This window comes from Bombina bombina, chromosome 1 (assembly GCF_027579735.1).
Source record: "Bombina bombina isolate aBomBom1 chromosome 1, aBomBom1.pri, whole genome shotgun sequence".
Lineage (NCBI taxonomy): Eukaryota > Metazoa > Chordata > Amphibia > Anura > Bombinatoridae > Bombina > Bombina bombina.
In genome coordinates, this window is record NC_069499.1 from 503,092,042 (window position 1) to 503,236,220 (window position 144,179).

Here is a 144,179-nt window from a genome sequence, read left to right on the forward strand (position 1 = left end):
GGCCTTACCCATTGTGATAAATGTCTAAGGGAATTTGGCCTATGTGTTACCTCATATTTATACCCCATGTGAAACAGGAAGTCATGGTTGAACACCCAGGTGTACTAAAAAATGTAAAATATCAATGGGGATATACTTCAAATATATTTTTCCCATGTTAATTTATAGGGCTGCCAATAATTGTGGCACACATATATTTAACAAAGATTTTTTGGGGGTAAACCTGTATTGTGTTTGCAATTGTTTAAAATCCAAGTGATGGTCTGATGAAGAGGTGATTGATCCCTGATACGTTACTTGATTTTTGATGTGCCAATAAAAGCACATTTTTTCACAAATCCAGTGAGTGCAGGCTTTTTTCTACCTTTATTCCTATTTTTTTGCCTGCACCCTACATATACATATATATATATATACAGATCCCTGAAACATCACATCTATTATTTAGTGTTGTGCATATTAAAGCACATTTTAAAAGTTCCATTGAGTGCGTGCTTGTTTTTGTATTTTATACTACTTTTGCAAGCACCCTGGGGAACCCGCACCGCCCGTAGTTTCAACTCGCACATCGGGGTATTACATATACCCCACCGGCAGTTGCTAAAGTGTCGTAAGTTGGACAAACTAGCAATGTCAAGAAATAAGCGTAAGTACAAATTTCTGGAGTTGCCAGTGACTTACGGCACTATAGAAACTACCTGCTCCTACAAAAACTTACTAAAATATAAAATCTCCCATAACTGTCTAACACGCCTCCCAAACATCATCCCAACATGTATACCCCTATATCCGCAATCCCCCCTCTCTCTCCTAATAATAAATGTATTAACCCCTAAACCGCTGCTCCCGGACCCCGCCGCCGCCTACATTTAATATATTACCCCCTAATCTGACCCCCCTACGCCACCTACATTAAATGTATCAACCCCTAATCTGACCCCCCTACACCACCGCCACCTACATTCTATGTATTAACCCCTAAACCGCCACTCCCGGACCCTGCCGCACCTAAATAAAGTGTTTAACCCCTAAACCGCCACTCCTGTACCCCGCCACCACCTACATTAAATATATTACCCCCTAATTTGACCGCAATACACCGCCGCCACCTACATCAAATGTATTAACCCCTAATCTGACCCCCCTACACCGCAGCCACCTACATTAAATATATTACCCCCTAAACCTAAGTCTAACCCTAACACCCCCCTAACTTAATTATTATTTAAATAAATCTAAATAATATTAATATTATTAACTAAATTATTCCTATTTAAAACTAAATACTTACCTATAAAATAAACCCTAAGATAGCTACAATATAATTAATAATTACATTGTATCTATTTTAGGATTTATTTTTATTTTACAGGTAACTTTGTATTTATTTTAACTAGGTACAATAGCTATTAAACAGTTAATGACTATTAAATTGCTACCTAGTTAAAATAATTACAAAATTACCTGTAAAATAAAACCTAACCTAAGTTACAAATACACCTAACACTACATTATCAATAAATTAATTAAATAAATTAACTACAATTATCTATAATAAAATACAATTAAATAAAGTAAACTATATTACAAAAAAAACACTAAATTACAAAAAATAAAAAAATATTACAAGAAGTTTAATCTAATTAAACCTAATCTAAGCCCCCTAATAAAATAAAAAAGCCCACCAAAATAATAACATTTCCCTACCCTAAACTAAATTACAAAGTAATCAGCTCTTTTACCAGCCCTTAAAAGGGCTTTTTGTGGGGCATTGACCCAAAGTAATCAGCTCTTTTACCTGTAAATAAAAGGAAATACAATACCCCCCCAACATTACAACCCACCACCCACACACCCCTACTCTAAAACTCCCCTGATCCCCCCTTAAATAAACCTAACAGTACCCCATTGAAGATCACCCTACCTTGAGCCGTCTTCACCCAGCCGGGCACCACTGGTCATTTGATGCGGCAGAAGAGGACATCCGGACCAGCAGAAGTCTTCATCCGATCGGTGCAGAAGAGGTCCTCCATCCGGCAGAAGTCTTCATCCAAGCGGCATCTTCTATCTTCATCCTTCCGCCGATGAGCGGCTCCATCTTGAAGACCTCCGGCGCGGAACATCCTTCTTGACCGATGACTACCCAACGAATGACTGGTCCTTTAAATTATGTCATCCAAGATGGCGTCCCTCGAATTCCGATTGGCTGATAGGATTCTATCAGCCAATCGGAATTAAGGTAGGAAAAATCCGATTGGCTGATTAAATCAACCAATCTGATTTTTCCTACCTTAATTCCGATTGGCTGATAGAATCCTATCAGCCATTCGTCGGGTAGTCGTCGGCCAAGAAGGATGTTCCGCGCCGGAGGTCTTCAAGATGGAGCCGCTCATTGCCGGAAGGATGAAGATAGAAGATGCCGCTTGGATGAAGACTTCTGCCGGATGGAGGACCTCTTCCACCCCAATCAGATGAAGACTTCTGCCGGTCCGGATGTCCTCTTCTGCCGCATCGGATGACCAGTGGTGCCCGGTTGGGTGAAGACGGCTCAAGGTAGGGTGATCTTCAATGGGGTAGTGTTAGGTTTATTTAAGGGGGATCGGGTGGGTTTTAGAGTAGGGGTGTGTGGGTGGTGGGTTGTAATGTTGGGGGTGGGGTATTGTATTTCTTTTTTTTTACAGGTAAAAGAGCTGATTACTTTGGGGCAATACCCAGCAAAAAGCCATTTTAAGGGCTGGTAAAAGAGCTGATTACTTAATTTAGTGTTTGTTTGTTTTTTTAATATAGTTTACTTTATTTAATTGTATTTTATTATAGATAATTGTAGTTCATTTATTTAATTAATTTATTGATAGTGTAGTGTTTGGTGTATTTGTAACTTAGGTTAGGTTTTATTTTACAGGTAATTTTGTAATTATTTTAACTAGGTAGCTATTGTACCTAGTTAAAATAAATACAAAGTTACCTGTAAAATAAAAATAAATCCTAAAATAGCTCCAATGTAATTATTAATTATATTGTAGCTATCTTAGGGTTTATTTTATAGGTAAATATTTAGCTTTAAATAGGAATAATTTAGTTAATAATATTAATATTATTTAGATTTATTTAAATAATAATTAAGTTAGGGGGGTGTTAGACTTAGGTTTAGGGGGTAATATATTTAATGTAGGTGGCTGCGGTGTAGGGGGGTCAGATTAGGGGTTAATACATTTAATGTAGCTGGCAGCGGTGTAGGGGGGTCAGATTAGGGGTTGATATATTTAATGTTGGTGGCGGCGGGGTCCAGGGGCGGCGGTTTAGGGGTTAAACACTTTATTTAGGTGCGGCGGGGTCCAGGAGCAGTGGTTTAGGGGTCAATATATATAATGTAGGTGGTGGTGGGCTCCGGGAGCGGCGGTTTAGGGATTAATACACTTTATTAGGGAATGCGGTTGACAGGTAGATAGAGGTTTTTTTTTTGGAAGGCATTTTAGGGAGTTACAGTGCTCCAATACTCAGTGCAAGGCCTGCTACGGGTGCATTTTATGGCGAGGTGAAAATGGAGTAAGTTTTCTCCATTTTCGCCACGTAAGGCCTTGCGCTGGATATTGGATACCGACTTATGACGCGGTCCCATGTTAGCCTATGGGAGTAAAATATGCGGGCGACGGGTGAAATATACGGGCGTAAGTTGTATGCTACGCCGTATATGTGATACCAAACCAGCGCAAATCTTTCAATGCATGCCAGTCACAGTGGAGTATCTGTTATCTCCAAATAATGCAGTCCATAGAATAGATGTGACAGCACGACAGCAGTTTCTAGTGAAAATTTCTTTTATTAGAGTATATTAGACTTCAAGTTAGTGCAACGTTTCAAACCTACATGATTAAGAACTTGAGGTCTCATATCCTCTAATAAAATAAATTTTCACCAGAAAAAATATTAGCACCCCTTCATTTCTGTCAGATAACGCACCACTTCGCCCAGAAGATTGTTGCAATTACAAATGTATAGGCATTCTCATGTTTTTTTTTTTTTGTATTAGTATGACACACAAAAAACAGAGAAAAAAAGCAAAATCTGACACTTTCCACGCAAAACTCCAAAAATGGACTGGACAAAATGATTACTCTTCTTTCACTTTCTCCCCCTCTCACAATAATATTAGTATTAAATAAAAATGTAAAAGCAATAAAAACAAATGTGTGGTATGTAGTATATATATATAGTATGAAATATTTGAAATAAACACACTTTTTTCCTTGCCTCTAATCTAACATGCATTAGTGGATGGAAAAAAAAACACCAGAATTTTTGTTGTTTAAAAAGGTAGTTAATCCCTTTATTACCCATGCCCCAGTATTGCATAACCAACACGGTTATATTAATACACATTTTACCTCTGTAATTACCTTGTATCTATGCCTCTGCAAACTGCCCCCTTATTTCAGTTTTTCAGACTTGCATTTTAGCCAATCAGTGCTGACTCCTAGGAGCTTCATGTGCATCCCAGTATATTCTGTTTTGTTATGGAACAAATGACGAAGATGGTGACGGCCAGCAGCATTCGGCTATGTTCCGAGCCACATCTGGATTTACACAGATCTTAGTGTGTTGCACTTTCACAAGAAAAAATCTGGCTCAGAAAATAGCTGAATGTCGCTGGCAGCTGGCATCTTCTGCATTTGTTTCATAATAAAACATCCAAATGCACATGCCTAGTATAAAATATGTAGCCAAAAGTTAATAATTTAATACACAGCACTAAAAATTTCAACTCTGAAGTGATGGATACAGAAAAAGTTATGTAAACAGGAGACATTAGAAGAAGTCAACCACCCAGGAAGCCAGTCGTAGTAATAAAATGTCAAAAATGTTTCTTAATAAGTGCAAAAATACCTCTAGATTAATGCCCAGGGGTTTCTACAAATATATACTTTTGCTAAGTTGTTTTGGATTGGGTGACCACTATAAAGCTTACACTCCAAGGGGCCAAATTATCAAGCTCTGAATGGAGCTTAATGCCCCTGTTTCCACGCAAGCCTTCAGGCTCACCGCTGCTTTATAACTGGTCCGCCTGTTCTGAGGCTGCTGACATCAATCCGCCTGATCCTATATGATTGGGCTGATTGACACCCCCTGCTAGCGGCATTGCACAAGCAGTTCACCAGAACTGCTTGTGCAATGATAAATGCCAACAACGTATGCTGTCGGCATTCATCAATGTCTGTCTGACATGATCCGCTAAGCAGATCATGTTGGACAGACCCATGATAAATCAGCCCCCAAGTATATCAAATTTTAGCATTAAACGGATAATTCCATATTTAGTATTTGGACTATATTTGCTATAGATTACTTGGAAACTTAGACATATGGGAAATTCCTAAAATCAGGAAAACATAATGGGACCTATTTATCAAGCCCCCTGTGTTTCTGGCGAGCCTTCACAAGTTATGGAGCAGCGGTCTAAAGTAAATTTAATAACAGCAGTAAATTGAAGAGTTGCATAAATTTGCATGATCTATCTGAAAAATAAAATATTAATTTTGACTTTATTGTTCCTTTAAATATAGGACTAACTTTCACTGAAACTACAATGAAAAAAGTGCTGCCAGTAATTGATTTTGATTGAACTGACTTTCGGAAACAGCTTATTGGCAGTTGCTAATATAGCTATACTTCAAAAGACACCATGTGAGAAACCCCTGTGTATGATTCATGTACATAAAATATCATATATCATATATATACAGGTAGCCCTTGTTTTGTGCTGGTTACATTTGTGATGTTTTACAATAACGCATGTTCCAAGTAGTGATGTAGCGAATAGTTGGCCGGCGAATAGTTCCCGGCGAACATAGCTTGTTCGCGATCGCCGCAGCGGGCGAACATATGCGATGTTCGGTTCGCCCCCTATTCATCATCATTGAGTAAACTTTGACCCTGTACCTCACAGTCAGCAGAGACATTCCAGCCAATCAGCGGCAGACCCTCCCTCCCAGAACCTCCAACCTCCTGGAACAGCATCCATTTTAGATTCATTCGGAAGCTGTATTCTTAGTGAGAGGAGGGACAGTGTAGCTGCTGCTGATTTAGTAGGGAAATCGATAGCTAGGCTAGTGTATTCAGTGTCCAATACAGTCCTGAAGGACTCATCTGATCTCTGCTGTAAGGACAGCACCCCAAATTAGGGCTAGAACATCAGTCTGCTTTTTTTTTTTTTTTTTTCCTGTGTAATCTAATTGCAGTTGCCTGCCTGCCAGCGTGTGTGTCAGTTCACAGCGTATACTGTGCCCACTTGCCCAGTGCCACCACTCATATCTGGTGTAACAGTAGTGTACATTTAAAAAAAACAACACTTTTTTGACTGTGAAATAATAGCAGACAGCTGCCAGTACCCAAGATGGCCACCAATAAGGCAGATGGGGAGGGTTAGAGAGCTGTTTTGGGGGGGATCAGGGAGGTTGGGGGCTAAGGGGGGATGCTACACCACAGCATATGTAAATATGCTCAAAAAAATTAAAAACCTTTTATTTTAGTACTGGCAGACTTTCTGCCAGTACTTAAGATGGCAGGGACAATTGTGGGGTGGGAGAGGGAAGGGAGCTGTTTGGGAGGGATCAGGGGGTCTGATGTGTCAGGTGGGAGGCTGATCTCTACACTAAAGCTAAAATTATCCCTGCAAGCTCCCTACAAACTACCTAATTAACCCCTTCACTGCTAGCCATAATACACGTGTGATGCGCAGCAGTATTTAGCGGCCTTCTAATTACCAGAAAGCAACGCCAAAGTCATATACGTCTGCTATTTCTGAACAAAGGGGATCCCAGAGAAGCATTTACAACCATTTGTGCCATAATTGCACAAGCTGTTTGTAAATAATTTCAGTGAGAAACCTAAAATTGTGAAAAAATTAGTTTTTTTAAATTTGATCGCATTTGTCGGTGAAATGTTGGCATTAAATATACCAAAATGGGCCTAGATCAATAGTTTGGGTTGTCTACACTTAAGCTACAATTAACTCTACAAGCTCCCTACATGCTCCCTAATTAACCCCTTCACTGCTGGGCATAAAACACGTGTGGTGCGCAGTGGCATTTAGCAGCCTTCTAATTACCAAAAAGCAACACCAAAGCCATATAAGTCTGCTATTTCTGAACAAAGGGGATCCCAGAGAAGCATTTACAACCATTTATGCCATAATTGCATAAGTTTGTAAATGGAATCAGCCAATCAGAATCAAGTTCAATCCGATTGGCTGATTCAATCAGCCAATCAGATTGAGCTCGCATTCTATTGGCTGTTCCGATCAGCCAATAGAATGCGAGCTCAATCTGATTGGCTGATCGGATCAGCCAATCGGATTGAACTTGATTCTGATTGGCTGATTCCATCAGCCAATCAGAATTTTCCTACCTTAATTCCGATTGGCTGATAGAATCCTATCAGCCAATCGGAATTCGAGGGACGCCATCTTGGATGACGTCCCTTAAAGGAACCGTCGGGAAGTCGTCGGAAGAAGAAGATGGGTCCGCGGTGGAGGTCTTCAAGATGGAGCCGGTCGTCATTGGATGAAGATAGAAGATGCCGCTTGGAAGAAGATGGTTGCCGGTCCGGATCTACTCTTCTTCCCGGATAGGATGAAGACTTTGGAGCCTCTTCTGGACTTCTTTAGCCATCGCTTGATAGAAGACTTCAGCCGGATGATGGATGTCTAGCCCCCGTGATGTCTAGCCCCCGCTTGGGCTTGGATGAAGATTTCGGAGCCTGGAACGATCGGTGATACCTGGCATGGTGAAGACAAGGTAGAAAAATCTTCAGGGGCTTAGTGTTAGGTTTATTTAAGGGGGTTTGGGTTAGATTAGGGGTATGTGGGTGGTGGGTTGTAATGTTGGGGGGGGTATTGTATGGTTTTTTTACAGGCAAAAGAGCTGAATTCTTTGGGGCATGCCCCGCAAAGGGCCCTTTTAAGGGCTGGTAAGGTAAAAGAGCTTTGAACTTTTGTAATTTAGAATAGGGTAGGGCATTTTTTTATTTTGGGGGTCTTTGTTATTTTATTAGGGGGCTTAGAGTAGGTGTAATTGGTTTAAAATTGTTGTAATTTTTTTCTAATGTTTGTAAATATTTTTTTATTTTTTGTAACTTAGTTCTTTTTTATTTTTTGTACTTTAGTTAGTTTATTTAATTGTATTTATTTGTAGGAATTGTATTTAATTTATTTATTGATAGTGTAGTGTTAGGTTTAATTGTAGATAATTGTAGGTAGTTTATTTAATTAATTTATTGATAGTGTAGTGTTAGGTTTAATTGTAACTTAGGTTAGGATTTATTTTACAGGTAATTTTGTAATTATTTTAACTAGGTAGCTATTAAATAGTTATTAACTATTTAATAGCTATTGTACCTGGTTAAAATAAATACAAAGTTGCCTGTAAAATAAATATTAATCCTAAAATAGCTACAATATAATTATAATTTATATTGTAGCTATATTAGGGTTTATTTTACAGGTAAGTATTTAGATTTAAATTGGAATAATTTATTTAATAAGAGTTAATTTATTTCGTTAGATAAAAATTATATTTAACTTAGGGGGGTGTTAGTGTTAGGGTTAGACTTAGCTTTAGGGTTTAATACATTTATTATAGTAGCGGTGAGCTCCGATCGGCAGATTAGGGGTTAATTATTGTAGGTAGCTGGCGGCGACGTTGTGGGGGGCAGATTAGGGGTTAATAAATATAATATATTGGTCGGCGATGTTAGGGGCAGCAGATTAGGGGTACATAACTATAATGTATGTTGCGGCGGTGTAGGGAGTGGCAGACTAGGGGTTAATAATAATATGCAGGGGTCAGCGATAGCGGGGGCAGCAGATTAATGGTTAATAAGTGTAAGGTTAGAGGTGTTTAGACTCGGGGTACATGTTAGAGTGTTAGGTGCAGACGTAGGAAGTGTTTCCCCATAGAAAACAATGGGGCTGCATTAAGAGCTGAACGCTGCTTTTTTGCAGGTGTTAGGTTTTTTTTTCAGCTCAAACAGCCCCATTGTTTTTTATGGGGATATCGTGCACGAGCACGTTTTTGAAGCTGGCCGCGTCCATAAGCACCGCTGGTATCTAGATTTGCAGTGGCGTTAAATTATGCTCTACGCTCTCTTTTTGGAGCCTAACGCACTGAAAACCCAGCCATTCTGTGAACTCTAAATACCAGCGGTATCTAAAAGGTGCGGGAGAAAAAAAGCACGTGTAGCTAACGCACCCCTTTGGCCGCCAAACTCTAAATCTAGCCGCTAAAGTTTGTGAAAAAGTGAACAATTTTTTTTTATTTGATTGCATTTGGCAGTGAAATGGTGGCATGAAATATACCAAAATGGGCCTAGATCAATACTTTGGGATGTCTTCTAAAAAAAAAATATATACATGTCAAGGGATATTCAGGTATTCCTGACAGATATCAGGGTTCCAATGTAACTAGCGCTCATTTTGAAAAAAAGTGATTTTAAAATAGCAAAGTGCTTCTTGTATTTATTTCCCTATAACTTGCAAAAAAGCAAAGAACATGTTAACATTGGGTATTTCTAAACTCAGGACAAAATTTAGAAACTATTTAGCATGGTTGTTTTTTGGTGGTTGTAGATGTAGATGTAGATAAACAGATTTTGGGGGTCAAAGTTAGAAAAAGTGTGTTTTTATCCATTTTTTCCTCATATTTTATAATATTTTTAATAATAAATTATAAGATATGATGAAAATAATGGTATCTTTAGAAAGTCCATTTAGTGGCGAGAAAAACGGTATATAATATGTGTGGGTACAGTAAATGAGTAAGAGGAAAATTACAGCTAAACACAAACACCGCAGAAATGTAAAAATAGCCCTGGTCCTTAAGGGAAAGAAATTGAAAAATGGCCTTGTCCTTAAGGGGTTAAAAAAAAACTAGAAATTTGACTGTGAAATAATAGCAGTCAGTTTCCTTCACGCGTGTGCGTTTCAGGGCCTGCCAGGGCACAGTGTCACACCAGTGCAACTCATATCTGGTGTAACAGTAGTGTACATTAAAAAAAATACTGTAATAGATTGAATAGCAGTTAGTTGTCTGCAAGCGTGTGTGTCAGGCCTACAGCGTCTACTCTGCCAACTTCTGCCAGTGCACAGTGCAACTCATATCTGTTGTCACAGTAGCTTGCACGCATAGTACCACTAATCGGAAAAAAAATGACAGGCAGAGGCAGGCCACCCCGCAGGGGCCGTCGTGGTCGTGGTGCTGTGATTCCCTTTGGCCCTAGAATAATGCCCAGTGTTCAGAGGCCACGTACCCTGAACTCGAAAAGTTCTGAGGACATAGTTGACTGACTAACACAGGACACCAAATCTTCTACAGCTTCCGCTCGGAACCTTGACGCACCATCCTCCTCCAGCTTAGCTTCGGGCACCTCTCAAGTTACCACTCGCCCGCCTGCCGCCACCACCAACACTAGCACCACAGCCACTTCACTTGATCTGTCAGAGGAGTTATTTACACATCAGTTGGAAGAAATGAGTAATGCGCAACCATTATTGCCAGAGGATGTAGATAACAGGGATATGTTTCAGTCAGGCAGCATTACACACATGGATGTACCATGTGATGATGATGATGTTGTACCCGCTGCGGGAGTTTGGTCTGTCACTGTGAAGCAGGCGTAACCCTTACACTACCTGATCAATACAACATCATACCTGATGTTTTAAAGCACGTTATTCCAAACAATTTAGGAATGTTAGGTGATTTATGCCCTTTATGGATTAAAACCAGACTCTGCATCAACTATGTAATTTTCCATGGGAGTTTTGCCATGGATCCCCCTCCGGCATGCCACAGTCCAGGTGTTAGTCCCCTTGAAACAACTTTTCCATCACTATTGTGGCCAGAAAGAGTCCCTGTGGGTTTTAAAATTCGTCTGCCTATTGAAGTCTATGGCGGTTCGCCCGGTTCGCCCGTTCGCGAACATTCGTGGAAGTTCGCGTTCGCAAACCCAAATTTTTATGTTTGCGACATCACTAGTTCCAAGTGATCATGTGACTACTATTGATGAAGTTGTTCTATGGTCTTCTTAGCTGGAAAAAGCTAATAGTTTTTGCCAACTGCATTTATCAGACATTCTTTTTTCCGAAATCAGATTGCTTTCAATTAAATAGAACGGAGACTGCAGTTACAAGCTTTTTATTGTGTTTTACAATTTTGCAGAGTTGAATTAATCATAATGAAATGTTTCTGATAAAAAATGCAATGAACTTCTACAAATAATAGGAGTGGTATAATACTGATCATCACTTGGGTTTGGAGGCCAGCACACAAACATTATGCAGCCATAACTCAACGCTGGTGTCCAAGGAAGTCACTCCCATGATTTCTAGAAACCTAAAAGGAAATGAAAGATTATAATTACTAATGTAACAATTTTGTTTCTTAAAATATTTATTAAAAAAAGTACAAATTAAAAGAACAATGAAAAACAATTAAAAGTGCCAGGGACCAAAAATAGGCACGGGCATTTTAAGGCAAAGCAGCCCACTCCCCCCCCCCCCATTGTTTCTTTATACACCCACTCATATCCCACACGCCATACATAGACCCACCTTCATGCATGCACACAACACACATACACACACTCATATGCACGCACACACCACACATACACACGTTCACATGCATGCACACACCACACATACACACGCTCATGTGCACGCACACAACACATACACACACTCATATGCACGCACACACCACACATACACACGCTCACATGCGCGCACACACCACACATACACACGCTCATGTGCACGCACACAACACATACACACACTCATATGCACGCACACACCACACATACACACGCTCACATGCGCGCACACACCACACATACACACGCTCATGTGCACGCACACAACACATACACACACTCATATGCACGCACACACCACACATACACACGCTCACATGCGCGCACACACCACACATACACACGCTCATGTGCACGCACACAACACATACACACACTCATATGCACGCACACACCACACATACACACGCTCACATGCGCGCACACACCACACATACACACGCTCATGTGCACGCACACAACACATACACACACTAATTTAGATTTTAAAATAATAATAATATATACTGTATATATATTTATATTGTTTAAAAATGTTTGAGGACAGTACAAGACTTGTGATTGCTCAACTATAAAAAGTAATTAAACCCTTGCAGGCTAACCCTGCCTGTCTCTCCCTACAGTGCATAAGCACAGTACAATGCATATATAAGAAACAATTCATATAGACCATATCAGTTTTTTCTCTCACACTGAGCTTAGCGATTAAAGTGTAGCATGTTGCAGGATCACATCAGCAAAGTATTCAATGTACTTTCAAGTTTTTCAAGGGACAGTAAAGAAAATTGTTTTTTGAGGTAAACTGCAAGAAAATCTAGCAAAATAATGAAAGTCTGGTAAATTTATATTTTTATGTTTAATTTAATATGGGAAAGACATGGGCACTTAAATGTTAAATAAAGTACAAATATTGCCCACATTTATCAATAAAAATTGTTGTAGGGTGTACAATATGACCTATACTATTATAGTTAATTACTATATGCTGGCTTGCAGTTTTTTTACCAGCAATTTACAGCTGTGCTCATTCCAGCTGGCTGTATGACCAAGTGGCATGCTAACTCATATACACATATATATATATATATATATATATATATACACACACACACACTATATATATATAAATATATATATTTTCCACAGGGCAGTAATTTATTTAAACTCAAAAGGTTTAATTCATTTTTACTTCAGGTAATCAAGGCATGAAAAGACTACATTGCCATTAACTGTTACTTTGGCAATAATGGGGTTAAATCACGCTTGCATAACAAACTTACAGATAGATTACGAGTTTTGCGTTATGAGGGGTGCGGTGCTAACTTGCACGTTATTGTCACCACTCACTTCCCTACAGCGCTGGTATTACAGGTTTTTATAAACCCGGCGTTAACAGGCAAAAAGTGAGCGCAGAGCAAAAATGTGCTCCATACCGCACTCCAATACCAGCGCTGCTCTTACACGATTTTCCCATAGACATCAATGGGGAGAGCCGGCTGAGAAAAAGCCTAACACCTGCAATAAAGCAGCGTAAAGCTCAGTAACGCAGCCCATTGATTCCTATGGGGAAACTAAATTTATGTTTACACCTAACACCCTAACATGAACCCCAAGTCTAAACACCCTTAATCTTACAATTATTAACCCCTAATCTGCCGCTCCGGACATCGCCGCCACTATAATAAACATATTAACCTCTAAACCGCTGCACTCCCGCATCGCAAACACTAGTTAAATATGATTAACCCCTAATCTGCCACCCCTAACATCGCCGCCACCTACACAAATTTAAAATCTGCCGCCCCCAACGTCGCCGCCACTATACTAAAGTTATTAACCCCTAAACTTAAGTCTAACCCTAACACTAACACCCCCTAACTTAAATATAATTAAAATAAATCTAAAGAAAACCTACAATTAATAACTAAATAATTCCTATTTAAAACTTTTCTATAAAATAAACCCTAAGCTAGCTACAATATAACTAATAGTTACATTGTATCTAGCTTAGGTTTTATTTTTATTTTACAGGCAAGTTTGTATTTATTTTAACTAGGTAGAATAGTTACTAAATAGTTATTAACTATTTACTAACTACCTAGCTAAAATAAATACAAATTTGCCTGTAAAATAAAACCTAACCTGCCTTACAATAAAACCTAACCTTAAACTACAATTAAATAAATTACCTAAATTAAATACAATTAACTAAATTACACAAAATAAAAAAACATATTACAAGATATTTAAACTAATTACACCTAATCTAATAGCCCTATAAAAATATAAAAGCCCCCCAAAATAAAATAAAACCCTATCCTAAACTAAACTACCAATAGCCCTTAAAAGGGCCTTTTGCAGGGCATTGCCCCAAAGAAATCAGCTCTTTTACCTTTAAAATAAAAAATACAAACAACCCCCCAACATTAAAACCCACCACCCACACAACCAACCCCCCAAATAAAACCCTACCAAAAAAAAATAAGCTCCCCATTGCCCTGAAAAAGGCATTTGGATGGGCATTGCCCTTAAAAGCACATTTAGCTCTTTTGCAGCCCAAACCCTAACCTAAAAATAAAACCCACCCAATAAACCCTTTAAAAAACCTAACACTAACCTCCAAAGATCCACTTACTGTTTTGAAGACCGGACATCCATCGCCAACGAAGCCGGGAGAAGTCCTCAACGAAGCAGCAAGAACTCCTCGACAAAGCCAGGAGAAGTCTTCATCTAAGCTAGCAGAAGTAGTCCTCCAGACGGGCAGAAGTCTTCATCCAGACGGCATCTTCTATCTTCATCCATCCGGCGCGGAGCAGCTCCATCTTGAAGACATCCTGCGCGGAGCATCCTCTTCATACGACGAATGAAGGTTCCTTTAAGTGACGTCATCCAAGATGGCGTCCCCTAGATTCCGATTGGCTGATAGAATTCTATCAGCCAAATTGGAATTAAGGTTGAAAAAAATCCTATTGGCTTTTTTAATCAGCCAATAGGATTGAGCTTCAATCCTATTGGCTGATCCAATCAGCCAATAGGATTGAGCTCACATTCTATTGGCTGATTGGAACAGCCAATAGAATGCAAGCTCAATCCTATTGGGGCAATAATATTTAACTAGTGTTTGCAATGCGGGAGTACAGCGGTTTAGGGGATAATATGTTTATTCTAGTGGCGGCGATGTTGGGAGCAGCAGATTAGGGGTTAATAATTTTATTTTAGTGTTTGCGATGTGGGAGGGCCTCGGTTTAGGGGTTAATAGGTAAGTTATGGGTGTTAGTGTACTTTTTAACACTTTAGTTATGAATTTTATGTTACAGCTTTGTAGCATAAAACTGATAACTACAGACTTTAGAATGCCTTACGAATCTTGGCGGTAAAGGGTGTACCGCTCACTTTTTGGCCTCCCAGGAAAAGCTTGTAATATCGGCGCTATGGAACTCCCATTGAAAAAAGACTTTACGCAATTTGCGTAAGTCGATTTGCGTTATGGCCAAAAAAGTGTGTGGTGCCCCTAAACCTGCAAGACTCGTAATAGCAGCGGTAGTGAAAAAACAGCGTTATAACCTGATAACGCTGCTTTTTCACCATAACGCAAAACTTGTGATCTAGCCGTTACTTTGTGCAAGACTTTCAGGAGGTGGGGATAAGGGCTGAGGTGGAAAAAAGGCTAATTATTTTAACATTAACAGCGATTAAGAGTAATAAATTATATAAAAATAAATTGTATGTGTGTATATATATATATATATATATATATACACAGACACATACATATATACTGTGCACATACACACACAAGAAGCAGTCTATGAAAAATATATTGTACATCATTTTAACTGCAAATTGTAGATATTATGAACATTACTGCCAATCGCCAACAAATGTACACAAGCCTGAACAGGCTATTTAAGATTTTATTTGCAGAGAATTAAGGTTTTAACAGTAAAAAAAAATATATATTTATTAAACAAACAGCTTAAAGGGACACTGAACCCATTTTTTTTTTTTCGGGATTCAGATGGAGCATGAAATTTTAAGCAACTTTCTAATTTACTCCTATTATCAACTTTTCTTAATTCTCTTGGTGTCTTTATTTGAAATGCAAGAATGTAAGTTTAGATGCCGGCCCAGTTTTGGTGAGCAACCTGGGTAGTTCTTGCTGATTGGTGGATAAATTCATCCACCAATGATTGCTTAGATGCCTTCTTTTTCAAATAAAGAGCAAAAGTACGAAGAAAAATTGATAATAGGAGTAAATTAGAAAGTTGCTTAAAATTGCATGCTCTATCTGATTCATGAAATAAAAAACTTGGGTTCAGTATCCCTTTAAGCCCCTAGACTGTCAGAGAGGGCTGCATATCTGTTAGACAGTGCACTGCAGCCCTCTTTGACAGTGAATGTGCTTAAACAACTTGAAACAAGAAACTTATGGCTCACTCACAGCCTAGATTTGATGACATTCCACAGGGCTGAACTTCCCTTCTTTCGTCTTCTTACTTGGACGCCCCTCTACCACAGCACCACACGCAACGGACAGAGAGAGCTCTGACAGCTCATAAATAACAGGCACAGAAATGACTTTTAAAATGTAACACTGCGCACTGGGAGGGAAGGAAGCACTGACTGCAGGAAACTGAACTCAGACGGACCTCAGCACAGTGTTACTGCCTCTGCCCTCTGTGCTTCATTTCCTCCTCTGTTCTGCAATGCTGGCTGCTCACAAATCCAACAACCAGGCAGGCTGACAATTTAAAATAAATGCGCTCTATTTAGTAGTTCCACCCCTGCTGGCTGCCGCTATATGAATAATGAAACTTAACTCAACACTTACTAACTTGCTGGCTGCAGGCTGCCTCCCTTGCCCTCTCTTCCCTCCTGCATGCGTGGGCACGGCTATACTGGGAGTAAGTGATGGGGGGAGTGGGAAGTCACATGACACTACACATGTTACTTTTCAGTTCCCCCTAACCAGGCCATTACAGATCTTATGGGTCGCTGCTGCTCCTCCCACCCTCGGCCATATCAGTAGCAGCATGTCCTCAAGTGCATACAGTGATCGTGAGACAAGCTTGCAAGTAAATAGATGCTCAGTCTCACGGCCACTATATGCAAGTAGACTGTGTCCCCTGCCTGCTCACTCATGGCCGTGCTGTCCTTATAAGGTGGTGCGGCAGTTTTACAGTGCAGATTATTCAGAGCAGCCCGGGGCAGCCACACCAGCACATTAACATTATAGTATATAAGTATAATACTATAATAAACATTTTTGGGCACACTCGGTATGCACAGAAAATAGTGGGTCGGGGCTTTTGCCTGGTATGCCCTATGGCCAGTCCGGGCCTAAAAAGTGCAAAAGAAAGTGCTGCAATGTGTTAGAGCATTTAACCCCTGTACGTCACTGTTTTTTTTATTGGGGTGACTTTTTCAATAGCGTTATTTTAGCAAGCCTGCAGAAAGGAGGGAGAGTCTAATTTGCGCTGTTATACCAATGGCAATCCCTTCATGACCAGCGCTGTACAGGGTACGTTGTGGTTGGTAAGGGTTAATTATAGCACTATCATACCCAGACAATCCCTCAATAACTAGCGACATACAGGGTATGTCATGGTCCTTAAGGGGTTAATTATTGCACTATTTTTTGTATATAACTCTTGGTCCAATTATCTGAAATTTGATACATGAGACATGAAACACCTCACCTTCCCTCAGAGAATTGTATAAGAGACCATCCCTAGAAAGTAATAGATGTTACTGGAGAGGGAAACATTACTGGGGAGAGTGAGGTTAGAGGGGGGCACACTGAAGAAATTAAGTAATGCAGCCAATGCAAATCAGAAACCCGGTTTTCTGTGTACAGGATATTACAATCAACCCTGTTTTCCTATGTGTGTTTTCTGACAAAGTTTATTAGTGTTTTACATGTTTTGCGTATTTGAAACAAACAATCTCCCTACTTTTCAGTATGCAACATAAAACAGGAAGATACACAGGGTAAAATGTTAAGAGAATACAACAATAGCAGGAGACACTCCCATGAAACGCCCCTGTTCAGCCATGTTGAACATTGAAGAAAGCGTTATGAATTTCACAGTATTATATGCTACTGTAGTATAGTTTTATAATGATTTCTGCAGAGTGCAAGTTTAATTCCCTGTCCAATTCTAAAAAAATAATTGTTCATAAAATATGATGTTTGCAGAAAAGTGAGTTAACTATACACATTTTGACAGTCCTTTTATTTCCATATTTATTTGTTCTATTGTATTTTTAAATTATGATTTTGTTTTCAGCCCTATTGTAATGTATGCATCTCATTCATATACATACATGTTGGGAACACCCCATTGTGAGACACACTGTTCTCTAGGTAAAAACTGCCCTTAGAAAGTTCCACCAGTGAGCTTGTGGTTTCACTTTGCGCTAAGCACAATTAAAAAGAGATCAGACCTCTGGTTAAAAATAAAAAGTTGCCCCAATTGCCCCTAAAATAAATAAAGAGGACACAACATTAACATGTACAATTAATGTGACAATTTGTAAAACAAACTGCACAAAGCAGTTAAGTGGTAAAGTGAGGGGAAGTGCCTTTACATGGAGGTTAATAGGGGACTGTGCTTTCTCTATAAATATATATGTAAATGCTTATATATGTGCACTGTGTTCGATAGTTTGTTGTGGCTGCCGGCATGAAAATGAGGCTCCCATTAGCTTTCAGCTATGCAAAGAGGATTAAGCCTGGTCAAAATAAGTGGTTTGAAGAAGGGCTTATCAACAGGGATAGGCACGGACCAAGGCTGTGGCGGACATTTTCCAAAGTACAGATGTTAGTAATGGACATAAAGGTACATTTCAAATCAAAAACATCAAAAAACACTCTTTACAGAGAGGGTAGTGGATACATAGTGGAATAGCCATCCAGCAGAAGTGGTAGAGACAGTGAAGTAGTTTAAACATGCATGTTATGGGCATAAGGTTATGCTAGATATAGGGCCAGGAACTAATGAAAGTATTCAGAAAATTGGGCAGACTAGATAGGCCAAATGGTTCCTATCTGCAGAAAAATATTCTGTTTCTATAAGTCAGGAGAGCGACACTTTGCTGTCAAATGGGCTGCACGTTGGACGCCCCTGGTCTAGTTCCACAAGTACAAATTAGTCATCTAATCAAACAAGTTTAAAATAACATTTATATAAAGACTGCTTGAGGAATTACCTTTTATTTTTTTGTGGTTATATTGAGTCTGCAACTCCTGACCAAACCCACCCACCTTGATGTTAATTGCATGATCATCATGGTTGGTTACTTACTTAAGTAAGGTTGGTCAGAATAGGCAGCGGTCTTCTACACACTGACAGCAGCACCACGCTGCCGCACAGATCAAGGAATTGGAATGGGTCACGACTCATGGTTAGTTGACTGCAGGCAGCTTGCTTCTTCCCTCACTTTCCCGCTACTTAGCATGGTGCCGCTTGGGTCAAGGAGGAGTGAGGACCAGCATTCATCTGTCCTACTGCTCCCTCCCCAAAATGGGTGGCGGACACTGCAAGGGCCAGTCACGGACACCAGTCCATGTACGGACACCCTGCTTATCAACCTGCTCATTAAAGGGTTAAACTTCTGCATGCTGTTCAATTGTAAAATTGCCAAAATCCAATACCTTTTTTTGAGCCAGAGATTTTAATTAGATGGTTGCTTCCAAATGCTGAGGCCTGTGGACAAGTGTGTGCATCTTCCCTTTTTCACATGCCCACGTCAGGGATGGCACTCTAAAATTTTTCCAGAATGCAGTGGCCCCAGCTACTTGCTGCATCTAATGGAGATATTTGGCTGAGTGGCAGATTAAGTGTTTGTAGAAATGGTTAGTGTATTGTAGATACATAATAATTTATACTTGAATGGCTTGTATATCTAAAGTTAAGACATCATTGAGTGATTTGAGTCACATGCAGGTGCACCCATCAGAAATAAGGCAGCGAGATACATTGCAGAGGCTCCAAATCACCATGGAGAAACTCCAGATTCCTAGGAAATCAAAAAAGATTTCCAACGTAAAATACTAGTTGCACACAAAACCAGATAAGTCTTACAGACCTTAGGCTAACTGAATCTGGTTACAGGCTTTCTCTCTTGAATTAAGGTCTCAATAACCTTGTCAGAAAACTGTCTATTGGACAAATCATAAGTTCAACAATCAAGCTATTAAAGCTAATGTCCAAAGATCTTGATGGACAAATCACCCTGAGAAAGAAGATCTCTTCTCATAGGCAGACACAACTAGGTACAAAATTCTGCAAAGCCAAGCTGAAGCCATCAGAATTATTGATGTCAATTCATGTATGATTCTGAATCTGGAGAATAGCACAAAAAGAGTAAAGAACTCTCTGAGTATTTCAGGATCTGGCACAATAACAACAAGGTAGTATAAAAAATTCTGGTAAATAAATCTATGATGAAGAGACCAATCCCCCCAGATAAAGGTGCGAACAACTTAGAAAGTACACCTGCAGGTTGTTGACTCCAATAACTTGAATGGCTGAGATCATACATGTCTGCCTATCTGATGGTGCAAGTTACCACCCTCATCACCATGGAACTGTGTGTCACTTCTTGATGAATGACATAAGCCACAGCTGGAACCAAATGCAAGGTTCCTACCTGAAACTAGGCCATACCTGAAGAGCATTTTTAGGGTGATAACCTCTATGTGCTGGTATTGATCTCTACAGCACATTACAATGAACATTTACATATATAAACATTTTTCACATTCTTGTTCCTAAGACTTATAAATTAAGTCCTAATGTAATGACACAGATCATTGAAAGTTCCACTTTTAGGGTCAATTTATAATAGGAAAGGTGCTTTAAGAGCTAAAGAAAGAAGGATACTGAGTAAGAAAATCTCACTGATCCTATTTAAACACATAAGGGCCGATTTATCAAGTTCCTTATGGAGCTTGATGCCCCTGTTTCCATGCAAGCCTTCAGGCTCACCGGAAACAGAAGTTATGAAGCAGCGATCTGAGGCCATAACTTGTCCGCCTGCTCTGAGGCCGCAGACAGAAATCAACCCGATCAAATACGATTGGGTTGATTGACAACCCCCTGCTAGCGGCGAATCTGCAGGGGCGGCATTGCACCAGCTGTCGGCATTTATCAATGTGCAGCGAACATGATACGCTACATTGTATCATGTCCGCTCACACTATGATAAATCTACCCCATAGGTTTAAATTGTGGTGTGTTAATCATAACAAAATTACCATCAAATACTGTTAATATATTATTTGCTATGCTTATATTACATCTGTTTAAAACTTTCAGCAATCTTCATCATTATGTTAGGACTTACACTCATCGGCCACTTTATTAGGTACACCTTGCTAGTACCAGGTTGGACCCTCTTTTGCCTTCAGAACTGCTTTAATTCTTTGTTGCATATATTCAACAAGGTGTTGGAAACATTCCTCAAACATTTTGGTCAATATTGACATAATAGGATCACGCAGTTGCTGCAGATTTGTCGGCTGCACATCCATGATGCAAATCTCCTGTTCCACCACATCCAAAGCTGCTCTATTGGATTGAGATTTGATAACCTTGGAGGCCATTGGAGTACAGTGAACTCATTGTCATGTTCAAGAAACCAGTTTGAGAAGATTTGAGCTTTGTGACATAGTGCATTATCCTGCCGGAAGTAGCCAACAGAAGATGGGTACACTGTTGTCATAAAGGGATGGACATGGTCAGCATCAATACTCAGGTAGGATGTGATGTTTAAATGATGCTCAATTGGTACTAAGGGGCCCAAAGTGTGCCAAGAAAATATCCCCCACACCATTACACCACCAGCATGAACTGTTGATACAAGGCAGGATGGATCCATGTGTTAAGATTACTGCAGCTTTTACTGTATCTTTGCACTAACCTTGTCTCATAATTATATGTTAGAAGTGCTGCAGCTTTAAGCTCAGCTCACCACACCCTCTGGGTGTGTCTGGGTCTCTGTGACATCATCAGAAGCCATGTTAGTTTTACTGATGGAACCTGCTAGTGAATAATAAGCCATGTGGTTGTAGCTGAATAAAAGTTATGTAAAGTTCCTGCTGCAGAGTCTTCATGATATGTGCAAAAGACATCAGACACAAGGTAACAGCACACAACTGAATGTTCTAATCCTGACTACACAGAGAACATAACAGCTGGCGACGAGGATCTGTGGTCTGACCCTATAATGGCAGTTACTGGCACCTTACCTGTGTTTGCAGCAGACACAGACAGATGGGACACATGGGTTGAACAGTATGAGCTATATTGTACAGCAAATAACATAGGAGCTGATAAGCAAGTGGCTTTGTTTCTGACAACTATAGGCTCAGCAGCTTACACTACATTAAGGGATATTCTCTCACCAGATAAACCTAATGCTAAACCTCTGTCTGACCTGATCTGCCTGTTATCTGACCACTACCTACCTAAGCCTCTGGAGATATCAGAACGCTTTAAGTTTTACACACGCAAGCAATTGCAGCATGAGGACATTAAAACTTATGTGATGTGTTTAAAGAAACTAGCAAGTAGCTGCAGATTTGGTGATTATTTAAACACTGCTTTAGGTGATATGTTTGTTATTGGACTTATGGACTGTACAGTACAAAAGAGACTATTAGCAGAGGATGATTTAACACTAAAGCGTGCTATAGAGATAGCTACAGTCATGGAACTTGCTGCTAAAGATACACAAATGCTCCAGGCCCCAGCACAGGCAGTTTGTGATAAGGAAAAAGATGTTTTTCATACAAGTATGCACCTTAATAAACAGTATCCAGCTAGACAAGGGTCACAGACAGCCTGTTACAGATGTGGTGACACAAATCACACAGCAAATGCCTGCAGGTTTAGGAACAGCACCTGCTATGGGTGTGGGAAGATTGGTCATACAAAGAGAGTGTGCAGAAGTTCCTTAGACAGAGATAAAAGTATGAAAGGCAGCAAGTCACGTGTAGCTTTTCATGTGCAAGTAGATACACCACACACTGATTCAGAGGAAGACAAACATTATACACATTACAGATCTACAGCCTTGAAAATAAAATTCCAGAACTGCAAACAAAGGTGAATATAGATGGTAAACCTCTCATTATGGAAGTTGATACAGGAGCAGCAGTCTCTGTTATCACAGTTGCTGATTGTAACCGACTGGGACTAAGGCAACCAATTGTTCCAACAGCTGTCACCATGCAAACATATTCAAATGAAATAATAAAGCCTATTGGTTGTGTATCACCTACAGTGACATTTAATGGGATAACTAAAAAGTTACGCCTCTACATTTTACCTAAAGGAGGACCACCTTTGTTTGGTAGATCCTGGATCCAAGCATTGGGCATGCCAAAGTTACCACAACAGTTACCGCTTAACAAACTGCTGGACCAAAGTGGCAATTCAAATTCTTCTTGGATTAATTCACTAAAGCACAAATATAAAACTGTATTTGATGGGAACCTAGGTTTAGTGAAAGACAAGCAGATTCAGCTTCAGCTAAAAGAAAATGCTATTCCAAAATTTTGTAAACCAAGAGTTGTACCATTTGCACTTAAACCTAAAATTGAAGCAGAGCTAGAAAGACTACGAAATCAGGGGATTATTGTTCCAGTGTCTAGCAGTAAATGGGCTTCCCCAATAGTTCCTGTCAGAAAAAAGAATGGGGACATTCGCATCTGTGGAGATTTCAGAGTGGGCCTTAACCCTCAATTACTTGTGGATCAGTATCCTTTACCACGGATTGAAGAATTGTTTAGTTCTCTGGCAGGGGGTGAAAAATTTACAAAAATTGACTTGCATCAAGCATACTTACAATTAGAGGTGCATCCAGACTCCAGACACCTGTTAACTATCAACACTCACAAAGGACTTTTTCAGTATACGCGGATGGTGTTTGGCATTGTCCCAACACCTGCAGTGTGGCAACGGATAATGGATGAGATCTTGACAGGTATTCCACATACCCACTGTATGTTAGATGACATGCTTATCACTGGTGAAAATGATGCTGCTCATAAAGCCAATGTTGAAGCTGTTTTGCAATGCCTACAGGAATTCGGACTGAAAGTTAACATAGAAAAGTGTGAGTTCTTCATGCTTTTATGTTTTTTACAAAACAAAGTCTGAACCTACCACCTGAATGTCGCAACTAAAATCGAGACTCATTAGACCAGGCAACATTTTTCCAATCTTCTATTATCCAATTTTGGTGAGTCTGTGCGAATTGTAGCCTGTTTCCTGTTCTTAGCTGATAGGAGTGGTACCTGTTGTGGTTTTCTGCTGCTGTAACCCATCTGCTTCAATGTTTGATGTGTTGTGCATAAAGAGATGCATTCTGTATAACTTATAACGTTATATAGGTTATAACGAGTGGTCATTTGAGCTACTGTTGCCTTTCTATTATCTCAAACCAGTGAGCCCATTCTCCTCTGACATCTGACATTAACAAGGCATTTTCGTCCACACAACCTCTGCTCACTGTATATTTTCTCTTTTTTGGACCATTCTCTGTAAACCCTAGAGATGGTTGTGCGTGAAAATCCCAGTAGTGGTCAGCAGTTTTTGAAATACTCAGACCAGCCCGTCTGGCACCAACAACTATGTCATGTTCAAAGTCACTTAAATCCCCTTTCTTCCCCATTCTGATGTTCGGTGTGAACTTCAGCAAGTCGTCTTCACCACTTCTAGATGCCTAAATGCATTGAGCTGCTGCCATGTGATTGGATGATTAGCAATTTGTGTTACCAAATAATTGAAAAGGTGTACCTAATAAAGTAGCCGGTGAGTGTAAGTTCTAAGTCTAAGGAACAAGAATGTGAAAAATATTTATATATGTACATGTACCTTGTAGTGTACTCTAGAGATCAGTTTTATTCCAAGGAGCTGAGATATTGAGGTTTCCTTTTACATTTGTATAACCAAAATTTGTTATTCGCCATGATACAAAGATTTCCCCTGAAGTCAAACGAAGTAAAATAAAACTAAAACTGGTGGATTTGCAACATCAATACATAGACAATAACAAAAAAAATGTTGGACCAATTTAGATGGATTAAACCAGAAAGTTGATTGGTAAAATTGCCTTCTGAGAAGACCAAGCTCTTTGTGCCCTCAGAGACGGTCAGACTAGAATGTAATGTATGTGTTAGGATTAGTGATATGCTCAGCACATAAATCGCACAGCTGAGATGAGGCATATACAAGAACAGCCCTGCATAGTTAGCATAGATAAACAGGGCTTACATGATCAGCAGATCTGCCCTCATCCCCAATAGATGGTCCAGATACTTGAATTGCAATAGATCACTCCATAGTAAAACAAATATAAGGGGAGATTCTAAGTATGGCAAAATATGCTCAATTGACCGCGATCAGACCACAGAGAAATAATAATAAAGAAAAATAATAATGTTTCTACCACTAATCCTAACACATACATTACATACTGCCCAAAACAGATCAGAAACTAAAAGATTCCAGGTTACCGTGCCAGGAGAAAGGGGAGTGACTACCCATAATCCTGCAAAAATGACATGTCTTCCTTATTATACACTGAACAAGCAAATGCCTATGCAGACCATTGCTTGCTGTCTTGCAGTCAGTTGCAGAAGAGCAGAGCTTGTTAATTATCTCTAATAAGTCAGTCCAGGGTGAAAAAACTCCATTACCTGCACTATAATGGCTTCAAAGCTGCAGCCAAAGCTTCTCAGCTACTGACAAAACACATTATTATAACATACAGTTTATATTACATACAACAGCAGCTTTAATAATAAGAATATGCTTAAATGTTTAGTGATTCTAGGAACATTTTTCACAAAAGAGTATTAGAAATTCTAATTTACATTATTGACATATGATTAAAAACACTGGACAAATTTGTTTAATTACCTTTGCTCTGTAGTTTCCAGCAATTCCTTTGCTTTCTCAGGTTCCACTTTAAGATAAGACTGGTACATAGAGAAAGTCTGAATAAGACCCAAAATCTCTCCTATTGACATTGGGGACTTGGTAATTATATTTTCTATCCTGTAAAAAATAAATTATACTCTTTAAAGCTACTGCAGAGAAATATTACTGAGTTATCTACTATATTTTTGTGAAATTGCTGCAGATTAAGTTGCCTTCTTTTAAATAAATAATAATAAAAATATTGTCTTTTCTTACCTCTTTTTATCCATATAGGGTATAGCCTCAAATATTTCTCTGTAACCAGTTTTGATATGCTCAACTTTCTCATTTTGATATTGAGCTAATATATCTTGCACCTAAAAAGAAAAACAGACTTCTATTATAAAATCACTAACTACAAAATCATTCCATGCCAATGTTCATTTCATGATCACATCTCATTCCTATCTGATGCATTAACACAAATTTGTTAGAAATGATTGACACACACACTAAATGATCTGAAAGACAGAAATTATTTGAGTCAGCTAAGTATTTACCATTCGGTCCACAAAATTCCTTTAGAATAATTCGGTCCTATTTAGCTATATTTTTTTATTTAACTATTATTATTTTCTAGTAGTTCACTCCGGTGCTAATCTCTAGCGCGTTATTTACCCCATTTAGAATTTTCATACGTATCCCATCGTGTCATTAGTCTATTCATTTCTCACGCCACACTTGCTACATTTGCATATTCCATTTATATTTATACTCCTCTCTATTTATCTTTTTATTCATCCATACACCACTCGCACATTATGTAGCTTTCTTAATTGACTTCCTATTTATTACTTCCTATTTATAGTACCACGTCTTAGAGATGTCTCCTCTTACTAATAGTCAATGATCCAGATTTAATGACGAACATCCAACACATATATCGGATGTTGGATGTCACCCTATATTTATGTGACCTCCCTCATTATAGGCACATGTCTTATAACTCATTAAGGATAAGGATACAGTGGCCTAGATTTAGAGTTGAGCGGTAGCCATCAAAACCAGCGTTAGAGGCTCCTAACGCTGGTTTTTACCGCTCTCTGGTATTTGGAGTCAGTCATTAAAGGGTCTAACGCTCACTTTTCAGCCGTGACTTTTCCATACCGCAGATCCCCTTACGTCAATTGCGTATCCTATCTTTTCAATGGGATCTTTCTAACGCCGGTATTTAGAGTCGTGGCTGAAGTGAGCTTTAGAAATCTAATGACAAAACTGCAGCCGCAGAAAAAAGTCAGTAGTTAAGAGCTTTCTGGGCTAACGCCGGTTTATAAATCTCTTAACTACTGTGCTCTAAATTACACTAACACCCATAAACTACCTATGTACCCCTAAATCGAGGCCCCCCAGATCGCCGCCACTCTATTAAATTTTTTTAACCCCTAATCTGCCGACCGCCACCTACGTTATACTTATGTACCCCTAATCTGCTGCCCCTAACACCGCCGACCCCTATATTATATTTATTAACCCCTAACCTGCCCCCCACAACATCGCCGCCAGCTACCTACAATAATTAACCCATAATCTGCTGACCGCAAAGCGCCGCTACCTACGTTATCCTTATGTACCCCTAATCTGCTGCCCCTAACACCGCCAACACCTATATTATATTTATTAACCCCTAATCTGCCCCCCTCAACGTCGCCTCCACCTGCCTACACTTATTAACCCCTAATCTGCTGAGCGGACCGCACCGCTACTATAATAAAGTTATTAACCCCTAATCCGCCTCACTCCCGCCTCAATAACCCTATAATAAATAGTATTAACCCCTAATCTGCCCTCCCTAACATCGCCGACACCTAACTTCAATTATTAACCCCTAATCTGCCGACCGAATCTCGCCGCTACTGTAATAAATGGATTAACCCCTAAAGCTAAGTCTAACCCTAACCCTAACACCCCCCTAAATTAAATATAATTTAAATCTAACGAAATAAATTAACTCTTATTAAATAAATTATTCCTATTTAAAGCTAAATACTTACCTGTAAAATAAACCCTAATATAGCTACAATATAAATTATAATTATATTCTAGCTATTTTAGGATTTATATTTATTTTACAGGTAACTTTGTATTTATTTTAACCAGGTACAATAGCTATTAAATAGTTAAGAACTATTTAATAGCTAAAATAGTTAAAATAATTACAAAATTACCTGTAAAATAAATCCTAACCTAAGTTACAATTAAATCTAACACTACACTATCAATAAATAAATTAAATTAAATACCTACAATTACCTACAATTAAACCTAACACTACACTATCAATACATTAATGAAATACAATACCTACAAATAACTACAATTAAATAAACTAACTAAAGTACAAAAAATAAAAAAGAACTAAGTTACAAAAAATAAAAAAATATTTACAAACATTAGAAAAATATTACAATTTTAAACTAATTACACCTACTCTAAGCCCCCTAATGAAATTACAAAGCCCCCCAAAAAATAAAAAAATGCCCTACCCTATTCTAAATTACAAAAGTTCAAAGCTCTTTTACCTTACCAGCCCTGAACAGGGCCCTTTGCGGGGCATGCCCCAAGAAATTCAGCTCTTTTGCCTGTAAAAAAACACATACAATACCCCCCCAACATTACAACCCACCACCCACATACCCCTAATCTAACCCAAACCCCCTTAAATAAACCTAACACTAAGCCCCTGAAGATCTTCCTACCTTATCTTCACCTCACCGGGTATCACCGATCGGTCCTGGCTCCAAAATCTTCATCCAACCCAAGCGGGGGCTGGCGATCCATAATCCTGTGGCTGAAGAGGTCCAGAAGAGGCTCCAAAGTCTTCATCCTATCGGGAAGAAGAGGCGATCCAGACCGGCAACCATCTTGATCCAAGCGGCATCTTCTATCTTCAACCGATGAGGAACGGCTCCATCGTGAAGACCTCCAGCGCGGATCAATCTTCTTCCGACGACGTCCAACTGAAGAATGACGGTTGCTTTAATGAACGTCATCCAAGATGGCGTCCCTTGAATTCCGATTGGCTGATAGGATTCTATCAGCCAATCGGAAATAAGGTAGGAAGATTCTGATTGGCTGATGGAATCAGCCAATCAGAATCAAGTTCAATCCGATTGGCTGATCTGATCAGCCAATCAGATTGAGCTCGCATTCTATTGGCTGTTCCGATCAGCCAATAGAATGCGAGCTCCATCTGATTGGCTGATCGGATCAGCCAATCGGATTGAACTTGATTCTGATTGGCTGATTCCATGAGCCAATCAGAATTTTCCTACCTTAATTCGAGGGACGCCATCTTGGATGACGTCCCTTAAAGGAACCGTCATTCTTCAGTTGGACGTCGTCGGAAGAAGATTGATCCACGCTGGAGGTCTGGATCGCCTCTTCTTCCCGGATAGGATGAAGACTTTGGAGCCTGTTCTGGACCTCTTCAGCCACAGGATCATGGATCGCCAGCCCCCGCTTGGGTTGGATGAAGATTTTGGAGCCAGGACCGGTCGGTGATACCCGGTGAGGGGAAGATAAGGTAGGAAGATCTTCAGGGGCTTAGTGTTAGGTTTATTTAAGGGGGTTTTGGGTTAGATTAGGGATATGTGGGTGGTGGGTTGTAATGTGGGGGGGGTATTGTATGTGTTTTTTTACAGGCAAAAGAGCTGATTTTCTTGGGGCATGCCCCGCAAAGGGCCGTGTTCAGGGCTGGTAAGGTAAAAGAGCTTTGACCTTTTGTAATTTAGAATAGGGTAAGGCATTTTGTTATTTTGGGGGGCTTTGTAATTTCATTAGGGGGCTTAGAGTAGGTGTAATTAGTTTAAAATTGTTGTAATATTTTTCTAATGTTTGTAAATATTTTTTTATTTTTTGTAACTTAGTTCTTTTTTATTTTTTGTACTTTAGTTAGTTTATTTAATTGTAGTTATTTGTAGGTATTGTATTTAATTAATGTATTGATAGTGTAGTGTTAGGTTTAATTGTAGGTAATTGTAGGTATTTAATTTAATTTATTTATTGATAGTGTAGTGTTAGGTTTAATTGTAACTTAGGTTAGGATTTATTTTACAGGTAATTTTGCAATTATTTTAACTATTTTAGCTATTAAATAGTTCTTAACTATTTAATAGCTATTGTACCTGGCTAAAATAAATACAAAGTTACCTGTAAAATAAATATAAATTCTAAAATAGCTAGAATATAATTATAATTTATATTGTAGCTATATTAGGGTTTATTTTACAGGTAAGTATTTAGCTTTAAATAGGAATAATTTATTTAATAATAGTTAATTTATTTCATTAGATTTAAATTATATTTAATTTAGGGGGGTGTTAGGGTTAAAGTTAGACTTAGCTTTAGGGGTTAATAAATTTATTAGAGTAGCGGTGAGCTCCTGTCGGCAGATTAGGGGTTAATACTTGAAGTTAGGTGTCAGCAATGTTAGGGATGGCAGATTAGGGGTTAATACTATTTATTATAGGGTTATTGAGGCGGGAGTGAGGCGGATTAGGGGTTAATACATTTATTATAGTAGCGCTCAGGTCCGGTCGGCAGATTAGGGGTTAATAAGTGTAGTTAGATGGAGGCGACTTTGGGGCCGGCAGATTGGGGGTTAATAAATATAATATAGGGGTCCGCGATGTAAGGGCAGCAGATTAGGGGTACATAGGGATAATGTAGGTGGCGGGGGTGTGCGGAGCGGCAGATTAGGGGTTACAAATAATATGCAGGGGTCAGCGATAGCGGGGGCGGCAGATTAGGGGTTAATAAGTGTAAGGTTAGGGGTGTTTAGACTCGGGGTACATGTTAGAGTGTTAGGTGCAGACGTAGGAAGTTAGGAGCTGAACGCGGCTTTTTTGCAGGTGTTAGGTTTTTTTTCAGCTGAAACAGCCCCATTGTTTTCTATGGGGGAATCGTGCACGAGCACGTTTTTGAAGCTGGCCGCGTCCGTAAGCACCGCTGGTATCGAGAGTTGAAGTTGCGGTAAATATGCTATACGCTCCTTTTTTGGAGCCTAACGCAGCCATTCTGTGAACTCTAAATACCAGCGGTATTTAAAAGGTGCGGCCAGAAAAAAGCCAGCGTAGCTAACGCACCCCTTTGGCCGCAGAACTCTAAATCTAGGCGAGTGTGTTTTGACATCATGTTTTAACATCATGATGCATTAGTATGCAGGGATATCTTGAATTGACACTTTATATTGATCTTTGGTTTTATGTTTCTAATTTTGTGTATAAAATGTTTTGTATCCAATCATCACTAGATGTCAAATCCCCTTTTGTAACAATGATGATTGGATGTGTTTTTTTGTTTTTTTTTTAAATAGAGCAAGGCACTTTGCAAACTTTACAGTCTGAATCACAAAAGAAAAAAATTGGGTTCAGTGGGAACTTTGGCCTAGATTTGGAGTTCGGCGGTAGCCGTCAAAACCAGCGTTAGAGGCTCCTAACGCTGGTTTTGGCCGCCCGCTGGTATTTGGAGTCAGTGATTAAAGGGTCTAACGCTCACTTTTCAGCCGCGACTTTTCCATACCGCAGATCCCCCTACGCCATTTGCGTATCCTATCTTTTCAATGGGATCTTTCTAACGCCGGTATTTAGAGTCGTTTCTGAAGTGAGCGTTAGAGCTCTAACGACAAAACTCCAGCCGCCTGAAAATAGCAGGAGTCAAGAGCTTTCTGGCTAACGCCGGTTCATAAAGCTCTTAACTACTGTACCCTAAAGTACACTAACACCCATAAACTACCTATGTACCCCTAAACCGAGCTCCCCCCACATCGCCGCCACTCGATTAAAATTTTTAACCCCTAATCTGCCGACCGCCACCTACGTTATACTTATGTACCCCTAATCTGCTGCCCCTAACCCCGCCGACCCCTGTATTACATTTATTAACCCCTAACCTGCCCCCCACAACGTCGCCGCCAGCTACTTAAAATAATTAACCCCTAATCTTCCGACCGCAAAGCACCGCCACCTACGTTATCCCTATGTACCCCTAATCTGCTGCCCCTAACACCGCCGACCCCTATATTATATTTATTAACCCCTAATCTGCCCCCCTCAACGTCGCCGACACCTGCCTACACTTATTAACCCTAATCTGCCGAGCGGACCTGAGCGCTACTATAATAAAGTTATTAACCCCTAACCCGCCTCACTAACCCTATCATAAATAGTATTAACCCCTAATCTGCCCTCCCTAACATCGCCGACACCTAACTTCAATTATTAACCCCTAATCTGACGACCGGAGCTCACCGCTATTCTAATAAATGTATTAACCCCTAAAGCTAAGTCTAACCCTAACACTAACACCCCCCTAACTTAAATATAATTTACATCTAACGAAATAAATTAACTCTTATTAAATAAATTTTCCTATTTAAAGCTAAATACTTACCTGTAAAATAAATCCTAATATAGCTACAATATAAATTATAATTATATTATAGCTATTTTAGGATTAATATTTATTTTACAGGCAACTTTGTAATTATTTTAACCAGGTACAATAGCTATTAAATAGTTAAGAACTATTTAATAGTTACCTAGTTAAAATAATAACAAATTTACCTGTAAAATAAATCCTAACCTAAGATATAATTAAACCTAACACTACCCTATCAATAAAATAATTAAATAAACTACCTACAATTACCTACAATTAACCTAACACTACACTATCAATAAATTAATTAAACACAATTCCTACAAATAAATACAATTAAATAAACTAGCTAAAGTACAAAAAATAAAAAAGAACTAAGTTACAAAAAATAAAAAAATATTTACAAACATAAGAAAAATATTACAACAATTTTAAACTAATTACACCTGAGCTTGCATTCTATTGGCTGTTCCGATCAGCCAATAGAATGCGAGCTCAATCTGATTGGCTGATTGGATCAGCCAATCGGATTGAACTAGATTCTGATTGGCTGATTCCATCAGCCAATCAGAAAATTCCTACCTTAATTCCGATTGGCTGATAGAATCCTATCAGCCAATCGGAATTCGAGGGACGCCATCTTGGATGACGTCCCTTAAAGGAACAGTCATTCGTCGTTCAGTCGTCGGTCCGGATGGATGTTCCGCGCTGGAGGTCTTCAGGATCCTGCCGCTTCGCTCCGGATGGAAGACCATAGAAGATGCCGCCTGGATGATGACTTCAATCGGATGGAAGATCCTCTTCTGCCCCGCTTGGATGAAGACTTTGACCGGATCATGGACCTCTTCAGCCCCCCGCTTGGGCTTGGATCAGGACATCGGAGGAGCTCTTCAGGACGGATCGGTGATACCTGGTGAGGTGAAGACAAGGTAGGAAGATCTTCAGGGGCTTAGTGTTAGGTTTAATTAAGGGGGGTTTGGGTTAGATTAGGGGTATGTGGGTGGTGGGTTGTAATGTTGGGGGGGGTATTGTATTTATTCTTTTACAGGCAAAAGAGCTGAAATTCTTGGGGCATGCCCCGCAAAGGGCCCTGTTCAGGGCTGGTAAGGTAAAAGAGCTTGTAACTTTTTTAATTTAGAATAGGGTAGGGAATTTTTTATTTTCGGGGTCTTTGTTATTTTATTAGGGGGCTTAGAGTAGGTGTAATTAGTTTAAAATTGTTGTAATATTTTTCTTATGTTTGTAAATATTTTTTTATTTTTTGTAACTTAGTTCTTTTTTATTTTTTGTACTTTAGCTAGTTTATTTAATTGTATTTATTTGTAGGAATTGTGTTTAATTAATTTATTGATAGTGTAGTGTTAGGTTAATTGTAGGTAATTGTAGGTAGTTTATTTAATTATTTTATTGATAGGGTAGTGTTAGGTTTAATTATATCTTAGGTTAGGATTTATTTTACAGGTAAATTTGTTATTATTTTAACTAGGTAACTATTAAATAGTTCTTAACTATTTAATAGCTATTGTACCTGGTTAAAATAATTACAAAGTTGCCTGTAAAATAAATATTAATCCTAAAATAGCTATAATATAATTATAATTTATATTGTAGCTATATTAGGATTTATTTTACAGGTAAGTATTTAGCTTTAAATAGGAATAATTTATTTAATAAGAGTTAATTTATTTCGTTAGATGTAAATTATATTTAAGTTAGGGGGGTGTTAGTGTTAGGGTTAGACTTAGCTTTAGGGGTTAATACATTTATTAGAATAGCGGTGAGCTCCGGTCGTCAGATTAGGGGTTAATAATTGAAGTTAGGTGTCGGCGATGTTAGGGAGGGCAGATTAGGGGTTAATACTATTTATGATAGGGTTAGTGAGGCGGATTAGGGGGTTAATAACTTTATTATAGTAGCGCTCAGGTCCGCTCGGCAGATTAGGGGTTAATAAGTGTAGGCAGGTGTCGGCGACGTTGTGGGGGGCAGATTAGGGGTTAATAAATATAATATAGGGGTCAGCGGTGTTAGGGGCAGCAGATTAGGGGTACATAGGGATAACATAGGTTGCGGCGGTTTACGGAGCGGCAGATTAGGGGTTAAAAAAAAATGCAGGGGTCAGCGATAGCGGGGGAGGCAGATTAGGGGTTAATAAGTGTAAGGTTAGGGGTGTTTAGACTCGGGGTACATGTTAGAGTGTTAGGTGCAGACGTAGGAAGTGTTTCCCCATAGGAAACAATGGGGCTGCGTTAGGAGCTGAACGCTGCTTTTTTGCAGGTGTTAGGTTTTTTTTCAGCTCAAACAGTCCCATTGTTTCCTATGGGAGAATCGTGCACGAGCACGTTTTTGAGGCTGGCCGCGTCCGTAAGCAACTCTGGTATCGAGAGTTGCATTTGCGGTAAAAATGCTCTACGCTCCTTTTTTGGAGCCTAACGCAGCCTTTGTTTGAACTCTCGATACCAGAGTTAAATTTATGGTGCGGCCAGAAAAAAGCCCGCGGAGCGTTAACAGCCCTTTTACCGCCAAACTCCAAATCTAGGCCTTTGTGTTTAGACCATTGAGTGGCTTTAGGAGGACTTTTACCGTGCACAAATATTGACAGTCCAGCGCAAAGACTGTAACGGGATTTTAAATTCTATACTCTTTTGTGAGCAACAGACTTTTTACAAAGGACTTTTAAAAATAATTTTAAAATACCACCAGTGTTTTCTTGAATATTTGTCAAATGTATTGCTTTTAAACATTGATTCATATCATTTTGAATTTACATTTATATTTTTAGACTCTCTTAGCTAGTTTTTTATTGTACTTATATAGGGGATATTTTGTGAGAGTTAATCCCATTAAGAGAGCAAGAGGGGGAGTGTTACATATTATATCAGAGGAATGGAGTGTAAGATATTGTTCCATTTTGTCTGATATACTTTTTAATTCGTGATTAGATACTGAGAGATGATAGACTAATACTTTATGCAGACTAGGAACTTAATGCACCAATTTGAAGTGTGCCCCTACCTCATTAAATACTTTTATCATCTGCTCTGACCGATCCTTGTAATGAACTTCCATACCGAGAGAGTAGGTAAAGAATGCAAGGCAGCCACCAGGTTTCAGGATCCGATCAACCTATAGTTATTCAAGTGAACATTTAATATGTTAAGTTACGCATTTTACAATACTGTAACATAATGTGGAGTTTAACATACAATAAAAGCAAAAAAGAACGAAATCTAATAAAATGTACATACGTATACAAAGTGTAGGTGATCTTTTATATATATCTATTTAATATACACACATTCTAAAGCAACATTTCTGGCAAATTAAAGGGACATAAAACCCAATTTTTTTCTTTTATGATTCAGGTAGAACATTCAGTTTTAAACAACTTTCCAATGTATTTCTATTATCTCTGTTTTCTTGTTATCCTTTGAATAGCAGGAAGTTAAGAAGTTCAGGAGTGTGAATGTGTCTGCAGGACTATATAGCACGTTTTTCAACAGTTATTCATTAGCAAGAGCACTAGATGGCAGCACCATTTCCTGTTATATAGTGCTCCTAAAATGTGCATGCCACCGATCTAGATATCTCTTCCACAAAGAATAACACGAGAACTAAGCAAATTTGATAATAGTAGTAAAATGGAAACTTTTTTTAAATTGCATTCTCTATCTGAGCCCTAAAAGAAAAAAATTGGGTTTCAAATCCCTTTAAAACAAAACAATACTAAGGACTCCATTTATCATTGTTTTGTGAAATACGACTTTCAGTTCTCCTATCAGTCCTCCGCAGCTCCCCCTCGGCGAGGTGCACCTGTGCGCCAATATTTATCATAAAATTGGTCGTATTATCACACTAATTTCCAAAGTCGAGATGCGGCGGATTAATGATAAATTTTGCCGTTATTATTAGATATTCGCCTAATTTATCATTTCATCATCTCAAAAATGCGCCTATTTTTGGTCTGACCTAATTTTTATAATTTTTTTTTTTTGTAATTTCTTTTTATTTACCATTATTATAATCCATGTTATCTAATACATGGTAATGAAATCACAAAAAAAACATTTTTATATTTAAAGTTAAATAAATTAAAATATTATTTTACCAATGCTACACAATACAAAGTCCACTTTAGTTTATCTCCTTTACACACCCCCTGCAGACCATAGTCCTATTATAAAACTGGAACTGGTGACACGTCTTACATTGAGCTCTAATATTGTTAGCTTTTGACTGATAAGATAGTATAACTTTATTAAAGATAGTAATGAATAGGACGACAAATTGGTATATTCAAATCATATATACATTTTTTATTAATTACAAAAATAAAAAATATGTTATTGTCACATTCAGTTTTTCAGGTTTTAATAATATACTAAAATAATTTTAATTTTTTCCGTATCTCATTCGCATTTTCCGCACTGTGGAGTAGTTACTTATAAGTCCAATTTCTGCTTTAAGCAGGACTTCTAAAAGATCTTTTTTGTTCACCCAAATTTTATCATCCTCAGGAACTATAAGAAAGAAAAATAAAAAAATAAAAATTACTTCATGTAATGATACATGTAAATGTTTTTTTTTGCAGTTATAAAAGGAAACACTAACATTGGTCTTTCAAGAATCAGCGAGAGCATTACAAAAGTTTCAAAAATGCAATCAATATAAATATCGATTCAAATTTTTACAGTTGAGATCACTTACTCCAGTCATAATATTGTGGTGAAGCAGAGTCCTCATCCTGCATCTCATCTGTGCTTCTTTTTTCTTGGATAGCTGTAAATGAAAACATTATTTTAGAACCTTATATTGATTATGTAACTCTTGAATGTCTCTCTCTCTCTCTCTCTCTCTCTCTCTCTCTCTCTATATATATATATATATATATATATATATATATATACACATATATAGATATTTGAATCTGGTGTGTGATAAAATCACAGTGGAGGGGGCGCAAAATGGTATACAATTAGATGGTGATCTTTCAGGTATTAGTGCAATGAGAACAAAGGCAGATTTAATGCTTCTCAGTAGCTGTGCATAAAGGGCGTGATATCCCTTTGCAGGGATTGTAGGCAGAAGGTAGGAAATGAGTTCCACTCCAAAAATAAAAGTTGCAAATATTTATTAAAAACAAAAAGTTAAAAAACAACACCAAGGTTGTTATAAAAAGTGGATTACAGGGTCACCCAGTTGGCCCCAATAATTGCAACGCGTTTCTCGGTTAGCAAACCGTTTCATCAGGCATATCAAACATTTTCCTACCTCTGCCTTTTAAACCCTACTAACAAACAATTGCATCCATTGTAAGGGGTGTGTTCCTAATTAATTCTCACCTGTGTGGACTGTCAGATGTCTCTGGGGCTAATTTGTTGTTAGCAGAGAAAAAGTGCTTTGTAAATTAGAATTTTCAAGTGTTAACCCTTTGTGTATACAAGATTGTGCATTTTTGTGTAACATGTAGAAAAGAAAAAAACGGTGTGATAGATAATTGATATAATCCTATGTTGTTTATGGTAATTCCTTCTTTACTGATATACACAGAGATATCTGCAATGAACAGCTGTATGAAAAGCCGTTGTCTATGTGTGCCTTTGTCATTGCCCATATTTTGCTCAATAACACGCAGGATGAAAACTTCCCAATTTGTCTAAGTCATATAGTGTTTTTGATGAGTTGAGCTGCAAATGAAAGATCTGTCATATTGTAAGGTGTGGATCATAGGGGAATTAGTTGAAAGTCTCCATATGTCAATGATCACATATAAACAATGTAAAAAAAGTGAGCATTCATCTAGTGTGCTCATCTGTTTCTATTTTTCCTATAAGTTTGCATTTTGGTAATCGAAAGCTTATGTGTTTGGTAACGGCAAAATGCCGACAAGTGAAGCATATGATTGGACAAGGGGTGTGTAATAGTCGACCAATGGCAAACTGTCTATGAAAGTTTGTTTGGTAGGCTAATTGAAAGCCCGTTTTTCTTAGGTTCATTGGAATATTTTCTGTAGCAACTAATGTTAATACCCTATACTGAATCGGATGTCTATGTAGTTGCGCCCCAATGCAAAGGGCACAGATATGAATTATCATAAACGTGTAGGGATTGAAAATTTATAAAAAATACCCATTTGTAATATAGCTATGAATGAGAAGGAATAAGCTTGAAACTAAGCAAAGTAAAATGATCCTGATGGATATCTAATATGGAAATTTATGTCTTTGTGGCCGCTGAGCAGCATTAGGTATGAAAAATCTGTCGTATTATAAGATGTGGATCGTGAAAAAATAATAATAATAATGATAAAGGTAATAGAAGAAACTTATGTGTTCCATAACGGCAAAATGCCGACTAGTAAGACATATGACAGGACAGGGGGTGTGTACTAGTCGACCAATGACAAGCTGTCTATGAAAATTTATGTGTCAAGCTGACTAAAAGCCCGTTCCTCATAGGTTCAATAGGATGTGTTGTGTAGAATGTAAACATCCTATATCAAATCGAATAGTTGCACCTCGATTCAAAGGGTAAAAATGTGAATTATCATGAACGTGTGGAGAGTGAAAATATGCGAAAACACCCACTTGCAATATAACTACAAATGAGAAAAAATAATATAGATCGCTAAGCAGCGTCCAATGATTAAACATATATAGCTTGATAATAACAATTAAGATACGCTGCAAATGAGAAATATAAATGTGAATAGTGTATATTATTAAAGTGTGGTGTAAATAAATAATTATTGACATGATAGCGTGCAAAGATAGATAGTAGTCTTATATGAACAAACTGACAACGTGGTAGAAACCTAGCAAAAAGAAATGGAGATTAATTCCTATATAAAGCAAAGAACCTGAAGTTGGGGTGTGTTGGATCTAGTGCTGACCTACAGTGAAAACTAATGTAATACTGACTACAATGGGGAATTAGGATAATAACCTAAAATGATAACTATCCTATTACATAGCTATATAGAATTACATATTAATATATATGTATATATATATATATATATATATATGTATATATATATATATATATATATGTATATATATATATATATATAATATTTAAAAAAAAATGTAATATATATTTCTAAAAAGATATATATAGCGAGAGTTAAATATAGAATCATAGAGAAAATGATCGATTATTATTTTGGTCATTTTCTATTCCCTCTTAGTTATTTTACTTAAAGGGACACTAAACCCCCAAAAAATCTTACATGATTCATGTAGAGAATACAATTTTAAACAACATTCCAATTTACTTGTATTATCTAATTTGCTTTATTCCTTAGATATCCTTTGTTGAAGAAATAGCAATGCACATGTGTGAGCCAATCACATGAGGCATCTATATGCAGCAACCAATCAGCAGCTACTGAGCCTATCTAGATATGCTTTTCTGCAAAGTATATCAAGACAATTTAGCAAATTAGATAATAGAAGTAAATTAGAAAGATGTTTAAAATTGTATGCTCTTTCTAAATCATGAAATAATTTTTTTTTCCCTTTAAGTTTAACACATTAAAACCATGAATTTTGTGTTGGAATTTTGTCTGGAATGATAATAGGTAGTATTTTCAACTGTGTTTCACCTGCTGTTCCTGAATGCACCTGCTCTTCCTCTTGCTCCACCTCTTCATTTTGCTCCACCCCTTCCTCTTGCTCCAAATCTTCATCCTCTTGAATCTGTTGTTCAATCTCAATATTAATATTCTGCTCTTCCGCCTCATTGGACTCATCATGCTGAATTTGTTCATTGTTTATATTTTCTTCATCTACTTAGATGAATTGTTATATAATTTTCAATTCATTATAAATATTATCAATATTTCACCCATATTAAAAATATACCAAATATTAACAAATACCTGGAATTGATGGAATTTCAAGTTCTTCCGCATCATTAGAGTCCATATTGTTTAATGGCCTTGTTTAATGGCCTTGTCCGACGATTTGTCCGACGATTTGTCCTCCTATGTCTTCCTTTAATAACAATCAATATACAATAATAATAATAAATTGAATTTATTAGATTTAGGATTGCTATTTTGATTTATTTATTTCATACCTGTTCTATCAGTCCCATCATTGTCCATGAATACCATATGGAGTGGGTCTAATTCCCCCCCAGAACTGGAAGAAGTCATCTCAATGGGGCAAAGGTACCTGGGCCCTATTCTTGTTTTGACTTTAAATAAAACATAATAGAAACACAATTAACAGTATAAATTTTAAGATTTGTACTATTAAAAACTATTTTCAAAATTAAAAATGTAAATTTAAATGCATTAACTAAATGACTTGACTTCAAATTGAGCAAATACTTTATTGATTCAATCAACAATTCTATTTTTGCAAGACTAATCTGTTAATCCTATTACTGTCTAAGTTTTTGGACACATTTAGCCAATTGCACAATAGATTGCTTAATATGTATACATAGTTCAATGGAGACATGTTGAAGAGTGAACATAAAAATTAAAAGACACAGACAGACTTCATTTTGTTATATAGTGACGTAATAAATTAAATTATTAATAAAGACATTCTCTAATTTGAATTTAGAAAAAGCATCAATCAAATTGATATCAATAAAAAATTGTTTTTTTATAGAAATCTAAACTTCTTATAAGAAACAATATTAATTTTGTATAATGCTTACATTTTTTCAGGTAACTCCTGATCAGAGTCTGGAGTTTATATTGCCTCCTGTACAAATCGTTGTACCTTTTCAGGCATTGTTTTCTTGTACGATTTTGCCCAAAGACTCTCCTCACTCAACGCACCATCTCACAAAGTATACTATTTCTTCTATCCTGCTCCAGAGTGAAAATACCCTTCCTTTTTTTAGGGAAATATTTCTCCATTGTATATGAGACTATCAATATTTCTCCAATTGAGAATTTTTTGGAACGTGTCATTTTCAATGGATATATCTATACTTCTAAACAGTACTAACGGAACTAATTTTGTTTAAAAACTGTGCAATATTGAGAATTAACGCATATATTTTTATTGGTTTTCACATTGACTTTAAAATAAATATATATTGTATTGTACTGCTTCCTTTTCCTAAAGTGCAATGTATCTTTATTTAGACACAATTTTAATAAAAAGATACATTTTAAAGAAATGTGCAACATTAAGGACTTTTTTTCTAAACAATATCAAATGTAATATTTTTAACTGTTACTAATGTCAAATAAATCTTCATTTATTTATCACACATTTGATAAACTTTTAGATGCACAATTATTAAATAGAATTAAGATTTGGTTTCTTTACAGTTAGAAATGTATTTCAAATGTAATGATTTAAAAAAAGGTAAAATTAAATTACATGACCAAAATAAAATGGAAAACACTATATTCAATGTTATAGAAAATGCGACATAGGGATCTTTCTAGAAAAAAATCAATCTGTATACGCCACTTTTCAACAACTAAATAGATAACCCATCGCACTATACCTTTACTAATGACCACCAGTTCTGGTCATAAGGAATACGTGTCATTTGATGTTATAGCCTCTCCCTTGTTTTCATTAGTTATTGGGTTACATTGGTTGCAAACACATGGACCGCATATAGTCTGGAAGTCTTCACAAATAAATTTTGTTTCTGACCACTGTCTAAAGACATGTAACCATTCCACACATATTCTCCAAACCACTGTTGCAGAACACCCAGTACCTGACTGTTATTCTGAGTTTTCAGATGTTTTTAACAAAGTTGAGGCAGAAAAATTACCACCTCACAGATCATACGACTGCCCGATTGAGTTACTCCCAGGGGTTGACATACCTTATGGGCATATCTATCCTCTCTCTGAACCAGAGTTGGTACATTTAAAACAGTATTTAGATGACAACCTACGGAAAAGGTTTATAAGACCTTCAACCTCTCCTGCTGGAGCAGGTATGTTTTTTGTACGAAACAAAGACGACACATTAAGACCTATAATCGACTATAGGGAATTAAATCGCCGTACAAAGAAAAACAGGTATCCATTACCTCTTATACCTGAGATAATAGAATGACTTCAGGGGGCTGTAATCTTTACCAAACTTGACCTTAGAGGCGCATATAATCTAATCAGAATAAAGTCTGGGCACGAATGGCTGACCGCTTTCCGTACTAGGTATGGGTTGTACGAGTATACGGATATGCCGTTTGGGTTATGCAACGCCCCAGCGACATTTCAATGTTTATTAATGACCTTTTCAGAGACATCCTGGATGTGTGTTTAATAGTATATTTAGATGATATACTCATTTATTCAAAGACTACAGAACAACACATAGAACATGTCAAAATTGTTCTGCAAAGACTCAGGGAAAATTCTCTATACGCCAAATCTGAGAAGTGTATTTTTAATACTGATACTATATCCTTTTTAGGTTATATCATATCCCCTAAAGGTATACAGATGGAAAACAAAAAGATTGAGGCTATAACATCATGGCCTATTCCTCAGAACATCAAAAATGTACAATGTTTTATTGGATTTTCTAACTTCTATAGAAAAGTTATAAAAGATTTTTCTCGTTTGGCTAAACCACTAACCTCATTGACAAGCAAACAGACTCCCTTTGTATGGAGTATTGAAGCCGACCTAGCTTTTAAAAACCTAAAGAAGCCTTTCACATCAGCTCCCATACTTAAATTCCCAGATCCCTCTTTACAATACATCTTAGAGGTGGATGCCTCCGACTACGCTTTGGGATCCATTCTATCACAGCGTAAGTCACCTAAGTCCCCTCTTCATCCAGTAGGGTTTTTCTCCAGAATCATGACCTCATCTGAATTAAACTATCCCATAGGAGAGAAAGAACTTTTATCTATTAAAAGTTCTTTTGAGTTCTGGAGACATCTCCTAGAGGGTACATCTTTACCTATACTGATCTACACGGATCATAAAAACCTAGAATATTTGAAAACAAATAAGACTCTATCAGCCCGACAGATCAAATGGAGTTTGTTCTTCTCCAGATTTGACTATATCATCACATAATGCCCTGGAAGTAAAAATGGAAAGGTGGATTCTTTGTCCAGGAAGGATCTAAAACCTATCTCATCTCCATCAGTGTCATCTATAATTCCTCAAGATAGATTTATTGGTCTATCACTTGATTCTACCTCTCAAATGAGACTTTCACAAGAACAAGATCTCTCCATGCCTAACCTGTCCTTAGTTAAGGCTAGTAACGGAGTATACTACCATAAGGGAAAAACTTATGTACCCCCAGGGTTACGTAAGGAGCTGCTCTATTCTACTCATGATTCTATGATCTCAGGACATCCTGGCATACATAAAACTACAGAACTTCTAAAAAGGATTTCTGGTGGCCTAATATGAACACTGATATCATGCAATATGTAAAGGAATGTCCTATCTGCGCTATTACCAAGAATTCCAGATCACATCCATATGGGTTATTAATGTCTTTACCCATACCAGGCAGACCGTGGAAGGACATTGCAATGGATTTTATCGTAGACCTTCCTCCTTCGAACAACAACAACTGCATCCTGGTGGTAGTAGATTTATTTACAAAGATGGCACATTTCCTTCCCTGTCATTCACTACCAACATCATCTGAAACAGCACAACTTTTCTTAACTCACATCGTTAGGTACCATGGCTTTCCTGACACCATCACATCGGATAGGGGTTCTCAATTCACCTCTAAATTTTGGACACATTTATGTCAAATTCTAAAGATACAACCTAGGCTCAGCACCGCATACCGTCCACAAACAAACGGTCAAACAGAGAGAACAAATCAAACTCTTGAACAGTATTTAAGATGCTATTGTTCACAACTCCAAGATAATTGGACATCTCTCTTGCCCACAGCCGAATTTGCTTTCAACAACACCATCAATTCATCTCTGAAAATGTCACCTTTTTATGCTAACTATGGCTTTCATCCTAGATTCCATCTTCACCCCAGAGACGAAACACCTTCACCATTGGTAAATGATATGATGAATGAACTTGCTAAACATTTCAACATTATCCAAGAGAACCTCAAAGATGCACAATCTCATCACAAGACTTATTACGATTTAAGACGGTGGAATCCACCCCTCTATAAAATTGGGGATTACGTCTAGCTCTCCACCAGAAACTTACATCTTAAAGTTCCAACCAGAAAACTTGGTTCTCTTTTCATTGGACCATTTCCTATTTCAAGAATTGTCAATCCCAACGCTGTCACTCTGGACCTGCCGAAGGATCTCTCCATACATCCAACTTTCCATGTTTCTCTGTTGAAACCTTGTCTCTCCGATGTCACTTCCATTACTCCTGTGCTTCCTTCTACTTCTCCTTCACTTGAGCCGGAATATGAGATTCAACCCATATTGGATTCCAGGTATTTCCGCAACACCCTTCAGTACCTCATTCATTGGAAGGGATTCTCTCATGACGAAGATTCTTGGGAGCCATCTTCCAATCTTTCGGCTCTCAGACTGGTGTCTTTGTTTCAAAGGCAACACCCTGACCGCCCTAAGCCTTGAGCCTCGGAGTGGCTCTTTTGGGGGGGCTCCTGTCATGGTTATGGCCTGTACCTTTAAGTTACCTGCCTATATAAGGCTCCTCCTTCCTACCATACCTTGCTTAGGATTGTTTGTAGGTAGGATTTCTGGATCTTCCCTACTCTCCACTTAAGCCTGGATTACAATAAGTATTAAGGATTACTTTTTGCTGTTTTGTGCTTTTATTGGTACTACGTTACTAACCTGTGTTTGGCATCTTTACTCCTATCTGCTGCTTATTTACATTTTGCCTTGTTTGTAAAGTATTACTGTTTCACCTTCAGAACTAAAAGAGCCAATTTAGCTCACCTCTAACTCCGCATCCACTTCCGGTGCAAACCTCCAGCGGCCTCTACTGAAGCTACCACAGTCCTGCTGTGTCACCATCTCACAAGCGTCCTTCGCGCCTCCTGCGCTGCAGCCTGTCAGCTGCGCTCTCACAAGCTTCCCTGCAGAGGTACACCTCTCCCTCTTCACAGCGGTGATTAGGAAAATCAGACTGCGCTATTCATCTGCAGGTACCAAGCATAAAGACCAAGGTAAAACTTGTCATATCTCCTACCTGAACTGTTGTAATGTTATTCAAGCTACTTACCTGTGTTTACCGTAATCTCTCAAATAGAAGGTAATTGTTTTTACACCTGCTATATGTTTGTGCACAACTTACCAACTGTATCATATCTGCATACTAACTTCTGTGAATCAACTATTTCATTCTAAGAAGGTGACTAATTCTGCTCTCATAACTATATTATACAGTGAATATTCCCTAATTCCCTACATACTGCTCCTGCATTACAGTTCTAAAATTAAAATAAGCCATTTATCAAAAAAAGCTCGAACCTGACTATCAAGCAATGCATTCGTATTTACTAGTTTGAAATATGCGAAAATATGTCTTGTGGAACATAAAGATCCTCTATAGGATCCTCTGGACACACATCATCTAGGTTTCCTTGTGAAATGGCAATATTATGCAACATGCAGGAGACAAGAATAATATCATTGCATTTCTCAGGTGAGTATTGCAGGTCTCCTCCTAAAGGTCCAACACCCTAAATCGCATCTTTAACACACCAAAAGTTCTCTCTATAGCAGTTCTTGTGGTACGATGTGACTCTTTAAATTTTAATTCTGCACGTGTATGAGGTGATTGGACTGGGGTCAAAAGCCATGGCCTACATGGATAACCATTGTCACCTAAAAAAAAATAAAAACATTACATGTAAAACAAGTTAAAAAAAGGAATTCATAAATATCTATGGACTTTAAAAAAAGAAAATGGGGGGAGTGGCTAAGAAGCGGCCATGATCAGTTGCATTTTATGAAGCTCCTGGGAATATTCTTAAGATTGATAAATTTACTCGGGATATAATTTGCATTTTTCTCAAGTATCTATCAGATCTCTTCACTGCTTATTCTGCAGTAATGAAAGTCTCCATGATTCCCGCATCAGTCTAAACAGGAGCTGATTTAGCCTTTTTTGACCTCAGGCCGTCACCGCTAACTGGAGCCTACAAAAGCCTGCAACGACTACTCAAGCTAGACGACTTTTTCTCTGGGCTCCAAGACTGCCTTATACTAATATCTGTGTCTGGAGACTATAGCCTTATTGGGATTATAACATCCGGAATCCTCTGCGGCAGAACTGTGAATTATAGGTGACGGTCTACACATACATACTTTTACACCTAATCAAACCCCCCGGTAACCCGGGTTCTATTGGGCTAGTGGGCTGCTGGCCACTCATAACAGGATGGAGGGCTTTAGTCTCATAGCACTAACCTTATTCCAAGATCTCTCCCTAAAGATGGATGCACAGTTTGAGAACCTCAAAGCTGAAGTCAGAGAGGCCTTCATGAAAGATGGCGACCAGCCGTCACTCTCGTCTACGCACGCTTCCAGTCTGGCACCGGAGTTACACTCTACAACAGAATTGCCTCTTATTGTTTGCTCCGGAGAGCCTAAGGAGACCCCAGGATTCGAGAATGTGGTCAGTTTAGGAAGAAGCCTAAAAACATCTGGCTCACCCATCTCACACGCTTCGAAGGTGACTCTGCAGCAAGTCCTGACACTGATCAGTACTTCACTATGCCATTTTGAGCAACCTACCATAGAGGAGCCTGCATCGAGGTACCAGATTTCTTCAGCTACAGATAGCAGCCTAAAAACTGCCCTTTGGCTCCCGGTGGCCTGTTCGGGAGATGCGGCCGGCTCCGGGGTGGGCCACTGGGGACTGCACCATACTCGTGGCATAAGAGACTGCCGTGATCCCCCACTGACCTTAGACAAGGACTTCTATATAGAACGGGACTTCTCATATAGCAGCTCAGACCCGAGCAGAGTGGGAATAGGCTAGATATAAATTAATCTCTTGTTGTTCATTTTTTCTTTTTTTCCTTCTAGGGGACCTGAGCCTGTAATTGTATGCGTGCTGAATGTAGCCTATGCCTCTTCTCTGTTTGTTTATACCGGGGTTTTTTTATTTCAGCATCCAGTCAATAGTGCATTCTTTTTTTTTGGGGAGGTTTTTTATATATATATTTTTTTCTTCTTTATATATATATATATATATATATATATACATACATGTTTAAGATGTAACATTCATATTACACTGTTGAGCCCCTTTACATTGTGTTATGTGGCCTATAGTACCCTGATTCAGTTTTATTGAGCCATAAAATATATAGCAGATATATCCATAGCCTCCTGATACATAATTCAGATTTAACTTTCCATGCTAATAGCCCTCTAGTGAGCACTACATTCCCCATATGCCTAGAGATGAGAGGGCTGAGAGAGCCCCTGTTTTAGCAGACTAAATCACATGAACTATGTCAAAACGGGGGAAAAAGGAAAAACATATGTAACCTGCTTCAGATCTTGTATATGCTCCTACTTTATACCTGGAGGCATGTATTGGCTGAGTGTCTTTAGAATTAAATCTCGCTTACCCCACCTAAGGTCTAAAGGTGACATATGCTTAGGTGTTCCACTAGCGTCTAACATACTTCATTTTGACCTTTTATCCTCTAATCCTGTTCAACACCCTTAATATGCCCTTGCAACTATTGAATCCATTACACCCCTTAGCTTAAAGACTGCCCCCCCCCCCTATGAAATGGGATTCTTCCCTTCACTATCTAACCTACTAATCATCCCATTTCAGCCACCCATTACTTTTGTGAATTGGCATCTTCTTTATCTATTCATAACACAGGTTCTTATTATATTTAATGTACTCATACAAACTACCAATAGATGGCTAATCCATCCTGCTTATATTATAATATGTCTTAAAACAATACTTTGCTAGCACCCATGAGCCCAGCCACCCTCCCTACCTTCTTATACGAGCAGCTCTTGCCTGCTGAACTCCCTCCCCCCACCATATCTGAACAGCTAGGCCCAAAAGTGGCCCTTTTGTAAGCTAATTTCCTCCTCTAGATGGTTTTTCTTCTCAATGGGTCCAAAAGTGGCCTCTCATATTAAAAGAGGAAACAAATACAGGAAACTCATAATAAAACTGAGGTTCAAGATATTTCTCCACAACACCCGAATATGCTCCAATATCCTAACATGACTTGTAAGTTTTATTAATTTGTGGTTATTTCTGTTTCTAGTAAGTACGCTTTCCACATTGTTATTTGGGTGATGTGATGTTTCATCTCTGTTGTTTAACATGCACAACCTCAATAAAAAAATATTTAATAAAAAAAAAAAAAAGAAAATGGAAAAAGGTATATAAAAAAAATAACATAAAAAAAATTGACATTTCACAATGAAAATTATTTTTATTAATGAATATTTATCTTGTGGATATTCATTGATGTAAGGTATACATTGAACAAAAGTTATTCTACATAAAAAATTATAATTAAAATAAATGGATATTATAATATCCATTTTGAGTTCATACATATATTCATTTAAACAGAACATTCATTTAACAGTTACAATAACACAAAAGAAAAATAATGTTATATTCACCCAATAGCCAACCATGTGGCATGTCGCCATGTTCAAATGATGTAAATAATGCTGATTGTTTGAGAATGTGGAAATCATGGCATGAACCTGGAAATCCTGACCGCACAGCCCAAAGGTTAAGGTTGGCATCATACACGGCCTGAACAAACAGTGAATGGAAGTTTTTTCAATTCCTGTATTGCTCCCCCCTACAGATGGTGATTTTAGAGCTATATAGGTGCAAACGATTGCACCAAGACAGTAGGGATACCAGTTACTTGATAAAATGGGGAATTTACTGTGTACCATTCATGCACATTCCTGGGCACAAAAATAAATGTATTAAGATGTTTCAAAATAGATTTTAAAACAATCCTTAGATGTCTGCAAAATGAAGGCTGGTTCATGCCCACCACAGCACTAGAGACTGCCTGAAATGACCCGGTTGCCAGGAAATGCAAAACAGCCAATAATTTCAACAATTCAGGGATTGCCCTTGTTCTTCTTGTTCTAGGATCAATGTCATTTTGTATCAGGGCATAAAGATTGATTATACTCTCCCTATTAATCCTAAATCTTTGCTTAATCTCCTTATCTGACAATGCTTGTAGTCCACACCGGGGTAGAAAAACTCTTGGCACTCATTGGCATCTCCGTAAAGGGCATATTACCATCAGCAAGACGATTTTCATGGCCCCTTGCCAAAGAAATAGCAGCCAACAATAAAAAATATTCCATCTTAAATGGAGTAAATGCAATGTCCTCCACAGTGGATATGGAGAACTTTTGAGGTCATAATAGTAGGAGAATATTAGGTTCTCCTATGGCGCAAAATAATGATAAATATTAAATTTGTCGATCATTCAGTCGATTTGCTTAAAATATGACCTAAAAAGCGCTTTTAAAAGCTTCATTTGGCGCACACGTGCGCCTTGTCGAAATATAATAGAGTGGGAGAGTTGTTCGTCGTATTTGCTTTTTTGGGGGGGTTTAATAAATAGGAGAAAATTTACAACGGCGTATTTATAGGCTCAAATGTAGGAGAATTGATAAATGATAAATGGAGCCCTTAATGTGTGCTGATCCTTAACACTTACCTCCTTTAAAAATGTCTCAATATTGAACCAATGCACAGCTACACAAGCAGTTAAAAGATCGACAGATACATCATCCACTGGACAAATCTCAGCTGGGGAAACACTAAAGAAAATTTATAGTAGTGTACACAGTAACTTGTACACATTAAGTGTCCACAGTACAGATAAGGAATATTAAGAAAAGTAGTAAGTGAAAAATGTATCTAAAAAAAGTAAATAAATATATAAAAAGTTGTTTTTGTCTTAGCAGGTTAGGAGGAGACTTTGAAGAAGAAGAAATATGTGTGTGTGTATATATATATATATATATATATATATATATATATATATATATATATATAAATATACACACACATATGTACATATACACACAAACACACCTATACAGCTCTGGAAAAAAAGAGTCCACTGAAAAATGATAAGTCTCTCTGGTTTTACAATTTATAGGTATGTGTTTGAGTAAAATGAACATCTTTGTTTGATTCTATAAGCAACTGAGATTTCTCCCAAACAAAAATGTTGTCATTTAGAGCATTTATTTGCAGAAAATTACAACAAAGATGCAGGGTTTTCAGACCTTGAATAATGCAAAGAAAACAAGCTCATGTTCATTTTTAAACAAAACATTACTAATGTTTTAACTTAGCAAGAGTTCAGATATCAAAATTAAAAAAGAATGGCAAATGGCCGCTAGGTTAAAGTGCATGGTGAAGAGTCCTTTTCATCCTCTGATGGTCTGTCGCTTTGTTGTCCCCAATGTCTGCTGCTTGACGTTGTTCTTATGAACTGAAAAAACTGAAATTTTAAGGATGGAATCAAACTGATGTACTCTGTATCCCTCTGACAGTAAAGCCAGAATTTATCCCTTCTTTTCCTCACTAAAAACTTTTCTTTTCAACTATTTTGGCATGGTGAATAGTTATTTTTTTATTCCAATTACTTTTGAGGTACTACTACCACTGTTTTTGCCATCCAGGATGTCCTGTCCTATTGCGAGAGGATAGTGATGATCACAGTAGCGGTTTTTATATGTTTCCTCATTGAATAAAATTTGGTTCAGGTGATCACCTAATCAGTACCTCATTAGTTAGGATGAGGTGTGCCTGTTTTGGAATTTAACAGACACAGACACTGGAATGGCTGCACAAATATAGAGATGCTGATTTCTGAAAAAAATAGAGTGGTTTCTTAATTTTTTTTCAGAGCAGTATGTGTGTGTATAAAATATATATAGATAGAGAGAGAGATACACGCACACACATATATATATATATACATATGTACATACTTACATTTAAGCACTTTTTTACTAGTGCTTGCAACTTAAGACTGCATCAAATTATTTCTTTGAAACTTCACAGTTTTTGGTAGCAAGCACACTGACCGAAAAGTGGAAATTAGTCTACAAACACACACAGTCTGCACACATGAGAGAGAGAGAGAGAGAGAGAAAAAGAGAGAGAAAGAAAAAGAGAAGAAAAAAAAGAGAGAGATAGAAGAAAAAGAGGGAGAGAAAATGAGAGAAAGAAAAAAAAGATAGGGAGAAAGAGAGAGAGAGAATTAGAAAGAGACAAAGAGAGAGAGAATGAGAATGAGAAAGAGAGAGACAAAGAGAGTGAGAAAGAGAGAGAAAAGAAGTGAAAAAGGAGAGAGAGAAAAGGAGAGAGAAAAATAGAGAGAAAGGAAAAAAGAAAGAGAGAAAAAGAGAATAAGAGAGAAAAGGAGATAGAGAGAGAAAAAAGAGAAAGAGAGAAAGAGAGAGAGAGAGAAAGAGAAAGAGAGAGAAAATTGTGTGCTCCCCTCTAGGTGGCAAGCATACAGGAGCGGGCACACATCCCAAAATTGTGTGCAAACATGTCAGCATGGGTAGTCTTGATACATCTGCTTAACAACTACATACAATATTTATTTTAATATTTCTATGTCTTAATATTATATCCCTATATATTTATATTTCTTGTTTGAGTAAAGAAAATAAATAAAATAAGTTTACTTATTTTTATCAAATTGCATATTTCATATTAATAATAATAATTAAATTTAACTCACATATAGTTGAGGTTAGGAATGCCTTTATCTGATGTTTTTGCCTCTTCTATTTGAGCCTCACTGATGTCTATCCCAATAACGTTTTTAAAATAAGGAACCAATATCCTGGAGTTTTGTCCTGTCCCACAACCAACATCCACTGCTAATTCATAAGGTTTTGTTAGCTATTAAAGAGATAGAGAGATCCATATGTGACAAAATAGAACATTCACTTTTAATGTATTACTATTGTGGAATGTATTTTGCTCACTTGGTATTATTTGCTAAAAAGCATTCAGGGTCAGCAATGCACTACTGGGAGCTAGCTGGTGATTGGTGGTTACACAAATATAAGTTTTGTCATTAGCTCACCAAATGCATTCAGCTAGGTCCCAGTAGTGCATTGTTTTTTAGCTGACTAAATTAACTGATGGAAAGTATATAATAAATACTCATTAAGTAAAAGCTAAATTAATATGGAAAAGCAACCCCCTAAACTGGAGAGGTAGGCCAATATCTGTAGGTGCCCCCGGAATTCCTGGATGGATAACTCGGCATAAGTTAGGGGCAACCCTTATTGACAGAGTCTACAAGTACAAAAAAAAATCCAAAGAATGAAGTAACAAAACAAAACAAAACGCAATGTGTTTTGACCTGAAAACAGGCCTTTTCACACTTATGCTTTAAAAAAACAGACTGCGCACATTTTAAATTCTCGAGCAACCAATCAGAATCAAGATGTGAACGTCACTCACATTCCTACTGGATAACGCTACTACAGCTCTAAAAAAGACCTGATTGGGGACTACTTGGCTTTACCCATTCCCGAGTTCCATGGATTTAGCTAACCAATCAGTAATAGAGCTATAATTGTAAAGAAAATCAAGTGTTTCTTGAGCCTTTAAAGGGACATAAAAGAGCCACATTTTCTTTCATGATTCAGATAGAGCATGCGATTTTAACCCCTTAATGACCAGACCATTTTTCAATTTTCTTACCCTTAATGACAATGGTTACTTTTACATTTCTGCAGTGTTTGGGTTTAGCTGTAATTTTCCTCTTACTCATTTACTGTAACCACACATATTATATACAGTTTTTCTCGCCATTAAATGAACTTTCTAAAGATACCATTGTTTTCATCATATCTTATAATTTACTATAATTGTTTTTTTATAAAATATGATGAAAAAATGGAAAAAAACACACAAAAATCTATTATACATCTACAACCACCAAAAACACCCATGCTAAATAGTTTCAGATTTTTGTCCCGAGTTTATAAATACCCAATGTTTATATGCCCCTTCCTTTTTTTGCAAGTTATAGGGCAATACTTACAGTAGCACGTTGCTATTTCCAAACAATTTTTTTTTTCAAAACTAGCAATAGTTACATTGGAACAGTAATATCTGTCAGGAATCACTGAAAAACCCTTCACATGTATATATTTTTAAAAAGAAGACAACCTAAGGTATTAAACTTGGGGTATTTTGACTCTTATCATGCAACCATTTTACCACCAATCAATGCCAAAGTTTTAAAAGAAAAAAAATAAGTGGTGAATTTTTGACAAAATAGCAATTTAAGAATACATGTACTGAGAATGTTAAGGGTTACTGCCAAATAACACCCCAATATGTGTTTAGCAACATCTCCTGAGTACAGTGATACCACCCATGTATAGGTGTGTCGGGTTCTCTGGGGGCTAAAAGGCCTTATTTTTAGGGTGCGTATTCCAGTTTTCCAACTTGAAATTTTCACATCTGTCATCATGCACCCATGTCCTATTTGGAACATTTCTGAAGCCGGCCAATGCAATTTACCCCTAACAAACCATATATGTTTGAAAAGTAGACACCCTAGGGTATTTCAAATGGTGGTATTTTAACACTTTCCATGCACTAATTCAACCACCAGTCTTTGTCAAACTTTTGAGTAGTCATTTTTTTGTGTTATTTTTCATACGCATTGTACTTTAGGCATGGATTCTCAATTCCTGTTATGTGTTACTGTCAAAAAACCCTCAATATGTGTTCAACAACATCTCCTGAGTACAGTGATAGCACGCATGTATAGGTGTGTCGGGTTCTCTGGGGGCTAAAAGGCCTTATTTTAAGAATGCACATTCCAGTTTTCCAACTTGAAATTTTCACATCTGTCATCATGCACCCATGACCTATTTGGAAAATTTCTGAAGCCGGCCAATGCAATTTACCCCCAACAAACCTTATTTTTGAAAAGTAGACACCATAGGATATTTCAAATTGTGGTATTTTTTTTTTTTTTTAATGAAAAAAAGTTTTTTATTGATTTTTCAACATTTTACAAATATAAAATCAGACCAACCGTGTTACAATTTCAATTGATTTACAATTCTTTGTGTTACTAAATAATATGATTAAAGGTATATAACAAAAAGACCACCACATAGCAGACAATAAGTAATAAGTAGATGTGCTTAACGCGACCGTTAGTTGACAGTCCTGTCCCCAGAGGACTCTTTAATGCTCCATTTAGACCCTCTCAGGAGGAGGACCCGGCTCAGCATTCATGACCTTAAGTTCTAGCCCCTTACCCCAGGAAAATTGGATTCAACTCTTAAAGAGGGGAGAGGGGGATGTGTTGTGACCCACCCAGACTAGCTGGGCAGGAGCGGAAGTGGCAGGGGCCAGACTCATATCTCCTTTCCTAGCCTCACTTAGCTCTTCTATCTATTTCTAGCCTCGGTATACATTATCCAGGGCTCCCACATTAGTAGAAACTGTTCTTTTCTATCTAGAATATCTGCGGAGGCGCTGCTCATTTGGTAATAATAGTCAACTTTATTCTTGATTATCAAAAAAGAGGGTACTGTGGTCTTCCAATATCTTGCTATAGTTAGCCTGGTTACAGTGCAAATCAGCGCTACTAATTTGTTTGCATTTCTGGATAGATTTGATATAGGCTCGTGTAACAGTGCCTGGGAAGGAGTTAAGTTAATTTGCCTATCTAGGATTTCACTTAGGAGCTCTGATGTTAGGGACCATATGCGTGATACATGACAGCAGTTCCACCACATATGTGCATATGTGCCGCTTTCATTACAGCCACGTAAACAACTTGTGTTCGCGTGCGCTGCGTGGATTCTCGATGGGTGGAAGTACTATCTGTAAGCTACCTTGAGAAAGTTTTCCTTCAAATGCGCACAAATAGAGAAGGAAGTACCAGATTTCAAAATATCGCACCACTTTTCAGCGGTCCATATAATATTGAACTCTCCCATTTTATCATAAATGGTAGTTTATTAAGTTTGGATGGGGTATTAAATAGGATATATAAGTTAGAGATCGCCCCTCTCATTCGTTCAGTGGCCAAACAGAGTCTCTCTAAATAAGAACTAACAGTTAGCTGATTTTGTCCTATAACTTCATCTACTCTCGCTCTTAGTTGCAGGTAATGAAACCAACTCTCTCTTCCTTGTTTATTTAAATCGGCATATTGTTGGAATGTGAATAGCTTGGTGCCTTCCAGGGCATCTGCAATGCGGTACAGGCCCTTGTTAGCCCACTTTTCCTGTGTAGTTAGGTCATAATGGGTAGATAATGTCACTAGGGGGGTCGCCTTCGACCCTTTGGGTATCAAAGTGTATTTGGTTGTTAGTGTTTCCCACAGTGCCAGTGTGTGTGTTATAGTAATAAAGCTTCTCCATTTAGGGGGCCTATCTTTTTTAGCAGTCCACAACAATTTATAAATGGGGTGTATCTTCATCATATCTGATTCTATTTGAACCCATTGAATTCTATCTAGGTGGTTATGCCACAGAGAGGACTGTGCCAACCTGGCCGCGTAATAGTACGCCGTCAGGTCTGGCATTCCCATCCCCCCTCCTGTTTTATGTCTGAGAAGTGTTTGTTTATTAACTCTGGATCTTCGGTATTTCCAAATGAACGCTACCATGTCTTTTTGTGTTTTCCGTAACACAGTGGTGGAAACGTTTATAGGTAGTGAACGAAAGAGATACAAAATTTTGGGTAGAACCGTCATCTTAATTGATGTCAACCTGCCATATAAAGAGATGTTTAGTTTGTTCCACCTTGATAGTAAAGTTTTAATATGAGTGAACATAGGTGTGTAGTTCAGTTTGTAAAGATGGTCCAGGTTGTTCGGGATTATGATACCCAAATACTTTATGCCCTTGTCAGCCCAATTAAAATCAAAATTCAGGATCAATAATTTTTTGGTATGTTCTGGGAGATGTGTACTGATTGCCTCGTACTTATCATTGTTAATCTTGTATCCCGAGATGTTAGCGAATCTATTAATCGTGGAGTATACTAGAGGGAGGGAGATCATGGGCTTAGTAATTGACAAAATTACGTCATCTGCGAATAGACTGATCTTATGTTCCCTGTCGCCTATCTTAATGCCATTAATATCTACATTTTGCCTGATGCTTGTTGCCAGCGGTTCAATGCATAGGGCGAACAGCAATGGTGATAATGGGCACCCCTGTCTGGTTCCATTAAGAATTTTTATAGGTGAGGATTTATAGCCCGCTATTCTGATGAAGGCGGAAGGGTGGGAGTATATTGCCGAAATTGCTGTACAAAAATTTCCCCTAAAGCCCATATTTTTTAGCACTGCGGCGAGGTAATCCCAATTTACACGATCAAATGCCTTCTCTGCGTCCAATGAAAGAAACAGAGAAGGCACATTTTGTTTGGAAGCATAGTCCACAAGATCGATAATTTTCCGAATGTTATCTGGGGCCTCTCTATTACGGATAAAGCCCACCTGATCTTGATGGATGAGCTTTGGAAGAATGTCATTTAGTCTAGTTGCTAAGATTTTTGTAAATAACTTAATATCTAGATTAATCAGGGAGATAGGCCTATAATTTTTACAGTGTTGTTTACATTTCCCAGGTTTAGGGATTACCGATATACGAGCCTCAAGAAGTTCCTTGGGTATAGTCCCCCCCTCTAGTATATGGTTGAAACTCTCAACTAATATGGGGCCAAGATCCTGTGCAAACGTTTTATAGAAAATACCTGAGTACCCATCGGGGCCTGGCGCCTTACCCATCTTTAAATTTCGTATCGCTAAATTCACTTCATGGATAGTTATTGGCGAATTTAGCTTATCTAGGTCTTCTGTTGCTATTTTGGGTAAGTTACAATCCTGTAGGAATGCATTTGTATCCCTATCTATTGTGATAGGATTTTTGGATGGGGGCAGGGCATAAAGTTTCTGGTAATACTGGGCAAAAGTGTCAGCAATGATCTGTGGATGGTTTGAGATCTGCCCATTTGTCATTTGAATTTGTGGTACTGTGGATGTCCTAGTCATTTCTTTTAATTTAAATGCTAACAGTTTATCAGGTTTGTTGGCTTGTATGAAGTATTGAGTATCAATCAGTTTTAGGGACCTGGTAGCCTCCTTTAGGGACCTGGTAGCTTTAATGTTTTGTCATCTAGTGATAGCTGGTGCTGTGATTGCAGGTGTTTAATCTCGCTTCTAGTACTTTCTAGCTGAGTCAAATACGCTTTATTCTGTTTGTTAGATTCTTTTATTAGAATTCCCCTGGCAAAGGCTTTTAAAGCTCCCCAAATATACAAGGGGTTAGATACTGAGTTTTGATTAAGTGTTAAAAAGTGAGAAATTTCTGTCTGCAAATTTTGCGTAAATAATTTATCTCTGAGCAAAGTTGGGTTTATAGTCCAGCTTCTGCCCCTATAAGGGTCAAGTAAGCCACTTAATTTTGTTAGTACTACGTTGTGATCCGACCATGTGGTTGGTATAATATCTGAGGCTAATATCAAAGGGGACATAGTCTGGCTAACCAGAATATAGTCTATTCTTGAGTAAACATTGTGTGAGGTGGAGTAGAATGAATAATCTCTTGTTTTTGGGTTTATATATCTCCAGCTATCTACAAGATTATGGTCAAGAATAAAATCAAACAGAAGCTTCTTGGAACTTTGAGATGGAGATGTGCGTGGGATCGCTGACTTGTCTAGTTCAATATTGGCTACTAAATTGAAGTCTCCCCCTATGATTAAGCGAGATTTTTTCCATGTGGTTAGCATCATTCCTAACTTAGACAAAAATGGGGCCTGAGATTCATTAGGGGCATATATATTTCCCAATATAACATGTGTGTCGTGTATCCTGCCCTTAACTATAATGTATCTCCCAGCCTTGTCAATAATTACCTCGTCCTCCTTAAAATTTAGCTCTGAATGGACCAGAATGGAAACACCGCATTTCTTGGATTGGCAGGTGGCATGAAATTGTGTGGGGTAATTTCTATCCCAATTTTTAGGGGTTTTTATTTTTGTAAAATGGGTTTCCTGCAATAGAATGATGTGGGCTTTCATAGATTTATATGTGTCTAAGGCTTTACGTCTCTTGATGTGGGAGTGTAACCCTCGAACATTATGTGTGACTATATTTAAAGACATTTCCTACCTACGTGTACAGTGAGAGAGTGAGTAAAGAAAAATAAAGAAGACTCCTGAAACACAGGTAAAGAAGCTTACCACTCGTTGGCTGGCCGGGACCCCCTCCCTGTATGAAAGTAGAGCTGTCAAGTCTGTCTCGTGGAACACATAGCTGCTGTAACATACCTCTATGTAATATATGACATGCTAAGATGAGAAAATATGTAACGGTTAGTCTGAACAATAACAAATCAATGAACAACTGACCTTGTTCGGTCCGAACTTGGATCTTTGATCCAGGAATGCAATATGACATAGCAATAACAAATAAAATAAAGAAACTAGCAAACATAAATAACTAATACAACAAAAGAAACTTCGGGCATACATTATTGGCATATTGAATGCCTATTACCTCGGTGATATAACCAAAACAACTTTGACTCTGGATAAGGGTGAGCCCTATGATTCTGGACTTATAACAATAATCTAACTATTTAGAAACATTAAGTCCAGGTCAAGAGTCATTTCATTTCTTTCGGGCTTGTTCTCAGAATTTAAGCCCCCCTTAGTGGTGATATTTCCCTTTAGGGAACGTGCAGAATTATAGTCATAGCTTGGGAATTATTTCTGCATGTCAGGTTGGGCTCTCCGGTTCTTGATTTCTCTTCTTAGCCTTCCCATTTTTAAGCACCGGTGTCCAGGTGCGGCTCAAAGCTTTCCTTTGCGGCTTGGGAGACTGTGATGGTGACTGTGATGATTTCTCAATATGGAGCTTGTTTAAAATTGATTGTCCCTCATCAATTGTGGCACAAGAGTATGTTGTTTTGTCCACTGTAAAGGACAACTTGAAGGGGAATCCCCATCTGTATTTAATTTGGGCGTTAGCCAGGGCTGCTACTATCGGCTTGAATTCTCTTCTCTTCTTCAGAGTGATAGGGGAGAGATCCGCAAATATTTGAATTTTATGGTCCTCATAAGTGATCTCTGGAACTCCCCGCACTGCTTGCATAATTCTATCTTTAATATGGTAATAGTGAAGTTTTGTTATCACATCTCTGTGGGCCCCTGGTGTTGGAGGCTTAACTAAGGCTCGGTGAACTCTGTCCATAAGAAGGAAAGATGCATCTTCCTCTGATAATATTTGTTGGAAGATTTGTGTAATAACGTCTTGAAGGTTATTATATTTTTCAGGTAAGTTGCGTATGCGAATGTTCGATCTCCGAGATCGGTTTTCCAGATCTTCCAGGTGGTCCTCCAGTTTTTGTATTTGCGCTTGTTGTGCGCTCACTGTTGCTTGTAACTCTGGGATCTCCTCTATTAAGTCATCGACTTTATCCTCAATTGCTGAAGTTCTCTCACCAATGTCAGCAATCTCTTGTGTTAATTCTGAAAGGGCCGCTCTCATTTCTTCATGAAACATTTGTTTTATCTGCTTTAAGAGGGCCTCATTGGAGGAGGTTGATTTCTGGGATACAATGGGGGGGTCCTCCGTGTCTTCTTCTTGTTCCATTCGTTGAGATAGGTCTAGCATAGCCTGTTTCTTTTTCTGTTGTGACTTGGAAAGGCACTCTTTAACCGATTGCGTGCGGCTTTTCATCTTCTAGATGTATCTTCCCAAAGCAGGGAGTGTTGGTTGGTGCTGAGGTTTCCGTGCTTTTGAGAACCTATCGCTCTGATAGCTACGTAGCAGCCCTGGGAGCCTTAATCTTTCAGAGAGCCACTCTGCCCCTTGACTTTACACAGACATGCCCGAAGTAATTTCATCTAGATCATTTAAGCATTTATTATATCCATTAGTGCTTGAGAGTAGGGGGAGTTTGGCATATAAAAAACAATCTTTCCTGATAGGGTGAGATGAGTTTGGGCCTGCAGTAATCACCTCTCTTGTTTTCCCTGTCGCCTCAGTTGCTGTGGGCTAAAGGATGAGAGAGCAGCGGGTGGAATCAGCCCTTATAAGTAATAAATCACCCTATCCAGAGTCCATTTATGTGATGTAGATCATCCAGGAAAGAGTATAGAAAGTCTCTATTTTCTGGGTTCAGTTAATTTTCAGTTAGCACTCACCTCCCCTGGGGAGTCTGTCCTCACAGGACCATCACGGGCAGGGGATTTTGGATATGACCCACCAGCAGGCTAACTGGCAGGAAAGGGGTGAGGAGGGAGTGCTATTTTTTCACAAGTAATTAACAGTGTAATGTAGCTGGTGAAGGCAGGCAAAATGTATGTGGTATGCTGCAGACTTGTGAGGCATTTTCAGGTCTCTCTCTTTGCTTAATTGCAGCTGAATGTAATGTCTTACATACCCCCAACAAGTCTCTTATAATGTCCCAGATGTCCAGAAAGTATTTGTGTGTTAAGATGTCAGAGAGTGCTTAGATGCGTACCTTGAAAATGGCGGTTCGCGCCAAATTCCGTTTTTTCCCTGCTTTCCTTTTACATTGATTGCAGCAGTTCCTGTTGATTAATTGGGGGTAATTGTTCACTGTGTATCTTAGTCGTGGCCGGTATTATGGCCTCAGTCATGTTTGAAGGCCTCCGGTGCAACTTTCCGGTCCGGAGTAGGCCGCAGCCCCGGACTCTCCTAGTTTTCTTCTGGAGCTCAGGTCCGGATCGGATTCCGACTTCCAAAATTTTGCGGTTTGCAAGCTGAGTTCGAGTGTCCAGGCTGAGGGTACTACTCTGTGCTTAGTAATAGCCTTTCAGGTCTATATAGATCACTTTTTGCCAGTTTAAAAAACTTTTTCTCTCAGGAGCTCTTCAAAAGCACTGCTGCATCGATGGCTGGCTAGCTCCGCTCAAATTGTGGTATTTTAACACTTTCCATGGACTAATTCAACCACCAGTCTTTGAAAAAACTTTTGGGTAGTTATTTTTTTGTGTTATTTTGTATACACATTGTACTTTAGGCATGGATTTTCCATTCCTGTTATGTGTTACTGCCAAAAATCACCTCAATATGTGTTCAACAATATCCTCTGAGCACAGTGATACCCATGAATAGGTTTGTTTGGTTCTCAGGGCGCTAAATGGCCTTATTTTTAGGGGGCACATTCCAGTTCTTAAACTTGAAATTTTCACATCTGTCCTCATGCACCCATGTCCTATTTGGAACATTTCTGAAGCCGGCCAATGTAATTTACCCCCCAACAAACCATATATTTTTTAAAAGTAGACACCCTAGGGTATTTCAAATGCTGGTATTTTAACACTTTCCATGCACTAATTCAACCACCAGTCTTTGTCAAACTTTTGGGTAGTCATTTTTTTGTGTTATTTTTCATACACATTGTATTTTAGGCATGGATTCTCAATTCCTGTTATGTGTTACTGCCAAAAAAACCTCAATATGTGTTCAACAACATCTCCTGAGTACAGTGATACTACCCATGTATAGGTGTGTCAGGATCTCTGGGGGCTAAAAGGCCTTATTTTTTGAATGCGCATTCCAGTTTTTCAACTTGAAATTTTCACATCTGTCATCATGCACCCATGTCCTATTTGGAACATTTCTGAAGCCGGCCAACGCAATTTACCCCCAACAAACCTTATTTTTGAAAAGTAGACACCATAGGATATCTCAAATGGTGGTATTATAACACTTTCCATGCACTATTTCAACCACCAGTCTTTGAAAAACTTTTGGGTAGTCATTTGTTGTGTTATTTTTCATACACATTGTATTTTAGGCATGGATTCTCAATTCCTGTTATGTGTTACTGCCAAAAAACACCTCAATAATATGTGTTCAACTACATCTCCTGAGTACAGTGATACCACCCACGTATAGGTGTGTTGGGTTCTCTGTGGGTTAAAAGGCCTTATTTTTAGAGGGCGCATTCCAGTTTTCCAACTTGAAATTTTCACATCTGTCATCATGCACCCATGTCCTATTTGGAACATTTTTGAAGCCAGGTATTGTAATTTACCCCCAACAAACCATATTTTTTTTTAAAGTAGACACCCTAGGGTATTTCAAATGCTGGTATTTTTACACTTTGCATGCACTAATTCAACCACCAGTCTTTGTCAGACTTTTGGGTACTCATTTTTTTTGTGTTATTTGTCATACTCATTGTACTTTAGGCATGGATTCTCAATTCCTGTTATGTGTTACTGCCAAAAAACACCTCAATAAAGTGTTCATGGGTTTGTTTGTTTGGTTCTCAGGGGGCTAAAAGGCCTTATTTTTAGGGGCGCATTCCAGTTTTCCAACTTGAAATTTTCACATCTGTCATCATGCACCCATATCCTATTTTGAACATTTCTGAATCCGGCCAATGTAAGTACACATTGTACTTTAGGCATGGATTCTCAATTCCTGTTATGTGTTACTGCCAAAAAACACCTCAACCGCCAGTCTTTGGAGGAAGTGTGTGGTGGTATTTTTTATTTTTACACACAGATTGCTTTTTGGCTGTGATTTTGGAGAACTTGGTAAAAGTTATTGCAAGAAAACAGTCCAGGTTGTTTTCTGTAAGACCTCCTGAGTACACCTATGCCCCCAATGCATAGGTTTGCCAGTAATTTGGGAAGGTTCTGTTACAATTTTATGACTTGCCATTTTAGTTAAAAGTAAGAGTATTTCTTCTGATAGGCCTATCTTTAGTTTGGGGCCAAGCGCATACCTCAGGTCTATTTATTGGCATGAAAGCGTATATATTTGAAATGTAGACACCACAAGGTATTGTATATGGAGAGCTTTGATGCATTTGATGGAATCGTTTTAGCCAAAAAAAATGGAGACAGTGTATGGTGGTAATTTTTGAATTTTCGGTTTTACACACATACTGCTTTATGACTATACTTTAGGAGAGCCTGTTGTAAGTTATTGCAAAAAAACACTCCAGGTTGTTTTCTGTAAGACCTCCTGAGTACACCTATGAACCCCATGCATAGGTTTACCAGGATTTTGGGAAGGTTCTGTTAGAATTTTATGACTTTTAGTTAAAAGTGAGAGTATTTCTTCTGATAGGCCTATATTTAGTTTGACACCAATCGCATACCCCAGGTCTATTTATTGGCATGAAAGTGTATATATTTGAAATGTTGACACCCCAAGGTATTGTATATGGAGTGCTTTGATGCCTTTGATGGAACCGTTTTAGCCAAAAAAATTGGAGACATTGTATGGTGGTAATTTTTCAATTTTCAGTTTTACACACACACTTCTTTATGACTATGATTTAGGAGAGCCTGTTGTAAGAGTTATTGCAAAGAAAAACACTTCAGATTGTTTTATGCAAGCCCCCCTGAGTACACCCATAACCCCCATGCATAGGTTTATTAAAAAAAAAAAAATTTAGAACTTGCCCATAAAAATAGAACAGTAAGGGGGCGGAGCCAGCACTCACAGGAGATGGCTGCACGTTTGTGAGCTCTAGTCTCCCTTAAGGGCTAAATCAATTTAAATGTGAGTGTGCCTGGCTAAACTGAACTGCTAAGAAGTCTTAATAAGCCTATTTATCAACCCGGATTGACACCTGCCCGGTCATACAACACAACAGTAAGGAGACAGCATTTTATTACACCGCGGCCTGCGGCCTGTATCGCATCCAAACGTCACATGAAGGAGACGCTGCTTACCGCTGATCGCGGACAGAGGAGAAAGCTGCTAGACAGACTGCGAAAAAAAAAAAACTTGGGAAAGTGATCGCAGTGGTAAGCGGGTGTCTGTCGTCTGTGGTGGGTGCCTTTCTGTGGGCATGCTGTACTCGTGTGAGGCCCCGGGACGGGAAGCACTAAATTTAATAGATGGCCGCCATTAGCCACAGTGAACAGGAGCATATGGCCACATACAATAATGAACATTGAGCCTGCTATAAGGGGACAGCAGTAAATATAACAACAAAGCAAGAGATATGCTTGGCATTGGTTAATGTGAATTATGCCGACCATTTAATAAAAAATATATCCCACTGACGCATGGTGCGCATTCCTGGACACATACGTTTAGCCTAAGAAGGAAGGAAGGGTAACAAACAATACACCCTGGCCCCAGACTCACAGCTGGTGATAAATGCATGTTTTGCAGAGGACAAGAGACATTGACATTAGCGACAAGAGTGGCAGATCTAGCTTAATCAATCTGCCAGCAGTTAATTGATACTGTATTTTATCCTTTCTATCAAGATATCAAGTACCGATCTCTTTTACACAGGAGTTAAAATGTCTCCCAAAAAGGGAGGCAAGCCGGACAAAGGCGCTAAAAAACAGACAACAACAAATCCTTCAGTAAATAATTTTTTCAAGCACATAGATACACCTGGGAAAGTGCTAACAGCTACAAGCGATGCCAGAGGGGATGCTTCCTCTGCCTCATCTGAATCTGAGGGAGAGAGTTCAGAACATGCCATTTCAGTTCCTAGAGCCCTGTTGAATTCCTTACCCTCAAAAAAGGACTTTTCCAACCTAATTGGCCAAGTTAAACAATGCATCAGGGAGGAAATCTCTGAGAATAAAAAGGAGCTTTCAGATATGGGCCAGAGAGTAGAAAAATTAGAAGACAACAATGTCCTCACCGATTCCAACATACTCTTTCTCAGGTCTAAGGTGGCCTCTCAAGATGAGCAACTTTTACAAATGGAGAACAAGCTAGATGACTTGGAAAACCGCAGTCGTCGCAGTAACATTCGAATCAGAGGAATCCCAGAGACTATCCTATCAAGAGATCTGGAAGACTACCTACAAGGTTTGTTCACTCTTGTCTTGGGAGTAGACCCAGAAGCCACTATAGCACTGGATAGGTTCCACCGGGCCTTGCGAGAGAAACCTCTGGGCGACCAGCCCCCAAGAGATGTTATTGTCAAGATCACTAGTTATCAAATCAGAAAATAAGATTGAAATCCAGCACTCAGACCCAAGGTGTGTGCAAGCTAGCACAGGATCACTGCAAGGATCCAAACAGTATCCAAAATCTTCAAAGAATGCAGCAGCACCACTTCTCATATAAAAAGTTCCTTTATTAAACACATAGTAGGAGCAGGTAAAATAGAACGACGTTTCGGGTGGTTATCCCTTAGTCATGTTCACATGTGAACATGACTAAGGGATAACCACCCGAAACGTCGTTCTATTTTACCTGCTCCTACTATGTGTTTAATAAAGGAACTTTTTATATGAGAAGTGGTGCTGCTGCATTCTTTGAAGATTTTAGTTATCAAATCAAAGAGGAGATAATGAAAAAAGCTCGACAGAAATTTCCTCTTAAGTTCAGGGCTGACTCCATTCAATTATTTGAAGATTTAACTCCAAGAACATTGCAGAAGAGACGTGAATTTAGATTCTTTACCACCACACTGAGACAACGTAATATCCCATACAGATGGGGCCACCCTTTTAATCTGCAAATCCCATGGAAGGGAAGAAGATTAATATGCAATACAACAGAGGATATACAGAAGGTCTGTAAGGACCTGGAAATCACCACCATGCCTCAGCAAGATGAGATTCGTGAAGGAAGAGGGGAGAGACTCTATACTGCCCCACCTCTACCACAGAGAACGGAGTGGAAGAGAGTCCCAGCAAAGTTGGTCAATAAAGACATTCAAAAAGTGGACTCTGCTGCAACTTCAGGAAAGTGAACTTTCTCTCTTTCTTTCTGTTGTGGGACTGAATTTAATTAAGTCCATGGGGTGAGGGTTGCAGCTGATGCAGCAATATTTGTGATCTGGGGGTCGTCTGCACTGGCCCACTCTGTGAATTAAAGGAGGGGTGGGCCGGGGCAAGATGATCTCACAGAAGGAATTTTGGTGGGGTACAGCCACACTGATTGACGGACAAGAGTCCTTGTAGACGAAGAGAGGTGAGACATGCCGCGTAAATAAGGTATGATTATTGCCTTTGAATTGAGTAGAACCTACATTGTAATGTAAATATTTGAATACTGTAATGGTAGGGCTCACATGTTTCTTTGAATGTAATGTATGGATGTCTAAATTGTTTAGTCTGCAAATCGAGATGTAACATATCTTATGTCTAAATGTTCCCAGGCACACACACTAAGCAACACTCAGGGTGCACCACTGTGCAAGCTTGAGGTAATATCTATTTCATGCCCAATAGGGGTTTTGTGTTCTCCCCTTAAAAGAATGCTAGTTATAGCTCTTTTCATTTGCACCAGTTGTGCACTACCTATCTTGTTTGAATTTTATTTTGTTTATTTTTTTAGCTACTGCCGTGAGGGCCACTTCAATTTCAGACATGTAAGCTGGGCTAAATATCACTGTAAATCATTTATAACATTGCCATATAGCTTAGGACTATCAAAACATAGCTTCAACACTCTGGATGACAGAAACTAACACACCCAGTATACATATAATCACTCCAAATGTAAAAGGTTTCAATTGCCCTAATAAACGGAATATGGCTATCAGAGACCTGTTTAGGAGAGGAGGGAAAATCCTCTTACTGCAGGAAACGCATTTTAAGACGGGTAAGATACCTAGGTTTCTTTCAACTCAATACCCGCAACATTTCCACAGTACGAACTCCACCAAAAAAATTAACGGGGTTAGCATTTTGGTGCACAAATCAATTCCATTTAAACTCCAAAAAATTGATAAGGATAAGGAGGGGAGATTCTTGGGAATTATGGGCCTGATGTTTGGTAGACCTATGACTATTGTCAATTTATACGCTCCCAATGTGAGGCAGGACCATTTTGTTTCACAAATCTCAGATAGGATTACAGTCCTAGCCAAAGGCCCCTTAATTGTCGCTGGAGATCTTAATACCCCTCTCGAACCTGACCTAGACAGCTCTAACCCCACTGTTCGACAGAACCAAAAAATGCTTCATTCTATATGGAAAGACATTAGAGCTTTGACACTACATGATACATGGTGCTACACCCATCCGCAAACTAGAGATTACACCTTCTTTTCAAACCCACAAAAAAGTTACTCAAGACTAGATTACATTCTAGTAGATCATCTTGCGCTTTCATTAGTTAAATATGTAAATATCAAACATACAGTATGGTCAGACCACTCTTTAGTGGAATGTGAGATGGCATGGCCTTCTGCCCCCATCAAGCCTTTTACATGGCGTCTTGACAATGTACTGTTAGCTGACTCAAAAGTGGTAGAATCATTCGCGGAGTATCTAGATAGCTATTTTACTATTAATAACACACCAGACATTAACCCCGCGATAGTGTGGGAAGCACATAAAGCTTATATCAGAGGCGAATTTATCAAATTACAAGCATATAAACGCAAACAAGCCCTTGCAGAATATGTTAAATTAGCACAAGAGGTATCTGAGGCTGATATGTCATTGAAACTACATCCTAGGGACCAGGAACTGGCTAGGATTCTACAAAATAAAAGAGAAAATCTAAACAAGCACTTGCAACTCGAGTCACAGAGAAGTCAATTGCACATACAACAAAAATACTATGGTGAGGGAAATAGATCGGGGAAGCTATTAGCTAGAGCATTAAAGCAGCAACGCACAAACTCCTACATTCACTCACTCAAATCACCACATAACACTAATATTGAGGACACAAAATCCATTGGGGACTCCTTCAGGAAGTTCTATCACAGATTATATAATTTGTTTCCCAACAGAGTGCCAAATAGTCACCAGTCAGAATGCGAAAGATATTTAGAGGGTATAAATCTCCCTAAACTCACAGAAGATGAAAGCAGGGTATTGGATGCACAGATTTCCAGTAAGGAGATAATAGAAGCTATTAAAGAACTGAAACCGGACAAGGCCCCAGGACCAGACGGTCTCAGTAATAGGTATTACAAAGTTTTCAAGACCCAACTCATCCCACATTTACTTACCCTTTTCAATCAAATATCTGAAACTGTAGTTTTCCCTGATACAATGCTACAGGCCCATATCTCGGTACTCCCTAAACCCGGCAAAAAGCCAGAGACCCCAGCTAATTTCAGGCCAATCTCCTTGTTAAATGTAGATATTAAATTATATTCCAAAATAATAGCAAATAGGATAAATAAAGTTCTCCCAAAACTAATACATCACGACCAAGTTGGCTTTGTCCCAGAGAGAGAGGCCAAAGATAATATTGGAAAAGTATTAAACTTAATGGATTACATTAAAAAATTCAAAATTCCTGCAATTTACCTATCAACTGATGCTGAAAAAGCATTTGATAGATTAGATTGGACCTTTTTATTAACAACCCTTCAAAAATTCGGCTTCCCCAAAAAAATGATTTCAAAATTTTTTGCCCTATATTCTACCCCATCGGCCCAGATACGGGTTAATGGGACTCTGTCGGATCACCTCGAAATCAGGAATGGGACGAGGCAGGGCTGCCCGCTCTCCCCCATCCTTTTTATACTATCATTAGAACCATTGGCCACAAAATTATGTGAACAATCGGGAATAAAGGGTATTACTATACAAGACCAAACTTATAAGTTGGCAATGTTCGCTGACGATATTCTCCTGACAATAGCTGAACCATTACTTTCTCTTCCACACATCCAAAATGAATTGGAGACATATGGGGCAGTGTCAAATTTCTTGATAAATATTAACAAATCGGAATTATATCCGATAAACCTTGCAGACTCAGAAGTATTAGAAATTAAACATATGTTCCCCTATAAAATTCAGAGTCAAGCATTAAAATATTTGGGGATATTCTTGACACAGGACCCTATTTCCCTACGGAAACTAAATTATGGCCGATTGCTAGGGGAATTCGAACATTTGGCATCTTCTTGGCTTCCGAAAAAACATATTTCATGGCTGGGCAGAATTGCTGCTGCCAAAATGACATTATTACCAAAAGCACTGTATGTCATGCAAGCATTGCCCATATCGGGAGTGACAGCAGACATCAGCAAGTTGCAAGTGATTATAGACACTTATATTTGGGATAGGAAACCCCCGCGCCTAGCTAAGAATACGCTTTACAGGCACAGGGAAGAAGGGGGATTGGGGGTCCCTAATTTGCACTTTTATAAATTGGCGATTGCCGCAAATAAGGTAGTAGAATGGTGCAGACAGGGGGGCAACTCTTATAAGAGAAGTGTCCATCTAGAATCTCAACTGCTGGGGTCTCACACATAGGTGGGATCTGTTGGGCTCCTCAAAAACCACCTATAGAAAAAATTGAAGCTTACCCGATTATCAAGGAAACCTAGTCTGACTGGTTAAAATTACGTAACAAACACAAACACATAACATCCATTTACTCCCCTCTAACAATACTTGATCCAAATGAGGAACTCCTGCATGGTTGGCCAGGGAAGAAATTAAAAGTAGATCAAGCATCTAAACTGTTAGATTATATCCCTATATATTTGTTATTAGAAAAGGGAAGATTAGCGCAGAGAGACGCCCTACTGACACAAGGTTATACTTTTTTCCAATCCTGGTTGAGATACCATCAGGTACGTCATTTCTTAACTATGCACAAAAGCAAGCAAGATTTGCTCAGGCCACTCACGATATTTGAAAATTTATGCATATCGCGCCAACACCCTAAGGGGGTGATCTCCACAATGTATAGGACCGTCCTTAAGTCAAGTCTTCCGGCCAAACCGAATTACATATCTAAATGGGAGGCTGAAATGGGCAGGAGGTTTTCTTGTAAACAGTGGGATACATGGTTTCAGGCAACAGCCAAATCAGCACACTCATCAACAGCACTTGAAACAAATACCAAAATCCTCACTAGGTGGTACCTAACGCCCGGCAAACTAAAACACATGTTTAAAAATGCCAGTGGCAGATGCTGGAGGGGTTGTGGGCAGGAAGGTACTATGTACCACATATGGTGGGAATGTAGAGTAATACACACATTTTGGGTACAAATACATAACCAGATTTGCAAAACTATTGGAATTGATTGGACACTGTCACCTGAGGGTATCTTGTTCAATGCTAACTCTGAGATCTCATGTAGGATTAGGAGAAGCCTCTATCAAATACTAATAAACGCAGCAAAAAGGCTCATAGCAAGATCATGGAAGAAGGCACATGCACCTACACTTAGTAATTGGTATGATCTAGTGAAGCACACCTTAATATTACAGGGAGTGCAGAATTATTAGGCAAATGAGTATTTTGACCACATCATCCTCTTTATGCATGTTGTCTTACTCCAAGCTGTATAGGCTTGAAAGCCTACTACCAATTAAGCATATTAGGTGATGTGCATCTCTGTAATGAGAAGGGGTGTGGTCTAATGACATCAACACCCTATATCAGGTGTGCATAATTATTAGGCAACTTCCTTTCCTTTGGCAAAATGGGTCAAAAGAAGGACTTGACAGGCTCAGAAAAGTCAAAAATAGTGAGATATCTTGCAGAGGGATGCAGCACTCTTAAAATTGCAAAGCTTCTGAAGCGTGATCATCGAACAATCAAGCGTTTCATTCAAAATAGTCAACAGGGTCGCAAGAAGCGTGTGGAAAAACCAAGGCGCAAAATAACTGCCCATGAACTGAGAAAAGTCAAGCGTGCAGCTGCCAAGATGCCACTTGCCACCAGTTTGGCCATATTTCAGAGCTGCAACATCACTGGAGTGCCCAAAAGCACAAGGTGTGCAATACTCAGAGACATGGCCAAGGTAAGAAAGGCTGAAAGACGACCACCACTGAACAAGACACACAAGCTGAAACGTCAAGACTGGGCCAAGAAATATCTCAAGACTGATTTTTCTAAGGTTTTATGGACTGATGAAATGAGAGTGAGTCTTGATGGGCCAGATGGATGGGCCCGTGGCTGGATTGGTAAAGGGCAGAGAGCTCCAGTCCGACTCAGACGCCAGCAAGGTGGAGGTGGAGTACTGGTTTGGGCTGGTATCATTAAGGATGAGCTTATGGGGCCTTTTCGGGTTGAGGATGGAGTCAAGCTCAACTCCCAGTCCTACTGCCAGTTTCTGGAAGACACCTTCTTCAAGCAGTGGTACAGGAAGAAGTCTGCATCCTTCAAGAAAAACATGATTTTCATGCAGGACAATGCTCCATCACACGCGTCCAAGTACTCCACAGCGTGGCTGGCAAGAAAGGGTATAAAAGAAGAAAATCTAATGACATGGCCTCCTTGTTCACCTGATCTGGACCCCATTGAGAACCTGTGGTCCATCATCAAATGTAAGATTTACAAGGAGGGAAAACAGTACACCTCTCTGAACAGTGTCTGGGAGGCTGTGGTTGCTGCTGCACGCAATGTTGATGGTGAACAGATCAAAACACTGACAGAATCCATGGATTGCAGGCTTTTGAGTGTCCTTGCAAAGAAAGGTGGCTATATTGGTCACTGATTTGTTTTCGTTTTGTTTTTGAATGTCAGAAATGTATATTTGTGAATGTTGAGATGTTATATTGGTTTCACTGGTAAAAATAAATAATTGAAATGGGTATATATTTGTTTTTTTTTAAGCTGCCTAATAATTATGCACAGTAATAGTCACCTGCACACACAGATATCCCCCTAAAATAGCTAAAACTAAAAACAAACTAAAAACTACTTCCAAAAATATTCAGCTTTGATATTAATGAGTTTTTTGGGTTCATTGAGAACATGGTTGTTGTTCAATAATAAAATTAATCCTCAAAAATACAACTTGCCTAATAATTCTGCACTCCCTGTAGAGAGGCTACATTATCTTAAAATAGGAAATTTGACTTTGTACCATGATATGTTATTTCTATGGGAACAGTACATTTATGGCTTAGAGGTGGTTGGCAGTTGATCTTTATTGAAGGTGTGAAAGATAGTACATAATATGTGGTATATATGTATTGGAAGGAAAATCAATATCGCCAAGAATAGTAGAGTATAGTGGCCCTCACGGTAGAAAATGTGTTAAGATTTGCAAATTTTTTTTGTTGTTACGCAGTTCTTCTAAATTTCTCAAGGTATAATGCAATAGGAATTTAAGATCACTGAACCTGGACTGGATAGAAGCTTATTGGACTTATATTCTACGCCATTTTCATGAGTGATATTCTGTGTAACCCGATGGGGTATATAATAATAACAAATATGGCTGTAGACTTGTTAACACCGCCAGGGATCCGGCTGGACATCATTGGCTATATGTAAACTTACCTTTAACGCACTGATCCAAGTCGTAACTTCATTGTCTGTGACACGTTGTTTAGGTTATTTAGCCTTGTATTTTTACAGTTTTTTATCTTGTAAGATCACTTTTTATTTTGTATGCTTATTATACTTGAATAAAGCTCTTTTGAAAACAAAAACAAAAAAATAGAACAGTAAAATGTAAAAGTCTGGAGAAGTAAAAGTAAAAAAAAATTAAAATAAATTAGGAACAGTAAATGTAATTTTTTTTAAAAATTTCACCAATGTATGGTAGCGTTTGAAGCAGTCACCAATGCAGAGTCCAGGTTGTCCAGGGCAATCAGGACAGTAGAATATAGTATCCTTTCTCAGCCCCCTTTTATAACAGACTCTGCATCTTTTTTGTGGTTTCTGCTGTGTCGTAGTATGGGGAATTTTAAAAATAAAGTGGGTAGCCCCAACTCTGCTTTCCCCCATCACCGCCCGGGGAGCAGGTGCATCTTGGTACAAAATCCCTGAAATGACCTGGAGCTGGAACTGCAAAAAAGTGAGTTTCATTTCAGGGTTTGCTTTTTTGTTCAACAAGAAAGCGTTGTAGGTTGCAATTTGCATTAGATAAATTGCAACCTTTTTCTACCAGGCCCTTGTCTTCCGCATAATTAGGTAGGGCTGAAGCAGCTGATCTGCCAGATCAACCCCACCCATATGATGGTTATAAGCCTTGATGCACACTGGCTTGCTTGTGACCTCAGCTCTGCCACATACAGAAACCTCCACAATCCTTTCAGTGTGGGTGGTGCTGAGAAGGTATACATCCTTCTTGTCTCTATATTTGACTGCCAAGAGCTCCTCTTGGCACAGAGCTGAGGTCTCCCGCCTTCGTAGCTGGGTGCGTGACAGTTGCTCTGGGAATCCTATGCGGTTCTTATGGATAGTACCGAAAGCTACTGTATCAAGACAATACAGTAGCTTGAACAAAAGGACACTTGTATAGAAATTATCAAGATACAAGTGGTAACCTTTGTTCATTAAGGGTTGAATTAGGTCCCAGACAATCTTGCCACTGGTTCCCATATGTTCTGGGCAACCTGGAGAGTCAAGGTGGATATCCTTTCCCTCAAACACCTGGAAGGCCTGAGTATACCCACTGTCGCTCTCACAGAGCTTATACACTTTCACTCCATACCTGGAGCGCTTGGAAGGAATATACTGCTTGAATCCCAGCCTTCCCTTATACTTCATCAGGGATTCATCTATGCAGATATTCTATCCAGGTGTATAAGCCTCTGCAAACCTGGCAGTGAAGTGTAATCAGGGGGCGGATCTTGTACAGCCTGTCAAACTGGGGGTGCTCCCTAGGGGGCAAAGGCTGTTGTCATTAAAATGCATGAATTAAGTATAATTTCATACCTTTGCCTAGGCATAGACTGTCTGTAAATGGGAGTACAGCAGATGGGGCTAGTGCTTTAGTAGGAGCGGATGGAAGGCTTCTTGATTATGCCCATCAGCATTGTGAGTGCCCAGAATTTTAGAAATTCTGACACGTCAATGGGGGCCCATTGCTGCTTTGCCCAAAAAGACTGAGGCTTAGCAGCACTGAATTGCTGGGCATACACATTAGCTTGGGAGACAATGTTCCCCAAAGCATCATCCCCCAGAAAAAGCTGCATAAATTGAAGGGGGGTAAATCCTGTGACATCCAGATTGATGCCAGGATTTTCTGTGAAAGTAGGGATATCTGGCCTCTGGAGATTAGGCAATACCCACTCCTCAGCAGCTGGAGCAACACGTCTCCTTTTGGCATGGGGCTCAGAAGCCACAGATACATCACTAGCTCTAGATTCATTTCTAGATACACTTATTTCACTAGATGATGTATCTGAGCACTGACCAGGGTCAAAATCAGAGCCTGCGTCAGAGGCAGAGGCCTCAGAATCTGAAGCCAGGATGGCATAAGCCTCATCAGCAGTATAAAAACACTGTGCCATTATAAATATATATTAATGCCTAAAGCAGTGATCTACGCACAGAAGGAGTTAATGGCTTTTACAAACAAATTAAATAACAGTGATATCAATGGCTAAAGCAGTGATCTGCAGCACAAGAGGGGTTAATGGCTTTTACAAACAAATTAAATAGCAGTGATATCAATGCTTAAAGCAGTGATCAGCGGCACAAAAGGGGTTAATGGCTTTGAGTCTTACAATAAAATTAATCAATGCCTAAAGCAGAGATCTACGCACAGAACCTACATTAATGGCTCTTACAAAAAAAATTAAATACATTTATATCAATGCCTAAGCAGTGATAAAGCATTTATCTGCAGCAAAAAAGGGGTTAATGGCTATTATAAGAGACTTTGGGTCTTACAATAAAATTAAATAAATATTAATCACTGCCTAAAGCAGTGATCTGTGCACAGAAGGGGTTAATGGCCTGTATATCAATGCCTAAGCAGGGATATCAACGCCTAAAAATATTAAATAAAAATCAATGCCTAAAGCAGTGATATACGGCACAATAAAATTAATAACATTTTTATTAACCAGGTACGTCATTAAGTGGTTAAACAACTTTCCAATTTCCTTCTATTATCTAAACTGTTTTTTTCTGTTGATTTCTTTAATTGAAAGGGATACCTAGGTAGACTTATGAGATGCTGATTGGTGGCTGCACAAATATGTGTCATGTTATTGGCTCCCATTAATGCATTGCTGCTGCTTCAAAAAAGCATACCAAGAGAATGAAGCAAATTAAATAATAGAAGTTAATTGGACAGTTGTATAAAATTGTTTTCTCCATCTGAATCATGAAAGAAACATTTTAAGTTTAATGTCCCTTTAATGAGGTAATTATAAAGAGTTTTGCTCATATACAAGTATTACTTCTTTATTCTAAATTATACCAGCTCACTTGATTATGACCAAACTGGACAATATGATATCATTAAAAATTAAAAGTATACTTAATGGAATCTGTCAGTATTGTATTATCAGGGGCTTAGTAGTACTAAGTATATATATATATTTGCTTGAAGGCTCAGGTATCATAATATTCACACAGTGCCACACCAATAATCTGCTTTAGTATTGCATCTCCAAAGCAATAAGCCACCAGTCAATCAGGGGTTAAACACATACCGCTAGATTTGGAGTTTTGTCGGTAACGACCCGAAAAACTAACGCCGGCTTTTTTCTGGCCGCACCATAAAAATAACTCTGGTATTGAGAGTCCACATAAAGGCTGCGTTAGGCTCCAAAAAAGGAGCGTAGAGCATTTTTAATGCAGCTTCAACTCTCGATACCAGAGTTGCTTACGGACGCGGCCAGCCTCAAAAACGTGCTCGTGCACGATTCCCCCATAGGAAACAATGGGGCTGTTTGAGCTGAAAAAAAACCTAACACCTGCAAAAAAGCCGTGTTCAGCTCTTAACGCAGCCCCATTGTTTGCTATGCAGTAACCCTTCCTACGTCTGCACTTAACACTCTAACATGTACCCCGAGTCTAAACACCCCTAACCTTACACTTATTAACCCCTATTCTGCCGCCCCCGCTATCGATGACCCCTGCATATTATTATTAACCCCTAATCTGCCGCTCCGTAAACCGCCGCTACTTACATTATCCCTATGTACCCCTAATCTGCTGCCCTAACATCGCCGACCCCTATGTTATATTTATTAACCCCTAATCTGCCCCCCACAACGTCACCTCCACCTGCCTACACTTATTAACCCCTAATCTGCCGACCGGACCTGAGCGCTACTATAATAAAGTTATTAACCCCTAATCCGCCTCACTAACCCTATCATAAATAGTATTAACCCCTAATCTACCCTCCCTAACATCGCCGACACCTAACTTCAAACATTAACCCCTAATCTGCTGACTGGAGCTCACCGCTATTCTAATAAATGTATTAACCCCTAAAGCTAAGTCTAACCCTAACACTAACACCCCCCTAAATTAAATATAATTTAAATCTAACGAAATTAATTAACTCTTATTAAATAAATTATTCCTATTTAAAGCTAAATACTTACCTGTAAAATAAATCCTAATATAGCTACAATATAAATTATAATTATATTATAGCTATTTTAGGATTTATATTTATTTTACAGGTAACTTTGTATTTATTTTAACCAGGTAAAATAGCTATTAAATAGTTAAGAACTATTTAATAGCTAAAATAGTTAAAATAATTACAAATTTACCTGTAAAAGAAATCCTAACCTAAGTTACAAATAAACCTAACACTAGACTATCAATAAATTAATTAAATAAACTACCTACAATTACCTACAATTAACCTAACACTACACTATCAATAAATTAATTAAATACAATTGCTACAAATAAATACAATTAAATAAACTAGCTAAAGTACAAAAAATTAAAAAGAACTAAGTTACAAAAAATAAAATATTTACAAACATAAGAAAAATATTACAACAATTTTAAACTAATTACACCTACTCTAAGCCCCCTAATAAAATAACAAAGCCCCCCAAAATAAAAAAATGCCCTACCCTATTCTAAATTACTAAAGTTCAAAGCTCTTTTACCTTACCAGCCCTGAACAGGGCCCTTTGCGGGGCATGCCCCAAGAAATACAGCTCTTTTGCCTGTAAAAAAAAACATACAATACCCAAGCCCCCCAACATTACAACCCACCACCCACATACCCCTAATCTAACCCAAACCCCCCTTAAATAAACCTAACACTAAGCCCCTGAAGATCATCCTACCTTGTCTTCACCATACCAGGTTCACCGATCGGTCCAGAAGAGCTCCTCCGATGTCCTGATCCAAGCCCAAGCGGGGGGCTGAAGAGGTCCATGATCCGGCTGAAGTCTTCATCCAAGCGGGGCAGAAGAGGTCTTCCATCCGATTGAAGTCTTCATCCAAGCAGCATCCATCCGGAGCAAAGCGGCAGCATCCTGAAGACCTCCACCGCGGAACATCCATCCTGGCCGACGACTGAACGACGAATGACGGTTCCTTTAAATGACGTCATCCAAGATGGCGTCCCTCGAATTCCGATTGGCTGATAGGATTCTATCAGCCAATCGGAATTAAGGTAGGAATATTCTGATTGGCTGATGGAATCAGCCAATCAGAATCAAGTTCAATCCTATTGGCTGTTCCGATCAGCCAATAGAATGCAAGCTCAATCTGATTGGCTGATTGGACTTTTGTACTTTAGCTAGTTTATTTAATTGTATTTATTTGTAGCAATTGTATTTAATTAATTTATTGATAGTGTAGTGTTAGGTTAATTGTAGGTAATTGTAGGTATTTTATTTAATTTATTTATTGATAGTGTAGTGTTAGGTTTATTTGTAACTTAGGTTAGGATTTCTTTTACAGGTAAATTTGTAATTATTTTAACTATTTTAGCTATTAAATAGTTCTTAACTATTTAATAGCTATTGTACCTGGTTAAAATAAATACAAAGTTACCTGTAAAATAAATATAAATCCTAAAATAGCTATAATATAATTATAATTTATATTGTAGCTATATTAGGGTTTATTTTACAGGTAAGTATTTAGCTTTAAATAGGAATAATTTATTTAATAAGAGTTAATTAATTTCGTTAGATTTAAATTATATTTAACTTAGGGGGGTGTTAGTATTAGGGTTAGACTTAGCTTTAGGGGTTAATACATTTATTAGAATAGCGGCGAGATTCAGTCGGCAGATTAGGGGTTAATAATTGAAGTTAGGTGTCGGCGATGTTAGGGAGGGCAGATTAGGGGTTAATACTATTTATGATAGGGTTAGTGAGGCGGATTAGGGGTTAATAACTTTATTATAGTAGCGCTCAGGTCCGGTCGGCAGATTAGGGGTTAATAAGTGTAGGCAGGTGGAGGCGATGTTGAGGGGGGCAGATTAGGGGTTAATAAATATAATATAGGGGTCGGCGATGTTAGGGCAGCAGATTAGGGGTACATAGGGATAATGTAGGTGGCGGTCGGCAGATTAGGGGTTAAAAAATTTTTTTCGAGTGTCGGCGATGTGGGGGGACCTCGGTTTAGGGGTACATAGTTAGTTTATGGGTGTTAGTGTACTTTAGAGTACAGTAGTTAAGAGCTTTAGAAACCAGCGTTAGCCCAGAAAGCTCTTAACTACTGACTTTTTTCCTGCGGCCGGAGATAGGATACGCAATTTACGTAAGGGGATCTGCGGTATGGAAAAGTCGCGGCTGAAAAGTGAGCGTTAGACCCTATTTTGAGTGACTCCAAATACCGGCGGTAGCCTAAAACCAGCGTTAGGAGCCTCTAACGCTGGTTTTCACGGCTACCGCCAAACTCTAAATCTAGGCCATTGGGATTGATCACAATATTGTGCTTGTTTTCAGCAGATGAAGATTTCTGAACTTTAGCCAGTATTGTCAGTGTGAAGCTTAACATCTTAAGGACATATGACAGAATTTTATCTGTGCCGTTAATCTAGTGATTTCCTCATGAAAAAGCTAATTGCAATTTGCAAGTGATTAACATCAAACAAATGGCAATTGTGGGTGTATAGTGTGTAGTGATGCTAAAAGTCCTTATTCATTTTCTTAACGTTACTTGATCTATAAATCATCTGCTTAGTGATGTTGTCATCCAATATGGCACCAGGTAATTTAACTCCTTATCTGCTGTGCCATTTGCCCTGTGCTGACAAGTTTTGTAGTTTCTAGATGTTGGTCACATTTAGGTCAATATTCAGTGAGAAACTGACACATATATTATTTTTTTAAGCAGACCCAGCAGATTCAAACTACACCATTATTTTATGTATGTACCATGAGATGTAAGAACTCTACATCTAAATATGAAAACAAGTGTATTTTTGTTATAATTTTAATAAAAAAAGGTTATAAACAAATGTGTGTGTTTTTTTTCTAAACAATATAGTCAAATGAAGAAGGATTTGTCCTCACATAAATAAGGGCCTTTGGATATAGTTACTGTATATAACTTTGATGAGCATATATATATATATTAACATTTTAATAAACAAAGTTGCAAACTATGGTGCGTATGTGTTTTTATTCTCTCTAAACAGGATAGTCAAAACAAGGAGTTATCCTCATATAAATTGGGACCTTTGGGTATATTTATAAAACTTTGACGTACACATACATGCCCATATATTCATGCAAGATGGTCACCTGTAGATTAAAACGTATATTGAGGCTTTATTTTAAAAAGGGCTTCGGGGCATTACAATGAGGGTCTCACAATGGGGCTGATATTCAAAAGCTCGCCGGCATAGAGAGAAATCATGCAAAACCTTTGTGATTTTTTATAGAAGCAAGGAAACAAGCAAGGAGGGGGTGTAGGTATTTTACTTTCCTCTCATTGCACCTTTCATCAAATAAACTCATCTCTTCCCTCACATTTTCTTCCTTCGAAAACCCACATGATTCGCTTATTCTCTCCACTTTCTCTCTACGTGTTGATATTATATATCGCCCCCTGGCTCCTCAACTCAAATTCTTGATCATTTTGAATCCTGGCTACCTTATTTTGTCTCCTCAGACGTCCCTGCCCTCATTCTTGCGGATTTCAACCCTGTCGACAATCCTGCTGCCCCTGCTGCAAAAGAACTTCTTCAGCTCACTTCCTCTTACGGTCTGTCACTATTGTCTGACTCTCCCACTCACATGGACACTTCCTTGATTGGATTTTCAGTAATCGCTGCACTTTCTCTAACTTCTCAAATTTCCCATTTCCTCTTTCTGACCACCATCTCCTTATTTGTAATATCACAGCACTTCCTACTGTGCTCCCTCCTTGTAACCTCCTTCTGACCCTCACTCCAAATTCCACAGGAGCATTAAGTCACTTGCGGCTAGATTATGAGTTTTTCTGTACGACTATACCTCTGAAAAATTGGCGCTATTAACCCCTAATCCACCACCCCCAACATTGCCAAAACTAAATAAACCTAATAACCCCTAAACTTCCGGCACCCCACATCGCCAACACTATAATAAAGTATTAAACCCTAAACCTCTAGTCCCCCACATCATAACTACAAAACTAAACCAATTAACCCCTAAACCACCGCCCCACATCGCAAAACATTAAATTAAGCTATTAACCCCTAAAGCTAACACCCCCTAACTTTAAATTAAAATTACAATATAACTATCTTTAAATTTATAAAGACTTACCTGTGAAATAAAAAAAAATAACATTAAACTATAAATTAACCTAATATAACTATTCAAATAAAAAAAATAAACTACAAATTAAAAACAAATTAAAAATCTAAAATAAAACTAATACTACGAAAAAAAATTAAAAATCTAACATTACAAAAAATAATAAACACTAAATTATGAAAAATAAAAAACTGTTTTTATTTTTGATAATTTAGTTTATTATTTTTTGCAATCTTATAGTTTTTTATTTTTCATAATTTAGTGTTTCCAATAGAATGCGAGCTCAATCTGATTGGCTGATTGGATCAGCCAATCGGATTGAACTTGATTCTGATTGGCTGATTCCATCAGCCAATCAGAAAATTCCTACCTTAATTCCGATTGGCTGATAGAATCCTATCAGCCAATCGGAATTCGAGGGACGCCATCTTGGATGACGTCCCTTAAAGGAACAGTCATTCGTCGTTCAGTCGTCGGGCCGGATGGATGTTCCGCGCTGGAGGTCTTCAGGATCCTGCCGCTTCGCTCCGGATGGATGCTGCTTGGATGAAGACTTCAATCGGATGGAAGATCCTCTTCTGCCCCGCTTGGATGAAGACTTTGACCGGATCATGGACCTCTTCAGCCCCCCGCTTGGGCTTGGATCAGGACATCGGAGGAGCTCTTCAGGACGGATCGGTGAACCTGGATGGTGAAGACAAGGTAGGAAGATCTTCAGGGGCTTAGTGTTAGGTTTATTTAAGGGGGGTTTGGGTTGATTAGGGGTATGTGGGTGGTGGGTTGTAATGTTGGGGGGGGGGTATTGTATGTTTTTTTTTACAGGCAAAAGAGCTGAAATTCTTGGGGCATGCCCCGCAAAGGGCCCTGTTCAGGGCTGGTAAGGTAAAAGAGCTTTTACCTTTTTTAATTTAGAATAGGGTAGGGAATTTTTTATTTTGGGGGGCTTTGGTATTTTATTAGGGGGCTTAGAGTAGGTGTAATTAGTTTAAAATTGTTGTAATATTTTTCTTATGTTTGTAAATATTTTTTTATTTTTTGTAACTTAGTTCTTTTTTATTTTTTGTACTTTAGCTAGTTTATTTAATTGTATTTATTTGTAGGAATTGTGTTTAATTAATTTATTGATAGTGTAGTGTTAGGTTAATTGTAGGTAATTGTAGGTAGTTTATTTAATTAATTTATTGATAGGGTAGTGTTAGGTTTAATTATATCTTAGGTTAGGATTTATTTTACAGGTAAATTTGTTATTATTTTAACTAGGTAACTATTAAATAGCTATTGTACCTGGTTAAAATAATTACCAAGTTGCCTGTAAAATAAATATAAATCCTAAAATAGCTATAATATAATTATAATTTATATTGTAGCTATATTAGGATGTATTTTACAGGTAAGTATTTAGCTTTAAATAGGAATAATTTATTTAATAAGAGTTAATTTATTTCGTTAGATTTAAATTATATTTAAGTTAGGGGGGTGGTAGTGTTAGGGTTAGACTTAGCTTTAGGGGTTAATCCATTTATTATAGTAGCGGTGAGCTCCGGTCGTCAGATTAGGGGTTAATAATTGAAGTTAGGTGTCGGCGATGTTAGGGAGGGCAGATTAGGGGTTAATACTATTTATGATAGGGTTAGTGAGGCGGATTAGGGGTTAATAACTTTATTATAGTAGCGCTCAGGTCCGCTCGGCAGATTAGGGGTTAATAAGTGTAGGCAGGTGTCGGCGACGTTGTGGGGGGCAGATTAGGGGTTAATAAATATAATATAGGGGTCGGCGATGTTAGGGCAGCAGATTAGGGGTACATAGGGATAACGTAGGTTGCGGCGGTTTACGGAGCGGCAGATTAGGGGTTAAAAATAATATGCAGGGGTCAGCGATAGCGGGGGCGGCAGATTAGGGGTTAATAAGTGTAAGGTTAGGGGTGTTTAGACTCGGGGTACATGTTAGAGTGTTAGGTGCAGACGTAGGAAGTGTTTCCCCATAGGAAACAATGGGGCTGCGTTAGGAGCTGAACGCTGCTTTTTTGCAGGTGTTAGGTTTTTTTTCAGCTCAAACAGCCCCATTGTTTCCTATGGGGATATCGTGCACGAGCACGTTTTTGAGGCTGGCCGCGTCCGTAAGCAACTCTGGTTTCGAGAGTTGCATTTGCGGTAAAAATGCTCTACGCTCCTTTTTTGGAGCCTAACGCAGCATTTGTTTGAACTCTCGATACCAGAGTTAATTTTATGGTGCGGCCAGAAAAAAGCCCGCGGAGCGTTAACAGCCCTTCTACCGCCGAACTCCAAATCTAGGCCTCAGTGTTTAGTTATTTTAAGATAGTTATGCTGTAACTTTTAATTTAAAGTTAGGGGGTTTTAGGTTTTATGGTTAATAGTTTAATTTAGTGTTTTGTAATGTGGGGTCTGGCGGTTTAAGGGTTAATAGGCTTATTTATTAGTTGTGATGTGGAGGTCAGGCGGTTTGTGGTTTAATAGGTTTATTTATTAGTTGCGATGTGGGGGGCCGGTGGTTTAGGGGTTAATAGCTTTATTTAGTGACAGAGAAATCGGGTAGCAGCAGATTAGGGGTTAATCACTTTATTTAGGTGTCGGCGATGTCGGTGGGTGGTGGATTAGGGAATAATAACTTTTATTAGTGTTGGCGACGTCGGGGAGTGGCGGATTAGGGGTTAATAACTTTTATTAGTGTCGACGATGTCGGGTCGGCGGATTAGGGGTGTTTTGACTGGGGGTTTATGTTAGGGTGTTAGGTTTAATCGTAACTTTCTTTTTCCCATTGACATCAATGGTGTTGCGTTATGGCGATCTCTATTCCACGATTGCAGGTGTTAGTTTTTTTTCTAACACTTTCTCCCCATTGATGTCTATGGGGGAAAGCATGCATGAGCATGTAAACTCACTTGACTTTTGTGTGGTATGGAGCTTAAAACACCATAACGCACAGCACAAGGAGGCTTTTCTGTAACTCATAATGGCAGCACTATGGAGAGTGCAATAACGCAATTTTTTTGCGTTATTTTTGCACCCTGTTTAGCACAAAACTGTTTAGCGCAAAACTTGTAATCTAGGTGTTGGTCGGCAACATCTTTCAAACTCTCTCTATTTATTAGATTTTTTAAAATAAATTGTATATCAGACCTTTTTATAGTATTCCATCAGAGACTATAACCATCAGTTTAACAGTTAGGTTGAATAAGTTTAATCACCAACATGCTGCCCCATTAGATAGGATTAGCAGTGTTCTCTCTTCCCCTTTTATTAATTCAGTTCTTATTAGTCTTTCTATTAGACCTATTAAAACAGTCCTGTTTCTCTTTTTTAGAATCTATCAAGTTTTTATATTATTTGGATCATTGTTGTTATTATTATCACTTTTATTGTCTTATTTACATAAAATATCTAACTAGCATGTCTGTCATACCCCTCAACATAGTTCTACATTCAATGAAGGCAGGTTGACATTACGATGAAGTATCTTGTTTTTATCTAATATTATCTTTTGTGTACATAGATTGAATGGTTGTTTTTTAATAATATTTTAATCACAGCATGTATTTTTTGTTCTTTTAATACACTCACTCTTTTTTTCTACGTAGCAATGTTACATTGTTAGGTATGCATTTGCAGGTATCAGCACAGGTGGTATCTGATTGGTTGACATTTGAACCTTACCTGCATTGGCTCCTTTAAAAGCCGGTTGGAGCAACTAATACATTTACTCTTGACAAAGTTTGGGCGAACCCAGACGAAACACGTAGAGAGTTTTGTTTCAAGTTCTATGACTCTCTGCACACACGATTATCCACTCCCAACACTTTGAAGGTGTTCTGCCAGCAATTACCGCATGGTTATAAGTCACGGCTGAGGTGGATGTTATAAGTTGTAAGTTGGACTACACCCGTGGATTGTGGACTCTTGCAGTAGTCTCCAGTTTGGAATTCGATCCGAGCAGCCTCTTCCATCTTCATCCATCCGGTGAAGTCTTCATTCATGCGGCCTCTTCAATCTTCATCCATCCGGCACGGAGTGGGTCCATCTTGAAGACATCCGGCGTGGAGCTCCTCTTCAATATGAACGCTGCCGTAAACTGGAACTTGAATGCAAGTGATGTCATCCAAGATGGCATCCCTTGCATTCCTATTGGCGGAAAGGTTCCAATCAGCCAATAGGATTAGAGCTGCTAAAATCCTATTGGCTGTTCCAATCAGCCAATAGGATATAAGCAGCTCTCATCCTATTGGCTGTTCCAAACAGCCAATAGGATTGAGCTCTCATCCTATTGACTGTTTAGAACAGCCAATAGGATGAGAGCTCCTCAAATCCTATTGGCTGATTGGAACAGCCAATAGGATTTTAGCAGCTCTAATCCTATTGGCTGGTTGGAACCTTTCAGCCAATAGGAATGCAAGGGACGCCATCTTGGATGACGTCACTTGCATTCAAGTTCCAGTTTACGGCAACGATTGTATTGAAGAGGAGCTCTGTGCTGGATGTCTTCAGGATGGACCCGCTCCGCACCGGATGGATGAAGTTAGAAAAGGCCGCATGGATGAATACTTTACTGGATGGATGAAGATGGAAGAGGTCGCCCGGATGAAGACTTCTTGCTGGCTGGATGGATCATTCAAGTGGAACTTCAAAAACTGTAAGTGGATCGTCGGGGGTTAGTGTAAGGTTTATTTAAGGTTTTTTTGGTGGGTTTTATTTTTAGAGTAGGGTCTGGGCAGGTAAAAGAGCTAAATGCCCTTTTAAGTTCAATACCCATACAAATGCCCTTTTCAGGGCAATGGGGAGCATAGGTTTTTTTAGATAGGGTTTTATTTGGGGGAGTTGTTTGGTTGGGTGGTGGGTTTTACTGTTGGGGGGTGTTTTTTTTTTTTTTTTACAGGTAAAAGAGCTGATTTATTTGTGGCAATGCCCCACTAAAGGCCCTTTAAAGGGCCATTTGTAGTTTATTGTAGGCTAGGGTTTTTTTTTATTTTGGGGGGGCTATTATATTAGTGTAATAATGTAACAAAGTTCCATTTCCACTTTCTAAAATATAATTTGCAGCTGATTTTGTAACTAAGATTGGATGCTGTAACAACCTTAGTAAAGCACAAATGTCAGCAAGTTTATCAAGTAGTTGATAATACTATTAAATGGTTAAACAGTATTTTGTAGGGAAGCAATATGAGAGCCAACAGGGTTAAAGAAGGAATGCTCAGGACTGAGTAAGATATACAGTCTATTGGTTATTAGATGGCACTTATGGAACAATTGTACATTTAGTGCAGTTCCCAGTAACTCAAATTCCCTACAATATCCGTTGATAGAGGTTAGATTTAAGATGCTGACAAATTACACACAGTCCAAGTTAAATAATATAAAGGTTGCACAAAAGCAGGTATTCAAAGCAGCAACTTTGAGGTAAATACTGTTATACTTGCGGTTTCCACAGGTTCTGATGTTTGGAAGTTTCTCAGGTAAGTGTACAGCTGCAGACTGTGTTCCAGTAATGACACAGGTGAATTCAGCTCAGAGCTAATGAGGCTGACAGGCTGACAGGCTAAGCAGGAGTGGATGAGACTACTTAGAACAGATGAAAAATCCAGTGTGAATGCTAGGATAAGATACAGGTTAGTAATGTTAGCAATGTGGATTGAATAAATCTGATGAACGGCTAGATTACAAGTTTTGTCGGTAAAAACTTGCGTTGCTAACGCTCCTTTTTTTTCCAGCGCTCACTTTAAACAACGCTGGTATTACAAGTTTTCTAAATGGCTGCATTAGCCTCAGAAAAGTGAGCGCTGAGCAAAATTTAGCTCCACTTCTCCCTGTAATACCAGCGTTGCTTACTGTAGCGGTAAGCTGGAAAAACGTGCTCATGCACGATTTCCCCATAGGATACAATGGGGCTAAGCTGGCTGAAAAAAAACCTAACACCCTGACATGAATCCCGAGTCTAAACACCCCTAACCTTATACTTATTAACCTCTAATCTGCCGCCCCCAACATTGTCGAAACCAGCATTATACTCTTAACCCTTAATCTGCCACTCCGGACACCGTTGCCACCTACAATATCCCTATGAACCCCTAATCTGCTACCCCTAACATCGCCGACACCTATATTATATTTATTAACCCCTAATCTGCCGCCCCCAACGTTTCCACCACCTACCTACAATTATTAACCCCTAATCTGCCGATTGGACATCGCCGCCACTATAATAAATGTATTAACCCCTAAACCGCCGCACTCCCGCCTCGCAAACACTATAATAAATTTTATTAACCCCTAATCTGCCCTCCCTAACATCGCCACCACCTACCTACAATTATTAACCCCTAATCTGCCGCCCCAAACGTCGCCGCTACTATAATAAAGTTATTAACCCCTAAAACTAAGTCTAACCCTAACCCTAACACCCCCTAACTTAAATATAATTTAAATAAATCTAAATAAAATTACTACAATTAAATAAATTAATCCTATTTAAAACTAAATACTTACCTATAAAATAAACCCTAAGATAGCTACAATATAACTAATAGTTACACTGTAGCTATTTTAGGATTTATATTTATTTTACAGGCAACTTTGTATTTATTTTAACTAGGTACAATTGCTATTAAATAGTTAATAACTATTTAATAGCTACCTAGTTAAAATAATTACAAAATTACCTGTAAAATAAATCCTAACCTAAGTTACAAATACACCTAACACTACACTATCAATAAATAAACTAAAATACAATTAAATAAACTAAACTATATTACAAAAAACAAACACTAAATTACAAAAAATAAAAAAATATTACAAGAATTTTAATCTAATTACACCTAATCTAAGCCCCCTAATAAAATAAAAAAGCCCCCCAAAATAATAAAATTCCCTATCCTAAACTAAATTACAAAGTAATCAGCTCTTTTTGCGGGGCATTGCCCCAAAGTATTCAGCTCTATTACCTGTAAAAAAACAAATACAATACCGCCTCAACATTACAACCCACCACCCACATACCCCTACTCTAAAACCCACCCGATCCCCCTTAAAAAAACCTAACACTACCCCATTGAAGATCACCCTACCTTGAGCCGTCTTCAGCCAACCGGGCACTGATGGGACAGAAGAGGACATCCGGACAGGCACAAGTCTTCATCCGATCGGGGCAGAAGAGGTCCTCCATCCAGCAGAAGTCTTCATCCAAGCGGCATCTTCTATCTTCATCCATCCGGCACGGAGCGGGTCCATCTTCAAGACATCCGACGTGGAGCATCTTCTTCTTTCCGACGACTAACGACGAATGAAGGTTCCTTTAAATGACGTCATCCAAGATGGCGTCCCTCGAATTCCGATTGGCTGATAGGATTCTATCAGCAAATCGGAATTAAGGTAGGAAAAATCCGATTGGTTGATTTAATCAGCCAATCGGATTGAAGTTCAATCCGATTGGCTGATTGGATCAGCCAATCGAATTGACCTCGCATTGTATTGGCTGATCCAATCAGCCAATCGGATTAAACTTAAACATTGTAATATAGTGGCAACGTTTAGTGACACGGTATAAATAAAGTTGGTAAAAAGCCGAATAGCAGTGAGATCGATAACTGTTATTTAACAACAGTCCGATGCTCATCTCCTCGCACTTGGTGCGCAGCTTTTTGCCGGCTTTTTTTATAAATATGGAGAGCGTATTCAGGTCCGCGGCCGCAATGTTAGGCGAGCGTATTGGTGCCCGTGAATGCAGCATAGTTGAGGCTTTGATAAATATCCCCCCTAGTCTCCAGATACTTTCCCTCTCGTCCCCTTCACTTTTCTAATGACCTCCTCCTCTCATGTTACTTCCTCACATTCAGTCTACAAGACTTCTCCAGACTGGCCCCTATTTTGTGGAACTCTTTGCCTCCCCCTACATGACTCTCCCCTAGTTTTCAAACTTTCAAACTCTCCTTAAAGACTCTACTGTTCAGGGATGCTTATAATATACACTAACATTTTTCTATGTTAGTTCTTTCCCACCTTTTAGCTATTTACTGAACCCCTTAGCATGTAAGCCTTCAAGCCTAGCTGCTTTGTAGATCACCTTCATGAGAGATGATTTACAATAGTAAAACTCTTGGCAGGGCCCTCTATCCCTTTGTCTCATATAACTGTCACCTTGCATAATTTGAACTATGTCTTTAGCACTGCGGAATCTGTTGGTGCTCTACAAATAACTGATAATAATAATAGTAATAAATAAAAGGAAATAGATTAAAGGTCAGAAAATATGTTGAGATAAACAGTGTAGGATTATGGTTATATTATGCAACCAAGTTGTATGGTAATTCATGGTTTTCAATTTTTATATTTTTTTTAATAAAGAATATATTATTAATAATATATGTTTATGTAAATTATGCCAGATTCATCAGCACTGTGTACACAAGTGGGGGATGTACAGTAATAACACAAATTATTATTAAATCATTTACATACTTATATACAGGTGCTGTGGACTGATGAAACAAAGATTGAATTATTTGGTCATAACAAGGGGCGTTATGCATGGTGGCAAAAGACCCCAGCATTCCAAGACAAACACTTGCTACCCACAGTAAAATTTGGTGGATGTTCCATCATGCTGTGGGGCTGTGTGGCCAGTGCCGGTACAGGGAATCTTGTTAAAGTTGAGGGTCATATGGATTCCACTCAATATCAGCAGAACCTTGAGAATAATATTGAGGAATCAGTCACAAAGTTGAAGTTACACCGGAGCTGGATATTTCAACAAGACAACGACCCAAAACACTGCTCAGAATCTACTCTGGCATTTATGTAGAGGAACAAGTACAATGTTCTGGAATGGCCATCCCAGTCCCCAGACCTGAATATCATTGAAACATGACACTCATTACAGGCTATATGAAGCCTCTAGAGGCTGTTATTTCTGCTAAAGGAAGCTCTACTAAATATTGATGCAATATTTCTGTTGGGGTGCCCAAATGTATGCATCTGTCTAATTTCGGTTGGATGCATATTGCACTTTTTCTGTTAATCCAATAAACCTCATTTCACTACTAAAATAGTACTGTGTCCTTCAGATATTTGATAGATTAAAATGAAATTGCTGATTTAAACACCCAATTATTTATAAATGAAAATCATGGAAAATTGTCAGGGGTGCCTAAACTTTTGCATACGATTGTAAAATAATTAAAGGGACATGTTTTAAAACAGGCTACATAATTATGCACTCCTCCAAATAAAGCAAGTGGTGGGCAGAGTTTGACCATTGAAACAATTTCAGCAAAGAAGGTGTTAATGCATATAAAAACATTTCATACTCACCTAGTAAATATTGTACTTACAGCGGGCTCTTTTGGTCTCTTTAAAGAGATATGTTAATACAAATATTACTGTAATTTGCTAGAGTTTGCATTACTGTAGCCTTGCAGATCATAGCACAGCCAATCAGCATATCAGAAAAGGGAGTTGCACAACCTCACTAATTGCCGACTTTTTAGTGCTAGGGAGCTGCAGGGCTTGCAGCTCCTGAGCAAAACTTTACCTCTGTGTTTAACCCCTCCTTTGTGGGGGTTAAAAAGCAGGTATCTAGGGTTTGTAATAAAACAAATTACATTACAATGTACCTTTAAAAATGAACCCATTCTTTGTCTATTTAGATTTATAATATTTAGGAAAACAAATTTAAGGTACACAAAATGTAATATCAGAGAAAACAGCCAAAAGAGGAAGTATAAGGGAAATGACTTTATAAAACACTACATTATTAGAAATGCACTCTAGCAGCGCTAGATAATAACATAGGTATTCACACTTTTTATAAAGCTAATGAATACACAATTATTTTTCATTTAAAGTGGCATAAAACATCTTGAGAACTGTACATATCCTAAAAGGGCTAATTATGTAAAAATAGTTTGCATAAAACAATTGTTTAAAATTTTCTGGCAAGTATTTTAGAATATTTTTTCAAAAGATAAGCAAGACTGTTCCACCCCCCCCACCCCCACCCCGTATCAGTGTTTAGACACAGGCATTGTTTTTCAACTGAGTTCACATCTTCTAGGCATGCTCCAGCAGATAATCACTGTTCACTTTTGCATTCTACCAAGGCAACAATAGATATAGATACAGCCATAGAAGGAAATATGTGTGGGGAGTTAGAGATTTACAATTCAGAAACTAAAAAGAAAGGGTTAATGGCGAGGCACTGCAGTATAAATTTGCAGGTAAAGTAATTAAAGTACATATTATTATATTTTGTCTCTATCCCAACTTGTTTTATGTCCCTTTAATGTTTTTTTCACTTGTCCTTTATGCTGTTTTACATCTCACGCGTCTCAGCACCTGTGCAGTGATATAACATCAATGTGATTCGCCTTATTAGAAAATTAGCCTTCACATCATATTATTTACATATCAGATATATAATAACACAAGTGCAGAAACCCTTTATTCAAACTGCTTGGGACTAAAAAAGGTTTGGATTCGGAATAGGTTGGGTTTTGGAATATTTGTATATTTGCAACTGTGAATAATAAAGTCTGAAGAGGGGATGTGGGACCAAGTGTAAACAACAATATTTTATCTCATTTAGACAATATTTACATGTCATAATACAGCTAATACATGCAACCTAAAGGTAGTTTTATGTCATTTTAATACTTTTGTATACTTGGTAACCTCAGAAAGATAGTACAGGATTGTAATCAGAAAGATAAAATGTGTTGTTTTAAATAAATATAACATTTGCATTTTAGAACACACACACACACACACAAAAAAAACACTGGCAGAGAAGATTGTGACTAACAAACAGGGAAAAAAGTAAAACATTTTTATTTTATTTATTTTTTAAATATTAATTAAAAAGTTTGGATTTTGGAATTCCAGATTTGGGGATTTGTAATGTGATAGTAAAGGTTAGTAGTTTACAAATAACACATGAAGTAAAGGTAATTGAATTTAGTTTTTTCTACCCTCTTTTATTGTCTCTGCCGCCTGCTTCACTTTAAAGTGAATGTCAACTTTCACAAATGAAAGCCCTGTTTTTAAAAATACTATTAAAAACAGGGGCACTTTCATTCATCAAAGTTTACATTGAAGCTGTTCTTTTAAAATACTTACCTTTAATTCTTAGGAAGCTTGGGACTCTGGAGCAGCGATTCCCCCGCCTCCAGGTCGTCTCTTCTTACGTCAGAAATGACAGATCCGGCTTCCTCCAATAATGGCTTCCCCCCCAGAGCAGACATTGAGGAATATTTAATAAGCTGTCAACCGCAAATATGCTGGAATTCCGCAGCGTAATTGTGGCGAGCCTAATTCGACCTATTTATCAAAGCCTACAGACCGTCAAAAGTTGAAATTTGTGACGTAACATACGATCCGCCGGTCTCAATCCGACACAGATCAATGCTTACATCATTACAGATGTTCCGAATACAAATTCGGCACTATCTGACAACTTTTGTAAGTTATCAACTTTCTAATAGGTATGCTCACGGCTATTCCGGCCCAGTGTACCTGGTTTTCAATCCACCACCCTGGAGGCCCCGGATGCCATAGGAATCAAAGGGAGTCTGAAAGCAGAGAAAGCTCATGTTCGCTGCTACCATATATCCCATTGATTTCTATGAAAGAATAAAAGTTACGTTTACACCTAACACCCTAACATAAGCCCCAAGTCTAAACACCCCTAATCTGCCGCACCACATAATGTTATTAACCCCTATCCCGCCGCTCCCGGAGCCCAACACAACTAAATAAATATATTAACCCCTGGCCTCCCACATCACTACCACTTACTAAACCTATTAACCCCTAAACCGCCAGCCCCCCACATCGCCATAAACTAGATTAAGCTATTAACCCCTAAACCTAACAACCCACAAACTTTACATTAAATATTAACTCATCCCTATCTTATAATAAATTTAAACTTACCTTTAGAATTAAAATAAACTATATTAAACTACTAATTAACCTACCCTAACTATTATATTAAAATTACATTAAACTATATTAAACTATTAATTAACCTACCCTAACTATTATACTAAAATTATATTAAACTAGCAATTAAATTAACTATATTACATTTCTAAAAACCTAACCCTAGTCAAGTTATTTAAATCTACTATAAATAAATAACAACTAAGTTACACAAAATAAAAAACACTGTTACACAAAATAAAAAATAAATTATCAAATATTTAAACTAATTACACCTAATCTAATAGCCCTATCAAAATAAAAAAGCCCCCCCCCAAAATAAAAAAAACCCCTAGCCTACCATAAACTACCAATAGCCCTTAAAAGGGCCTTTTGTGGGGCATTGCCCCAAAGAAATCAGCTCTTTTACCTGTAAAATAAAATACAAACACCCCCCCCAACAGTAAAACCCAACACCCCCACAACCAAACCCCCCAAATAAAAACCTATCTAAAAAACCTAAGCTCCCCATTGCCCTGAAAAGGGCAATTGGATGGGCATTGCCCTTAAAAGGGCATTTAGCTCTTTTTCAGCCCAACGTCCCTAACCAAAAATTAAAACCCACCCAATAAACCCTTTAAAAAAACTAACACTAACCCCCGAAGATCCACTTACAGTTTTTGAAGACCGGACATCCATTCTCATCCAAGCGGTAGAAGTCCTCAGCAAAGCCGGCAGAAGTTTTCATCCAAGCGGGCCGAAGTCTTCATCCAACCGGGCAGAAGTCTTCATCCAGACGGCATGTTCTATCTTCATCCATCCGGCGCGGAGCAGCTCCATCTTCAATACATCCGGCGCGGAGCATCCTCTTCTTACGATGTCTGCTGCAGAATTAAGTTTCCAAAATGGCGTCCCTTACATTCCGATTGGATGATATGCCTGGTGAATGCATTAAATCCCATGTATAAGAGGGTGGGACCTATATGTCACTACACTACAGCAGGTTATGATGGGAAGGGGCAAAATAAAGTTGCTAAATTAAAGTTCTATTTCACTGAACTATGCCTGATGTAAATTTTAGAAGTCTCTCTCACACTGTAGTCTCTAAGGTTGTTGAAGGAGGGAGTAAGGAAGGAGAGTCCTGGACTTGGCTATCACACTGACACAACAACCAGATAGTTGTAGCTGAAAGCATTGTGGTATTGGTACACCCTGCAAACAGTATGGGGCAGGACCTTATGTCGAACTGGTCTCAGTATCAGTATCAACAACCCTCATTCTGTATCTGTTCATGTCAAGAACATAAACTGCTCCCTTGAACACATTCACTGGGTGACTAGAGCTTCTTTTCCTCCTACATACACTTGGGTATGATTAATCTTACAATTGATCCTTACCTATTTACCCTTGGAACATTACTGCTCTGGGGATATTGCATCAGGAGAGATACGTTATGGCAAATCTCTCCCAGACAGAAACTGGCAGCTGCTGCATGAAGTGCTAAGCCAATACAACAAAGAGTTTCAATAACTGCATTCATTTTGGCACATCTGTATTTACAATACTTAGTTTGGGTAACAAGCAAACACCTATGGGTAACAGAAGTTTTTACAGGCTTTTCACAGACCAGCAAGGAAGAAAAAAAGTACAAAATATAAGCAGACAATGGAAGTAAATAATTGTGAATAAGTGATTTGCTATTGCTTATGTCTGCCTTGTCTGTTTTATTACAAATTGTTAAAGGTTCCTAAAAAGCTTTATACATAACGTGCATGATTAATTAACCCTCTCATTTCATTTTGTGCTATAGCTAACATTTTGAATATGCCCAAGCACTTATGATGGTTATATACTGTATTATATATGTTTCGTTGTTTAAAAGTGTGATTTTCTCACTATTTTTTTTAGAAATCAATAAAAGTGTTTGTTTTAGTGTAAACTGAGTGCAAGATTGACAGCTTAATAAAAAAGCTGTTTGAATACCCAAAATGTGCACGTTGTAATACTGTTAATGACTGGACTTTATTATTTATTATGGATGTCACTTTCAATTTGAAAATGGTTAGTTACACCACCTAAACTCATTTAAAATGCTTTTAATGGCATTGTCACCATGCTTCTGCAAATCAACAGCTGGGATACACCCCTTGAAAACTCTGGTGAAACCCATGTTATTAGTCCAATTTGATGTGGCTAGTTATGAATAGATGCATATAGATTGTGCACTGATCTAAGCAACCACTGTTTAGCATGTTGCAGGGTCAGATACACCCTACCATACTAAAGCATATGTAGGCACTTCAGACTCGATGGAGTGAGAATAGCAAACAATCAAGATACGTAACAGTAAAGGCAAGCAAAATAAATAATATAAACTACAACACATTTATTTTCCTTAATTAAGCATGTTATGAAGAATTATATCTTGAGGTTACTGTCATTTTAAAAGTTATTTCCACGGTAAACAGAAAAGAAAAAAAAAGGAAAAAAAGACCAACTTTATGAACAAGAGAAAAAAAATTCTATTTTTTTTTTTAAATGAACACTTTTATCCAAGTACATCGGATCAAACGGATGTTGCTTATTTACATATGTTACAAATATTTAATTAATGTTAATTATAAATGTTTCATTATAAATGCACAAATGAAAGACTGTAAGCCAAGTGCCTGGTCAGGAAATTATATGTAGCTTTACAGACACTACAAATAGGAAGAAAGTAGAATATATTTTCTCCTTTCAGCCTTATTTTCAATATCATTATAATAAACTGCAGCTGACTATATTGTCTCTTCTAGCGTTCCTCTTTTGCTATATAGATGCTTTAACAGGTTCCTTACCCGCTCTCCCAAGTAGTTGAATATCAAGTCTTGGATCTCCTGTGGAGGAGAGAATCTGTATTTTTTGTAGACAGATGCATGTCCTTTACCCTCAAACAATCTTGTAGCCATCTTGCATTCAAGCAGTGCTCAGACTATATAGGGATAGAAGGGCAAAAGGATTGGTTTAGTTTTCATCCATAAAAGTAGCTATTGTATTACTATAAATCACTAAAACCATTTTTTTTCTTTCAGAATAGGAGGCTCACAAATGAGTTAAATACATAGTTAAAGTCAGCTCTGGAGCAACAATACTAACTGATCCTAAACTGAACACAACTGGCGATTGGCGGCTACACACATATACAGCTCATAAACGGCTCCCACACCATTCTCATCTCAAAATCAGGAGTATATTGCTGCTCTGGAGCTGAGCCCTTGCGATTACAGCCATACTTTGTTTTATTGCGCTTCACTGATATTGCTCTTTTTACAATTTGAAGGTTTGTAGCAACCCTTTTTCGAGCAAGTCTATTTGCGCAATGTTTCCAACATACAGTCATGGCCAAGCATATTGTCACCCCTGCATTTCTGTCAGATAATGCACCACTTCACCCAAAAAATTGTTTCAATTACAAATATTTAGGCACTCATGTTTATTTATTTTGTTTGTATTGGTATGACACAAAAAGTGGAGAAAAAAAAGCCAAATCTGACACATTCCACGCAAAACTCAAAAAATTGACTGGACAAAATTATTGGCACCTTCTCAAAATTCTCATGTAATTTGTAATTAAACTCACCTGTATCAATTAACAGGTGCTGACAATATAGAAATCACACTGGCAACCAGTTAAAATCGTGAAAAAAATCACTCAACCTTTCTGAGCATGGAAAAGAGAAAGAGCAGCGTAGAATTGTCTGAGGATTTGAGAACAAAAATTGTGGAAAATCCATTGTGTGCAACATTGTCTCAAGATTACAAGTCCATCTCCAGAGATCTTAATTTTCCTGTATCCACTGTGTGCAACATTGTCAAGAAGTTTACAGCCCATGGCATTGTAGCTAATCTCCCTGGATGTGGACAAAAGAGAAATATTGATCAAAGATTGCAACAAAGGATTGTTCGCATGGTGGATAAAGAACCTCAATCAACTTCCAGACAAATTCAAGCTGATCTTCAGGCACAGGGTACAAATGTGTCAGCTTGCACTATACCCCGCCATCTGAATGAAATGGGACGCTATGGTAGGAGACCCAGGAGGACCCCACTGCTGACACAGAAACATACAAAGCCAAAATTCTTTTAGGAGAATGTGCTGTGGACAGACAAAACAAAATTAGAACTTTTTGGTAAAGCCCATCATTCTACTGTTTTCAGAAAAAGAAATTAGACTTTTAAAGAAAAGAATACAGTTCATTCTGTCAGAGGTTCACTGATGTTTTGTGGTTGCTTTGCTGCTTCAGGCACTGGATGTCTTGACTGTGTGCATGGCATTATGAAATCTGAAGACTTCCAAAGAATTCTGTGGTGCAATGTAGGGCCTAGTGTCAGAAAGTTGGGTCTCCATCAGAGGTCATGGGTCTTACAGCAGGACAATGACCCAAAGCACATGTCAAAAAGCACCCAGAAATGCTTTAAGACGGAGAGTACTGAACTGACCAGTAATGAGTCCAGATCTCAATACCATAGAGTACCTGTGGAGAGATCTCAAAATAGCAGTTAGGAAAAGGAACCCTTCCAATCTGAGAGACCTGGAGCAGTTGGCGTAAGAAGAGTGGTCCAAAATTCCAGAAGAGAGGTGTAAGAAACTTATTGATGGTTACAGGAAGAGAATGATTTCATATATTTTTTCCAAGGGGTGTGCTAATAAATATTAAATTGATGGTGCCAATAATGTTGTCCAGTCCATTTTTAAAGTTTTGAGTAGAATGTGTCAGGTTTGGCTTTTTTTCTCCACTTTTTTGTGTCATACAAACAAAAGAAATAAACATGAGAATGCCTAAACATTTGTAATTGCAAAAATATTCTGGGTGAAGTGGTGCATTTTCTGACAGAAATGCAGGGGTGCCAATACTTTTGGACATGACTGTATATGCACGAATATACACATGAATAGACATATATACACATATATGACTGAAAAGTGCCCGCTGGTATTATGAGTCTGGCAGGTACAGGTGTACCGCTCACTTTTTTTTCTGCTACTCGAACATACCGCAAATTCACTTACGTCAATTGCGTATCCCATATTTTCATATTTTCAATAACGCTGGTATTACGAGTCTTGGAAAATGTGAGCGGTACACCCTCTCCTGTCAAGACTCCTACCGCATTTAAAAGTCAGCAGTTAAGAGTTTTATGGGCTAACGCCGTAACATAAAACTCTTAACTAAAGTGCTAAAAAGTACACTAACACCCATAAACTACATATTAACCCCTAAACTGAGCCCCCCCCCCCCACATCGCAAACACTTAAATAAAAATGTTAACCCCTAATCTGCCGACCGGACATTGCCGCCACTTTAATAAATATATTAACCCCTAAACCACTGCACTCCCGCCTCGCAAACACTAGTTAAATTTTATTAACCCCCCTAATCTGCCGTCCCTAACATCGCCGACACCTACCTACATTTATTGCCCCCAACATCGCCGTCACTATATTACATGTATTAACCCCTAAACCTAGTCTAACCCTAACACCCCCTAACTTAAATATAATTTAAATATATCTAAATAAAATGACTACAATTAACTAAATTATTCCTATTTAAAACTAAATACTTACCTATAAAATAAACCATAGGCTAGCTACAATATAACTAATAGTTACATCTCAGTGTTAATTTTTATTTTACAGGCAACTTTGCATTTATTTTAACTAGGTAGAATAGTTATTAAATAGTTATTAACTATTTAATAACTACCTAGTTAAAATAAAGACAAATTTACCTGTAAAATAAAACCTAACCTAAGTTACAATTACACCTAACATTACACTATAATTAAATTAATTCCCTAAACTAACTACAATTAAATACAATTAAATACAATTATCTAAATTACGAAAAAAACTAAATTACAGAAAATATTAAAATAATTACAATTTTTTTAAACTAATTACACCTTATCTAAACCCCCTAATAAAATAAAAAATCCCTACCCTACACTAAGTTACAAATAGCCCTTAAAAGAGCTTTTTGAAGGGCATTGCCCCAAAGTAATCAGCTCTTTTACCTGTAAAAAAAATACAATATCCCCCCCCAACATTACAACCCACCACCCACACACCCAACCATACTCTAAAACCCACCCAATCCCCCCTTAATAAAACCTAACACTAACCCCTTGAAGATCACCCTACCTTGAGACGTCTTCACCCAACTAGGCAGAAGTGGTCCTCCAGATGGGCAGAAGTCTTCATCCAAGCCGGGAAGAAGAGGTCCTCCAGACGGGCAGAAGTCTTCATCCAGGCGGTATCTTCTATCTTCATCCATTCAGAGCGGATCCATCTTCAAGACATCCAACATGGACGACTAAATGACGGTACCTTTAAGTGACATCATCCAAGATGGCGTCCCTTCAATTCCGATTGGCTGATAGAATTCTATCAGCCAATCAGAATTAAGGTAGAAAAAATCTTATTTGCTGATGCAATCAGCCAATAGGATTGAAGTTCAATCCTATTGGCTGAACCAATCAGCCAATAGGATTTTTTCTACCTTAATTCCGATTGACTGATAGAACTCTATCAGCCAATTGGAATTGAAGGGAATTAAGGGAATTAAGGTAGAAAAAATCCTATTGGCTGATCCAATCAGCCAATAGGATTTTTTCTACCTTAATTCCGATTGACTGATAGAATTCTATCAGTCAATCGGAATTGAAGGGATGCCATCTTGGATGACATCACTTAAAGGTACCGTCATTTAGTTGTCGGATCAAGACAGAAGAGGATGCTCCGCGTCGGATGTCTTGAAGATGGACCCGCTCTGCTGCAGATGGATGAAGATAGAAGATGCCGCCTGGATGAAGACTTCTGCCCGTCTGGAGGACCTCTTCTGCCCGGTTGGGTGAAGATGTCTCAAGGTAGGGTGATCTTCAAGGGGTTAGTGTTAGGTTTTATTAAGGGGGGATTGGGTGGGTTTTAGAGTATGGTTGGGTGTGTGGGTGGTGGGTTGTAATGTTGGGGAGTATTGTATTTTTTTACAGGTAAAAGAGCTGATTACTTTGGGGCAATGCCTCACAAAAAGCCCTTTTTTAGGGCTATTTGTAATTTAGTGTAGGGTATTATTTTGGTGGGCTTTTATTTTATTAGGGGGATTAGATTAGGTGTAATTAGTTTAAAAAAATTATAATTATTTTATTATTTTCTGTAATTTAGTGGGGGTTTTTCCCATAATTTAGATAATTGTATTTAATTGTATTTAATTGTAGTTAGTTTAGGGAATTAATTTAATTATAGTGTAGTGTTAGGTGTAATTGTAACTTAGGTTTATTTTTATTTTACAGGTAAATTTGTATTTATTTTAGCTAGGTAGCTTTTAAATAGTTAATAACTATTTAATAACTATTGTACCTAGTTACTATAAATACAAAGTTGCCTGTAAAATAAAAATAAACCCTAAGATAGCTACAATGTAATTATTAGTTATATTTTAGCTAGTTTAGGTTTTATTTTATAGGTAAGTATTAAGTTTTATATAGGAATTATTTATTTAATTGTAGTAATTTTATTTAGATTTATTTAAATTATATTTAAGTTAGGGGACTGTTAGGGTTAGGGTTAGACTTAGGTTTAGGGGCTAAGAACTTTAATATAGTGGCGGCAACGTTGTGGGTGGAAGAGTAGAGGTTAATAATTGTAGTTAGGTTGCGGCGACATTGGGGTGGCAGATTAGGGGTTAATAAATATAATGTAGGTGTCGGCGATGTTGGGGGCAGCAGATTAGGGACTAATAAGTATAATGTAGGTGGCGGCAGTGTCCAGAGCGGCAGATTAGGGGTTAATAATTATGATTAGGGGTGTTTAGACTCAGGGTTCATGTTAGGGTGGTAGGTGTAGACATAAAATGTATTTCCCATAGGAATCAATGGGGTTGCGTTAGGAGCTGAATGCTGCTTTTTTGCAGGTGTTAGGTTTTTTTTTCAGCCGAATCTGCCCCATTGATTCCTATGGGGAAATCGTGCACGAGCACGTTTTACCAGCTCATTGCTAACATAAGCAGCGCTGGTATTGAGGTGAGATGTGGAGCTAAATTTTGCTCTCCGCTCACTTTTCTGCGGCTAACACCGGTTTTGTAAAAACCCGTAATACTAGCATTGTCTGTAGGTGAGCGGTGAGCTGAAACTGCTCATTAGCACCCAAGCGTTACCGACAAAAACTTGTAATCTAGCCGAAAGTTTCCTAAAAGGTCTATGCAAACAAACACAGATTTGTAGTCTGGCGCAGACATTTTAAAGGGATATGAAACCTAAAACTTTTCATGATTCCGACAGAGCATACAAATTTAAACAACTTTCCAATTGACTTCTATTATCTAATGTGCTTCATTCTCTTTGTATCCTTTGTTTAAAATTGCTTGCTCTGTCTGAATCATGAAATAAATAATTTGGGGTACATGTCCCTTTAAGTGCAGCAGCTGTTTCTAAACAATATCAACAATAAAAATAAAACAGATTACAAAATAAAAATTGTATGAGGTCTGTGCTGTCAGAGCGGTTCCTGTATATTAATTTCAGTGATATTATTTGTACATGGAAAGCTGCACCTTCCTTTATACTATCAGGGAAGAGTAAAGTAAAAAATACAATCCTTATCAATTATAGTGTCAGAAGAGTAAGGTGAAACTGGAAAAGAAAAACCAGAATTACCTATTTGTCCATACTATTTTAAAGGGATATGATCGCCCAACATGTTGAGTTTATTCTAAAGGGTAAGAAATAGTTATGTTAAATTATCCTAGCCATGATTGCCTTTTGGTGCTTTTCAAATATTCTTCCCCAATGCAATAATGTTGGTGTCTAGATCATGAAGGCATTTTGCAGCAATTTTACTGCGACTACAGCTCACCCTGCTTCTGTATAGCTCACAGTAAATAATCCCTTCACTGCTGAGCCATTTCACATTCCTGAGCTTTAACCATTTTTAGGCTTTTGAACTCATTGCTTTTAAATTACAAGATACAATTTATTTTTGTCACTTTGCACACCATCTTACAATGCATGCAGAAAATGTATATGAATAAACAAATCTAACCATAAATCTAGGACACATTTTTAAAACTACAAAAATTTTAGACCATACATTTAAGGTGACCTTATGCTTTCTGAAAATAACAGACATGCCTCTACTAATATAATTGAAAAAATAAATAAAACACTAAAACATAACATGCTTGCACAATCAAGTTACCTTTTATAAGGTTTCACAACATGATCTATACTTTTTTTAAGTCAACCAATTTACTTTTGTACTTGGATAGCTCTAAATGTATATTTGTCCAGAGAGCAAGGATCTATAAACCCTGTCAATAACACAACAAAAATTGAGTCACGGGTGCTGCCTGGCAGGTCATTTTTATTAGATTTTTCCAATCGCTTGACAGCTATAAAGTCATGAAATCCCTTGGTATTTCTATAAAATAAACAAATTCCTAATGTGTCCCCCATTTAAAAAAAGAAAAAAAGAACACCCCTAGTGGTATATTAGTCTTAATTTATTTTTTAATAGAGGTCACTTTATTCCTGAGGAAGCCCCCTATATGTTCTAATTTAACATTATGTACCATTCTGTGACAAACCATTGCATATGTTTGAAATTCACTAGACACCACTGAATAATTATATGTACACATGCTGTCCTAAAACTCCACAAAGTTTCAAACACATAATCAAGATTTGTAAAATCCCTGCTGGATCTAAATCTAAATGTACAAAATTGTTAGTTAAAGGAAATAAACAAAAAAAGATACTTTATCAGCACTCGAAAAAGACCCCTAAATTGTCGGAGTAGAATAAGAAACACACACATTAAAATATAAATCTTTATTAGAATTAATTAAAAACTGGGTGCATTAAAACTAAAATGCTGGAAAATTATTCCAGTTAGAAAAACTGAATATGCTTGACTAAAGCCCTTGAATATAGGAATCAAATTGGCAAGATTGGTCCACCTATTAATTGGAATAGTTTGATGTTTAGACTTAGGAACTTATCAGCTATTCCTTGTTGCAGGATTGAATATTATTGTAGTTATACACCTGATATTTCCTAGTAGACTAATATAGATATTCTCTTAATATTTAAATAGGTTAGTTTGGTATATTGAGTTATATCTAATTCATAGAAAAAAATAACAACAGTTGCCAGACTGAAAATCAGGTTGTACTATCAAATTATTAACCCTTTGCACATCAATATATATGTAACCTTATCATGCAGGGTTATTATGGTTAAACCACTATTTATGTTCAATTCTATATCTTAGCCACATAGTGTATAGCGTTCATAGGTAGTGTTATTTGTGCTTGGTGTTAACTGCATTGTATTATCAGAAAATCCCAGTTTGGACCCGAGTGCTCCAAAAACAGTTTAACAACCTAAAGCTGTTTGAAAATAAAATTGCGTTATCTGCAATCAACACTATCCTTGACACGCATAACATGTGAATCACTGCCAAACACTCTTGTATCAAATGCTAAGTATCAACTATATTAGACACAATATGGCTTCTATTTGGTACTAACTGTTTACATTGCAGCCTTAGAAATATGCGGTAAGTTAAATAAACTGCTGTGAGTACTGCGCATATGATTTGGCAAGAGTGAGTATAGTTGGGCTTATCTAATAGTCATTTAAATAAGTGCCAGCAAGTATAGATTATTTACAAAACAAAACGAGCTCCCATCAGCTCCCCCTCCTCCCTTGACATGTTTCGCCGTGTTTCCGGCTTTATCAAAAGGCGAGGCGCAGCGGACACTGCGGCTATTTATGAGTCTTGCTCCTCCTTCCTCATTATCATATGGCCAATCAGCATCTCTCAAATTAATGCTGATATTAAGGTGGAATCCTTCACAGACTGGGCTGTCAGATTGTGTTAGTTAATATAAAAGGTACAAAATATTTATTGTCAGTTGCGGTTCTTAGATGTTACTTAATGGAACAGTTATGATATGTTTATATTATAAAGATAACACCACAGTAAATGATGAAATACTATTTATAATACTACCATTGTACATTGTTTTACATATGAATATTAATATGGTTATCAGATGCTTTGTTAATCATGTATGGCACTTATCGAATATTATTATTAAAATGCATATTAAATCTATAATTTAATTGATAAAAATAGCAATAATAAAATTATAAAATTCACAAATATGAATATATATCTGCTAAATAGCAAGTTATAATTACCTATTCATGGCATTATAATTTATTCACATTCTGTGAATATTACAAGATTTATCGCTATGAAAAGTAGCATAAGAATTATCCTTCATTGTGATATTAAGTTATATACAAGTAAGTGAATATATACAGTGAGTGCTTTAATGATGACCAAATAGGTGCTGTATAAATGCATGTAATTCATTACATGATAATATTAAGTTATGTAAAAAAATAAAAATTTATGTTAGATATTATGAAGTGATAAAATATTTGAATATAGTGATGTGTGTTTAAGTGTATTATGTTCATGTTGGAAAAATAAATGTGATAAAAATAAAAAAATAAAAAATTGGTTTTAATAAATTAAGTAAAATTCCTAGGTGAAAACAAAATAGTGACTAAGTGACCCTAACCCTGGTTGTGTATTGGAGATCAAATTATAAGTATCATATGTATTATATATGTGAGTGTGTTGGTAGGAAGATCAACATATATATAGATTGTTATAGATAAGTAAAAAAAATGTTATTTTCATTCAGTCCATTAGGTTGTAGAGAGTTCAGCAAATATATCCAGCGACTCTGACTGTTCAATGTCACCACCTCTGATTCAAAGTTTTACTGTTTGTATACCAAAACAGCGAAAATCAAAGGTCTTGGATCTGTGTTGTTTATAAAAATGGGATGCAACAGTTGTGATGATTTTTTTCGCTTTTAGATCTTTATCAGCGTTTCTGATGTTGCTTAAATGTTCCAACATCCGTATCCTCAATTTACATGTGGTCATACCAATGTAATACTTATCGCAACTGCAAGAAATTCCATAGATTACATATTCTGTATTACAGTTAATATGAGAATTGATGGTGTGGGTTTTTCCAAATCTATCATTGACAGCTTTGAGTGGTAAGAGATAATGACAAACTGAACAATTTCTGCACTTAAAGTTACCTAATGCAATTGGATTCTTTTTTCAAAATGGCTAGGGCTTAGGAGATCTTTAAGTTTATTTGATCTTCTATATCCTACTTGGATTTTGTCTCCTACAATCTTGTTCAATGCTGGGTCTGATTTAAGTATCCCCAGATATTTGTTTAGGATATTGACCACCTCTTTCACTTGAGGTGAATAGGTTACTATAATTCTTGTGGTCTCATCCTTAGCCTTTTGTTTTTGTATAGTAACTTTTTCCTTTCAGTGTTTTCTGCCCTCTGTCTAGCTTTCTTTATGGACCTATTGATGTACCCTCTTGCTTTTAATTGGTTATGTAACTCTGTTGCTCTTTGTTTGTGAAGTTCTGGGTCTGAGCAGTTCCGTTTCATTCGAAGAAACTCTCCATTTGGGAGAGATCTTATAGTATGAGGGCAATGGGCACTGTCTGAATGGAGAAGGCTATTCGTAGCCGTTTCTTTTCTGTAAACATCCTGATTTTTCATAATTTTCAGGTCCAAAAAGGTAATGCTCTCTTTGCTTTGTTTCCATGTGAGTTTAATGCTGTAGCTGTTTTGATTTAAGATATTCAGGAATTCATCTAGTTTATATTGTGGGCCTTCCCAAATGAAAAACACATCATCGATGTATCTTAGCCACAGCGATATGTGCTCCACATATGTTTCATTCATATCTGAGAAGACGACATGTTGCTCCTACCAGCCTAGAAATAAATTGGCATAGGTGGGAGCACATGCCGTTCCCGTTGCTGTTCCCCGGATCTGCAGATAGAACTGCTGGGCAAATACAAAAAAATTATGATATAACACAAAATTTAGGAGTCTAATTATAAAATCATCATGGCATTTGTCCTTATCAGAGAATGTAGTTAGAAAACTCTGAACTGCCTGAACTCCTAATTTGTGATCTATACTAGTGTATAGAGATTCGACATCCGCTGTTATTAAGATGGTATCAGGATTAAGTTTGAGATATTCCAGTTGTTGAAGTACTTCCATCGTGTCTTTCACATATGATGGCATTCTTGTTACAAATTCACGAAGTCTATAGTCAATGTATTGACTTGCTTTTTCAGTGATGTTATTGATTCCTGACACGATGGGTCTTCCCGGTGGTGTAGTGGCATTCTTATGGATTTTGGGTGTTATATAGAAACTGTTGCATCCCATTTTTATAAACAACACAGATCCAAGACCTCTGATTTTCGCTGTTTTGGTATACAAACAGTAAAACTTGGAATCAGAGGTGGTGACATTGAACAATCATTGTTGCAGGCGGAGAGTCGTTGGATATATTTGCTGAACTCTCTACAACCTAATGGACTGAATGAAAATAACAATTTTTTTACTTATCTGTAAAAATCTATATATATGTTGATCTTCCTACCAACACACTCACATATATAATACATATGATACTTATAATTTGATCTCCAATACACAACCAGGGTTAGGGTCACTTAGTCACTATTTTGTTTTCACCTAGGAATTTTACTTAATTTATTATTATTATTTTTTTTTTATCACATTTATTTTACCTATTTGTTCATCATTAAAGCACTCACTGTATATATTCACTTACTTGTATATAACTTAATATCACAATGAGGGATAATTCTTATGCTACTTTTCATAGCGATAAATCTTGTAATATTCACATAATGTGGATAAATTAAAATGCCATGAATAGGTAATTATAACTTGCTATTTAGCAGATATATATTCATATTTGTGAATTTTATACTTTTATTATTGCTATTTTTTTATCAATTAAATTATAGATTTAATATGCACTTTAATAATAATATTTGATAAGTACCATACATGATTAACAAAGCATCTGATAACCATATTAATATTCATATGTAAAACAATGTACAATGGTAGTATTATAAATAGTATTTATTCATTTACTGTGGTGTTATCTTTATAATATAAACATATCATAACTGTTCCATTAAGTAACATCTAAGGACCGCAACTGACAATAAATATGTTATACCTTTTATATTAACTAATACAATCTGACAGCCCGGTCTGTGAAAGATTCCACCTTAATATCAGCATGAATTTGAGAGATGCTGATTGGCCATATGATAATGAGGAAGGAGGAGCATGAGTCATAAATAGCCGCAGTGTCCGCGGCGCCTCGCTTTTTGATAAAGCCGGAAACCCGGCGAAACATGTCAAGGGAGGAGGGGGAGCTGATGGGAGCTCATTTTGTTTTTTAAATAATCTATACTTGCTGGCACTTATTTAAATGACTATTAGATAAGCCCAACTATTTTCACTCTTGCCAAATCATATACGCAGTACTCACAGCAGTTTATTTAACTTACCGCATATTTCTAAGGCTGCAATGTAAACAGTTAGTACCCAATAGAAGCCATATTGTGTCTAATCTGGTTGATACTTAGCATTTGATACAAGAGTGTTTGGCAGTGATTCACATGTTATGCGTGTCAAGGATAGTGTTTATTGAAAATAACACAATTTTATTTTAAAACAGCTTTAGATTGTTAAACTGTTTTTAGAGCACTCGGGGCATGAGAAAAGTATTTATATATGAAAATTAATCCTTGGGCTTGTATTGAAGCCCTGTAATTGTTACAATATATATATACTTGACATGCTCCAAATGAGCGTTTTATATCCGGGTCCAAACTGGGATTTTCTGATAATACAATACAGTTAACATTAAGCACAAATAACACTACCTATGAACGCTATACACTAATGTGGCTAAGATATAAAATTGAACATAAATAGTGGTTTAACCATAATAACCCTGCATGATAAGGTTACATATATATTGATGCACAAAGGGTTAATAATTTGATAGTGCAACCTGATTTTCAGTCTGGCAACTGTTGATATTTTTTCTTTGAATTAGATATAGCTCAATATACCAAACTAACCTATTTTAAATATTACGAGAATATCTATTTAAGTCTACTAGGAAATATCAGATGTATAACTACAATAATATTCAATCCTGCAACAAAGAATAACTGATAAGTTCCTAAGTCTAAACATCAAACTATTCCAATTAATAGGTGGAATTATGATTTTTTTTGTGAGTTATCCTCAATAGTAAATCACATATAGTACCATAAAACGTTTGCGGTCCTATTAAGCATTTGCTAATTTTAGCACACAGCAGTTGGTGACTATTTATATATGAATAATTCACTGAGTATGAATAACTGATAAGAGACTATTAACATACATAGCTGCTCTATTTATATTGTTTTGCCCATGTATTTATATGGGTTCAAACTTTAGACAGCTATTGTCAGTATATTAGCCAACTTTTATGTTATAGGCTACTCTGTGAGTGAAGTTATCACTATTTAATATTAGAGTGTATGAACATATTAATTACACTCTAAATAATCTGCTGGTCTATTATACTCACAACTATTTATCAATATCCATCTGATCATGGAATTGACCATTATATGACAGTATTAATGTGAAAAGCTATTGTATCACTTCACCTATGTGTTTAATGTTAGCGATAATTCAATAGTTGAACCCTCATTAGCACTTGACTACATATCTTTGCTGGATAGTGCTACCACACTATTTATTCTAACTGGCTTATTTCATCAATACAGGCCTAGTAGTTTACATATCTTGCCAATTTGATTCCTATATTCAAGGGCTTTAGTCAAGCATATTCAGTTTTTCTAACTGGAATAATTTGCCAGCATTTTAGTTTTAATGCACCCAGTTTTTAATTAATTCTAATAAAGATTTATATTTTAATGTGTGTGTTTCTTATTCTACTCTGACAATTTAGGGGTCTTTTTCGAGTGCTTATACAGTATCTTTTTTTGTTTAGTTCCTTTAACCACATGATTGAAGGGAAAAAGATTTAGAAATGTCAACATAACCCTGAAATAAACTGGTAGCCTATAATAACTATTTACTGATCTTTTTTTTATATTGAACTGATGTTGCTAAATCAATAGAAACATCCAGACCAGCACAAAATGTAAAAAGGTACAAATACAAAGCGATACAATACAAATTATGCTACAATAAAGAATGTTTTAATTTTTTAAATAGAGTGTGGGTCTGAGCATATTTATCCTGCTTTTATCGACTGTTGGAATGTTTTATGTATCTAGTGAGGAAGTGTCAAATATGCCTAGTGAGGATGACAGGTTGGGGTCATGTGATTTACAGGGATAAAAAAGAAGTCTACAGTTACCACAACGGTAATAGACTTGAGTCTGGTGGGAGTGGGGAGGTGGGATCAGTTAGTTAGATCAATGGCAGAGCATAAGAGATGCAACTGTCACAAATTATTTCTGCTCATAATTTTAAAGAGACTTTAAAAATTTTTTTAAAAACTTTGACAAATGAATCTAAAACGTTAAAAGGGCTGCTTAAGTCAAAATTAAAAAGTTTCATGATTCAGATAAAGAGAGCACACTTTCTGAGGCTTCAGCTTCTACTGAGCATGTGCAAAAGTGCACAGTATGCACACATATGAATTGTATGATTGGCTGATGGCAGCCACAAGATACAAAGGGAGGGGAAATTGCAGTTAAAAAGGTATTAATATACTTAACTGGTGTGTTAATAATTTAATGTCCTTTTTAACAGGACCTTACCATGTATGTCATTAATTGTAATTCCATGTACCTCTAGAAAGTTCCTGATCCCATTACCGCTAACAATTTGTAACTCCCTGTTTAATCTGCCTAATAATCTACTTACTTACTTCTCTATTTTGTCACTTTGAAACAGAACATAAGGACTGCTTAAATATGCTTTATTACTGATTTTTGTGTCTTGCACTTTATACCTGTGCAGAAATCAGACAAATTTTACAGGCTACTGCTTAATTCCTGAAGATCTTGCTGCTTTGCTACTTAATTTTTCTCACATTTCAAGATTCCTTCTTTTTACTCTGCAGTGTTCTCTACAGAAAATGTTGCCAGCTGCGTGGCATTATCAAGTAGCCAGGTGGGGGCAGTGTAATATGTTTTTATATTATATCCGTTTCAGCTATACAAAGCAAAAATTAATTGCATAATTTACTTACACCTAGATTTAGAGTTTTGCATTAGAAGGGGTGCATTAGCTACGCGTGTTTTTTTCCCCCCGCACCTTTTAAACAACGCTGGTATTTAGAGCTCTCTGAAGGGCTGCGTTAGGCTACAAAAAGGGAGCGTAGAGCGTAATTTACCGCCACTGCAACTCTAAATACCAGCTTTGCTTGCGGACGCGGCCAGCTTCAAAAACGTGCTCGTGCCTGATATCCCCATAGGAAACAATGGGGCAGTTTGAGCTGAAAAAAACCTAACACCTGCAAAAAAGCAGCGTTCAGCTCCTAACGCAGCCCCATTGTTTCCTATGGGGAAACACTTCCTAAGTCTGCACCTAACACCCTAACATGTACTCAGAGTCTAAACACCCCTAACCTTACACTTATTAACCCCTAATCTGCCGCCCCCGCTATCGCTGACCCTTGCATTTTATTATTAATGCCTAATCTGCCGCTCCATACACCGCCGCAACCTACATTATAGCCCCTAATCTGCTGCCTCTAACATCGCTGACCCCTATATTATATTTATTAACCCCTAATCTGCCCCCCCACGTCGCCGCTATCTAACTACACTTATTAACCCCTAATCTGCTGACCGGACCTCGCCGCCACTATAATAAATGTATTAACCCCTAAACCGCCTTACTCCCACCTCAAAAACCCTATAATAAATAGTATTAACCCCTAATCTGCCCTCCCTAACATCGCCGACACCTAACTTTAAGTATTAACCCCTAATCTCCCGACTGGACCTCGCCGCTACTCCAATAAATGTATTAACCCCTAAAGCTAAGTCTAACCCTAACACTAACACCCCCCCTAAGTTAAATTTAATTTAAATCTAACGAAATAAAATAAATCTTATTAAATTAATTAATCCTATTTAAAGCTAAATACTTACCTGTAAAATAAACCCTAATATAGCTACAATATAACGAATAATTAAATTGTAGCTATTTTAGCATTTATATTTATTTTACAGGCAACTTTGTATTTATTTTAACTAGGTACAATAGCTATTACCTGTAAAATAAATCCTAACCTAAATTACAATTAAACCTAACATTACCAATAAATAAATAAATAAATTAACTAAACTATCTACAATTATCTACAATTAAATCAACTAAACTAAATTACAAAAAATAAAAAAAGATTACAAGAATTTTAAACTAATTACACCTACTCTAAGCCCCCTAAAAAAAATAACAAAGCCCCCCAAAATAAAAAAAATGCCCTACCCTATTGTAACGATTAGGCACAGAATCAAATACACAGTCTTATCTATTACTGTCCCTTTAACAAATCATTACCTGCAACCCTGTCTCCACCCTATTTAAGGCACGCCTCAGGCATTCATACCTTGCTTAGTATTGAAGTCTCTACCTGTACAATACCAGAGCCTTGTCTTTGTGAACGCTGTTCACAATCTGTTGCTGCATTCCTATTTCTTCTGGATATTGAATTTGGGCTCCTTATGCTTAGCAGTCCCTGAAGCCTTACCCCTGCTAAATCAAGTCTAAAGTCTTTGCCTATACAAAGGATCATCCAGCCTCTAACTTCACTCTCACCTCTCCTTTACCGCTGCTTCTTCCACACTACAGCGCAACTACGGAGCTCCGCTCTGATCGCGGTGACGTCACACGCCAGCTGCTTCCCCGCTCGGCAACCTCCTGTGCCCAGCTCCTCTCTTCAAACTGTAAGTTTGCAAACTTGTATCATCCTGTAATTATCGATGCATTGTGCCTATGCTTGACAGCACTATTACTCATTGACTCTTTGTTTCAAAAGCCTGTGTTCCGCTCCTGCTATCTGTTGTCTCAGAATCAGCTGTTGCCATTATCTAGATCCATATCCAATTCTCTACCAGAAGTATAAGTACTTGTTGTTACCCTAACTTATCTTATGGTGCCATATAAGAAACATACTCTAATAGTCCTATAACTTTAAATCTTACATGTAAGTTTCTACATTAGTGACCTGTTTACTATCTCCAAGGGAATAATAAGATTATATTCTCCCTGCTGTCACTTCAGTGTATTCATTGCAACAGGCAGCAATAGGGTTAATACTCTTACTTTCCCTAAACATAAATCACAGCCTGCTGATACACGAAAATCATCTTCACTTATATTGTGACTATTGTGGTTTTCAGTATCTTCATGCTACACTCCAAATTTAATGTATAAATTCTTATCTTTAAAACTACCTCAGCAGTTGTGATCCATATCATATTAAAATATACTATCTCTATATTTAGATACTCCCTTTACGAGTGTGACACCTATTCTAAAATAAAAAGTTAACAGCTCTTTTACCTTACCAGCCCTTAAAAGGGCCTTTTGCGGGGCATGCCCCAAAGAAAACAGCTCTTTTGCATTTAAAAAAAACATACAATACCCCCCCCAACATTACAACCCACCACCCACATACCCCTAATCTAACCCAAACACCCCTTAAAAAACCTAACACTAAGCCCCTGAAGAGGGTCCGAAGTCTTCATCCTATCCAGCAGGAAGAGGACATCCAATCAGCAAATCAGATTGAGCTCGTATTCTGTTGGCTGTTCCGATCAGCCAATAGAATGTGAGCTCAATCTGATTGGCTGATCCAATCAGCCAATCGGATTGAACTTGAATCTGATTGGCTGATTCAATCAGCCAATCAGATTTTTCCTACCTTAATTCCGATTGGCTGATAGAATCCTATCAGCCAATCGGAATTTGAGGGACGCCATCTTGGATTCATCGGGAGTCGCCGGAAGAAGAGGATGGATTTGCGTCGGCTGCTTCAAGATGGTCCCGCTACACACCGGATGGATGAAGATAGAAGACGCCGCCTGGATGAACATGTCTACCGGTCCGGATGTCTTCTTCTTGCCGGATAGGATGAAGACTTCGGATCCTCTTCTGGACCTCTTCTTGCCGGATAGGACGAAGACTTCGGACCCTCTTCTGGACGGATCGGTGATACCCGGCGTGGTGAAGAAAAGGTAGGGAGATCTTCAGGGGCTTAGTGTTAGGTTTTTTAAGGGGTGTTTGGGTTAGATTAGGGGTATGTGGGTAGTGGGTTGTAATGTTGGGGGGGTATTGTATGTTTTTTTTAAATGCAAAAGAGCTGTTTTCTTTGGGGTATGCCCCGCTAAAGGACCTTTTAAGGACTGGTAAGGTAATAGAGCTGTTAACTTTTTATTTTAGAATAGGGTAGGGCATTTTTTTATTTTGGGGGGCTTTGTTATTTTTTTAGGGGGCTTAGAGTATGTGTAATTAGTTTAAAATTCTTGTAATCTTTTTTTATTTTTTGCAATTTAGTGTTTGTTTGTTTTTGTAATTTAGTTTAGTTGATTTAATTGTAGATAATTGTAGATAGTTTAGTTAATTAATTTATTGATAGTGCAGTGTTAGGTTTAATTGTAACTTAGGTTAGGATTTATTTTACAGGTAATTTTGTACTTATTTTAACTAGGTAGCTATTAAATAGTTATTAACTATTTAATAGCTATTGTACCTAGTTAAAATAAATACAAAGTTGCCTGTAAAATAAATATAAATCCTAAAATAGCTACAATATAATTATTCGTTATATTGTAGCTATATTAGGGTTTATTTTACAGGTAAGTTTTTAGCTTTAAATAGGATTAATTTATTTAATAAGATTTATTTTATTTCGTTAGATTTAAATTATATTTAACTTAGGGGGGTGTTAGTGTTAGGGTTAGACTTAGCTTTAGGGGTTAATACATTTATTAGAGTAGCGGCGAGGTCCGGTCGGCAGATTAGGGGTTAATAAGTGTAGTTAGGTAGCAACGACGTTGGGGGGGGCAGATTAGGGGGTAATAAATATTATGTAGGTGTCGGCGATGTTAGGGGCAGCAGATTAGGGGTACATAGGGATAATGTAGGTTGCGGCGGTGTGCGGTCTGCAGATTAGGGGTTAAGAAAATTTATTAGAGTGGCGGCGATGTGGGGGGACCTCGGTTTAGGGGTACATAGGTAGTTTATGGGTGTTAGTGTACTTTAGAGCACAGTAGTTAAGAGCTTTATGAACCGGCGTTAGCCAACAAAGCTCTTAACTCCTGACTTTTTTCTGCGGCTGGAGTCTTGTTGTTAGAGTTCTAACGCTCACTTCAGCCAAGACTCTAAATACCAGCGTTAGAAAGATCCCATTGAAAAGATAGGATACGCAATTGACATAAGGGGATCTGCGGTATGGAAAAGTCGCGGCTGGAAAGTAAGCGTTAGACCCTTTCCTGACTGACTCTAAATACAAGCGGGCGGCCAAAACCAGCGTTAGGACCCCTTAACGCTGTTTTGGGCGGCTAACGCAGAACTCTAAATCTAGGCGTTATATTTATTTAATGATAATTTGTGCAATACAAATGGAACATTTTTAATAAGAGCTCATTTTAGTTTAACACCCGCTAAAAAGGTCCTGGGGAGAACACTGAACTGTGCTTTATGTGCTTTTCACTTTACATACACATACAGGGCTAGAGGACAAGTGGAGCGCTAATTATCGATAACTCCACTCGACTTCTGCTCTTTGTGCGTGTCTTGTAGTAATCGTATTACAAGTTGAAAGTAAATCTTTTTCGATAAAAAAAACAAAACACAAACCCGGCGCATGCAAAGAGCAGAAGTTACAATGTTGCGACCGCATTAACATACTCTCCCTTAGGGGCCTATTTATTATGGTGCGAGCAGACATGATCCGATATATACGCTGTCTGCATTTATCATTGCACCAGCAGTTCTGGTGAACTGCTGGTGCAATACCGCCTCCTGCAGATTCACGGCCAGATTGTCAAACCAAACCTGACGGCTCACTGGAAACACGGCGCATCAAGCTCCAAATGGAGCTTGATAAATATGCCCCATAGACTTCAATGGAGAGAGAAACGTGGGGTGGGGGAAATATAACCCGTACTCGTGTGCTAACCCGAATCGCCATAAGCTTCCTACTCTAATAACACCTAACCCATCACATAGCCCATCGCAAAGTCCCCATTACACTATTAAGCCCTAAACCACCACAACCCGCATTGCATAATAATCCACTACACTATTAAGCCCTAAACCGCCACAACCCCATCACAAAGTAACCCACTACACTATTAACCCCTAAACTGCCACAACCCCCATAATAAAGTAACCCACTAACATATAAACCCCCGTAACCTCACACCCCCTAAGTTACCCCACATACTAGCTTTACCTGTAAAAAACAACAACAAAAAACAACCTTAGAGTGCCTTTATAAAAAAAAAAGCGCGATAATGCTCCCCTCATAATACGACCCACACTGTTGTACAGGGTCACACTCATAAGATATTACCTATATATTTATGTGTGAGGGTGTGCTTAAGTTTGAGTTTCTTACACATACTGTGTGTATATATATATATATATATATATATATATATATATACCCTAACATATAATTTTTCTTATTGTAAGCAGCAAATGTTTTCCTCCTCACTTTTTGATTGGAGCTAGAGTCATGATTTTAGTAAAGTTATATGAGGCGGCCCTATACCTACAACTACAAGATAGTCAGAATCAATTATATTCTTTTCAACAGTTGCTGCAAATATGTAGCTGCTTCAACTGTGTATGCTTATGAACCTACTGTATATAAAGCCACTCCATGAAGTATGTAAAATACAGAGAGCTGTAACCTTTTTACCATACATATCTCCAATATACAACATAATATATTATACAATAGCCCCAAACAAATCAAAATGCTTACTCCCGTTGATTGAGATTACAAGACAGTCAGAGAATAAGCCACATTCTTTTATTGGGAAATGAAAGTCAACATTAAAGGGACATGAAACCCAACTATTATTTTTTCAGGATTTAAAAATTACTTTTTTTTTTATTATCAAATGTATTCTCAAGATATCCTTTGTTGAAGGAATAACAATGCACTATTGGGATCAAGCTAAACTCATCTAGTCAGCCAATAACAAGAGACAAATGTGTGCAGGCACCAATCACCAATTATCTCCCACTTGTGTAGTATATGTACATATTATTTTTCAACAACTGAAATATACCAAGAGAACAAAGTACATTTGAAACAGAAATGAATTTAAAAGTGTCTTAAAATGACATGCCCTGTCTGAATCATGCAAATTTAATTTTGACTTTCCTATCCCTTTAAAGTGAGGGTAAACTTTACATGTTTTAAAATCAGTTCCAGAATCTGAGCAATATTTTAGATGGACTTTAATTGATCACTTCTTATGAAGATGCGCTGTAACTTTTTAATTTAGCCGTGCCATTCTAATACCCCACGCTCCAGCCCCCACTTCAAAACATTAATTTTTTTGTGAGCTAATGGTTTGAACTGCTCTCCAATTAGCTACAAAAAAAGTGCTGTACGGCTACAGCAACATTTTAGAGAACAGTTTTTAAGCCATAGCCCGGGGTATTAGAATGGCATGGCTAGATAAAAAAGTGAGTTACAGTGCATCTTCATAAGAAGTGATTCATTAAAATCTGTTAAAAAATATTGCTTAGATTCTGGACCTGATTTTAAAACATGTAAAGTTTCATTATTCAGTTACATTGTAGAATTACAAGTGTGTAAAAAAAAACAACTCTTCCTATGAGAGTATACTGACATAGGGCTAGATTACACGTGAGGTGATAGCTTAACGTGCACCTGTAAAGGGTCAAACCTGCCCGTATTCCGTATATGGGTACATGTTTAAATAACCAGCCGTTACAAGCAGCTGATTAATGCTACCGTGAGCTTGTGTTTTCACTTTGCGCCAAGCACAATTAACCAGAGGTTAAAAATAAAAAGTAGCCCCTATTGCCCCCCAAAAATAAAAATGCTCATATTTATATTTCATGTAATGTCCTCTTTTAGTACATTAACATGAACTATAAATATGAGCATTTTTATTTTTTAAATGCTGCACAAAGCAGTTATAAGGAATTAAAGTGAGGGGATGTGGGGTGTTAGACAAAAAAACGGCACCTAAAGTGCCTTAACATGGAGGTCAATAGGGAACTGTGTTTACACATATAAATACATAGATATAGACATATACATAGACTAATACACAGCAGAAGATGCAAGCTCACCAATTTGTGTCAACTGCTAGGGTGCTATAACTGGGAGCACACAAAATCCATAAAGTCAAGAAGCATTCACGTCGTCAGGTCAAGCAAAAGCGTGGTTTATTGTGACGTTTCGGCACAGCACAGTATCCCTTCCTCAGACTTCAAACATTGTGTGTAAAATCCAAACTAATATAGACAAAGCCCACATACACCACCTACCTCTGAGCCAATCATACTGGATTAGTTAATTAGTGTCTAACCATCATTATTTGTGTGCATATTAAGCAATGTGAACTAAAAATATCCAAACAAGAGTGTAAAAAAAACAAATGTTTCATCATAGTGTTGATGAGTGCAACCGGGACACAAAGTGCGGCATTCATAAACCTTTGCTTCTAGTCTGTCAAGCTGATTCAATTGGTATGCAAAATCTAAGGAGCCAGGCATGATTTTATTGTATACCCTAAATAAAGTGAGGGTGCGTCTATGGTAGACTAAATACTAAAAACCTATATCCACAATAAAAGATAAAAAATAGATATGAAAACCTAAGAATTAAAGATTAAAGATTAAAAATTAATTAATAGTTTACACACAATCCACAATTGTAATCCCCCTTTCAAAAAACTCACCCTTATGGTAGATGTACCCCTAGGCAGTAGGGACTCTATATACATAAGACCCAGTAGCCAAGGGTCCACAAAATAATCTATCAGAGTATTTAAGGAACTAGTGCAACCAAAATCCCACAAGACTGGAAAAATACAAAATAAAAAAAAATATAAAAAATATAACAAATAAAGATAAATATAACAGCTAAGAACTTGCTAAACACAACAAGTTCAGAGATAGAATTTGTAACAGACAACCCTGTACAAACTACTGGGGGGAGGACATGCCCCTTCTCTATTAGATTCAACATAGAGAGAGGATCTTACTATGTCAAAAAGTATAATACTAGAAAGACGAACAATTGCATAAAATATATATACTAAATATATACACAATAAGAACATGGTAGGTTATGGTTTGACGGGAAACTAAAGACTATCTCATCTAATTTGGACAATAGAATAAACATACTGTATAGGAATGCATGCTAATAGATATTTAGACAAAAAAGACACAATGTGACACATCCTATCTCAACCATAGTAATTAATACTCTGTAGATATGATAGAAAGTATCAACTATCAGGTGTACCCTATAACCATACAGGATACCCTATATACCCCGACCCAATAATATCAGCAAAAATTATGAGTTATTAAACTCAGTATAAGAAGTATAAGAAGGCCGGTCCAATAAAGGTATTTATAGATAACACTGCCAAACTGATGGGGTATTAAGTCTATGGGGGGGGGGGGGACGTATTGAGTTTATAAATCCAGCAGGCTTCCCTCTGTAGATGAACCTTGTCCCTGTTGCCCCCTCTTCATAGTGGTGGTACATGGTCTATGATGGTAAATCTAAGATTTTTGACCGTATGTACTTACAAAAATGTCTGGCCACTAGTTGTTCAGATTTTCTAATTTTTATGGCAGTTATGATGGCAGATCAATGACTCACCATACGAGTCATAGAGTCATCAATCATCTTGCCCACCTAATATAGACCACACAAGCAACTCAGCAGATATATTATGCATTTGGTGGTGCATGTTACAAAGTGATTAATTTTGTATTTCTTAGTTTTGGTTGGATGATGGAAGGAGTTCCCTGCTAGCATACTGTTGTAAGTAGTGCAACTTAAGCTTTTGAAGCAACCCTTCTTGATGACCCTTTGAGCATTGGGATCATAGCTAGAGACTTGGTCTGTTTTGACAATAAGGTCTCTTAAGTTTCTACCCTGTGCATATTCCACCCATGGTTGTACACAGTCTCTGAGTGGTAACGGGGGATCTGTCCAAATTATGGGCCATTCATGTTTAAGTCAAGCCGAGGATGACATCTGGAAGAATGCAGTATTGTGTTACAGTCAGTGTCCTTTCTGTAAAGGGTCTCGGTCTCCCATTTTGTACACCCTAACATCCAGAAAGTTAATAGACATTTTGCTCTGTACATGCTTAAAATGTATAGTACCTGGCAGGTTGTTTAGGGTATCAATCCAGTCTTCAAGACTCTCAATGCTCCCCCGCATCAATATAGCGACAGTACAATTGTACAGCATGATGGTTAAATATATCCATGACCCTCGATTCGTACTGAGCCATATATAAATTAGCAAATGCTGGGGCTACATTCAAGCCCATTGCTGTTCCCACTGTCTGTAAATAGAATTTATTTTTAAAGCAAAAAATAATTTTTTGGTGAGGCATTTTTTATGAGGGTAAAAAATGGGAGTGTGATTATCTTTGGGTGACATGCGATGTCACCTCCCTTTACACCAGCATCCCACACCATTTGGGCATTGCAGCCATGACAGAAAGCTTAAAGAACAATAGTAGTTTATCATCGTTACAAATAGATTTCATTTTAAAATGAATAGATTTTATTTTAAAACATAACTATTTTGAATTTAATTCTGAGTTTTATTTACAGTTACAAGGCACTGCGATGGGGACCACCTTTGCCCCATCGTATGCCAATTTATTTATGAGTTCATTTGAGAATAAATTTATTTGGTCAAATAATCCTTATGCAAAAAATATCATTAGTTATTTTCGTTATATTGACGATATTATTATAATTTGGAAAGGTATGGAACAATCTATACATAATTTCATAGAACACATTAATACTAATCCAATAAACCTCAAATTTACCAGTAACATACAGAGTAAAAGTATTGAATTCTTAGATTTAATTCTATACATTGATACAGACAGTAATATTGCTGTACGCAACTATAGAAAGCCAACCGACAAAAATGGCTTTTTGAGTGCTAACAGCGGTCATTTTCCCAGGTGGAAACACAATATTCCACTTGGGCAATATCAAAGGATTAGAAAAAATTGTACATATCTAGAAAACTTTAATAAAGATTCAGAAAACCTAGATTGCAGATTTAAAGAGAAAGGTTACAAAGAGAGTCTTTTGTCCTCTGTAAAAGAAAAAGTTAGCAAAATGGATAGAACCACAATGCTAATGCCCAAAATTAATAAACCAAATGGAGGCTTAAGTGCCAATAAAACAACAGATAATACCATTAGATTTATCACCACTTACAATCAGGGAAGTAAAGACATTGAACATATCCTCAAAAAGCATTGGGGAATTTTAACCTCAGATCCCATACTGGGTCACACATTACCAAATAAACCAACCATAACCTATAAGAAAAACCAGGATTTTAAAAATATTTTAGCACCCTCTAAATTTAAAGCAACACATAAAGTACCCCATACAGAGAAAACACATTGGCTAAGTAGAACTAATGGAACATGGCCATGTGGTATCAAGAACTGTAATATGTGCAATAAGATCATTAGAGGGGATTCATTCAATGATCTGAACAATTCAAAAACTTTTAAAATTAAATACCAATTTACGTGTAAATACACCTTTCTGGTTTATCTACTTAAATGTAATTGCCATTGTTATTACATAGGGCGTACAAAAAGACTAATAAAAAATAGGTTTAATGAATATTTTAACAATATAAAGAACAAAGTAGAAAACCATAGTGTCCCCCTACATTTCCTAAATCACCATGGAGCGGACCCACAGGGATTAAAAATTATGATACTTGACTGGATACCTCCTAATGGTTCCAAGAACAGACTTAGAAGTCTTAGACAACGTGAAACGTTCTGGATCCACGAATTGCAGACCTTAAATAACATTAACGAAAAAGGCCTTAATATCGATTTGGATCTACAAGCATTTATGTGATTTTAATCTATTTCTCAATACAGTTTTAATATAGTTTTATTAACAAATAGGAAGATATAAAATATTTTTAACTTGAAACTATTTAGCAATGATATTTATTTTCTTTTAACTTATATGATGGATTTATTTATGTGTTTAAAATATAGATTTTTAAAGAACAACATTAACTTTTCAATATGAATAAATATATAGGTATCCTTTTGTTTGAGTATGTGAACTCTGAGCGCTTCCTTTTTCCTTGTACTTAAAATTTTTTAAGATCAGATATTTGCATTATACCTATTCGAGCATTTTCTTTATATGTATATGCATTCTCGCATTGATTAAGCTGTGAGTAATTTCCTTTTTAAGTTGTTCGTTGTGTTGTTTTTTCCTATTTTTCTAGTGACGTGAATGGACTGCTCCTATTGGTCCATTTTATATGGGAGTTGTCTGGACATTAAGCCAATCACAAAGGGAAGCGTCAGCCCAATGAGAAGTTGAGATGCTAGGGGCGCGCTTTTCCTTGAACATTTAAAAACCACAGACTTTTGGAATTTCATATATCCTCTTGAGAAAGTTAAGCTGGAGCTTGACAAAATGCGTAGAGGTATGCGCACTTCAATCTACCACAGTCAGAAACTGCTTGATTCAGCTACGGTCCTGCTAGTACCGTGAGACCCTGAAACTTTTCCGGAGAGTGTAGATAGGTGATCACGGACTGCTGAAACATTGAGACACACGCTGATACTGACAAACCGGACTGTGGTGATATGATTGTGCCTGTTTGATTTTATATTCTGTACGTGCATTACTAGCACTTCTTGCATTGTGTGTTATATTAAAACATTTTAACCCTTAGAGTGGGTTGCGCTCTCTTTCTTCTCTTGTCCTTGCAGCATATCTGAAGCAGTTTGATAAGAACCTCTGACTGTGGGCCAACATATGGTGTAACGTTGAGAGCTTCAGCAACTGCAGAGAGTCCCTCTTTTTGTGGAATCACTGTGTTTAGGCTCGACACATACATTGTAACCAAGATATCCTCTGTGTGGGATATCAATCCAGTCTTCAAGACTCTCAATGCTCCCCCTCGATATGAGGAATAAATCATCAATATAGTGATAGTACAATTGTACAGCATGATGGTTAAATAAATCCATGACCATCGATTCATACTGAGCCATATATAAATTAGCAAATGCTGGGGCTACATTTGAGCCCAATGCTGTTCCCACTGTCTGTAAGTAGAATTTATTTTTAAAGCAAAAAATTATTTTTTGGTGAGGCATATCTGAAGGAGTTTGATAAGAACCTCTGACTGTGGGCCAACATATGGTGTAACGTTGAGAGCTTCAGCAACTGCAAAGAGTCCCTCTTTTTGTGGAATCACTGTGTATAGGCTCGACACATACATCGTAACCAAGATATCGTCTGTGTGGCATATCAATCCAGTCTTCAAGACTCTCAATGCTCCCCCTCGATATGAGGAATAAATCATCAATATAGTGATAGTACAATTGTACAGCATGATGGTTAAATAAATCCATGACCATTGATTCATACTGAGCCATATTTAAATTAGCAAATGCTGGGGCTACATTTGAGCCCATTGCTGTTCCCACTGTCTGTAAATAGAATTTCTTTTTAAAGCGAAAATAGTTTTTGGTGTGGCATATTCCAAAGGAGTTCGATAAGAACCTCTGACTGTGGGCCAACATATGGTGTAATGTTGAGAGCTTCAGCAACTGCAGAGAGTCCCTCTTTTTGTGGAATCACTGTGTATAGGCTCGACACATACATCGTAACCAAGATATCCTCTGTGTGCAGGTCTTTATGTTCCATGAGTTTGGAGATAAACATTGTGGGATCCAAGAGAAAAGATTGCATATTTTTTTACCAACGGTTGGAGAAAGAGGTGTATAAATTGTGCAATCGGTTGTAGCAATGAGCCCAAAGCAAATACTATGGGCCTGCCCGTAGGGTTAACAGCATTTTTATGGATTTTTAGGAGGGTAAAGAAGATAGGACATAAATCTTCGGTCCCTTCTAGATCTTTACTCTCTTCTTTGTTCAGTGCTCAGCAGCTATCTGTACACACTTTTATGGGTATAGTCATAATTTACGGTCTGTCATTTTTAACCATTAGTAAAAAATATGGAATCTTTAGTTCCAAACTGATGAAACATAAAGACCTGCACACAGAGGATATCTTGGTTATGATGGATGTGTTGAGCCTGTACACAGTGATTCCACAAAAAGAGGGACTCTCTGCAGTTGCTGAAGCTCTCAATGCTACACCATATGTTGGCCCACCATCAGATGTTCTTATCGAACTTCTTCGGATATGCCTCACCAAAAACTATTTTCACTTTGAAAATACATTCTAATTACAGATAGTTGGAAGAGTAATGGGCTCAAATGTAGCCCCAGCATTTGCTAATTTATATATGGCACAGTATGAATCAAGGGTCATAGATATGTTTGACCAACATGCCGTACAATTGTTCTGTCGATATATTGATGATTTATTCCTCATATCGAGGGGGAGCATTGAGAGTCTTGAAGACTGGATTTATACCCTAAACCAGGGTTCTTCAAACTTTTTTCCCAAGACCCAGTCCCATGATACCACATACCTTTACGACCCTATTTTTATGCTTGGTCTGCAAATTTCTGAAGTAATATACAAGATAGCAACAATTTTTTGACAAGTGACTAAAATGTGTGCGTAATTTATTTTTTGGTTGTAATCAAACTTGAAAGTGTTGTAAAAGGTGATCACACATGCACATACTCATACAACACACACACACACTCATACAACGCACACACACTCTCATACAACACATATACCACACACTCTCATACAACACACACACCACACACACTGTCATACAATACACACACTACAAACACTCTCATTTAACACACACACACACACACACACACACACTGTCTTATAGCATGCCCACCACATACACACATACTCTCATAGAAAATACCCACCACACACACTCTCATACAACACACCCACCACACACACACAATCTCATACAACACACCCTCCACACACACACTCATATACAACATACCCACCCTACACACTATCAAACAACTTACGCACACACTCTCATACAACATACCCACCACACACCCACACACTCTCTCTTACAACACACACACATACCACACACTCTCATACAACACACACCACCATACACTCTCACAACTTATACACAACAAATACATTCTCCTACAACTCACACACAAGTCGCGACCCTGTACTGGGTCCTGACCCATGGTTTGAAGAACCCTGCCCTGCCAGGTACTATACGTTTTAAGCATGTACAATCTATTGACTTTCTGGATGTTAAGGAGTTTGTTCAAAATGGGAAACCCTTTACAGAAAGGACACTGACCATAACACAATACTGCATGCCTCCAGCTGTCATCCATGTCCTTTGATTTCAAACATCCCCAAAGCTAAATTTCAAAGAGAAATACGTAATAACTCAGATGCTGACAAGGGTCAGCAAGAAGGGTTGCCTCAAATGCTTAAGTTGCACTACTTGCAACAGTATGCTAGCAGGGAACTCCTTCCATCATCCAACCAAAACTAAGAAATACAAAATGAAACACTTTGCAACATGCACCACCAAATACATAATATATCTGCTGAGTTGCTTGTGTGGTCTATATTATGTGGGCAATATGATCGATGACGCCAAGACTCGTATGGCGAATCTGCCATCAGAACTGCCATAAAAAAATGGAAAATCTGAACAACCAGTTGCCAGATATTTTTGTGAGAAAGGACATATGGTCAAGAATCTTAGATTTTCCATCATAGACCATGTACCACCACTACAAAGAGGGACAACAGGGGCAAGATTCTTCTATAAACGAAAGTCAGCTGGATTTATGAACTCAATACTCTAGCCCCATATGGACTTAATACCCATTCAGGTTGGCAGTGTTATCTATAAAAACCTCTATTGAACCGGCCTTCTTATCCTACATACTGAGTTTTATTAACTCATCATTTTGCTGATATTATTGGGTCAGGGTATATAGGGTATCCTGTATGGTTATAGGGTAAACCTGATAGTTAATACTTTCTATCATACCTACAGAGTATTAATTACTATGGTTGAGATAGGATGTGTCACATTGTGTCTTTTTTGCCTTAGTATCTATTGACATACATTCCTGTACAGTATGTTTATTCTATTGTCAATATTAGATGTGATAGTCTTGGTTTCCCGTCAAACCATAACCTACCATGTTCTTATTGTGTATATATATAGTATATATATTTTATGCAATTTTTTGTCTTTCTTATATTACACTTTTTGACATAGTAAGATCCTCTCTCTGTTAAATCTAATAGAGAAGGGGCATGTCCTCCCTCAGTAGCTTGTACAGGGTTGTCTGTTACAAATTTTTCTCTGAACTTGTTGTGTTTAGCAAGTTCTTAGCTGTTATATTTATCTTTATTTTTTATATTTTTTTATATTTTTTCATTTTCTATTTATCCAGTCTTGTGGGATTTTAGTTGCAGTAGTTCATTGAATACTCTGATAGATTGTTTTGTGGACCCTTGACTCCAATGCTTCTGGGTCTTATGTATATAGAGTCCCTACTGCCTAGGTGTACAACTACCGTAAGTGTGAGTTTTTTTATAGGGGGATTACAATGGTGAATTGTGTGCTAACTATTAATTAATTTTAATTTTTTTTTAAATGTTTTATTGCGGTACAATGAAAATAATACACATCTGGCAAAAGTGGTTCTCAATTGAAACAAAAAACACTTACAGATACAATATTTATACTTGGTTTCTGATACAATTGATACAGCTGAATTAAAATTCCCAAAACTATTTAGTGTCAATCTCTTATTGCCAGAATTGAACACACTTAGTCCTATAAACTGGACCTCAATTAGGTTTTTGACTTTTGTTGGAAGGGTAGGGGAATTTAATTTTAGTATCAATATCAGGTATAGTGGTATCATGGATTAAACTATGGGGGGACAGGGTGTGAGGGAGGGGAAATGCAGGAAAAGTATATACAACTATATATTTTTGTGCGTCTATGGCTATCAACCACTCTTAGTAGTGTTGTAACTAGCGTACAAGTGTCGTATATTGATTACATCCAGACTCATAAAATAAAAAAAAAATTAAAAAAAGGGGGGAAAGAGAAGAAGTGAGATGAGAGTGAGAGCAGATTTTAGTATGAGTTCCCTAAAAGGTCAAGTCAGGCATCTCTATTTCTGCATCTGATACCAGTCTTTCCAGACATCCCAATAGCTGTCCATATTTTCCTGCATTGTGTGAACAAACTTTTCCATGCTTGCAAATTGATTCATTAGATTACAGACACATGATAGTGGAGGTGGTTCTGTTTGCTTCCAGACTCTAGCTATACAAAGCTTGACAGCTGCCATAATATAGACTAGAAGTCTTTTTGTGGGTATTAGAATTTTGTCATCGAATATGTGAAAGAGAACTACTTTGGGGGAAAGTGGGATGTGTAAACTTACAGACTCCAATAATTTTTCAATTTCAACCCAAAATGATGTCAATTTCGGACAGGACCACCAAATGTGTACATCTGATCCTTGTTGACCACATTGTCTCCAACACTGTGAACATTTTAGAGAGTCTCAAGGGTGTTCTGTCCAATTCAAAAGCACTTTGACATACACTTCTAAGACGTCACACAATGCAGTGTTTTTTTTGTGATGCTGATCGTTCTATACATATCTTTTCAGATATAGTGGTGTCTAGTTCCTTGCTTCAAGCTGTACCCTGCCATGGAACACCTTGTGATTGGTCTTTAAGTAATGCATTACAGGTGAAACTCTAAAAATTAGAATATCATGCAAAAGTATAAGCATGCATACTGTATGTACTCAGTACTTGGTTTGGGCCCCTTTTGCAGCAATTACTGCAGCATGGCATGGAAGCTATCAGCCTGTGGCACTGCTGAGGTGTTATGGAAGACCAGGATGCTTCAATAGCGGCCTTCAGCTCTTCTGCATTGTTTGGTCTCATGCCTCTCATCTTTCTCTTGGCAATGCCCCATAGATTCTGGTCATTGAACCAGGTTTTGGTGATTTTGGCAGTGTGGACAGGTGCCAAGTCTTCCTGGAAAATGAAGTCAGCATCCCCATAGAGCTCGTCTGCGGAAGGAAGCATGAAGTGCTCCAAAATCTTCTGGAAGATGGCTATGTTGACCCTGGACTTAATGAAGTACAGTGGACCAACACCAGCAGATGACATGGCTCCCCAAATCAACACAGACTGTGGAAATTTCACATTGGACTTCAAACATCTCGCAGTGTGTGCCTCTCCATTCTTCCTCCATACTCTGGGGCCTTGGTTTCCAAATGAGATGCAAAATTTGCTCCATTCAGAAAAGAGGACTTTGGACCTCTGAGCAACAGACCAGGTCTGTTTTTCTTTAGCCCAGGTAAGACGCTTCTGACGAAGTTTGTTGTTCAGGAGTGGCTTGACAAGAGGAATACGGCATTTGAAGCCCATGTCCAGGATCCGTCTGTGTGCGGTGGCCCCTGATGCACTGACTCCAGCCTCAGTCCACTCCTTGTGAAAGTCCCCAACACTTTTGAATGGCCTTTTCCTGACAATCCTCTCCAGGCTGCAGTCATCCCTGCTGCTTGTGCACCTTTTTCTTCCACACTTTTCCCTTCTACATAACTTTTTATTAATGCTCTTTGATATAACACTTTGGGAACATCCAACTTCTTTTGCAATTACCTTTTGAGGCTTTCCCACCTTATGGAGGGTGTCAATGATGGTTTTCTGCACAACTATCAGGTCAACAATCTTTCCCATGATTGTGATTAGTGATGTTCCGAACTGTTCGCCCGGGAACGGTTCCCTGCGAACATAGCTTGTTCGCGTTCGCCGCTGCGGACGAACATATGCGATGTTCGATCCGCCCCCTATGTGTCATCATTGAGGAAACTTTGACCCTGTATGTCACAGCCTTCTGACACATTAGAGCCAATCAGCAGCAGACACTCCCTTACAGACCCTCCCAGCTCCTTGGCAGCAGCCATTTTAGACTCATTACGATCTTGCTTTCTTAGTGAGAGGAGCCTTAGTGTTGCTGCTGACATAATAGGGAAAGAGATAGCTAGGATAGTGTATTTAGTGTCCACTACAGTCCTGAAGGACTCATCTCATCTCTGCTGCAAGGACAGCACCCCAAAAAGCCCTTTTTAGGGCTATAACTTCAGTCATTTTTTTTTTTTTCTTTGTATTTTTATTTGCATTTGCCTGGCTTTCAGCCTGTGTGTGAGGCTCACAGCATATACTGTGATTAGTGCCACCACTGATATCTGCTTAACATTAGTTTAAATTTAACCAGCAAAAATTTGAAATTATTTTGCTAGTGTAATTTATTTTCATTTTCTATCAGGCCTGCGTGTTTCTGACTTACAGAGCATACTGTGGTTAATTGCTGCCCTACCTAGGCTAGCAGCCACGACTCATATGTGCTTAACCTTTTTTTAAATAAAAAAAAAACAAACTATAAATAATTTTGCTAATGTAATCTAATTTTATTTTCTATCAGGCCTGTGTGTTTCTGACTTACAGAGCATACTGTGGTTAATTGCTGCCCTAGCTAGGCTAGCAGCTACGACTCATATGTGCTTAACCTTTTTTTAAATAAAAAAAAAAAACCTTTAAATCATTTTGCTAGTGTAATCTAATTTTATTTTTATCAGGCCTGTGTGTTTCTGACTTACAGAGCATACTGTGGTTAATTGCTACCCTACCTAGGCTAGCAGCCATGACTCATATGTGCTTAACCTTTTTTTAAATTAAAAAAAAAACCTTTAAATAATTTTGCTAGTGTAATCTAATTTTATTTTCTATCAGGCCTGTGTGTTTCTGACTTACAGAGTATACTGTGGTTAATTGCTGCCCTACCTAGGCTAGCAACCACGACTCATATGTGCTTAACCTTTTTTTTAAATTAAAAAAAAACCTTTAAATCATTTTGCTAGTGTAATCTAATTTTATTTTCAATCAGGCCTGTGTGTTTCTGACTTACAGAGCATACTGTGGTTAATTGCTGCCCTACCTAGGCTAGCAGCCATGACTCATATGTGCTTAACCTTTTTTTAAATTAAAAAAAAACTTTAAATCATTTTGCTAGTGTAATCTAATTTTATTTTCTATCAGGCCTGTGTGTTTCTGACTTACAGAGCATACTGTGGTTAATTGCTGCCCTACCTAGGCTAGCAGCCACGACTCATATGTGCTTAACCTTTTTTTAAATTCAATAGGGTGAGTAACAGGTATTAAAATGCTAAGAACAGTATTACTTAACACAACCTTACCATGGGTCCCAGAGCATATGTCTTATTATTATATTTTGTAAGGGTAATCATGCAGGCCGTATAGACCTCCCCCGATAGGGGGAGTTACAGGGATTAAAGTGCTAAGAATAGTACTACTTAAAACACAACCTAGTTACCATGGGTCCCAGACCACATGTCTTATTATTATATTTTGTCAGGGTAATCAGGCAGGCCATATAGACCTCCACCAATAGGGGGAGAACCAGGGATTAAAGTGCTAAGAATAGTACAAGTTAACACAACCTAGTTAACACTGGTTCCCAGACCGCATGTCTTATTGTTATATTTTGGTAAGGTAATCATGCAGGCCATATAGACCTCCCCCGATAGGGGGAGTAACAGGGATTAAAGTGCTAAGAATAGTATAAGTTAACACAACCTAGTTAACACTGGTTCCCAGACCGCATGTCTTATTGTTATATTTTGGTAAGGTAATCATGCAGGCCATATAGACCTCCCCCGATAGGGGGAGTAACAGGGATTAAAGTGCTAAGAATAGTACTACTTAACACAACCTAGTTACCATGGGTTCCAGACCGCATGTTTAATTATTATACTTTGTCAGGGTAATTATATATCTAACAAATCTATCTATTTATCTTCTATCGATTCCATCTAACTTTCAATCTATGTGTATCTATCTATCCTATCTATCTATCTTGTGTCCGGACTGTTTTGAGACAGCCAATTGTGTTTTTGACAAATTTGAAGTAGGAGGACAGACCAATCACAGGGATTAAACTGCTAAGAATAGTAATACTTAAGAAAACCTAGTTATACCAGAACCACCATGGGTCCCAGACCGCATGTTTGGTTGTTATACTTTGTCAGGGTAATCATGCAGGCCATATAGACCTCCCTTGATCGGGGGAGTAACAGGGATTAAAGTGCTAAGAATAGTACAACTTAACACAACCTAGTTAACACTAGTTCCCAGACCGCATGTCTTATTGTTATATTTTGGTAAGGTAATCATACAGGCCATATAGACCTCCCCTGATAGGAGGAGTAACAGGGATTAAAGTGCTTAGAAAAGTACTACTTAACACAACCTAGTTACCATGGGTCCCAGACCGCGAGTCTTGTTGTTATACTTTGTCATGGTAATCATGCAGGCCATATAGACCTCCCCCGATAGGAGGACTTACAGGGATTAAAGTGCTAAGAATAGTACTACTTAAAACACAACCTAGTTACCATGGGTCCCAGACCACATGTCTTATTATTATATTTTGTCAGGGTAATCAGGCAGGCCATATAGACCTCCCCCAATAGGGGGAGTTACAGGGATGAAAATGCTAAGAATAGTACTACTTAACACAACATAGTTACCATGGGTCCCAGAACGCATGTTTTGTTGTTATACTTTGTCAGGTTAATCATGCAGGCCATATAGACCTCCCTTGATAGGGGGAGTAACAGGGATTAAAGTGCTATGAATAATACAACTTAACACAACCTAGTTAACATTAACAGTGGTTCCCAGACCGCATGTCTTGTTGTTAGATTTTTTCAGGATAATCAGGCAGGCCATATAGACCTTCCCCAGATAGGGGGAGTAACAGGGATTAAAGTGCTAAGAATAGTAAAATTTAACACAACCTAGTTAACAGGGGTTCCAATCCCAGACCCCATGTCTTTTGTTATATTTTGCCAGGATAATCAGGCACGCCCTAAAGAGCTCCCCCAATAGGGGGAGTAACAGGGATTAAAGTGCTAAGAATAGTACTACTTAACACAACCTGGTTACCATGGGTCCAAGACCGCATGTTTTGTTATTATACTTTGTCAGGGTAATCATGAAGGCCATATAGACCTCCACCAAAAGGGGGAGTAAGAGGGATTAAACTGCTATGAAAAGTTTTACTTAACACAATCATGCAGGCCATATAGACCTCCCTTGATAGGGGGAGTAACAGGGATTACAGTTCTAAGAATAGTACTACTTAACACAACCTAGTTACCATGGGTCCCACATCGCATGTTTTGTTGTTATACTTTGTCAAGGTAATCATGAAGGCCATATAGACCTCCACCAAAAGGGGGAGTAAGAGGGATTAAACTGCTATGAAAAGTTTTACTTAACACAACCTAGTTACCATGGGTCCCAGGCAGCATGTCTTGTTGTTATATTTTGTCAGGGTCATCATGCAGGCCATATAGACCTCCCCCGATAGGAGGAGTTACAGGGATGAAAGTGCTAAGAATAGTATTACTTAACACAACCTAGTTACCATGGGTCCCAGACCGCATGTTTTGTTGTTATACTTTGTCAGGGTAATCATGCAGGCCATATAGACCTCCACCGAAAGGGGGAGTAAGAGGGATTAAACTGCTAAGAAAAGTTTTACTTAACACAACCTAGTTACCATGGGTCCCAGACCGCATGTCTTGTTGTTATACTTTGTCATGGTAATCATGCAGGCCATATAGACCTCCCCCGATAGGAGGAGTTACAGGGATGAAAGTGCTAAGAATAGTACTACTTAATACAACCTACTTACCATGGGTCCCAGACTGCATGTTTCATTATTATACTTTGTGAGGGAAATTATATATCTAACAAATCTATCTATTTATCTTCTATCGATTCTATCTATCTATCAATCTAATTATATCTATTTATCCTATCTATCTATCTATCTATCTATCTATCTCGTGTCCGGACTGTTTTGAGACAGCCACTTGTGTTTTTGAAAGATTTGAAGTAGGAGGACAGACCAATCAATTTCTTCCATCTCCCTGTTCCAAAAAGGTTGTAGTAAACTGCTAAGAATAGTGCTACTTAACACACCACGGGTCCCAGACCGCATGTCTTATTGTTATACTCTGTCAGGGAAATTATATATCTTTCAAATCTATCTATCTATCAAATCGATCTAACTATCAAACGTATCTATCAAATGTATATTGCATCTATTGATCGATGTAATTCGTATCTATAGAATGCATATTACATCTTTTGATTGATGTAAATCATATATATCAAATGTATATTGCATCTTTGGATCGATAACATTCGTATCTATCAAATGGATATTGCATCTATTGATTGATGTAATTCGTATCTATCAAATGTATATTGCATCTATTGATCTATGTAATTTGTATCGATCATATGTATATTGCATCGATTGAGCTATGTAATTTATGTATCGATCTATCAAATCTATCTATCTCGTGGTTGTGCAAATGGACTGCGGTATTTTGTGGTGCGTTACACTTTGAGTTTGGTCTGTCACTGTGAAGCGGGCGTAAACCTTACACTACCTGATCGATACGACATCATAACTAATGTTTTAAAGCACGTTATTGCAAACAATTTAGGAATGTTAGGTGATTTAGGCCCTTTATGGGTTAAAAGCAGACTCTGCATCAACTATATAATTTTCCATGGGAGTTTTGACATGGATCCCCCTCCAGCATGCCACAGGCCAGGTGTTAGTCCCCTTGAAACAACTTTTCCATCACTATTGTACTATTGTGGCTAGAAAGAGTCCTTGTAGGTTTTAAAGTTTGCCTGCCTATTGAAGTCAATGGCGGGTTTTTTTAAGTTTGTGACATCACTAATTGTGATTCCTATTTAATCAGACTGAGAGACCATTTAAAGGCTCAGGAACCCTTTGCAGGTGTAATGGCTTAATTAGCTGATTAGAGTGGGACACTTTGAGCCTAGAATATTGCACCTTTTCACAAAATTCAAATTTTCTGATATTGTGGATTTGGGGTTTTCATGAGCTGTAAGCCATAATCATCACAATTATGACAAAGCACGGCTTGAACTATCTTGCTTTGCATGTAATGAGTCTATCTCATATATTAGTTTCATCTTTAAAGTTGCATTAGTGAAATAAATGAACTTTTGCATGATATTCAAATTTTTCGAGTTTCACCTGTATAGTGGAATGTTAGGGGTTTTAACAATTTTTTCCCGCCTCTCCATCTCTCCTCACACTTAGTACATTCCTGAGGGTTCTGTTTTGGGAAGCCCCATGATTTAATTAAACTAAGGATCCCATGAGTCTCAAATGGAAGCCAGGAGGGGTGAAACTCCAGTAACTGAGAAATTTGAGTAAGTTTGGTCATTTTGTTGTCGGCATACAAATCTTTAACACTGACAATAATGGTATTTTTCTACTACTCTGAGTGTATGTTAGGAAAATCCCAAAACAGACCATTTAGCTGATGGATCGGGGAGGTTTGTGGTGATATTTCTGAATGATTTCTGAGGTCGTGCCATAGAACAATACTCTGTTTGACTATAGGGTTGTCTATTAACTGGATCAATGGTTTATGTCTCGGAACCCAGATAACATTAGCCTGTCGGGATAGTTAGCTCCTCAAGCCTATACCATCCAGGTCTCTCATATTTTTAGCTCCAGGCTGTGATGTTTGTCAGTGTAGCTGCCTCGTAATATAGGAACACATTCGGGAAGGAGGTCCCCCTTCTTGTAACCTGCCTTTGGAGAGTCTTATGCGCCATTCTAGGTATTTTGTCTTTCCACACATATTTAAAGGGACAGTCTACACCAGAATTGTTATTGTTTTAAAAGATAGATAATCCCTTGTTTACCCATTCCCTAGTTTTGCATAACCAACACAGTTATATTTATATATTTTTACCTCTGTGATTATCTTATATCTAAGCCTCTGCAGACTGTCCCTTTATTTCTTTACTTTTGACAGTCTTGCAGTTTAGCCAATCAGTGATGGCTCCCAGGTATCTTCATGTGCACGAGCACAGTGTTATCTATATGAAAAACATGAACTAACACCCTCTAGTGGTGAAAAACCTGTTAAAATGCATTCTTAAGAGGCAGCCTTCAAGGTCTAAGAAATTAGCATATGAACCTCCTAGGTTAAGCTTTCAACTAAGAATACCAAGAGAACAAAGAAAAATTGGTGATAAAAGTAAATTGGAAAATTGTTTAAAATGACATTCCCTATCTGAATCATGAAAGTTTTTTTTGGACTAGACTGTCCCTTTAAGGAATAGTTGGTGTATCTGTTGTAGTATTCTATGTGGGATATTCAAGGGGAGACATCTAAATAAATATAGGTCCTTTGGCAATAAGGACATTTTTACTGTGGCAATTTTACAGAGTCAAGAGATTTCTCTATAGTCCCACTGTATTATAAGGGTTTTAATCTTGTGTATAAGATCATCGAAGTTGAGTTTCAATGTGTCATCTACATCCGCGCTTAGCTTGATCCCTAGGTGGGTTAAATGGATAGTAGACCATTGGAATTTATTTTTTTTGTTTTAAGTCTCTAAACAGATCTTGATCCATGTTGATTGCATATGCCTCAGTCTTAGAATGATTCACTTTGTAGTAACTATAGCTACTAAACTGTTCAACCAATTGGAATACTGAGTTAAAGGGACAGTCTAGTCCAAAATAAACTTTCATGATTCAGATAGAGAATGTAATTTTAAACAATTTTCCTATTCACTTTTATCACCAATTTTGCTTTGTTCTCTTGGTATTCTTTTTTTTTTTTTTTTTTTTTTAAATATTTTATTGGTGAAGTACATCATTTCGTACATAAAAAGACATAACATTCATCGTTGTATCTGATTATATATGTAACATTTATGAAAACATCTTTTATGAAATTAAATATGTCAAGAAAACAAAAGCAAATAAAGATAATCATTTATCTGAAGACAATTTTTTCAACTTTCATACTCTGCCTTCTAGTACTTCACATTTTATATCATTTCTGAAAAAAAGGAAAATCAAATAACCAAATGGGGATAACTCGAAACAAACAAACAAATAAACAAAAGAGGAGAGAAAGAAGAAGGAGAAAAAAAAAAAAAAAAAAAAAAAAAAAAAGGAGAAAAGGAAAACAATTGGTATCTTAACCCCTGCCATTCCCCCGGGGCCCCCTCCCAGCCCCGCTGACCATTCACACTTCATCTATTTTGATCTTCTATCCACTGCCGCGGGAGGATCTCCCCCGCGACCAGTGAAAGGAACGCTACAGAATTTGTCAGAGGGGTGATAAATTGTTTCTGAGATGCCAATGGCCACTTTTGAATTACCTTTAACCATTTCCCGAAATACCTCTTGAGATATTTCTCTGATACTAAATTTTTGTCGTATAGTTCTATCCTCATTTGTAGTCTAATTGCACTTGTGAGTTCAGCTATACTCGGGGCACTTATTGACTTCCATTTCTTGAAGACTAACATGCGGGCCGCTAGGATAACGGTATTAATCAACTGCTGATCCCCATAACATGTCTGATCATGGCACAAAAAAAAGATCTCTCTGGGGGTAAATTCGCAGCCATGCTGCAAATGTCTGTTCAACCAAAAATTGGCTTTCCCCCAGAATTGTCTAATCTTGGGGCATGACCAGAGACAGTGCAACATATCTGCCTTATCAGCACAACATTTGAAACACCTATACCTTGATTCATCACGCACCCATTTATTCATCCTTTCTGGTGTTAAATAAAAATTATTTAATAGTTTCATATGAGCTTCCCTCCAACCCGTCTTAGTTGTAGTTGCTTCACATAGACTTAGACTCTTCTTTATATCAGATTCTTGTATATTAGTGAAATATCTTTGGAAGGTCTCTTTAATTCGAGATAAATGTCTATCCCCCAGTTTAGAATATAGGGCCTCATACCAAAAAGTGATTGATCTAACACCGGCTTTATATAGTTTGAGGCCTGGCTCTATCTCATGTAAGCTCCAATCTGGTATGCCTGAACCCATTAATGATGTTATGAAACTTCTGGCCTGGAGATAAGCAAAGAAATTATTTGAAGGAAGATTATATTTATCTGATATCACGCTATACAATTGAATTATATTACTGTCCAACCTAAGAAGCTGCGAGAAATATGTAATACCTTTGGTATGCCATTCTTTAAATACCCCATTATATATACCTGGAGAAAATGCGGGGGTCCCAATAATGGGTAGAAACCGGGATTTCTGGAAGTCTATTCCCATCATCTTGCAGTATTTCTGCCAAGCTAATACAATATTTGAAAATGTAATTAATTGTTTGATATTAGAGGGTAGTTTGGCGTATACATGGTGCAGAGCTGCTTTCAAGCTAAAGGGTGCAATTAAATCAGACTCCATGTCAAAATATGTGACATACTGTGCTTCCGTCAGCCAGTCCGCACCATATTTGGCCAACGTAACCCAATTATAGTATCTTAAATTTGGTAGGGCCATGCCACCAAATTTTTTAGGAATAGACAATTTCTCAATTGACAGGCGTGGTTTCTTATTGCCCCAGATAAATGATATGCATGCTCGGTTATATAAAACTATGTCCTTTTTATGAATAACCAGAGGTAAATTTTGTAACAGGAATAAGATCCGCGGGAACAAGATTGTTTTAATCAACATAATTTTTCCTGAAAGAGAGAGAAAAAGTATGTTCCACTTTTGGAATTCAACCTCTAGATTCGCAAACATTTTAGTATAATTTAAGCCATACCATTCCCCTGGATCTCTGCCTATGAACACCCCGAGATAGTTTATTCTATCTACCTCCCTGAAAGGGTGACGCGTATAGCTATGTTTATTCTTGTTAATCCATAAGATCTCAGATTTCTGAGCATTGATCTTGTATCCAGTGAACTTACTAAAATGCATAATTATCTCCATACTTTTTGGAATATTTATACTGGAGTCTTTAATAAAAAGCATAATGTCATCAGCATATAACGTTATGACTATATTCTGCTTGCCCAACTGAATACCCTCCATTTCTTGCCTAAGAAGTACAGCCAATGGTTCGAGCGTGAGGTTAAAAAGTAAGGGGGATAATGGGCACCCCTGCCGGGTTCCTCTCTGCAGAGTTATATATGGCGATAATTCACCGTTAACTAGAAGTTGTGACCTGGGTTCCTTATATATTAGTTTAATTGTATCAACAAAATTACCCTGGAACCCAAATTGGGCAAGAGAAGTAAGCATATGGTCCCATATAATGGAATCAAACGCCTTTTCTGCGTCTATCGTTATCAAGGCCATGTCTGGCAGGGAATGAGAGCCTCTACTGTGGATTTTATTATAATAGTAATCAAGTAAAGTAAGGACTCTACGCATATTTTTTGCTGGGTTCCTAAGCGGCATAAAACCTGTCTGGTCCGGGCTGATTAAGTCTCCGATAACCAACTTCAATCTATTAGCTATGATGGACGTGAATAATTTATAGTCTTGATTAAGCAGGGATATGGGTCTATATGAACCCATATCCTCTGGAGGTTTCCCTTTCTTGTAAATTAATGAAACTATTGAATCTGTAAAATATAATGAGTGTTTATTATTCTGTATATAGTACTTATTGAACAAACTACTTAACGTTTCTGCCATTTCCAATTTCATTATTTTATAAAACTCTGCAGAGAGTCCATCCGGACCTGGGGCTTTCCCTGCTTTAGTCTTCTCTATGGCCGTAATTATATCTGCTGTAGTTATTTCTAGGTTTAGTTTATCTAATGCATCTTTCGTAATTTTCGGTAATTTAACTTTCTTCCAAAAATTCTGTTTAGCTATGTTGTCTATTATTCCCTGAGAATATATAGTCTGGTAGTACTTAAAAAATGCTTCTCTAATTTCTGAGGCTTTTGTATAAGTCTCCTTTTTGTATTTTATTAGAGAGATCATGTTCCTACTCTTCCTAAATTTTCTGATTTTAACCAAATGTTTAGCCGAAATTCCTTGGAACCCCTGAAAATAGCTTCTCGATTTAATATCTTCCAGAGCCCATTTATTATTTAAAAAGGCCTCCCGCTCTGCTTTAGCCTGTGTATACTTCTTCCATGTATTATTGCAGGGGTTGTTTATATAGTTTCTATATGTATTTCGCAGCTGGTTAGATAGTTGAATCTCTCTGGCTAGCTGTTTCCTCTTAAGATTTACCATATATTTCTTAATGTCTCCTCTTAAGACCGCTTTCCCTGCTTCCCAGAATATTTCTATCTTATGACTGTATGTATTATTCAAATTTTGATATTCTCTCCATCTCCCTTTTAACCAGTTGCAGAAATGGCTATTATTTATCATATATCCTGGGAAGCTAAATGTATTCACATGCGGCCCTTCCTGCACGTTCAGTTTAAAGTTGATACTAATAATTGCATGGTCTGATAATGTGAAGTCATACATCTGGGATATGATATCTATCTTCATTAGGTGCTCCTCTATTAAAAAAAGATCGATTCTAGAGAAGTTCCTATGTGATTTCGATTCACAGGAATATTCTCGCATATCTGGATGTTGTGTTCTCCAGATATCTTTTAACTTTAGTGATGCACAAAATTCTCTAAAAAATTTAGCCTCCTTCCTATATTTTGAAGCACTCTTTTGTCGAAACCTATCTATTTCAGGATGTAGCACCATGTTGAAGTCCCCTGCTAATATTATATTCTGCCCTAAATAAGGGATTAATTTTTGCTTGATATTACCCCAGAATTCCCTGTCGAATTCGTTCGGCCCATAAACGTTGCAGATTGTCCATATTTTGTGTGCTGTTTCGATTTGAACAATCAAAAATCTGCCGGCTGTATCAATTTCTTTACTTATTACTTTATATGTAATTTTTTTACTGAATATAATTGCAACCCCCCGCTTTCTATGTGTGCATGATGTTGCTATTATTTCATTCACCCAATTCGCTCTAAGTTTTACTATCTCATCTTCCTTTAGGTGTAGTTCCTGTAATAGTATTATGTCTGGATCTATTTTCTTGATTGATTTTAAAATACCTTTGCGCTTTGCTGGAGATGACACACCTCCAACATTCCAGGAAATGAAGTTTAAACTTCTACACATCTAAGAATTAAATTCGTCTTACTTCTAAGCCAGCCCGCTTCTAGAGGGGTACCCGGGGGCGGGCGGGGAAGAGGAAAAAAAAAAAAAAAAAAAAAAAAAAAAAAGGGGAGGGCCGGGGGAGAGAAAGAAGGAACGGGGAAAGGGGGAAAACCACAACATATAACAAATAAAACCTGCATCCATTCACTACCCAAGCTTACTATATCTGTGCAAGCTGGTAATTTCCCTTCACTGCCATTCATTGTATATCTCTTTTGCTATCTTGATCTTAAATGTGCTGGTGTATTTACCTAGTTACACCTTGATATTCTTTGTTTTACAGTATGTCTTAGCTTCTTCTGGGGTGTTTAACAGATTTTGCCCTTCTTTCTCTTCTATGATTAACCTTGCTGGATACCTGAGGCTAGCCTTTATACCTGCCTTAATAAGGGCTGAGCAATATGGTGACATTTCTCTTCTTCTAGCTGTCGTATCGGTAGAAAAGTCTTGGAATAATAGAACTTGTGTACCTTCAATACTAAATGATTTAATTTTTCGGTATTGCTGCATAACCCTGATTTTATCTTGGAAACACAGGTATCTGATAACTATCATTCTAGGGCGTTTTTTATTATCTGCATCTGACCTACTTGGACCGACCCTGTGTGCTCTTTCTACCGCAAGTTTATCTCCCTGTAATTCCAGGCCCAATAGCGTGGGTAACCTAGTGGAAGCAAATTGTATCAGGTCTGAAAATTCACTATTTTCTGGCAAGCCCACCACCCTCACATTGTTTCGGCGCGATCTATCTTCAAGATCGTCAACTTTGTTTTGCAAAGTTTTAATGGTGTCTGTGAGTTTATGGTTATTTGTTTCCTGTATAGTAAATAAATCTTCTAACTCTGATATTCGAGTCTCTGCCTCTGTCAGTCTACTGGAGAACTGCCTGATCTCCACCGCCAACCCAGCCAAATCTTTTTTCAATGACTCAAGTTGTGGTACAATCAGCTCTGCTAACTGATTATTCGTAATCTGTATGTCTGTGCCGGCGGTGGCCACCACGGATGTCTCCAGCAGGCTATCTGCTACTGCCTCGTTTAATGGCTTATTGCCTTTCTTATCTCTCTTGACGGGCATAATTGGGGATCTTTGTTTCATATTAGTCATATACCTTTCCATGAAGTGTCGTGTAAAAAAAAAAAAAAAAAAAAAAAAAAATTGTCACAAGTGGTGAATCTTGTATATGCCTATATACCTATAGGCATGTATGTGCACAATATATAAGTAAAAGTGAAAAAGTGTGAAAGAAAGAGAAGAAGAAAAGAAAAAAAGACAAGAAAGAGAGGAGAGAGAAAAACAAAAAAGAAAAAATTGGAGGTTATGTGACCTCTATTCGCAGTGTGAATTGAAAACGGCTCCTTCCCACGAAGCCTAAACAGTTTCAAACAATCTTGTATGTGTGTGTAAAAAAAATAAAAGTGCTTTACTTTTTAAGGGAATTATATGTTTTCACACCCCCATAACTTCTTATGCTAATTGTATTTATGCTTATATCGTCAAATTGATATAATGCTCTTTCAAAAAATGAATAGCTCTAAAGTTAGGTATGACAGTTATTGCAGACAGCCACATATATATAAAATAAATGGCAGAAACACAAAGCAAAGATATACATGAAAACAAAAAGAAATATGTAGCAGCAGATCAACTGGGCCAAAGTCCTCTGCCTCCTTGCATACAATATAGAAAGATAATCTGTAATCAGACTATGCCAATCTACTCTTTGTCACTGCAAAACGATGCTCTCTTTCTCCAAGTGTCTTATTGCCTCTTGCTAGAGACCAGGAGGCAGATCTGCAGTAATCCAGGTATAAATGGATATATATAAACAGTCTCTCATAGTATTTTTGGCAATATAGTCCTTTGACCCTTTATTTAAACCACAGATAGAGTTAAAGCTTTTATGTCCACCAGGTAGATTTTAAACCTGCACGCCTTTATCTTTGCTGCCTAGGGTGTACCAACAGCCGGACAGGCGAAATAACAAGCCTTCAAAAAATGTTATAAGAAACTGTTGTTTGACTTCCTTTAGCTTCTATAGGCCTCCCAGCTGCATTCTCAGAAGGCCCTCAGTGTGTGCACAAATATAAGTTAGTTATATCATAACTTTTAAGAGATATATAATAAAACCTTCTGAGATTTGATAAGTCATAACAGAGTATTCCCAGAGGCAAAGATAGCTTTATCCAAGCAGCTGACTGTTAAAGTTGCCTTGCTGCATATAGGCCTCCTCACCCAACGGTTAAACACCGGCTCTTCGAGTATGCCATTACTTGTGTGCAAACAAAGATTGATCTTTAAGTCATATGCAGAGACACAATATCTGTTATAGGCTTAGTGTATCATATGTCCCCATATGTCTCCTTATGACTCTCAGTTTGCGTTAGGCTTACAGTATAAAGTGCTGGCTTCTATGCTGTTTTATAATGAAATTGTACTTGCGGTTTTTCTGCCTCAGGGCATGCAGCTCATGTGTTCCGTCACCCTCACTTGGACGTCGATCCAAACGAGACACCTCCCGTTCGCGCCAACCTCCCGAGGGGCCGACACTGAGTCAGATCCTGCTGAGTTTCCCGCTCTTGTCTTGCTTACTCTTTAGTAAGGACCTGGGCTGGGACCGGCACCTTCCTCCTCTATTGCTGCACCGCGTCAGCAGAAAGGGCTCCTCCACCAGCTTTTCCTCTGCTCGCAGGTGTAAGTGAGTGGATGCGGTCAGTACCACCTGACCTTGGCGGTTAGCGCTGACTTCCGTAGAGCTCCGTGAACTCTGTCACCCCTAGGCTTCCGCGATCGTCGCTGCCAATGGGGACCAGGAGCTGGGGTGATGCAAAAACTCTCTGCTGCTGAGTGCGCAGAGCATAGAGCGCGCGTGTGTTCTCTCACGCTCCTCCCCGGAAGTCTGACCCCGAAAACCCACAATTTTCAGAGCTCTTGGTATTCTTAGTTGAAAGCTAAACCTAGGAGGTTCATATGCTAATTTCTAAGCCCTTGAAGGCCACCTCTTCTCTCAGGGCATTTTGACAGTTTTTCACCACTAGACGGTGTTAGTTCATGTGTGTCATATAGATAAAACTGTGCTCACGCACGTGGAGTTCAGGTGAACTAGTTCTGATTGGCTAAAATTGATGTCTGTCAAAAGAACTGAAATAAGGGGGAAGTTTGCAAAGGGTTAGATACTCACAGAGGTAAAAAGTGTATTTGTATAACTGTGTTGGTTGTGCAAAACTAGGGAATGGGTCATAAAGGGATTATCTATCTTTTTAAACAATAAAAATTCTGGTGTAGACTGTCCCTTTAATAGAAAGATCTGGGTATGTGAGAAGAAAAGTGACATTTCTGTCTATTCTTTCTTCCTGATCCCCAAAAGGAACCCCCCTTATTGAAGCAGAGCTCTTAATGGCCTGGGCAAAAGGCTCCATCACCAGAGAAAATATCAATGGTGACAGGAAATGGTTATGTCCAGGGAACAGAAACCTGTGCCCCTGACCTTAGCATATGTGGAGGAATATAAAACACGAATTGTAGAGATAGCTGGCAGTGGAAACTCAAATGCCTTTCAAAACTTCACAAAGGTATTCCCATCTGACCCTGTTGACAGCCTTTTCGACATCAAGCGATAGGGCCACTATGGGAGTCCTCCTGTTCTTGGCACTAGAAAAGATAGTAAACAGTCTTCTGTTTAAAATTTTAATGATGTATACTGTCCCTTTAATGTAAATGCTCAGTATTGTGTCATGTATGAGTTCCACATTGTTAATCTCCAAATATATTACTGTGAGCATATATTTCCGATGTAATTCTTAAAAGGACATGAAACCAGATTCCTTCAAAAATAAATGTCTTTCTTAAATAATAAAAACACAATAATGTATATTTAAGAAAATAGACTTTATTTAACATGTCAATAGAAATATGGCATCCAGACTTAGTATCCTATTCAAATATTTTCTTCTTTGAACAAGTACATGTAGATATACCAACAATCCCTAAGGATTAGTATATGTTAGCATATGTTCTTATTTAAAGGGGCAGTCAAGTAAAGCAAAACAGTAATGATTTTAATCTCCAAAAATGCAATTTGTATAAAATATATCTCAAACGTTTATCACCAATTTTTCTTGGTATTCTTAGTTGATAGTTAAACCTAGGAGGTTCATCTGCTCATATCTTAGACCTTGAAGCGTGCATCTAATCTGAATGCATTTTGACCACTAGAGGGCATTATTTTTTGTGTTTCATATAGAAAACATTGAGCTCATGCAGTATAGTTACTCTGGATTGATCAGTGATTGGCTGAAATGGCGGTCTGTCAAAATAACTGAAAGTGGTCATCTTTCATAGGCATAGATACAAGGTAAATCACAGTAAAACGTGTATTTCTGTAAGTCTTGTTTTTCAAAAATTGATTATTTGTAATAAAGTATTTTCTTTGTAACCAACAATAATTAATATAATATAAATAAATCCCAGCCAATGAGTCTTAGCAATCCTTCAACAAAGGATTTTAATAGTGTATATTGCTTCACACTATACAATAATAAATCAGGAAAAGTCTAAATGTAAGCTCACTCAAATCTTCACATACCCCATCCACCATACATATCCATACCATACAATGAACAATAATATATTGCAAAATAAGCAAAGTAATCGTAACACCCCCAGGGCATCCCCAGGGGGTGAAGACCAGTACCACCTGTAAGAAATCAAGGGACTTTACAGCCTTTAAATAAATCAGGACGGTTCTTTATCTTTGAAAACAAGAAGTAGCATCCAATATATCAGAGATATTTAAAAGGTTACTGGAACAAGTCCATCTCACTCTATTACGGATACTTTGTAAATAACCTGTTAAGTTACAGTTTCAACTTTTCTTTACAGTTTCAACTTTTCTTTGTTACTTTGTGAACAGTGTATTGTGTAACATTCACAAGATAATAGTAAATGCTACAAAAATTTGTAATCCTTGATTTGCATGTCACGGAGAGACCAAAAGCACATAAAACACTTATAATGACTTGATATCACTTGAAGCATGAAGCGTGGGTTTGCAAAAGTAGTGTCAATATTGTGCCTATAAATGTCCCTCCATAGAAGCTGTCGTGTGAATGGCCACAAGTTTTAAGTATAATTGGCTGTACTGAGGGGAGATATATTAAAATGCAGGTCCAACCTCACAGCCTTTATATTTCACTCATGGTGTACTAACTAACTCAGCATAGATAGTTCCGTTCTCGTGATCTGCACGCTGACCCATGTAAAGTTAAAGCTGCAAATACCTTGTTATTGCAATAGTGTCAGGCTCTTGAATGCAGCTCGGGCCAATAGAAAGTGTTAAGTAACAGTGTTACCTTCGTTACCAAATGCTGGTATGCCGGGTACTACCGTGAGACTTGTCACCGACGTTTCCTTCAGTGTGGCAATGGACCGCTATCCAAACACTCCAATCTCACCTTCTCTGTCAGGGAAGCCGTTCACCATTGACTTACAATGTGGCTCAAGCAACACGAACAGGAACAGGTGATAGCGTCTTACTGATTCCGATGCGTGTTTCGGGACTCCGCCCCTTTGTCAAGGAATGTACA

The 144,179-nt window shown here is 37.8% G+C and overlaps 2 protein-coding genes across 3 annotated transcripts; both read right to left on the bottom strand.

Annotated features, from left to right (window-relative positions):
• Positions 1–11,173: 11,173 nt before the first annotated feature.
• On the bottom strand, positions 11,174–116,683 carry LOC128645536 (putative methyltransferase DDB_G0268948). Its single transcript, XM_053698580.1, has 8 exons — positions 116,550–116,683; positions 95,053–95,186; positions 51,692–51,855; positions 49,643–49,745; positions 35,034–35,144; positions 25,860–25,960; positions 25,584–25,721; positions 11,174–11,387 (listed from the first exon to the last, which is right to left on the bottom strand). The coding sequence occupies exons 2-8, from the start codon at positions 95,161–95,163 to the stop codon at positions 11,297–11,299; spliced, it is 819 nt and encodes a 272-aa protein (XP_053554555.1). The 5' UTR covers positions 95,164–95,186; positions 116,550–116,683; the 3' UTR covers positions 11,174–11,296.
• On the bottom strand, positions 36,316–47,083 carry LOC128645538 (glutamic acid-rich protein). 2 transcript variants are annotated; one of them, XM_053698581.1, is made up of 6 exons: positions 44,883–47,083; positions 40,101–40,220; positions 39,901–40,015; positions 39,625–39,810; positions 36,726–36,797; positions 36,316–36,538 (listed from the first exon to the last, which is right to left on the bottom strand). In XM_053698581.1, the coding sequence occupies exons 3-6, from the start codon at positions 39,944–39,946 to the stop codon at positions 36,411–36,413; spliced, it is 432 nt and encodes a 143-aa protein (XP_053554556.1). In that variant the 5' UTR covers positions 39,947–40,015; positions 40,101–40,220; positions 44,883–47,083; the 3' UTR covers positions 36,316–36,410. The 2 variants fall into 2 exon arrangements, with proteins under 2 accessions (XP_053554556.1, XP_053554557.1); XM_053698582.1 differs by having other exon boundaries at positions 36,322–36,538; positions 39,625–39,807.
• Positions 116,684–144,179: the final 27,496 nt, after the last annotated feature.

What these genes read in the sequence shown, in the direction of transcription:
- LOC128645538 (XM_053698581.1), bottom strand. Translation starts at nt 39,946, where the DNA reads ATGGACTCTAATGATGCGGAAGAACTTGAAATTCCATCAATTCCAG. An exon ending in GGTGCATTCAGGAACAGCAG is followed by an intron (nt 36,798 to 39,624) that starts GTGAAACACAGT and finishes TTTCATTTACAG; the next exon opens with CTATCCAAGAAAAAAGAAGC. An exon ending in ACCACAATATTATGACTGGA is followed by an intron (nt 36,539 to 36,725) that starts GTAAGTGATCTC and finishes TCTTTCTTATAG; the next exon opens with TTCCTGAGGATGATAAAATT.
- LOC128645536 (XM_053698580.1), bottom strand. Translation starts at nt 95,163, where the DNA reads ATGGCTACAAGATTGTTTGAGGGTAAAGGACATGCATCTGTCTACAAA. An exon ending in ATTCCTAACCTCAACTATAT is followed by an intron (nt 49,746 to 51,691) that starts GTGAGTTAAATT and finishes AATTTTCTTTAG; the next exon opens with TGTTTCCCCAGCTGAGATTT. An exon ending in TGATAAAAGTATTTAATGAG is followed by an intron (nt 25,961 to 35,033) that starts GTAGGGGCACAC and finishes TTTTCTTTTTAG; the next exon opens with GTGCAAGATATATTAGCTCA.